Consider the following 144,179-nt stretch of genomic DNA (forward strand, 5'->3'; position numbering starts at 1 on the left):
AGTGTCTTTGAGGAACCTGCCCGAGCCTCTTCTGCTGAGACTGCCCTGTTGAACCTGGTCCAGGGTAATTCTTCCGTTGGCGAGTACGCCGTACAATTCCGTACTCTTGCTTCAGAACTATCCTGGAATAATGAGGCCCTCTGCGCGACCTTTAAAAAAGGCCTATCCAGCAACATTAAAGATGTTCTGGCCGCACGAGAAATCCCTGCTAACCTACATGAACTCATTCATCTAGCCACTCGCATTGACATGCGTTTTTCCGAAAGGCGTCAGGAGCTCCGCCAGGATATGGACTTTGTTCGCACAAGGCGTTTTTTCTCCCCGGCTCCTCTCTCCTCTGGTCCCCTGCAATCCGTTCCTGTGCCTCCCGCCGTGGAGGCTATGCAGGTTGACCGGTCTCGCCTGACACCTCAAGAGAGGACACGACGCCGCATGGAGAATCTCTGCCTGTACTGTGCCGGTACCGAACACTTCCTGAAGGATTGTCCTATCCGTCCTCCCCGCCTGGAAAGACGTACGCTGACCCCGCACAAAGGTGAGACAGCCCTTGATGTCAACTCTGCTTCTCCGCGTCTTACTGTGCCTGTGCGGGTATCTGCTTCTACCTTCTCCTTCTCTACTATGGCCTTCTTGGATTCCGGATCTGCAGGAAATTTTATTTTGGCCTCTCTCATCAACAGGTTCAACATCCCGCTGACCAGTCTCGCCAGACCTCTCTACATCAATTGTGTTAACAATGAAAGATTGGACTGTACCATACGTTTCCGCACGGAGCCCCTCCTAATGTGCATCGGACCTCACCATGAAAAAATTGAGTTTTTGGACCTCCCCAATTGCACTTCCGAAATTCTCCTTGGGCTACCCTGGCTTCAACACCACTCCCCTACCCTGGATTGGTCCACTGGGGAGATCAAGAGTTGGGGCCCCTCTTGTTCCAAGGACTGTCTTAAACCGGTTCCCAGTACTCCCTGCCGTAACCCTGTGGTGCCTCCTGTAACCGGTCTCCCTAAGGCCTATATGGACTTTGCGGATGTTTTTTGCAAAAAACAAGCTGAGACTTTACCTCCTCACAGGCCTTATGACTGTCCCATTGACCTCCTCCCGGGCACTACTCCACCCCGGGGCAGAATTTATCCTCTCTCTGTCCCAGAGACTCTTGCTATGTCTGAGTATATTCAGGAAAATTTAAAGAAGGGCTTTATCCGCAAATCTTCCTCTCCTGCCGGAGCCGGATTTTTCTTTGTGTCCAAAAAAGATGGCTCTCTACGTTGACTACCGCGGTCTTAATAAAATCACTGTAAAAAACCGCTACCCCCTACCTCTCATCTCTGAACTCTTTGATCGCCTCCAAGGTGCCCACATCTTTACCAAACTGGACTTAAGTGGTGCCTATAATCTCATCCGCATCAGAGAGGGGGATGAATGGAAAACGGCATTTAACACTAGAGATGGACACTTTGAGTATCTGGTCATGCCCTTTGGCCTGTGCAACGCCCCTGCCGTCTTCCAAGACTTTGTTAATGAAATCTTTCGTGATCTCTTATATTCCTGTGTTGTTGTATATCTGGACGATATCCTGATTTTTTCTGCCAACCTAGAAGAACACCGCCAGCATGTCCGCATGGTTCTTCAGAGACTTCGTGACAATCAACTTTATGCCAAAATGGAGAAATGTCTGTTTGAATGTCAATCTCTTCCTTTCCTAGGATACTTGGTCTCTGGCCAGGGACTACAAATGGATCCAGACAAACTCTCTGCCGTCTTAGATTGGCCACGCCCCTCCGGACTTCGTGCTATCCAACGTTTTTTGGGGTTCGCCAATTATTACAGACAATTCATTCCACATTTTTCCACCATTGTGGCTCCTATCGTGGCTTTAACCAAAAAGAATGCCAATCCTAAGTCATGGCCCCCTCAAGCGGAAGACGCCTTTAAACAGCTCAAGTCTGCCTTTTCTTCGGCTCCCGTGCTCTCCAGACCTGACCCATCTAAACCCTTCCTATTGGAGGTTGATGCCTCCTCTGTAGGAGCTGGAGCTGTCCTTCTACAGAAAAATTCTTCCGGGCATGCTGTTACTTGTGGTTTTTTTTCTAGGACCTTCTCTCCGGCTGAGAGGAACTACTCCATCGGGGACCGAGAGCTTCTAGCCATTAAATTAGCACTTGAGGAATGGAGGCATCTGTTGGAGGGATCAAGATTTCCAGTTATTATTTACACCGATCACAAGAACCTCTCCTATCTCCAGTCTGCCCAACGGCTGAATCCTCGCCAGGCCAGGTGGTCTCTGTTCTTTGCCCGATTTAATTTTGAAATTCACTTTCGGCCTGCCGACAAGAACATTAGGGCCGATGCTCTCTCTCGTTCCTTGGATGCCTCGGAAGTAGAGCTCTCTCCGCAACACATCATTCCCCCCGACTGCCTGATCTCCACTTCTCCAGCCTCCATCAGGCAAACTCCTCCAGGGAAGACCTTCGTTTCTCCACGCCAACGCCTCGGAATCCTCAAATGGGGTCACTCCTCCCATCTCGCAGGTCATGCGGGTATCAAAAAATCCGTGCAACTCATCTCTCGTTTCTATTGGTGGCCGACTCTGGAGACGGATGTTGTGGATTTTGTACGTGCCTTCACTGTTTGTGCCCGGGATAAGACTCCTCGCCAGAAGCCCGCTGGTCTTCTTCATCCTCTGCCTGTCCCCGAACAGCCTTGGTCTCTGATTGGTATGGACTTTATTACAGACTTACCCCCATCCCGTGGCAACACTGTTGTTTGGGTGGTCGTTGATCGATTCTCCAAGATGGCACATTTCATCCCTCTTCCTGGTCTTCCTTCAGCGCCTCAGTTGGCAAAACAATTTTTTGTACACATTTTTCGTCTTCACGGGTTGCCCACGCAGATCGTCTCGGATAGAGGCGTCCAATTCGTGTCAAAATTCTGGAGGGCTCTCTGTAAACAACTCAAGATTAAATTAAACTTTTCCTCTGCATATCATCCTCAATCCAATGGGCAAGTAGAAAGAATTAACCAGGTCCTGGGTGATTATTTACGCCATTTTGTTTCCTCCCGCCAGGATGACTGGGCAGATCTTCTACCATGGGCCGAATTCTCGTATAACTTCAGAGTCTCTGAATCTTCCTCCAAATCCCCATTTTTTGTGGTGTACGGCCGTCACCCTCTTCCCCCCCTCCCTACTCCCTTGCCCTCTGGTTTGCCCGCTGTGGATGAAATATCTCGTGATCTTTCCACCATATGGAAAGAGACCCAAAATTCTCTTTTACAGGCTTCATCACGCATGAAGAAGTTTGCTGATAGAAAAAGAAGAGCTCCCCCCATTTTTTCTCCTGGAGACAAGGTATGGCTCTCCGCTAAATATGTCCGCTTCCGTGTCCCTAGCTACAAGTTGGGACCACGCTATCTTGGTCCTTTCAAAATCTTGTGCCAGATTAATCCTGTCTCTTATAAACTTCTTCTTCCTCCTTCTCTTCGAATTCCTAATGCCTTTCACGTTTCTCTTCTTAAACCACTTATCATCAACCGTTTCTCTCCCAAGTTTGTTTCTCCCACTCCTGTTTCCGGCTCCTCGGACATCTTCTCCGTTAAAGAGATACTGGCCTCCAAGAAGGTCAGAGGGAAAACCTTTTTTCTGGTCGATTGGGAGGGTTGTGGTCCTGAAGAGACATCCTGGGAACCTGAGGACAATATCCTAGACAAAAGTCTGCTCCTCAGGTTCTCAGGCTCTAAGAAGAGGGGGAGACCCAAGGGGGGGGGGGTACTGTTACGCCGAGCGCTCCAGGTCCCCGCTCCTCCCCGGAGCGCTCGCTTCACTCTCGCTACCGCAGCACTCCGGGCAGCTCCACTGACCCGGTGCGCTGCGATACCGTCTCCAGCCGGGATGCGATTCGCGATGCGGGTGGCGCCCGCTCGCGATGCGCATCCCGGCTCCCGTACCTGACTCGCTCTCCGTCTGTCCTGTCCCGGCGCGCGCGGCCCCGCTCCCTAGGGCGCGCGCGCGCCGGGTCTCTGCGATTTAAAGGGCCACTGCGCCGCTGATTGGCGCAGTGGTTCCAATTAGTGTGTTCACCTGTGCACTCCCTATTTATACCTCACTTCCCCTTCACTCCCTCGCCGGATCTTGTTGCCATTGTGCCAGTGAAAGCGTTTCCTTGTGTGTTCCTAGCCTGTGTTCCAGACCTCCTGCCGTTGCCCCTGACTACGATCCTTGCTGCCTGCCCCGACCTTCTGCTACGTCCGACCTTGCTTCTGTCTACTCCCTTGTACCGCGCCTATCTTCAGCAGCCAGAGAGGTTGAGCCGTTGCTAGTGGATACGACCTGGTCACTACCGCCGCAGCAAGACCATCCCGCTTTGCGGCGGGCTCTGGTGAAAACCAGTAGTGACTTAGAACCGGTCCACTAGCACGGTCCACGCCAATCCCTCTCTGGCACAGAGGATCCACCTCCTGCCAGCCGGCATCGTGACAACCATTTATCAGTCCAGCATCCAGTCAAGTGATGTTGTTTATTCCAGCATAGCGTGCAAAAATTGCCAAAACGTTTTGACTCTTGCAACAAGGTCAGGTCCATGTGAATAATAATAAGCAATAATAATTAAAATCAGACCTCATGGAATGAACTGATATAATGGTGTGCAATTAATTTAAAATGTAACTAGAGAAATACGATGTAGCTTGTTTCATATAAAATAGCGTAATTTATTATTTAAATACATTTACTGGTATCTGGGCAGGGCCCTTGCTCCAGATCCATTAATAAATAGTTTATGTAAAAATAATGATAGGATTAAGAAAACAAATATGGGTATAAAATAAAACAAAATAAGTACATAGGAATGAGAATATGCCACCTTAATGAATTGTCTCTGATGTTATGCTGAAAGTCAATTATTAGCACGGGTTATGTTGGATCCAATATACAGCAATAACCAGGATGACTAAACTAATATATCAGATGCCAGTCACATAAAACTTTGTTGAATAACAGTTTGATTTATATAGGTAGTTTCTTTGCAAGATTAAGTAATCACTGGATAACCAGAGATAGCAGAGTGGCAGTATAGTAGCCATATAGTCTGTCCCGCTGGATGAACTATACAGCATGGCACAGGCTGCGCCCAGCCTGCAGTTACAACAATACCTGTATGAAAGATGAAGATCACAGCTTTGGTGGTGTGTGACGTCGGGATGTGCTGACTCCGCTATGTGAGGGATTGTCGGCTGTCTCCACAGTGATAAGGCACGGATCTGTGTCCGGCTCATTGCTGCGATGTCCGGGCAGCAGTTGAGAGGTTGTAAAGCAAGTTTCACACTTGTCAGTGGTCTTCTATTGAAGGGACTGCAGCGCTTGCAAAGAAGTATGAATGTTGATATGCAGTGGCAATAAGGTGACAGTACTCAACCATATGGTGTACTGATAAGGCCAATGTAAACATTTTATAAATGTGACACAGAAAAAAGGTCTCTCTGCATTAACCCCTAAACAACCCATGACGGATATGCCCATCTGGATGATCTCATGCCATAGCTTGTCCTCTTACTGAGAATTTACTGGCAGAAATGGTGCCTCCCTCTGGCAGTTTAGCCCCTTTCAAGCCTCAACAAATAGCAAGTGCGATGTGAGGTGGAAGGTATTTAACAGAGGGATGCATGTCTTACTAGACTGTCTATTTCCATGGTTTGGAATACTAAAGGGTGGGCCATTTATATGGATACACCTTAATAAAATGGGAATGGTTGGTGATATTAACTTCCTGTTTGTGGCACATTAGTATATGTGAGGGGGGAAACTTTTCAAGATGGGTGGTGACCATGGCGGCCATTTTGAAGTCGGCCACTTTGAATCCAACTTTAGTTTTTTCAATAGGAAGTGGGTCATGTGACACATCAAACTTATTGTGAATTTCACAAGAAAAGCAATTACGTGCTTGGTTTTAACGTAACTTTATTCTTTCATGAGTTATTTGCAAGTTTCTGACCACTTATAAAATGTGTTCAATGTGCTGCCCATTGTGTTGGATTGTCAATATAACCCTCTTCTCCCATTCTTCACACACTGATAGCAACACCGCAGGAGAAATGCTAGCACAGGCTTCCAGTATCCATAGTTTCAGGTGCTGCACATCTTGTATCTTCACAGCATAGACAATTGCCTTCAGATGACCCCAAAGATAAAAGTCTAAGGGGGTCAGATCGGGAGACCTTGGGGGCCATTCAACTGGCCCACGATGACCAATCCACTTTCCAGGATACTGTTAATCTAGGAATGCTCGCACCTGATACCCATAATGTGGTGGTGCACCATCTTGCTGGAAAAACTCAGGGAACGTGCCAGCTTCAGTGCATAAAGAGGGAAACACATCATCATGTAGCAATTTCACATATCCAGTGGCCTTGAGGTTTCCATTGATGAACAATGGTCCCACTATCTTTGTACCCCATATACCACACCATACCATCAATTTTTGTGTTCCAACAGTCTTGGAGGGATCTATCCAATGTGGGTTAGTGTCAGACCAATAGCGGTGGTTTTGTTTGTTAACTTCACCATTCACATAAAAGTTTGCCTCATCACTGAACAAAATCTACTGCATAAACTGAGGGTCCTGTTCCAATTTTTGTTTTGCCCATTCTGCAGCACCTGAAACTACGGATACTGGAAGCCTGTGCTAGCATTTCTCCTGCGGTGTTGCTATCAGTGTGTGAAGAGTGGGAGAAGAGGGTTGCATTGACAATCCAACACAATGGGCAGCACATTGAACACATTTCATAAGTGGTCAGAAACTTGTAAATAACTCATGAAAGAATAAAGTTACATTAAAACCAAGCACATCATTGTTTTTCTTGTGAAATTCCCAATAAGTTTGATGTAAGACAAAAAGAGAAAAGGACACGCGCCCCTGGTGTAATACTTCAAGACCTTGGGGTAAGGGAAGGGGTTGGTGTTCCACTTACCAGATGGTGTTGCGCTATGGGCACAACACCTAGATGAGCTCGAGTGATGATGCAGTGTGCTGAATGCAGCCTGGACCCTCCGGTATCAGCGTAGCTGGCCGGCTAGCAGAGATATCAGGAACAGGAAAGAAAAGATGATCCTCAATAGGCGCAATAAACAGCAGTAGAGGAGATTTCAATGGTCATCCATCGTTCATTTAAAGATATTTATTAAGCACACAGTAGCAACGCGTTTCTTGCCCGGATCGGGCACTTCCTCAGGCAAATGTGCATATCTTTGATATGCACATTTGCCTGAGGAAGTGCCCGATCCGGGCAAGAAACGCGTTGCTACTGTGTGCTTAATAAATATCTTTAAATGAACGATGAATGACCATTGAAATCTCCTTTACTGCTGTTTATTGCGCCTATTGAGGATCATCTTTCCTTTACTGTTCCTAATAAGTTTGATGTGTCACATGACCCTCTTCCTATTGAAAAAACAAAAGTTGGATTCAAAATGGCCGACTTCAAAATGGCCGCTATGGTCACCACCCATCTTGAAAAGTTTCTCCCCTTACATATACTAATGTGCCACAAACAGGAAGTTAATATCACCAACCATTCCCATTTTATTAAGGTGTATCCATATAAATGGCCCACCCTGTATATATATTCCAATGCATTTCATAATGCATTTTTGCAGTATGTGATAGATATCCATCAGCATCATGTCAGAAAAAGGGATACCGACATATGCTGTAGCGGCCTGCTAGAGTGGTCTGCTACAGTATATGTGAGCCCTGCTCAGGAGCTTGTCGTATAGTTTATATGCGATTAAGATAAAGTAATAAATGTTATCTCTCAAAATAAAAATATGAGGACCACAGTTAAAAAAAACTAAACAAGTGAGATCCTCAGACATAATAAATACCTCTATTATTCGTTAAGATTTGGAAGATAGGCATATCATTGCACAAATAAGACACCAAGAATCAAATATGTAAAAATAGTAATAAAATGTATTAATTAAAACATAGAAATATTAAATATGCAAGTCAATAGGGTGTCAGTATACAATACTAAGTCACAGCAATACCTAAAGTTTGCCCACTAGATGGGAGTATGCTGCCCTAGTTCACAACAGTATTCAAAATTGACCACAAGATAACATTATAGATATCAACGGTATATAGCATATATGCAAGAGGTATATCTAAGAAATTAGTTAATATATAAATTGTCAGTGGCTATACGGAGGGGAATTTCCCCTACTAATTCTATAATTTGGGTCTGTTTTGGAAAATATGAGCCAAAAGTACTATTTATGTTCTTCTGTTCAGATAGATGCAGGGGCAGACTGACAACACACAGGGCCCCTGGACCAAAAGAAGCAAGGGCCTCCTGCGATGCTCCGCCACTGGTCACACTTCTGCCCCTATTCCACCCAAATCCCTCCACCACCCCTACACACAAAATAAACTAAATTTTATATATAAGAAACACTTTAACCCCTTAAGGACCCGACCAATTTTCAGTGTAGGACCTGGCCATTTTTTGCACATAACTCTGGGATGCTTTTACCTTTCATTCTTATTTTGAGATGGTTTTTTCGTGACATATTCTACTTTGTGTTAGTGGTAACATTTTGTTGATACTTGGTGAAAAATTCCAAAATTTTATGAAAAAATAGAAAATTTGGCATTTTTTTTAAACTTTGAAGCTCTCTGCTTATAAGGAAAATGAATATTCCAAATAAATTATACATTGATTCACGTATACAATATGTCTACTTTATGTTTGTATCATAAAGTTGACATGTTTTTACTTTTGGAAGACATCAGAGGGCTTCAAAGTTCAACAGCAATTTTCCAATTTTTCACAAAATTTTAAAAATCTAAATTTTCAGGAACCAGTTCAGTTTTGAAGTGGATTTGAAGAACCTTCATATTAGAAATACCCCATAAATGACCCCATTATAAAAACTTCACCCCTCAAAGTATTCAAAATGACATTCAAAAGGTTTGTTAACCCTTTAGGTGTTTCACAGGAATAGCAGCAAATTGAAGGAGAAAATTCTAAATCTGAATTTTTTACACTGGCATGTTCTTGTAGACCCAGTGTTTGAGTTTTTACAAGGGGTAAAATGAGAGAAATCTTCCTAAAATGTGTAACCCAATTTCTCTCTAGTAAGGAAATACCTCATATGTGTATTTCAAGTGCTCTGTGCACTAGAGGGCTCAGAAGGGAAGGAGCGGCAGTGGTATTTTGGAGAGTGAGTTTTTCTGAAATGTTTTTTGGGGGGCATGTCACATTTAAGAAGTCCCTATGGTGCCAGAACAGCAAAAAAAAAAAAAAACACATGGCATACTATTTTGGAAACTACACCCCTCAAGGAACGTAACAAGGGGTACACTGAGCCTTAACACCCCACAGGTGTTTGACGACTTTTCGTTAAAGTTGGATGTGTAAATGATTTTTTTTTCACTAAAATGCTAGTTTGCCCCCCCCCCACCATTTTTTATTTTTACAAGGGGTAATAGGAGAAAATGCCCCCCAAAATTGGTAATACCAGTATGGTAATACCCCATGTGTTGATGTCAAGTGCTCTGCTGGCGCACTACAATGCTCAGAACAGAGGGAGTCACATTTGGCTTTTGGAAAGCAAATTTTGCTGAAATTGTTTTTTGGTGGGCATGTCGCATTTAGGAAGCCCCTATGGTGCCAGAACAGCAAAAAAAAACACATGGCATACTATTTTGGAAACTCCACCCCTCAAGGAACGTAACAAGGGGTCCAGTGAGCCTTAACACCTCATAGGTGTTTGACGATTTTTTGTTAAAGTTGGATGTGTAAATGAAAATAAAGTTTTTTTTCACTAAAATGCTGTTTTCCCCCCAAATTTTAAATTTTTACAAGGGGTCATAGGAGAAAATGACCCCCAAAATTTGTAACCCCATTTCTTCTGAGTGTGGAAATACCCCATATGTGGATGTAAAGGAGCGCCATTGAACTTTTGGAGAGAGAATTCTATTGGAATCCCATTATGAAAACTACACCCCTCACAGAATTTAATAAGGGGGGCAGTGAGCATTTACACCCCACTGACGTTTGACTGATCTTTGGAACAGTGGGCTGTGCAAATGAAAAATGTAATTTCTGTCAGACACCTATGGGGTGTAAAGGCTCACTGTACCCCTTATTAAATTCTATGAGGGGTGTAGTTTCCAAATTGGGGTCACATGTTGGGGGGGGGGGCACACATGGCCTTCAATTTCTCTCACCAAATTCCCAATGCGCTCCTTCACAAATTTTGGGGGGCTTTTTTTCCCCTATACTCACTTGCGAAAATTAAAAATTTAGGGCATCACCAGCATTTTTGTGAAAAAATATATTTTTTTTCATTTTCACATCCATCCTTAACGAAAATTCGTCAAACACCTGTGGGGTGTTTAGGCTCACTATACCCCTTGTTACATTCCGTGAGGGGTGTAGTTTCCAAAATGGGGTCACATGTGGTTATTTATTGTTTTGCGTTTATGTCAGAACCGCTGTAAAATCAGCCACCCCTGTGCAAATCACCAATTTAGGCCTCAAATGTACATAGTGCGCTCTCACTCCTGAGCCTTGTTGTGCGTCCACAAAGCATTTTACGCCCACATATGGGGTATTTCTGTACTCAGGAGAAATTGCGTTACAAATTTTGGGGGTCTATTTTTCCTTTTACCGCTTGTGAAAATTAAAAGTATGGGGCAACACCAGCATGTTAGTGTAAAAGATAAGAAAAAATTTACACTAACATGCTTGTGTAGACCCCAACTTCACCTTTTCATAAGGGGTAAAAGGAGAAAAAGACCCTCAAAATTTGTAACCCAATTTCTCCTGAGTACGGAGATACCCCATATGTGCGCATTTGAGGCCTATTTTGGTGACTTGCATACACCACCAAAATAAACTACGGCAGTGTTTAAAAAAGGGTGTCTCCAGCTGTTGCAAAACTCCAAGCATGCCTTGACAGTCAGTGGCTGTCCAGCAATACTGGGAGTTATTGTTTTTCAACAGCTGGTGTCTCCGTTTTGGAAACAGTGCCGTACAAGACTTTTTTTTTTATTGGGGGGGGGGGGGGGGGAGGGGGGGGGAACTGCGTAGGGGTGTATGTATATGTAGTGTTTTACTTTTTATTTTGTTGAGTGTAGTGTAGTGTTTTAAGGATACATTCACACAGGCAGGTTTACATTGAGTTTCTCGCTTGGAGTTTGAGCTGTGGCGGAAAATTTGCTGCATCTCAAACTGGGAGTTTGTTACTTAACTCAGTGTTTTGCAACTAGTGTGCCTCCAGCTGTTGCAAAACTAGAACTCCCAGCATGTACAGTCTCTCAGTGCATGCTGGGAGTTGTATTTTTTACTCAGCTGGAGGCACAATGGTTATGAAACACTGAGTTAGGACACAAACTCTGTTTCACAACCAATGTGTCTGCAGCTGTTGCAAAACTGCAACACTCACCATGCATTGATAGTCGAAGGGCATGCTGAGAGTTGTAGTTTTGTAACAGCTGGAGGCACATTGCTACAACTCCCAGCATGCCCTTTGGTAGTCTGTGCATGCTGGTAGTTGTAGTTATGCAACAGCTGTATGCACACTTTTTTTTATAGAAGAAATGTGCCTCCAGCTGTTGCATAACTACAACCCCCAGCATGCATAGACTACCAAAGGGCATGCTGGGAGTTGTACCCCAGGTGGAATATAGACAGGGCTTACAATGTAGCGTTACACAGAAATAGGAAGTATATGATTTCCCCCACTGGAACTAAACCTTGCGCTCCTGCACATACTTTCAAACATAAGGCAGTTTTTTCTACATCATATAGTACACAATATGGGCAAATCTGTAAAATCATTAATAAATACATGCCCATATTCCTAGCGGATCCCACGGTAGCGCCTGCTCTGGATGGAGGATATAGTTGTGTGGCCCGTAGAGCACCTATTCTGGGACAAAAATTATCTCCCAGTTTATACTCTGAAAGAACTCAAATGAACCCGGTTTGGCTTGAACATAAGGGAACTTATAAATGTGGCCATAGAGTATGTAAATGCTGTGATGTTATATCACCCTCTTCCACCTTCACATCCTGCACCAATCATGACTCCTTTCCGATAAAGCATTATATCAATTGCAATACAAAGTACGTGATTTATTTGTTCACGTGTGAGCCATGTAATGTGCAGTACGTGGGGTGCACAACTAATACTTTAAAGGTACGGGTCAGAAAACATCTGTCCGATACTCCACACTTTGACAGTAGAAACACCTCCATGATAACTAAACATATTGCTGAATGCCACTCCGGTAATTGGTCAGGTGTCAAATTGCAGGGTATAGAAAAAGTATTATGCCCAAAGAGAGGAGGAGATCGTAAAAAGAAACTTTTGGACAGAGAAATTTATTGGATCCTTAGGTTAGACACTAGGTTTCCTAGGGGTCTTAATAAAAGGTTGGACGTAGTGCTTCATTATTAGCGGTCCATTATTATCTCCCCCCTTTCTTTCACTTCTGGTCTTATTGTTGGGGTAGTCTACTCATGATATTCGCCCATTGATAGAAATTTGTCCCTACCATGTTCTTGTATATTCTTTTCTAGCTTTGCCTTATTATATTTATTAATATTATATATATATATACTTTTTTATTATATTATCATACAATATTATACCCCTCACCATTACCTGCATAAGGTCCCCTGTTCTCTACTCATTTATTACTTGAGATCAAAGAAATCTTGACATTTATGTATTTATTTTTTCTATACAAAATCTCATGTATTGCAATTCTTCCTATGCCGTTGTGTGAATTGCGACATTTGCGTCTTTATATATATTTTTTAATCACATATTATATATTACATATTTCCATGTCGCAGTTCACACAATGCTTTGGAGAACTTTTTATACCACTAGCGGTTGCACACCGGATTAGCCTATGTTCCCTTTGGGCTGCCGGTGTTCAATCGCATAGATTGTTAGTTATTTTATTATATTTGCACTTGTTTTTTCTATATATAGTTAATAAAGATTTTGTTTTTATTTCTTTTTAACTCCGATCACATCATAACAGTGCATAAGTGTTTTTGTTCTCTATGCTAGTGGATTCGGGAGTGAACGGCAGCCACTCCTGGCTAATTAGCCCTGGGTGTCTCCCCTCGCCCCCGGTTCCATATATAAGAGTACTTGGAATTTGTAATCATTGTACGACTAACGCCAGCACCTGGCCGAAACGCGTCACTTCCTCTCTGTACCTGTTGCCTCGTTGATGTGAATAAAGCCGTATTTACCTGAGCCGAGCTGGAGTTTGCTTTCTTCATTTCCATTGTTCTGGGTGAGGTCCACACCCTCTCCTTGCTTGGGATCCAGACCAGGGATAGAGCCGGAAACTTTCTTTACTTTTTCACATAAGTTATTACATTTACATCAAGGGACTCACAATTATGTATTTTCTGATCAGCGGCGTCCTCTTTCCTTTTATTCTCTGTCCGGGTGAGACCGCCATGTTGATCTCTTCACATTTGCAGGACAAATATGTTAGACTCTGCATCTTTCCAGTGCTCTCCCCTCCTCTACACAATTTTCCCATCTATAGGCCCACAAACTGTAATAATGCCCTCCTTGGTGTCCTGCACAGTAAAAGAGCAGGTAGGCAGGTAGCCATGGAAATAGGTAACTAGGTAGGTAGATCAGGAGGCCAGATATGTAGGTAGGTGACTAGCCAGGTAGGTTGCTAGCTAGGTAGTTAGGCAGTCATGTATGAAGACCAGGTATGTACATAGTTAGGTAGATGTATACAATGACATTGGCTATCCCTCAACACTGATGTTAAAATTGAGACATTCGCCAGTGTATCCTTATATGACACACCAGAGCCCGCACACCAACGCCAAGGTTTCTCAAATGGCATGGGACCTAACGCTAACCTACCTGTGCGTGATAAGCAAAAACCAGGGGCCAGTGGCCAATTACAGCAGCATTAGGCCGACATGCAGCCTGCTCCCAGTTGCCTCCAGTGTGAATGAGCACACATACAATGGGAGGAGGGAGAGACAGGCTACAAGTCCCACCTAATTTGGCTGATATAGGTGCATGGCCTCACAGGTGCAACCTTAATGCTGCCTGGAAAATGTTCAAGGTGCATTAACATATGGAGTCTACACACCTCCAAGTATAAATTTTTAAGCAGCAACAAAAAATGTGGTCTCAAACGGCTGGAGGTGCTCAACCCCAAATGCAGTTGTGCATTTATACTGGGGGAGCAGATCCTGCCCTTGTAGTCCGTTGTTTAAAAATTTATACTTGGAGGTGTGTAGACTCCATATGTTAATGCGCCTTGAACATTTTCCTGGCAGCATTAATGTTGCACCTGTGAGGCCATGCACCTATATCAGACAACTTAGGTGGGGCTTGTAGCCTGTCTCTCCCTCCTCCCATTGTATGTGTGCTCAGTCACACTGGAGGCAACTGAAAGCAGGCTGCATGTCGGCCTAATGCTGCTGTAATTGCCCACTGGCCCCTGTTTTTTGCTTATCACGCACAGGTAGGTTAGCGTTAGGTCCCGTACCATTTGAGAAACCTTGGCGTTGGTGTGCGGGCTCTGGTGTGTCCTTCATATAAGGATACTCTGGCGAATGCCTCAATTTTAACATCAGTGTTGAGGGATAGCCAATGTCATTGTCTACATCTACCACAGTAGTGCACCTAAATTCCTGTATTGTATTGTTCTAATTGTTACACATCCACACCATCTATCTGGTGTAGGATTCTATTGTGGCACTTGTAGCCACTGCAGGCATCCTCCATTGTATGCATTTTTATGCTGGGGATCGCCCCTAGTAACAGACTACAAGGGCAGGATCTGCTCCCCCAGTATAAATGCACAACTGCATTTGGGGTTGAGCACCTCCAGCCATTTGAAACCACGTTTTTTGTTGTTGTTACATAGTTAGGTAGCCAGGCATGTAAGTAGGTAGCAAGATATGTAGGTAGATACTTAGGCCGCCAGGTATGTAGGTAGTTAGATAGCCAGGTATGTAGGTAAGTAGTTAGGCATCCAGGTATAAAGTTAGATACCCAGCACCCCCCTCCACCCAGTGGTGGATCCAGAGTCTAGTCTCAGGAGGGGCCCCTCAGAGTATTTTGTGTTAGCGGACAGAAAATATGGTGTTGCTTATGGAAGTTACAGGTAGATAATATCCCAAGGAAGTAGTGGCCCCTAGTAGATCATGCCCCCAGGTAGTTAATGTCCCCCTGGTAGGTAGTCATGCCCGTAGTCATACCCCCTGTAGGCCTCAACAAATAGCAAGTGCGATGTGAGGTGGAAGGTATTTGACAGAGGGATGCATGTCCTACTAGACTGCCTATTTCCATGCTTTGGAATACTATATATATTCCAAAGCATTTTATAATGCATTTTTGCAGTATGTGATAGATATCCATCAGCATCATGTCAGAAAAAGGGATACCGACATATGCTGTAGCGGCCTGCTAGAGTGGTCCGCTACAGTATATGTGAGCCCTGCTCAGGAGCTTGTCGTATAGTTTATACGCAATGAAGACAAAGTAATAAATATTATCTCTCAAAATAAAAATATGAGGACCACGGTTAAAAAAACCTATAAACAAGTGAGATCCTCAGAGTTCATCACAATAAATACCTCAATTATTCGTTAAGATTTGGAAGATAGGAATATCATTGCACAAATAAGATACCAAGAATCAAATATGTAAACATAATAAAAAATTTATTAATTAAAATATAGAAATATTAAATACGATGGAATATGCCCAGTGGCGGATCCAGAGTCTAGTCTCAGGAGGGGCACCATCAGAGAATTTTGTGTTAGCGGAAAGAAAATAAGGTGTTGCTCATAGAAGTTACAGGTAGTTAATGTCCCCAGGAAGTAGTGGCCCCTAGTAGATCATGCCCCAAGGTAGTTAATGTCCCCCAGGTAGGTAGTCATGCCCCCTGAAGGTAAATCCCCCAGAAAGCTGCCCCCTGTATGAAAAACCCCTATTTAGGTAGCTCTCCTATTAGTTTGGTAATTTGTCCCCATATTAGCTAGGCAGGAACCTAGAATATAGTCCCTCACATTGGGTGTAGGCAGCAGAGTTCCCTCACATTAGGTGTTGGCAGCAGAGTTCCCCCACAGTAGGTGTAGGCAGCAGGGTTCCCCCACAGTAGGTGTAGGCAGCAGGGTTCCCCCACAGTATGTGCAGGCAGCTGGATCCCCCACAGTAGGTATAGGCAGCAGGATCATCCCAACAGTATGTGTAGGCAGCAGAGTCCCCCCCACCCCCAGTAGGTGTAGACAGCAAAGATCCCCCCCCCCAGTAAGTTTTTCCCCTTCTCCAGGTTGAAAAAAAATGCTCACCCGATGTCCCACGCAGCGATCTTCTCCTCCAGAACGCCGCAGGGGCTTGCGTCTTCCTCCACAGAGCAGGCCTGCGCTGCGTGGGGGTGGAGGTCATGTCTCCTCAATGTGTTGGTCGCAGATGCGGCTCACATGGAGGGGACGCCTTCTGCTGTATGTGTGTGTACCACACAAACAGCAGAAGGCAGCGCTGTCTGCCTGGGGATCTGGGACAACTGTCCTGGACTCTCAGTAGCGGCAGCAGCGGGCCCTTTAACCCCTTAATGACAACGGACGTAAATGTATATCATGGTGCCGTGGTACTTAATGCACCATGACGTATATTTATGCTCCGCCATGACCGGTCCGATGTTCGCATCATGCGCGGCAGGTCCTGGCTGCTATTAGCAGCCAGGGACCTGCTGGTAATGGTGGACATCCGTGATCGCACGGATGTCCGCCATTAACCCCTCAGATGCCGTGATCAATACAGATCATGGCATCTGCAGCAGTGCTGTACTTTAAATGGATGATCGGATCGCCCGCAGTGCTGCCGCGGGGATCCGATCATCCACATTGGTGGCCGGAGGTCCCCTCACCTGCCTCTGGCCGTTTCCAGGGGTCTTCTGCTCTGGTCTGAGATGGAGCAGACCAGAGCAGAAGATCACCAATAATACTGATCAGTGCTATGCCCTATGCATAGCACTGAACAGTATTAGCAATTAGATGATTGCTATAAATAGTCCCTTATGTTGACAAAAAAAAAGTGTAAAAAAATGTAAAAAATAAAAAGTAAAAAAAATTGAAAAATTATTAATAAACATATTTGTACCGCCGCGTGTGTAAAAGTCTGAATAATCAAAATATATTGTTAATTATCCTGTATGGTGAACGGTGTAAATGTAAAAAAATATAAAGTATAAAAAAATTTATAAAAAGTAAAACCTAAGAAAAAGTGGTACCGATAAAATCTAAAGATCAAAGTGCAAAAATTAGCCCTCATACCGCCCCGTATAAGGAAAAAGGAGAAAGTTATAGGTGGTCAAAATAGGGCACTTTCAAAAATACAAATTTTGTTAAAATAGTTTGATTTTAAGAACTGTCCAGAGTAGGAGAAAATCCCCATAGAAAACATATGCTGCTCTGGACAGTTCCTAAAATGGACAGAGATGTCAGCAGAGAGCACTGTGGTCATGATGTCAGCAAAGAGCACTGTGTTCCAAAAACACAGATTTCTGGGCTGTCTGTCACGCACTGCTCTTTTAAGGTCTAGCCATAGATTTTCAATTATGTTGAGGTCAGGAAATTGTGAAGGCCATGGCAAAACCTTCAGTTTACGCCTCTTGATGTAATCCCCCGTGGATTTCGAGGTGTGTTTAGGATCATTATCCATTTGTAGAAGCCAAGTTAACATCCAAAATTTGGCGAAATGTTATTGAATCCGTTTTTCCTTCTACTCGTAAGATGCTCCCTGTGCCACTGGCTGCATTACAACCCCAAAGCATGATTGATCCACCCCCATGCTTAACAGTTGGACAGAGGTTTTTTTCATTAAATTCTGTTCCCCTTCTTCTCCAAATGTACCTTTGCTCATTCTGGTCAAAAAGTTTTCAATATTGAAAAGGTATCCCCCCACCACTTATCCTTGTTGATTTCATTGTCCTTGGCATATTTGTCCCTCAGTTTTTGTATGTTCTCAAGCTGGTGGTGCATCTGAATTGTTCCTGGAGTGTCTATGTAATGGCAACAAGTAGGACCTATGATTTGACACATCCTTCCTTGGGCTGCTGTGAGATAGTCCAGGACTATTGTGTGTTGGTTAGTCACTATCATCAGTTGGTTTTGCACGGACACAGAGGTATTAGTAATTTCTAAAATGTCATATATTTGGTCATCGAGGTAGTCAGTGGCTTCGACTAACTTATCCCACATTTGCATCACCATTGGGTATATAAAAATGGTGGTAAAAAGCTTGTTGGTTATTCTCATTTGTACAACATGTGGCCTACCGTTTTCCCTTTCTTTGTTATCTGCTGCTCTTCGGTATAACATGTGTTTAGGAGCTGCTCTCATGTCAATGTCGTCGTTGGATATGACAAAGGTCGAGGGGGTAAGTCTAGCTAGGGTGCATGTGCCTTTGACCCCTACCGGCAACCACTTGTAGGCTTGTCTACCACATACCCAATAGATGTCTCGTGGGAGCTCCCAGAGAGAGGAATGTTGATTGATAAGTTTAATAACTATGTTAATGAGTCTAGAGACATTTGTTAAGTAACACCAGGAAGGTATCTGTCCTAATCTACCGCTGTAGCCCACATCTGGGTTATTACATGTTGAATCAGTAAGATGGTATTCTAACGTGTCATTGCATGGTTGGTGTCCTGTTATATTATAGCAGTCTTCGTCTTGAGTAGCCTGAGGAAAGAGGGTGTTATTTGGCCACATTGGGTCATGTAAGTACCTTTCTATCTGGTTGGGTTTTAAAAGATTAGTACTTGCGGATGTCCTGTTAAAACTAACTTTTATTCCTTCTGTGGGGATCGCTCCTAGGTCTAGTGTGTGACTACTCGAGTTACCCAGGAACCTCCCTTGAAAGCCAACATTTGTTGTGGTCCTACGCCTGGGCTGCTTAAGTTTCCCTGCCGCCATGGCTGCCCCACCCATCCTACTATAGGAATACCCACTGAGGTGTTCCAGTTCTTTGAATATCGTGTCTCGTTGTCAGCAAGCATGTCAAAACAGTCTCCCTGAAATAATTCATATGAGGGCACAGGGATAGCAAAGTAGGGCATGCTTTGGGCAGACACAGGGGCATGGGTGCATATCCAACAATCCTTTGCAGTGAGGTTTTGTGCTAACATTACATGGTGTTTCAGGAACTTATTGTTTGGGTGTCTCTCTAATTCATTATGCAGAGTCACCATGGGGTGAATCAAAGTCAATAAAGTCATTAATGCAAACATCATGAGAATTAGTTTCTTCGGCCATCTGCCAGAACAAGGCCAGGGCATCAGCGGGTACATCTTTTGCTAGGCTTTCAAGGTCAGGGCTGTCTGCCCCCGTTATTACCTCCTTTGGGTGATGTTGGATGAGTTTGATCCGAGAGGCGTGGATCCAAGAAGGGCTGTCTTCCGTGAGGACCGCCATCCTCGTCATGGCTACAACTGTGGTTGGGGGTCCAAAGTTGAAGTCTCCGGGCTTCTTTCCTTTCGACAGAGTCTTAACCAGGACAGTGTCACCTTCCTGGAACTGGTGTGTTGGTTCCTGTGGGAGAGAAGGAGAATTACAGACAACTTTTTGTTCTACTTTATCAAGGGTTTGGATGAGGTCTGTGACATATTGCTCCCTTATCTGATTGAGGTCCCCTTCTTCTGTTATAAGTGGTCGTTGGGCCCATGGAGTCGGGAAAGGCCTACCCATGAGAATCTCGAAAGGGGCAGAGTTTTAAAGTCTTATGAGGGGTCATTCTTATTTCTGCAAGTATGATGGGCAGGACTTGTTTCCACTTCTCAAAGGTCCCCCCCGTAGCCTTTCTTATTTTGTCCTTGACTGTTCTATTCATTCTTTCTACTATCCCTGAGGATTGTGGATGATATGGGACATGGAACTTCCAGTCTATTCTCAATAACTTCGAGGTTTCCCTAATTAGTTTGGAGGTAAAAGCTGGGCCTTGATCTGATTCTATGGATACGGGGACACCCCACCTGGGGATGATCTGTTGGGTCAGAATTTGTGCAGTTGTTTTTGCATCTTCACTTTTGGTTGGGAATACATCTGGCCATCTTGAAAACATGTCCACTATGACTAGTGCATATTCCTGTTTACCTTTGGTATGTAGAATATGTGTGTAGTCAACCGGGAGATGAGTGAAAGGGGTGGTGGGGTAATTTAAGTGTTGATGTTCTGCCTTGTTTGGGTTGTTTGGATTATTTCTCAGGCATGTAATACATCTGGAGATGTAGTCTTTGACTAGCTTAGCTATTTCTGTGATATAGAAGTGTTGTTTCAAGAGGGCACATGTGGTGGAGATACTATTGTGGCCTACTCCGTGAAATTGAGCAATGAACATGGGTGCACTATGTTGTGGTATACATGGTTTCCCCTCTTTGCAAATTAATCCGGTTTTTGGATTCTTTTGCATAACTGGGTAGATCCAGTCCTTTTCTTCTTGTTCTGAAACATGTTTTTGTAAATCAACTAACATTTGTGTGATTTCCAGGGATGGTGGTGTTAGACATGCCATGTGGGTTTGTGTAGTCATCTGTTGTGGAGTCTGAGTTGCAGTTTGTTAGCTATTTTGTCTGCAAGGGCGTTTCCTTTTGAGATGTGGTCAGTACCATTGGTGTGGGCCCTACAATGGATTATAGCGACCTGTGAAGGGAGTAGTAGGGCTTGTAGGAGATCTGTGACCAAGGAAGCATGAGAGATCTTGTGGCCATCTGCCGCCACAAACCCCCTTCTTTGCCAGATGACCCCATGGTCAAAGACCACTCCATGTGCAAACCTGCTGTCCGTGTAAATGGTGACAGGTTGTCCTGAAAAGAGAGTGCAAGCTCGTGTAAGGGCAATGAGCTCAGCTGCTTGGGCAGAATGGACGTGGATTGGTTTAGATTACAATATTATATTGGGCAGCTTGACAATGGCATAGGCAGCACAAAAGGTAAAATCAGAGGGTCTTGAGCATGAGCACAAACACATCAGGTGCATCGGGGATTGGGGTGGACATCAAGTCGGGCGGGGTGAGGTCTCATAGTGTAGGGTATCAAGACAACTATGTTGTTCAGGTAGATTGTCGTGAGGGCCTTTGAGACCTAGTAGTGCGTTTAAAATCGGGGCTGGGCCGGAGTTGTGGTTGGAGTATTTGATTTTGAGGTTGGGGTTAGAGAGCAATATAACCTAATATCCAGATAATCTCTGGGCTGTCATGTGTTGAGTGTGTAATCCCTTGAGGAGATTGATGATGTCATGGGTAGTATGGAGAGTGGTGTCATGCCCTAGTGTGAGTGGAGTGGTGAGTTCAACTATTAGAGCGGAGGCTGCTAGGGTACGTAAACATGCCGGCATTCTCTGTACAGAAATGGGAATAACCTTTGAGAAAAAAGCACAAGGCCGTAGTTTGCCTACGTGTTCTTGGGCCAGCACACCCCCATGGTTTTACAATTTTGTCTGGCAAATATGTGAAATGACAAAGAGTAATTAGGTAGACCGAGCCCTGGCTGACCATCAAAGCACATTTCAGGTAATCAAAAACCTTTTACATTTTTGTAGACCATCGTAATAGCTCAGGCTGGCCTTGCAAGGTATCCTGGTGGAGGGTATTGTCATAGAAGGAACAGTCGGGGATCCATTGTCTACAGTAATTGACCATTCCCAGGAAGGAGAGCATTTCCCTCTGTGTGCACGGGGTGACCAAGCCCGCTATAGACTGGACTCTCTCTGGACTGATCCTTCTTTCACCTTTAGTAAGTACAAAACCTAGGTATTCAACCTTTGTTTGACACCATTGCATTTTCTTGAGTGACACTTTGTGTCCACATTCAAATAACCATTCCAAAAGAGATAAACCATCCTTCAGGGCGGCCTGCTGAGTATAGCTACACAGTAATAGGTCATCCACATATTGTAACAGCACTGAACCCTGGGGGGGTGCCAAGGTTTTAAAGTTGTTTGGAGGACAATGCTGAACACAACAGGTGAATCAGCAAATCCTTGGGGCATTCTTGCCCAAGTTAACTTGCGGCCGTCAAAGGAAAAAGCAAAAAGGAGTTTGGTACCCTTGCCTACCGGTATGGAGAAGAAGGCATTCTTCAGGTCTAGAACACTGAAGATGGCAGCGTCCGCGGGTATAGCTGAAAGTAGCCCATTAATGTCCGGGACTAAAGGGGCAATTGGGACAATGAGACTGTTTATGGCCCTGAGGTCTTGGACAAATCTTACAGTACCATCCTACTTTGGTACGGGGTTAATAGGAGTACAATATGGAGACACTACCTTTTCAAGTATGCCTTTGGACAAGAACTCATGTATCATAGGTCTTAGGCCATTGATTTTCTCTTTTGAAAGGGGGTACTGTTTAAGGAACACCGGGGTAGCATCAGGTTTTAGAGTGGCCTCATAGGGGGTACAATTAATGAAACCGGTGTCGTAGTCTGAGGTGGACCATATTCCCGAAGGAATTTGGTGAAGCTCTGGGTGAGGGTCGAGGGACAGCATGGTCAGTTGGGGGACATGTATAGGGATAAGGTTAGAGAGGACGTGTATCCCTGATGGATCTGCTGAAATGGTGAGGTTTAATTTGGCAAATAGATCTCTTCCTAAGAGGCTTACTGGGCAATCTGGTATGACCCTGAATGTGTGATGTGTGATGTACTGATTGTGAATCGTGTAGACTGGTAACTGTGTAGTTTGGTATGTTCTGGTCAGCACCCCATTAATTCCCATAGAAGGCTCTGACTTCACTAGTGGTCCTTTGTACTTGTCCCTGTTGAGGATGCTGGAAGTGGCTCCAGTATCGACAAGAAAACCTATCTGCCTGTCATTGACATTGAGCAGGATGATAGGGGAGTCTTTCCAATGTTCTGTGACCTGTGTGTAAGTCGGGGTAAATGCCTCCGGGCCTTGTCAGTAATTATTTTGGTTGTTCCAGTTGATTGGGAACCTGGGTGGCTGTTGTGGTTGATGGTGTTGTTGTTGTGTACAGCAGGGGAGAGGGAAAGAATTTGGGAAGGGGTTTGGTTGATCCTGTGGTGAGTTTTGATTATTGTTCTGCTGTCTGGGGCGTCTGGGTGCAGTACAGTCTCTAGCCCAGTGACTCATTTTCCCACAATTATAACAGGAGTTTTGTTGTGGGGGTGGCTGAGGATTAGCGTTGGGATCATATGAATAGTTAGAATTACGGTGATCTTGGAATGTGTTACGGTTATTAAATCCCCTGCCCCGTCCTCTGCCCCTAGTCCTATTTTGGTTGTCCATGCCCTGAGTATAGGCGTGTGTGGTGGTGGTTGCAAGGGGTGTTTTTTTTAGTTTCCACAAAGCATCTGGCAGCCTCTTTTTCGAACAAATGTTGCTCGAATTCAAGGATCTTGTCGGATGGCCATGAGGAGACATTTTGTTTTACTGAGAGAACTACCTTTTCTTGGAGGTTCGCTATAAAAGTTGAGATAATTAGGGGACTATTGTCATCAGTGTAGGGCAGCCCTGCATAACGCCAACATTCTGTAAACCTCTTCCAAAATTCAGTAACTGTTTCACCTAATTTTTGTTTGCATGCCACAGCAATGGGCAGTGATGATTTTTGTTTGAAAACTCTGTTAAGTTCCTCTTCTAATTCTCTCCATATACGCTCTCTACCTGTCTCGAGATTACAGATGTAGTTGTGAGCTTGGGGGTCAAATTGGAGTACATTTATTGAGCTTACATTTTCCCAATTCCATGTCGTGTGTGTGCCTATAAGACTATCTAGTATGATACGTAAATCTTCCTGAGTGAACTGTTTACCATTACAAGCTTTCTTCAGGTATTGTATTGTACCTGACGGGGCAATGTTTGACTTGGGGCAATGTTTTAAAATGGCATTGACATCTTCTATTGAGATTAGTTTCTTTACTACAAGTTGCCGTACCATCATGAAGGGGAATGCCCTGTTGGCAGGGGGCCTTGCAGCATATAATGCCCTTGCAGGTGGACTATTTTCACTCCCTGATTCCTCACTGTCCTCCTTCTCCTCATCTTCCTCCTGATCTCTCACTTCATCTTTCTCTGGTGGCAGAAGGTTTCTCATCTCCTGTGAACTAACAGAATGTGAGCAGGTTGGTTTCTGCTGCTTGGTCATGGATTTTGAATCATGTTCAGATGTAGGGTAACTACAATCAGGTATAGGGTTGTGTTCGGGTCTAACTGCTGCAGAAACCACTAACTCATCTTCCTCGGTGAAAGGGTCTGTAGAGTGTAAGGGCTGAGGGAAGGATAAAGACCTTGGGTAAGTTTGGGGGGCTTGGGATCATAATTCTGGATGATAACGGTTCTCGTTGGTAGGCGGTTATCAAGAGGGGCGGTGGGTACGGAGTATGGAGGGGGTTTTCTTGAGAGGAATTCGGACTACGTTTAAATAGCTTTCTAGTGTTAGATTTGATCTTAGTCATCGTATGTAAATGTCTGGATTGTTTGTCATGGAGGGGACCTTTGTCTGGCACGGGGCTGTTACTATTTGTCCAGTAAGGTGCTATTTTTAACCACTGAACCCCTTCCTCCTGCATATACTTCATATCCCATTCGGGATCCCCCGTATAATGGGGGAAGGCATCCCAATCGCCCAAACATAATCCCTTTATCATGTCCTTGTGGTACTTATCATTGGCCCCCTCCCTCGGGAATGGGCTGGAGTCCTCCATGAATTCTGACCAACCAGCTATATCATCTACCCACAGATTCACTAAGTTCCATCCTGTAGGGCTAACTCGGGCCACATAATTTTTACATGTTTCACCGGGAAGGGGAGAAGGATATGACTTAGATGACTTGGAACCCATGTTCTGTAATTTGTGCAAAACCACAGTCTCTGGAGTGGCTGTACTGAACCGTGAAGGCTCCGACAATTCCTCTCAACAGAGTAGGGATTCTCTAATTTAATTGCACCAATCACTGAGCATGCGTGGTATCTCTGAACAAACTGTCACTTGCTTTCACCACATCCCGGGTCAACAAGTTACCTCTAGCCGGGAGGGTGGGGTGTCTTACAGATGTTCTGAGAACCAGCAGATTATTATTATTTTTAATATTATTATTATAACAGTTATATGCACCTTATACTCTATACATTAAGGCAATGGTTAGTATACTCACGTTTCTTCTTAAGCTTAAGGGGGAAAAAAAAGGAAGTTACAAGAGAATGTCTTAAAACACTAAACAGAAGTGCAAGAAGTTTCTTAAGCATTAAGCCAAATTAGACAACAATCTCCCTGGATTGTCAGATTAGTCTTAGTTTCTCATTTCGCTTGTTCCCTGAACAGAAGTCAATATTGTGTCCCAGACAAGATATGAAAGTAAGTAACTGTTATACTTACTGGGATCGACAATACCACACAAGGATATGGTTCTTACCGGTCCGAAGGATGACCCTCTCGACCCCGGACTGAGCCCCCAGCTGAAAGGTTCTCTGTCTACTCAGTACCCCTGGTACCAGGTCCAATTTGGCTTAAAGGGGAACTCCGGTGGTCAACGTGTTTTTCTGCTATTGACTTACCCTATTTGTTTAATTTCTATTCTTGTTGTTTAGCCTACTCTATTTCCATTCTTTGTTGTCTTGTTATCCCCCACTTTGTTTTCCTATCTTTGCTTCTATTTCCTGTTTCTTGCTGTGCTGAAAACTACAAATCCCAGCATGCCACAAGCCTTGCTGGTTTGGGGCGGCTCCTTTTTTTGTTTGTTTGTTTGTTCCACCCTTTACCCACTATTTTCCCGGGTCAGCCCCCTTATACACAGCACACTAACATAATCAGCCTTGGTTGGGATACACTGGCATACACACACAAAAGGGACTACACCTCTCAGCATGTGTCATTCAGGAGTCTTCAGTTTCTGGTATAATACCAGCATGTTACCTCTGTAGTCTCCTGGGGGTTGTAGTTCACCACACCTCTGTAGGGCATACACCAGTGTTTCCCAACCAGGGTGCCTCCAGGTGTTGCAAAACTACAACTCCCAGCATGCCCTGACAGCCTTTGGGCATGCTAGGAGTTGTAGTTTTGCAACAGCTGGAGGCACACTGGTTGGGAAACACTGGTGTAACATGATGTGTATGCTGAATAGGCTAGAAGAGTGTTTCCCAACCAGTGTGCCTCCAGCTGTTGCAAATCTTCAACTCCCAGCATGCCCAAAGTCTGTCAGGGCATGCTGGGAGTTGTAGTTTTGCAACAGCTGGAGGCACACTAGTTTGTAAACACTAGCATACACACACACAACAGGGACTACAGCTCCCAGCATGTGTCATTCAGGAGTACCCCCTTCCCCTTCACATATATAGAGATCATTCCCAGTATGAGATTTATTCCCCTGCAGTCCATACATCCCCAGCCCGTGCACCTTCTCATCCCCCCCTTCAGATAACACTTATCTTCTCTGTGAGGTCCTTCTCCTGTGCAGACCTGCATCCATAGAATACAGAACAGGGGGGAGGGGAGGTGAGGAGCTGTGTACTCAGCTGGATGAGATGAGGGGGCGTGGCTTATTTCTCTCATGCAGACAGAGAAAGAAAAAAAAAAGTTGTGACATCTTGTCCACAACAGACTCAGAACTGTGGACAACAGTAAAAGAAAACCCTCTGAACTACAGAACTTCCTGCCCAACAAACAGGTAAAAAAAACACACACATGCTGCCAAAACATATAATACATGTACATTGCAAAAAAACTAAACTTACAAAGAAGATGCCATATAGTCAAAAAAATTAACCACCGGAGTACCCCTTTAAGGCTTGTACTGGCGCCAGGAGAGCGTCTTGTCGGGTGTGGAAAGAATACATGCACACAGGATACCGTCTAAGAACGCTCTGCTTTACTTTTACCAATTCTTATTTATATATCATGAGGAAACTTTGTACAATAGTTACACGTCAGCAGTCAAGCGAAGCAGAATAACAGGATGTATGTGACTTAAGGTCTGTACCCTTATATGGATTGGTGTAACTTATGCCTTGCGGTTACTAGAAAGCAGAACTGTAATATGTCATACAAGGAATAAAAGATCTGTATATAAATAATACAAATTTATCAGGATCCTTGCATCCTTCAGGCCCTACAGTGCTGCCTCCATCTGTGCCTGCTCATAACGGCAATCCGCCACTACGAGCAGACACGCTTTGATGTGTATACTCGCACACATCATGGCCGCTCCTCCTGCTCTCTGAGCTAGGCCGAGAGCAGCCGCGATGTGTGCGAATATACACATCAAAGCGTGTCTGCTTGTAGCGGAGGATTGCTGTTTTGAGCAGGCACAGATGGAGACAGCACTGTAGGGTCCATTGTCGGGGGATCCGCAGCGTAAAATATCCATCCATGTAAATGAGACCTGAGGACGCAAGGCGTATGTGTACGCACTGTGCCTGCTCCCACTGTGTTGTATAAATCATTAGCTAGAACCCTCAGCTAATGCCAGACATCACCAATCAGGCTGATGTTTGACATTAAATGGGCACTGTCACCAACTTTATTTTTTGATATGTTGTAGTACTTATGTACTACAACATATCTCTAATATACTTTTATTTTATTTTTTTTCATTAAAAAGGTTTAATTTACATTTAAAAACTGTCCACTGAAAAAGGACTGATTTTGGAGTGGCAATCAGTCCTTTTTCAGTTAGGCTGCACTCGCTCCCTGCCTGTCAATCAGACAGGCGGGAGTGAGAGCATTGGCTCCCCGGCCACTGGCTGGGAGGCCACTCCTCCCACACATTGCCGCCGCCTCATTGCCGCCGATGTCCCTGCACGCCCGCTGCCGGACTCTGCAGTAACTGCAAGTGTAATGAGGGAACGGGTATGCGGGGCGGGGGGGGGGGGGGGGGAGGAGGGAACGGGCTAGCAAAAAATAGGATGGTGGGAGCTACCCTTTAACACTTTAGATGCCGCTATCAAAGTTGATACCCTTTCAATTTTGCACCTAAGAATCCATACTATGGCTTATTTTTTGCGCCACCAATTCTACTTTTACCCAAAAAATCTACGGCAAAAACGGCAAAAAAAAATAATTGCGCAACAAGAATGTATGGAGATTTTAAATAAAAAATGTAAATTTTTTTTAATTAAACATTTTCTGCACAGTGTGTGTGTATATATATATATATGTGTGTATTTATTTATGATATATATATATATATATATATATATATATATACATACATACACACACACACATTTTAAAATTGCCCCCCCCCCACACTTTTGTCACTGGCCCCCCATGTGCCCCCCCTAAATATGAATGCTGGAGACGCCACTGATTGGAAGAACATGGTTAATTCCAAGTTACATTTCTTACTAGGGCTCTGTCTAGTTGTATGTGTTGTTAATAGTCGTCAATATGACAATTACTTTGGTAAACAAACTTGGTTTAGTCTAACTACAGTGCTGAATTTATTTATACCCAACAGAAGAATTTTATTGCCAGACCATGACTTACCTACAAAGGGGCAATATTGCCATCTACTGTTCATAAACTGCAATTACAAGTTGTTTACATCAGGTGGAATTTGTTTTGCCAGCCAGAAATGTGTTTGTATTCTGGAGTAGATCACACTTACACAATTTGAGGATTGTGTTCTTACTAAAGAAGTGTTCTTCAGGGTGCATTCATAATCCAGCATCTTTAGGTTGGGTTCACAAGGTGCAAATCTTCCATTGTGATTTTGCCACAAATTTTCACAGATTTTCAATATGGTTATTGCAGTTGCTGTTTATACAGGTAAAAGATATTTAAAAAAAAAACAAAAAAAACATGCTAGCAGTAACCACACTGGAAAACTGCAGCAACCAATAGTGGGTCCTAAAAATAAATAAATAAAAAAAAGCTGCAAAGCTTTCATTAGGGTAAGTTCACACGAGTGGATTACCTGCGGAATTTCCACAGCATATTTGCTGAAGAAGATCCGTAGAGGATTTTGCTACCATTCACTTAAATGTGTCAGCAGTAAATCTGCAATAGAGGCAGATTTGCAGATTTTCATTCGGACCCATTGAAGTCTATGGTAGCAAAATCTGCTGCAGATTTTCCACAGCAAGTATGCTGCAGAAATGATGTAGGTACCGTATATATTCGAGTATAAGCTGAGTTTTTCAGCACGATTTTTCGTGCTGAAAACACCCCCCTCGGCTTATACTCGAGTGAACTCTCCGCCCTCGGTGGTCTTCAACCTGCGGACCTCCAGATGTTTCAAAACTACAACTCCCAGCAAGCCCGGGCAGCCATTGCGGCCTTCGACATCATCCAGCCCCCCCTCTCACCCCCTTTAGTTCTGTACTCACCTCCACTCGGCGGGACGTTAGGGTGCGCTGGTCCGGGCCATCTGTGCTGCAGGGACAGTCCGGTGCGGAGGGATAGTCGTTCCGGGCTGTCCATCTTCACCGGGGGGGCCTCTCCTCTGCGCTTCGGGCCTGGCCCTGGAATAGTCACGTTGCCTTGACGACGACGCACAGGGACATTCATGAGTAACGCCCCTGTGCGTCGTCGTCAAGGCAACGTCTCTATTCCGGGCCCGAAGCGAGGAGAAGAGGCCCCCCTCCAGTGATGATGGACAGCCCGGAACGACTATCCCTCCGCACCGGACTGTCCCTGCGCATGAACGTTCCTGTGCGTCGTCATCAAGGCAATGTCACTAGTCCGGGCCGGGCCCGGAGCAGAGAAGGGGGCCTCCCAGTGAAGATGGACAGCCCGGAACGACTAACCCTCCACACCGGACGGTCCCTGCAGCATAGATGGCCACCTCACCCTTCCTTCCCACCGAGGGGAGGTGAGTAGAGAACTAAAGGGGGGTCTGGATGATGACGAAAGCCGCAGTGGTCTTCAACATGCAGACCTCTAGATGTTTCAAAACTACAACTCCCAGCATGCCTGGACAGCCGATAGCTGTCCGGGCATGCTGGGAGTTATAGTTTTGCAACATCTGGAGGTCCGCAGGTTGAAGACCACTGATGAAGGGATTGACAGGCGGTGATGATGAAGGGGGGATGATGATGAGGGGGATGATGACAGGGTGATGATGACGGAGGTGTTAATGATGGGGTCTGGATGATGACAGGGGGTATGATGACAGGCGGTGATGATGACAGGGTGATAATGACAGGGGTGATAATGACGGGGTTCTGGATGATGACGGGGGATGATGTATTTCCCACCCTAGGCTTATAGTCGAGTCAATAACTTTTCCTGGGTTTATGGGGTGAAATTAGGGGCCTGGGCTTATATTCGGGTCGGCTTATACTCGAGTATATAGCTGGAAAACTACCCAAAAGCAAAACACTGCTGAAACCCAACTGTAATTTCAACCACTTTTTTATTGAATAAAATTGATGTTTTATGAGTCATACAATTATGGCTAAAACTGTGTGTGAACAATAAAATAACATAAGACTGGATATCTATGCCCTTCTAATGTGTTTAAGAAATAAAACATTTTAAAGGTCAACGCTGACTCTCCCAGAGCTAAGCCAGTTCTTGTCCTTTTAAAATCAGCCACCTTTGGGTCCCAGGCCATTAATTAGCAGTTAATGAGCATTCTCTGCTAGCTAGTTGGCAAGGAAAACAAAAGCACACAGAGTTCGAGCGGTGGGGGTGTTATGGGACACTGATCTTTCCCCAGTTTAGAAATTAGAGATCTCTTGGCAGGGATAACTCTGTAAACAGTTTAATCTAAATCTGACAGGGGCAAAGGGGGGAGTCACTGCCCAAAAGGCAAAACATAATTAATTGTAACCTCTGCTTCCACCATAATACAGATCTGGGCAATGTTATTAAGTTCCTTAACAAGGTGTGCAAGATTTTCTGCACTGCATTACAACATCATTTCACTTTGTATAATTTGCAGTTAGATGTTTACATAAATAAGTAAATATTTATACTGCGGGGTATTTTGTGTCTCCACCCACAAAGTAAGTAATCCAGGATACTGATATAAAGTCCTCCATTTTGCTTCAGGTCCCACCTCTTCCATCTTGGGGTTAACATTTGTGTTACGTGCATAATCTCCTTGGCAGCATCAGTAGAAGATTAAATATGAAGCATTTGTTAATCTAGAAACTATTGTGGTGTAACAATATGAAAGCAGGTCTTGTGAGATCTAGCATGTTCCTATATGAGGATTATCTCCCATCAATATGGCAACACATGCTTATAGCACCATAATACTAGATACTAAAAAAGTATTGTTTCTTGCTTGCAGGTGTTCAAGGGGTTATCCAGGAAAAAACTTTTTTTTTTTTTTATATATCAACTGGCTCCAGAAAGTTAAACAGATTTGTAAATTACTTCTATTAAAAAATCTTAATCCTTTCAGTACTTATGAGCTGATGAACTTGAGTTGTTCTTTTCTGTCTAAGTGCTCTCTGATGACACGTGTCTCGGGAACCGCCCAGTTTAAAAGCAAATCCCCATAGCAAACCTCTTCTACTCTGTGCAGTTCCCGAGACAGGCAGAGATGTCAGCAGAGAGCACTGTTGCCAGACAGAAAACAACAACTCAACTTCAGCAGATGATAATTATTGAAAGGATTAAGATTTTTTAATAGAGGTAATTTACAAATCTGTTTAACTTTCTGGAGCCAGTTGATATATAAAAAAAAAAGTTTTTTCCTGGAATATCCCTGGTAAAAGAGGGTTACAAGTATTACATTTCCTGTTTCACTACTGTTTGTGTTGATTTATTATAGGTAACAGGTCTGTGACCTTGAAGGGGTACTCCGCCCCCTAGACATCTTGGGGAAGATTTATCAAAACCTGGGCAGAGGAAAAGTTGCTGAGTTGCCCATAGCAACCAATCAGATCGTTTCTTTAATTTTTCAAAGGCCTTTTCAAAAATCAAAGAACAATCTGTGAGCAACTCAGTAACTTTTCCTCTGGACAGGTTTTGATAAATCTCCCCCCTTATCCTCTATCCAAAGGATAGGGGATAAGATGTCTGATCGCGGGGGCACCCCAGCCGTCATGCCACCTCCCATAGACATGAATATAGGGGGCATGATGTCACAACCATGGCCATAAATGTTCAGAACGCCGGGGTGCCTGGCCAGAGATCATGGGGGGACCCAGCGGCAGGACCCCCAGTGATTAGACATCTTTACCTCTTTCATTTGAATAGGGTATAAGATGTCTAGGGGCGGAGAACCCCATTAAAGGGGTACTACGCCGGAAAACATCTTATCCACCATCCAAAAGATAGGGCATAAGATGTCTGATCACGGGGGGGAGGGGGGGGGCAGAGGGGTGCGGCGGCTGTAGTCGCCAGTCATCTGGCATGGAGCGGAGTTCTCTCCGTGCACCGGCGGACTCTGGAGTGCTGCAGCGGAGATCGCGGGGGTCCCCTGTGGCGGGTCCCCAGCGATTAGACATCATATTAAGATGTTTTCCGGCAGAGTACCTCTTTAAAGATCTTCTTATTAGTTGTAGTGCTGCGCAATTAACATACCTTATACTATGAATAATTCCTTCCCTGTGTACATATAGAAGCTTAAGTAACTTGCGGGGCGAATCTTGACATCTAAGTGTTCTGGCCAATTTCAGCTTTGTCCACCCCTGGTTTGTTGGTTGTCTGGATGACACCTACAATGTGATTTACAGGCAGCACAAAAACTGATCTCTCTGCACATGCTCCATTTTTTTCTCATGAAGTGATAGGTCGCTCTCATGAAGTGATAAGTCCTTTTCAAAGGCATACTCCAGACAAAAAAAAAACAATCTTGTCTCATCTCATTTCTGTTTTCTTTAGGCTAAGAAAAGAAGAAGCTACAGCTTCCAGCTTGAAAAGAACTCTAGAAAGCTTTAAAAAAAAAGGCTGAAGAAGTAAACAAATGCTATGTATCATCACTTAATTGGTTATAACTCCCTGCACATGGGTCTTTATTTATGGGCTTTTGTGGAAATTAATGGGTATACCTTTCATAATAGAATGGAAAAGATATTAACGTTGTGGCCATTTTACTAATGCTTCACTTAATAAAACAAAGCCTTGGCTCTTTGCTGTTGGTATTAGCAAACTTTTTGTTCCTAAAGCATAAAAAGTCTATAAACATGTCCAGGACCCGATTAGTGGTATACCTACGATTTAGTGAATACGGCCCCTGCTGGAGTCACACATCTACGGGGGTGCAAGCTGGCAAATAGATCTGTCCGCTATCATTTAGACCAGGGGTGGACTAACATCTCGGGCACTACCCCTGGGCATGTAGTGAGAGAGGGTGCCGGACTGCCACTCCACACAGGCACATGATTTCTAACAGGGAATACAGAACACTTGCCCAAGAATCCCCAGTATACGTTCTAATATGCCCTTGCGGGTTTTATTATGTAGGTAAAACGATTAGGAAGCTTTTGAATCACTAAGGTGAGGACTGTGCTGATTGCGGCACTTATTGTGGTACGTTGCTATTCTCCGCCTCCGCACTCACTCTTGGGCAATAGTGGTGAGTGCGATCTTCTATATTTCTTTCTTCCTTCAAATATGTTACATGAACTGTTACTGTGATCTGCACCTCCACGCCTAGACATATGTGCTGACATCAACTTATGTATCGGCATGAATAAGGATTATACAGGGTGGGCCATTTATATGGATACACCTTAATAAAATGGGAGTGGTTGGTGATATTAACTTCCTGTTTGTGGCACATTAGTATATGTGAGGGGGGAAATTTTCAAGATGGGTGGTGACCATGGCAGCCATTTTGAAGTCGGACATTTTGAATCCAACTTTTGTTTTTTTCAATAGGAAGAGGGTCATGTGACACATCAAACTTATTGGGAATTTCACAGAAAAACAATGATGTGCTTGGTTTTAACGTAACTTTATTCTTTCATGAGTTATTTACAAGTTTCTGACCACTTATAAAATGTGTTCAATGTGCTGCCCATTGTGTTAGATTGTCAATGCAACCCTCTTCTCCCACTCTTCACACACTGATAGCAACACCGCAGGAGAAATGCTAGCACAGGCTTCCAGTATCCGTAGTTTCAGGTGCTGCAGAATGGGCAAAACAAAAATTGGAACAGGACCCTCAGTTTACGCAGAAGATTTTGTTCCGTGATGAGGCAAACTTTTATGTGAATGGTGAAGTTAACAAACAAAACTGCCGCTATTGGTCTGACACTAACCCACTTTGGATACATCCCTCCAAGACTGGTGGAACACAAAAATTGATGGTATGGTGTGGTATATGGTGTACAAAGATAGTGGGGCCATTCTTCATCAATGGAAACCTCTAGGTCACTGGATATGCGAAATTGCTACATGATGATGTGTTTCCCTCTTTATGCACTGAAGCTGGCACGTTCCCTGAGTTTTCCAGCAAGATGTTGCACCACCACATTATGGGTGTCAGGTCAGAGCATTCCTAGATTGGCAGTTTCCTGGAAAGTGGATTGGTCGTCGTGGGTCAGTTGAATGGCCCTCAAGGTCTCCCGATCTGACCCCCTTAGACTTTTATCTTTGGGGTCATCTGAAGGCAATTGTCTATGCTGTGAAGATACGAGATGTGCAGCACCTGAAACTACGGATACTGGACACTGTGTCTGTGTCTTTTTCGTTATTGTACACACTAATTTTGTTTAAAAAAAAAAGTATGTTAAAAGCTGTCCTATTCTGACCCCCTATAACTTTCTTATTTTTCCATATACAGGGCTGTATGAGTGCTAATTTTTTGTGTGCCATGATCTGTAATTTTTATCGGTATCACTTTGATATTTTTTTAAAGTTTACACTCTCCCTGTACGAGATGTTTAACATTATATTTTAATAGTTCAGACATTTTCGCAGCGATACCACATATGTTTATTTATTTTATTGTAAAAATGCGAAGGGGAGGGGCTTATTCACGTTTATTAAAACTTTCTTTTACTTTTTCAAGTCCCGTAGAGAACTATTAATAGCGATCTTTTATTGGTTATACTAATCAGTGCTATGTATAGGCATAGCACTGATCAGTGTTATCTACTTTTCTGGTCTGTTAGAAGGCAGATTAACAGACCTCTGGCCATCATCTTAACTCATCGTACTTCCGTAATGGTCTGGGGATGGTCTGATGAGTACCCCTGAGCCTCACAGATACGCCCTATTTTTCTTGTGGCTAAAAATCAGCAATTTTGGGCTTTAGTATTTTTTATAAACCAATAGTTCGGACATTTTCACACACAGCAATACCAAATATATGGTTTTTTTTATTTGAAAAATGGAAAAAGGGGGCGATTGAAAAAAATTTCAGGGGAGGAGCTTATGTCTTTTAAAAAAACGTTTTTGTTGTTTTATGCATACTTTTACATTTTTAATTTCTATAGGTGACTCTTACATTAACTGTTCAGATTTCAAACGCTGATAGCATTACTCAGTGTTATCAGTGATCTGCTGATGGAGTTGACCTCTAGCTGGGAGCAGTAGTGCTGGGTGTAGTTTTACTCAGTCCGAAGAAACAAGATACATATAATCCACAGTGTAGAAATTGAAGTGGCACTCATCTGGTCATTAACATAAGCTTGGTTTATTTCATTAAGAGTACATTGCAAAGCATTTCAATAATGCAATAATGTGTTCTGTTCTCTCCATGTTGAGTTTTAGAAAGCAAAAGAGGAGAAGGAAGGTCTATCCAACAGACACTCTGGGATACCATAGAGGTGGTACTTGAAGCCATGGGATTCTATGATCTGTCCCAGGCCCAATGTATAGATGGAGAAGAGTAGGAGCCCCAGGACAGAACCTTGGGGAACTGCAACAATCAGAGGGCTAAGTGAGGAGGGGGGGGGGGGGGGGTGAATGTACGGTTGCTGAATGTTCAGTTGGTTAGGTAGTAGGAGATGAAGGAGAGGGACATCAAGGGATGATAGAGTATGTAGCAGGTGAGAGTCCTCGAAGTCAAGAAGAAGGAGGATAAAGCATTGTCATGAGGCTTTGGTGTCACTAGCCTTGTAGGTATAAAAGCTTATTTGGACATGTTGGTGGTATGCCATGCCAAAAACTATGATAGTTCGAAAGGCGTCGGCCTTTCATGTGATTTTTTTATATGCACATTTCCGTAAGAAGATTTTTTAACTGGATCTAATAAGGCTTGAATTTTTTTTATAGATTGGGACTAGAGACCTACATTTCTTTTTGCCACTACTTTTAAGAACTCTCCCTTAGGGTAGGGTCACACGTAGCACATCTGCAGCATATTTGACGCTGCGGATGCCCTGATGACCGTCCATAGAGTGAGATTCCTGCTGTGCCTGTGTGTTCTGTGTTGTCTGCTCGTAGCAGCAACCGGCCACTACAAGCAGACACGCAGGGATCTGTGAGTCGTGCGCATTCGCAGTTTACTCATAGACATCGAAGCCGCTCCCCCTGCTCCCTGAGCTAGGCCAAGTGTGGATCCGATGACTGTGAGTAAACTGCACATGCACGCGACTCGCATATCCCTGTGTGTCTGCTCGTAGTGGTGGATTGCTGCTACGAGCAGACAACGCAGGACACACGGGCACATGTGACCATACCCTTGGAGTTTTTGTGCTGATCTTATAATCATTTGAAAAATAAAGTCAGTGGACTTAAACGGTTTAATTATATTTAGTCATTCATATTCATGTGGTGATACATTTGTTACAAGAATGGATCAATCCATGCCAGATCTGTATTATGATAACCCAATCTGTACCTCTGTGCTCCATCACATGCCACATTATGTAGGGTTGCTTTTAAGGCATAATAAAGTTCCTTCATGCAGGCAACATACTAGAACACAACTGGTAATAATACATGCCTATTGTAACGGAATATTTATATGACCATCTACAATGGGCCGAATGTAGTCTAATTTTGACTATGTTCAGTCCATTTTCCGGAAGCTATCTGGATAGGACTCTAAAACATGGGTGAACCTTCCTGCGGAAGCTCAGGAACTCAGTGGGAACAGTGTGTCAATTCATACCACATTTCACATACAGTTGGCAGTATATGGGATTTAAAAAAAAAGATGTAAAAAAGGTGTCTAGACAGTTTACGTAGACTTTTGGCATATTACTGAAAGATTTAAAGCAGACTACTTTTTTTCACTGTAAAGATAAAAAAGAAAAACAGAGCTAATTTCTTTCTTTTTTTTTTTTTAAATGCTCCCCATCTATCTCCAGGTTGGGTGTGGTTCTTCAGCTCAGTTCCATTGAAGTGAATGGAGCCAAGTTGTAATACCAGACTTGGAGCTGATTTTCCATTCCTGGGTTACCCCTTTAAAATATACATTTGATCATATTGAAAGTCGATGGCAGATGTATCCAATTGTGTAGTATATTTGCACAGTGCATAGTCTACATTTAGATCAGGCTGAAAAAAAATGCAAAGACAATGGAAAACTAGGTGCCAGGTCACCAAATATAGTGTAAACCTAGTCTAAGATATATTAATACAACTTACCATCAGTGTGAGAAAATTTTGACAGGTAGAGTTAACACACTTGTCTAATGTCAGCAGCACGATCTTATGTTATGTCTAATCGAGTGAAAGAGATCACCAAATTTTCACTGTTTATTAGTTGTCTCCAACTGTTCCCTAAAGAGGATTAGCCTTATTAATAAGTTAAGTCCAGCTGCTATATTAGCTGGCTTAAAAATGCAACCTTCAATTTATAACATTGGAAGAAGAAACTAATAATGGAGGGTGTAATGCAGTAATATCCTTGCTCAGCTGGATGTATTTAGCTATTGGCGGAAAGGTTTGTTAATAAAGGGTAATCTTTTTATTCTATGACCTTGCTCATGATATAACATAATAGCACAATTATTATAACTTTATGTCTATATTAAGAAATAAGCACTCTATACATACCGGTATTAGCCGCGGGTCCTGGCCGATGATGGCCGCCGGGACCGACCCCATATGAGGCGGGGTCACCTTGTGACCCTGCATTATATCGCGGGAGCTGGCGCAGGACGTAAATATACGTCCTGCGTCGCTAAAGAGTTAAAATACAATAGGTAATAGTTATCTACTTAATTTTTCTTTAAACCCTTACTTTTTTCCTATTTTAGGATGACATTTTGGAGGCTTCAGAACCAATTATGAGTTTTCAATAGAGTTATGATTTCAACATACATTGGTCATCCTGGAACCAATTAACATTGTAACTTTAGGGATAACTGTACAGTATTACTATGCACAGGCATATCAAAGGTATGAGTAGATAAAGACAACTTTCACACTGCACATTTCTTTAATTCCGGACAACTTTTTAAAATTTTTTAAAATTATTGGAATAAAATGCAACTAAATATTAGTGCATTGCAATATCACTTAATAGTAGTGCAGTGAAATATAACTTATCCCCTATCCAAAGAATATGGGATAAGTTATAGATCGCAGTAGTTCCGACCGCTGGGACCCCCCCCCCCCCCCGCGATCTCCCGAACATGGCCTCGGCAGTCTGCCAGAAGCGGACGTTCTGACCCCTGCAGGAAGCCACGGCCGACACGCCCCCTTCATGTATCTCTATGTATTTACAAATATATTTAATTTTACATAATGTATCGGTTTATTCTCTTGGGGACACAGGATGTACCTGTACGTCCTGCGCCGCTCCCGCAATATAACATGGGGTCATATCGGGTCGGTCTCTGCAGCTAACGGTAGCCAGGACCCGGGGCTAATAGCGCCCGTCACTGATCGAGGTGATGCGTGTTATTAACCCTTTAGACTTTGATTGCCGCGTTTAAAATGTAAAAAAAGCATTCCCGGCAGCTCAGTGAAACCGCGGTGTTCCGATCAGCTAGGACGCAGCAGGATGGTCCCTTACCTGCCTCCGGCGCGTCCGATCAGCGATTGATTGCTCCAAGCCTAAAATCCAAGCTTGAGCAATCGACCGCCAATAATACTGATCAATGCAATGCTATGGCATACCATTGAACAGTGCTGGCAATCAATATACTGCATGTTATAGCCCCCTATGAGGCTATAAGAGTTAATAAATGTGATCTAATCCCTTCCCTAATAAAAGTTAAAATCACCCCCCTTTTCCCACTTAAAAAAACATGTAAATAAAAATAAATAAATATAAACATATATGGTATTGCAGTGTGCATAAATGTCCTAACTATAAAAATATATCTTTAAGTAAACCGAAAGGTCAATGGGGTACACGTAAAAAATAGCATATTTTTGGTCACTTTTTCTACCATAAAAAAAATGAATAAAAAACGATCAAAAAGTCTGATTAAAACAATAATGATACCGATAAAAACTTCATATCACAGACGCAAAAATAGGCCTTCATACCGCCCCGTACGCAGAAAAATAAAAAAGTTATAGGGGTCAGAAGATGACAATTTTGAACATATAAATTTTCCTGCATGTAGTTATGATTTTTTTCAGAAGTACGACAAAATCAAGCCTATATTAGTAGGGTATCATTTTAATCATATATACCTACAGAATAAAGATAAGGTGTCATTTTCACAGAAAAATTTATTGCATAGAAACGGAAGCCCCCAAAATTTACAAAATGGTGTTTTTTTCTTAAATTTCGTCGCACAATGATTTTATTTTGTTTTGCAGTAGATATTTGGGTACAATGACTGCCATCATTACAAAGTAGAATTGGTGATGCAAAACATAAGCCATCATATGAGTCTGGAGGTGCAAAATTGAAAAGGTTATATTTTTTAAAGGGGAGGAGGAAAAAATGAAAGCGCAAAAACGGAAAAACCCTGAGTCCCCAAGGTGGTAAACCTATTTATCTTTGTGGTAAAACCCCTTTAAGACTACCACGAATAAAACCCTTACTTTTAATTTCCGCTAACCCTATATATACCTTTGGAATCAATCCATTTGATAAATCCTTTGTAGAAACAGGAGGCAAATAAAAGAACACTAAAGGCCCATACATTTTCTATAGGTGCTGAATTGCTGATTTGTGGCTGATAAAGCTCATAGCCTGCAGGATAATCTGATTAGATACCACAACTGGCTTTCAATAGAACAGATTTGGTTAAAGAGCTCCCGGAATCCTACAAAACAAGTTCCACATATTCCATACCAGCATTTATGAATGCACATAACTTGTACTCCACTTTGACCCTGTTTCCTGGGCCACATATAACTAGCTTCATAGCGTGCTGTAGTGGTCCGTGTCATTCACATATAGGGTAGGGTCACACGTGCCATATTTTGCTGCTGAGTATATTCCTACCCTAAAGTCAATGGGTAACAAAATCAGCTGCAGCAAATACGCACTGACATGTACACAGCAGCAAATATGCAGCGACAAGTACACAGCAGCAAATATGCAGCATAATACATCACGTGTGATCCTACATAAAGACAATGCAAGCATTACTGTTTAATTTACCTGTAGCCTGCAGTATTGAAGAAACTGAACTGTGGCTTATAAACAGCTTAAAAATTGTTAGTGACATGACTATGCATCTTCTGCTTGTGTGACATCCCATGGTGAGGGATTTCCCCCTTTATATCTCTTATGTCTGCACTGCTCCTTGACTTCGCCCCTCTGGAAGGATAATGTTTCCCTTGCTTGGCAGCACACAGTGACTCTCCTATGGGAGTCATAGCAATTCCGGAGTCCTAAAAACTGGGGGCCTACAGGCCCCCATATCACATTTACACTGATTCTCCTGCTGATAGTTACAACTACATAACCTTCTTTATTCTCGATGATCATTTCCAAAAGAAAAGGAAGATTATAGCTAGGGCATCTCTGGAGCCTGAAGAGGTACTATTGACATTAACCCTTCCTAAGCCCTAGATCACCAAAGGGGGTGACAATAACCATTTAACTGCCATAGACCACTGGGCATACAAATATTAACCCCTTAACTGCCATAGAATCTAGGGTTGCAGACAACAACCTTCATTGGGCTAGAGCTAAATGCCTGAATGCTATGTGGCCCGGTATATCTGGCTGCATTGCTATTAGGGTTCTCTATGTTAATACTTATTTGATGCAGTTTGGTATTGCCCAGCGAAGCGGTGCTCTAGTCCCTAGCTACTTCATTGGTGGCCATATGAGATGTTGTGCAGGAAGGGGCTAAGCTAAAATTTTGCACAAGCTTTACAATATGCCCCTGGCAGCAGATAATGCAAAGTGAGTGACCAAAAGAAGTGAACATACAGTAAGTCATTGTAATAGAGGGGCATGCAAAGCAACTGTAAATATAGGCAATGTCTGTATGAGAGGAGAGAAATTATAGCATCTATAGTCCTTTACATTGGCCTCGCTGCTATGGCAGACTGTGTGCAATGACCTACCTCTCTCCTTCTACTCCTTCCCCCCATCGTATTGTTAACTTTCTGCCACTAACACGCCAACAACAGTCAACTTTAAGTGGTCGTGGGGGTCGACTACAGATTTTATTTAGTTAGGTCACACTTAACATGGTAACCAAAACTCGTCCAACCTCCCATGAGGTTGCCCAACCAGTGGAAGCCCACAGCCAGCCGCCGGCCTCAGCCAAAGGGCCTAAAAGCCTTCCACCTCATCTTCTCTATGTATTTATCTCGTTTACCACCACAGGAGGAGCTCAGCCTCCTCACACTGAGCTACGACCCCCTCTCAGAACATAAAGGGCTTGTTCTATTCCATCCTGTAATCCCGACAGGAAAATATCCAAACCTATATCTTTGAGATGCACCCCATCTGGGCTGCCTATTGTCCCCTTCAAGCTGCCTGTGCCTCACCACTACCCCAGAACAGGCCCGCACAAAGTGAACCATATGGGAATTAATGGTCCTACGTGCCCTTTACACCACAGCTCCATCCCCGGGAATTCTGCCACGTGACCCGAGGAACAATTTTGGACCAGACAATCAGAATCTCGGAAAAGAAAGACACTATCCTCTAAAGATCCACCCGCATCAGGACAATAAGCTCGGTCACCTGAAGGGACAGGATATCATTCCCCTCCCCCCCCCCCCACATGAATGACCAAAATGACAGGAGACCTCAACATGCCCGCAATTTGGATGGATTCCAGCAGAACCCTGGACCAAGGTAGACCCCACGATCCCACGCCAATGTACCTCCACCTGGAATCCCAAGGACCTACCACCTGGCCGTCAGACCACACGTTGAGCAGCGCGATGAATATAAGAATGCCCCACAGGAGAATGAGGACCTGTAAAAGAGAAACATGTTAGAAAAGCAACTCAGGACACACATAACCCGCATAACATCCTGACTTCCACCTACCAATCCTTTGAATATGACTAGCGGGAAGACTGGCCCTGGCCGCCTCAGTGGCCGTGCCAATCCGGAAAGAATGCCTCCCGTAGTCAGAGGGAGGCACACCCGCCAACAGCAAACACCTCTTAAAAACTGAACTAAACGAGTGAGGGGCGCCCCCGAAGAATGGACCACAAACTTCTCCCCAGGGCCCTAACCTTCAAAAATTCCGACACCGAAAAAACAAGGCAGCCCGCCCCCCCCAAGACTCAACCAACATCCCACCCCGTCTTGGACCTCCTAATACGTAGCTGAACCACACCATTAGCTAACAATACGTCATCCTGAAAAAGACCTCCAGGTCCCCCCACAGAAGACGGCACAAGTTCACCCACCCTTAGCACCCCGAAAAAAGTAAGACAGAATGCCACATAAAACAAAAGCCCCTTGTAAGGAGAGGTACAAACCCGAACTCCAACAGCCCAAAGGACACAGGATGCCTCTTTTCCTTCCGAACCTATACCCTCTCCACCCCCTTCAAAGCCTGCTGAATCCCAAAATGCCTAGTGCAATCAGGCCACCCCCCTAACTTCAAATAGAAACCCACTCCACCTAGACGGCGTCTCACAATGGCCGGTGAACTAAAGAGAGCGCTCCAAACCCAGTAGATAGTTCACTGTAATGGAAAAATTCACCACCTCGCTAGAAGAGAAATCACGATCACCCACCACAAACAACCAACCTTCCCAGGCCTTACCGTGACCGGACCACGTAGACGGAGCCACGGAGAAGGCGATCAAGGGCATAAAACTCTGGATACTAGGGTCCACAGGAATGCCAGGCAAGACAGGCCCTCTTGAGCCACCCCCGGAGACAGCTGGTGAAACTCCTGAAAACGAAAACGAGACAACAGGTCAGCATGCACATTTTGAACACCAGGAACACGACGAGACCTAAACCAAATGTTGTACTCTAAATGCCGGAGGACCAGATGCCAAAGCAAAGACAACACAGGGAGGGAAGAGGAGGACAAGCCATTGATACAATGGACCAACCTAATGTTATCGGTCCAAAAGCAAACTTACGGTCCCTGAGCACAGAACCCCAAAGCTCTACAGCCACAACAATGGGAAAAAGCTCAAGAAGGGTAAGATTGAGACAAAAACCTTCCCCCTGCCAATGTGGAGGCCAGACCTCAGCACTCCACTCAGAACCTAAAATGGCCTCATAACCCACCAATCCCGCGGCATCGGTGAACAGGGAAAACTCCGAGTTACTGACTTCAGGAGACTGAAAACAGGTGCGACTGTAGTAGCTGTGCAAAAACTCACGCCACACCAACAAGTCCGACTTAAGGGGGGTGGTCAAACGAATATGTTGCTAGGGTCTCCAGACTCCCTTAGTAGCCAAGGAGAGCTGCCGCAAGAAAACCCATCCCATGGGCATGATACAACAGGCAAAAACCAGCTACCCCAAAATGGATTGCAACTTTTGCAATGATACTTTAGAACGGCCTTGCTGCAGCAAAGCTCTAGGGAGACTGGGGCTAAGAGTGCAGGGGGACGTGTGGAGCAGCGGGTGTAGTGCCAGCCCACCGCATCCTGGGGCACTGCCGTCGGACCCGGCGAAGGGGGCGGGAGCCCGCGCCCTCTCCCGGAGCAACCACAAAATCTCATCAGCCATACTCACAGCAGAAGCACAGGAGCTGTCTCCGCTGGCTACAGGTCAGTGAAAAGGACCTGGGAGAGGAGGGACCTCCTCTTATATCAGAGAGGGTGCCGACCCAGCCCCCTGAACCCATGTGACATCCCCACTCCTCCTTCTAATTCCCCTGTCAATCACCCTTGACAGCTAAAAGGAGGATGGGAGGGGAACCACATTAACCCCTTACTATCCCCCACTCCATGCCACACAGTCCGTGGCCCCTATCCCTAATCGGCCCGGCGCCACCCAGCATTAAAACAAAGGTGCTGCACAGAGCACAAATGAAAAATAATAACTATGTTGACATCATTTTAGAAAAATTTGATTCGTCTGATTCGCCATATTTTCCGAAAAAATTTGGTTCGGCACAAATTTATTTGCGGCGAATCTGTATTAAAAACAACTATTTCTGTCCTACAGAAAGCCTCAATAGGTGTATAGAACACTTACTCTTGCTGTAACATGCATAGGGTGTATGCTGGATTAATGAAATAATACTGTTATTCTGTATGACATGCAGATTAGAGATGTCGCTATTAGAATCACTGTTGCAGAGCGGCAAAATGACAAAGCCTGGAGGTGGCATCAGTATGAGGAGACCATATAGTGGCTGAATGGCACAGCATGGAGGTGGCGGCAGCATGAGGAGACCATAGAGTGGCTGAATGACCCAGCCTGGAGGTGGCAACAGCCTGACGAGACCATAGGGCCTCAAAATTGAAAAGATTAAAGAAGTATTTTAGCATTTAAATTGAAGATTTCAAATAGATGAACCTAAAAAGTTTTATTTAATGTGCCAGCAGCATGAGGAGACCATATAGAGGCTGAATGACACAGACTGGAGTTGGTGGCAGCAAGAGCAGACCATATAGTGGCTGAATGACCCAGCCTGGAGTTGGCAGCAGCATAAGGAGACCAAATAGTAGCTGAATTACACAGCCTGGAGCTGGCGGAAGCATGAGGAGACAATATAGTTGAAGAATGAGACAGCCTGGAGGTGGCAGCAGCATAAGGAGAACATGTGGTGGCAGTATGAGACAGCCTGGAGGTGGCATCAGCAGCATCAGGAGTCCTGGAAGTGACCCGGTGACATAGTGGAGCAGTGGGTGGAAATACCAGTACCCGGTAACGAAGGTGGGTGAAAAAAGGAAAACTTGGCATCAGATGTGTGGCATCAGGCGGGAGGCAGGATCAGAATAGTAGCCCTGAGGAAGATAGGCAGAAGAAAACGCTCTCTTTTCTAAAAGTATTGAGGATATGCATTACGTATCAAACTCTCCCTATTTCCACCTAAAAACCCTTTGAAATAGCAGTGTTTGTAGGTGGAAATAGGGTGAGAAAATATATAAAAAAAATGTGGGAGCTCAACGTGAAAAGAGAAAACCTATACCGAGGATACTGCGTTGCACATACCCATGTGCCAAGAAAGAGTACTAATAGTGTAAAAAGGGGAGGCAGTCCTGCTAGGCTAGGTCAGAGTAAAAGATATAAGGTCAAAAATTAGAAGAAAGAGAGAGAGAAAAAAGAAAACGTGTCTAAAATAGCATAAAATGATAACATTTATTTGGAAAAATGATGTGAGGTCTGCGGCAGGGCCCTTGTCGCAGACTGGTCACTAGATAAAATGGTTACAATGGTATAAAATGCTAAAAATATAAAATATACACAGTGGTATTGCACTTCACTAATTGGACAATGAGACAATGAAAGTGGGGCAATGGGACAGTGCAAACAGTATCTGTTTAGTTATACTGTAAAGTCATATTATAAGAGCCAGGATTAATCCAGATGAAAGTACATAGCAAAAAAGTTGATAATCCAATAAGGCAAATTTTCGGTAGCTCTGAAGCCTCCCAGATTGGGGCCCACTATAAATGTTTTTAGGTGCAGAGATACAGGCGATGCCCCCTCTACCCCAACGGCACGGGGACTGAATGCAAGAGGGCAATCGCTATACAGTTCAGGCACTTAGTGCCTCTTACCGGCTACAGTGTGCACAGTCAGGTGAGTGCAGCTGTGCTTGCGATCCGGATACACGTCCCTCTGTCCCGGCGGCACGGGAGAAATGTAGGAGGGGTGATATGATCCGGTGCTGGGGGTCGGAGATGATGGCTGGGAAGCAGCGTGTGGCAGCGCTGTGAAGCCTAGCGGTCGTAGTAGCGTATGGCAATGCTGGAGGTATCCTCTCTACCCCGACGGCACGGGGAGCAGGTGAGAGAGTAGGTGAGGACCGGCAATGCGGTAACGATTGTCTCAGATGATGTGCAGGGTTGTCTTAACACCAGACGCGTTTCGGGGAACTGCGTCCCCTTTTTCAATGGTGGAGGTTCAGGAAGACTGTATGACTGTATTACCCAAAAGTCCAGCGGATCTTCAAGGTGTGTTGGCATGGTCATGTCAAGATATGCCACCACCTGCTGGTTCAGGTCCTGCTCCTGGTCTATCTGCTGCTGATGAGTTGCTTCACTATGCGGGTGAAGAAAGCTACTCATCAGTGACTGTAGACTCAGGCTGTTGCTGATGGAGCTGGTATTGCTCCTGCCACCCCACCCCTCCCCAGCAGCCATGGCAGTGGAAGGTGAGCGCAGAGGGCCCCCTGAGTCAGGCAGGCATAAGCCAACTGACTACGTAGGATGTCCCTGTAGTAGGTCAGTTTGTCCTCCCTCTCAGTGGGTGTAAAAAAAGGCCCCCATTTTGTGCCAGTAGCGAGGGTCCAATAAGGTGGAGAGCCAGAAGTAATCCCGCTGCCCAATGGTGACAATTCGGCGGTCACTACGCAAGCAAGTGAGCATGCATCATGCCATTTGTGCAAGTAACTCGGAGGGACTCCCTGCCTCCATCTCCACTGCATACTGCCACGGTGTCCTCTGTCTCGCCTTCCTCATAACCCTCTAGCTCCTCTGGCTGCTCCTGCTCCTCCTCTCCTGTCAGATGACTAGAAAAACCGCACATCTCGCAAAACCTAAACTGTGCTCCACTGTGCCCCTCCCCCCCCTCCTCCAATTCAGCCCCCACAAGGCTCATGTGGCCATGAGATGTAGGCACCACTTCAGTGCCCTGACCAGCCATCATTTTCAACACGAGTTGTAGTAAATGAAGCAGTGGAATACGTCGTTCATCCTGTAATCCTGGCAACTGACTAATAACGTGGCTTCCTCAAAGGGCTTGAGCAAACGGGAGGTGTCACGTATGAGCTGCCACTGGTTGACATTGAAGTTACACAGGGGAGTCCCCCTATCCTCTTGAATCATCAAGAAATCAGTGATGGCTTTTCTCTGTTCGTATAGTCATTACAACATATGGAGGGTGGAATTCCAATGTGTGGAAACGTCGCAAATCAGACTATGTTGGGGGATACCGTTCTGATGCTGCAGCTTAAGGAGGGTGTGCTTTGCGGTGTACGAGTGGCTGAAGTGTATGCAAATTTTCCTTCCCATTGTTAGGATATCTTGCAGATGGGGGGAACAATTCAGGAACCGATTGACAACCAGATTGACCACGTGTGGCATGCGGGGCGCATGCCTCAGGCTTCCTTGTCGCAGCGCAGACAAGATGTTCTTCCCCTTGTCGGTCACCATGGTTTCCAATGCCAGTTTTGGTGAAGTAAGCCATGATTCGATTTCTTGATAAATTACTTTTAGCAGTTCCTCCCCTGTGTGACTTCATTCACCAAGGCAAAAAATGTGAGAAAAAGCGTGACACCACCGTGTCCTGCACACATGGTATGCTGGAGGGGCACTGAGAATTGTCCGTGCAGTGGAGGCTGAGGACACGGTGGAGGATGAGGAGGCAGAGTTGCACACTGTCACAGGACCAATGGCCTTAGAGCATGGAGGCGGAAGCGGCGTGACTTGTCCAAGTTGCTGTTGTGGCTGTGCAGGAACCACATTCACCCAGTGGGCCGTAAAGAGATGTATTGTCCCTGACCGTAGTTACAGCTCCAGATGTCGGCGCTGCCGTGCACTTTGGTACACACCGTCAGGCTCAAGGACTGTCCCACCTTCTGTTCCACAAAATTATGCAGGGCTGGTACTGCCTTCTTCGCAAAGAAATGACGGCTTGGGACTCTCGGCTCGGCACAAGCCATCAGTTCTCTGAAAGTTGCAGAGTACATCAATTGAAAAGGGAGGGACTGTAGCACCAGCACCTTGGACAGGAGCACATTCAGCTTCTGTGCTGTTGGATGAGTGGGCGCATGCTGTTGTCTCTTGGACATGGCTTTGCCAATGGATTGCTGGCGGAATGACTGACTCAAAGTAGGAGTAGCAGGAACATCTGGAGCGACAGAAGAGGGGTATGACACACAGCTCCCTTCGGCTGAGGTGGTGAAGCCTTGGCTGGCTGAAACAGGGAGCGGCATGCCACTGGGTGATGCAGCAGGCTGGACCACCACATCAGAGCCATGGTTCTCCCAGGCCACTTTATGGTGATGCTGCATATGTTGATGCAGGGCCGTGGTGCCAACATTGGGACCCTGGCTACACCTGACCTTCTGCCGACACATCTTGCATGTGGCCAGGTTAACATCCTCCGGATGCTTGATGAAAAACTGCCACACTGCTGATTTTCCCACCAAAAGTCCGCACTGATTGACTGCTACTGCCTCTGACTCCAGGAACCCCTGTTCCACTACCTCCTGGGAAGGTAGGCTGCCGCGATGCAGGTGGTCTCCCCTGGGCACGTTTAGCTCCAGACTTTCCACTTCTGCCACCATGCTGACTGCCAACCATGCTACCACCTTGCTGGCTTAGCTGCGGCCTTACGGGCAACCTGCAACCCGCTTGCAACACCACCTCCCATGCCACTCTCTTCATCACTACTTGCCCGCCTAGTGGAGGAAGCGGCGGATGTCTCCTCCACTTCTTGGCTGGGCAGTAGCTGCTGACTGTCCTCTAGTAGATCGTCCTCACTAAATAGTGGAGCTGAACCCACAGCATAAGATACTTCTGTGGGGGAGGGAACAGCAGAGGACAGAGGCAATGGGAGGATAGGGACTGCTCCCAGGCCATGCCAACTGAGGGTTGTGTCTGAGGAACCCAACGACTGTTGACTGGGGGTGTCAGATGTCACTTGAGATGAAGTGGATTACCGTGTTATCCAATCGATGATGGCAGATGGGTTGTTGGTCGAGACACGACCGCTAGCTGATACCAGGAGCTCAGGCCTCTCGCTGCGACTCCTACTGCCACTCTTCCCTAGTCTGCTGCGATCCTCTGCCTGATGAATTTAGGCCTCTGTCACTCCTCTGTGCATGTCCTGGCACTTCTCTGCCTGACATACTTAGTGCGTATATGAGGGGAGTACAATTCCCTCCACTACGCTTAAAACAGTATTTGTCTACAATGTGTACTTTTGGCTGTCCTTTCACAGAATCTAGGCCCTCAAGACTTTAACAGGAACAAAATGGTACACCACTTAGATGTGCGCACTGGTTACACTTAACAGAGGACAATATGATATTAGTCCTCTGCTCACCCTAACTGCTAGCTACTATTAGTTTTTTCAGTTGTTGTACACACCAGTGCTGCAGCACACAGTGCTGTGTACTACACCCAAAATTGCACTCTCTCTCAATCTCACTCCCTTCCCTATCAGTGCTTCTAGGTGAATCGCTGCTGTAAAAAAAAGCTTTTCTGTGCAACACACTGCTCTCTGTCCCTCTCTCTCTGCAATAGAACGCTAATGTGACTGGGAGGTCAATCACTGCTGTAAAAATGCTTTTCTGTGTAACACACACTGCTGTCTGTCCCTCTCTCTCTGTAATAGAATGCTGATGTGACTGGCCGCAAGATGGCTGCCGATTATATAGGGCTGTGACATCACAGGGGTGGCTGGCTGCTGATAGGCTGCATGTGATTCAGGGTCATCCCACGACCCTTTTTTCCGCCTTCCCAGGATCCCTTGCCCCATGTCCTGACATGTGGATCTGCCATTTTAGATGCCCGGCCCCTGGAGCCTGGACCGCACTAAATGAAGTTTAATGAAATGATTCATGCAATCGAATCGTGGCGATATTCACATTCATTATGAATGGGATTTTTCCTGAAATTCTTAACGAATTCGGATTCGTCAGATTTGATTCGCTCATCCCTATTGACATTATTAAGTGATCATTGAGACATATATAGGTATTTTTGTAACTTCGGATAAAAAAAGGGTTTATATGGATGCATGCACCATATTTCTCAACAGTGCTATACTGACAAATGTGACATTCTGCACTACTCTTTCAGACTGGTCGGACAGTTTACCATTGCTAGCAAAAGTTCTCCACTGAATAAACATCTTAACCCTTTTCTTGAAGTAAAAAAGAGTATCATTCAGCCTGTAACCATTGAGTGTGTAGAAAGGTATTTTTTGCACAGTTGTACAAGCAGGTCATAACTACTGCCCAAGACTGACTTCATCTGGAAAGTGTGGGCCTGGGACGGTCCTGGCACCTATAACTTCAGTTCCTTGGGAGCTCCGGCCTGCTCTTTCCCGGTCGCCAAAGATCAGGGCCTTAGGACTTGAAGGTATGTCCCTGTGTTGCCACCAGGCTGGGACAGTACAAAAGAGTTGCATATTGCAACCTGTACCAAGTAGACCGCAACTTTTTTGTACCATGCCCGTGTTTTGCGTATGGCGTTGTATGGCTTGAGGATTTGATCAGATGGATCAACTCCCCCCATATACCGATTGTAGTCCAGAATACAATCGGGCTTGAGGACCGTTGTTGTGGTACCTCGCACAGGGACAGGTGAGCTGTCGTTACCATGAATTGTGGTCAGCCTAAGGACATCCCTCTTATCCTTATACCTGACCAGTAACAGGCTTTCACTGGTAAGGGCACGGGACTCACCTTTGTGTCTTAAAATTTAGAGGGAGGCTTCTCTGGTTCTTTCGCACGATCCCACAAGCGGACGTGATCTGGTGGCAAGGGTTGTGAACAGAGGGATGCTGGTATAAAAGTTGTCCACGTAAAGGTGGTAACCCTTATCCAGCAATTGGTGCACAAGGTCCCAAATGATTTTCCCGCTAACAACCAGAGTGGGGGGACATTCTGGGGGTTCAATGCGGGAATCTTGTCCCTCATATACTCTAAACTTGTAAATGTACCCTGAGGTACTCTCACAAAGTTTGTAGAGTTTCACGCCATACCGCACCTGCTTTGAGGGAATATACTGGCGGAAGATGAGTCTCCCCTTAAAACTGATAAGAGACTCATCTACCGAGAGCTCCCTGAAGGGCACAAAGCCTCCAAAAATTTGGCCCCAAAGTGATCAATGACCGACCTCACTTTTTAAAGCCGGTCATAGGCGGGATCACTTCGGGGGGGGGGGAGGGGACATGCCGCATTATCAGTGTAATGGAGGCATTTACGAATGGCCTTGAACCGCTTCTGTGTCATAACCATACTGTAAACCGGGGTCTGGTAGAGGACGTCCCCGCTCCAGCACTGTCTGACACTGTGTTTTTTGACCAGGCCCATTTGCAGCACGAGGCCCCAAAATGTCCTAATTTCGGCTGCATCAATGTCATACCATTTTTTGGACCTTGCCAAAAAAGAATCAGGGTGGTGGTCAATGAACTGCTGGGCGTACAAGTTCGTTTGTTCTATCATTAGATTGACAAAGCTGTCACTGAAAAAGGAACTAAAATAGTAAATTTCAGTGTATACGGCTGTGTCAATCCAGATTCCTGAGTCGCTAACAAACTCAGGAATCCGTGGCTGATAACCCTCTAAGGGTCTCCAGACCGGTTCACCAAAGGGGGCTCCAGTACGCTTGTCTGGGGGGTCGGACTCCTGGCAGCGTCTCCGCCACCGTACAGGGGACTCATCATCAGTGCTGGGGAAGACGAGGAAGAACACAGGAAAGTGTGTGTGTGTGTGTGTGTGGGGGGGGGGGGCGAGGAAGTATGTAGTGTGTGTGTTTTTGGTGTATACTTTATACAACGGTGTGTGATTTATAAGTCACACATCGTTATAAAAATTTTTTTTAAACGCTGCGGCCCAAAAAAACAGGGGGGTGGGGACAAATGCAGTGCCCTTAACCCCTAATAGTGCCCGGGTCACGCTGAAAAAACTGTGGCGGACCCTTGAGGACCTATTAGGGGGTCAGGGGGGGGGGAACATTTTTTTTAAACTATTTTCTATTTTTAACACCTACCCGTCCCTGCATACAAAGTCACCCTGACTAAAGGACCCTTCTTCAGCCCTGAGGGCCTCCGATCTCAGCAGAGGGGTCCCTGGCTCTTTCTCACAGCTCTGCCCACTGACTGAACTCAGTGGGCTAGCAGAGCTGCGAGAAGGGGACATTAACCCCTCCCCTGACGGCTGCTATTGGTCGGATTGTCCGGCAAATAGCAGCGCTCCTGGGAGGGTGACGAATTCGCCGCCTCCCCATAGATACAGGAGATCACCATGTATCTTCAGGTTATCGGGTCACACGTGACCCGTATGACCGGAATTGCCGCAAATCACTGGTGTGACGATCGCCAAGATGGGGGGTTCTCAGGACCCCCCTGAGCATTTGCACGGGGTGCCTGCTGATAGATAGCAGTCACCCCTGTCTGGTCCCCGCCACGTGCCAGGTATGCCCTGGGTCCTTAAGTACCAGGGAGCGAAGGCGTACCTGTACACCTTGGTTCCCTAAGTGGTTAAAGGCTACCAAAATCATACACCTAATATGTTTACCTATGTTTCCTTTTCTCCTATCAACTGATCTATTAACTGATCTAATCTCTCCTTCCGCTTCACCCCAGTTTATTTACTTGGCACCAGCTCTTTATCCCCACTATTTCCCCCCTCTATACTGTAGTTGCCATCCCCCCATTCACTACATATTCTAATGCATAGTCGACCATATATTAAAGCAACACACACAATGAACCATTAAAGGTTAATTCAAAGTATTTCAGAAAGTTTCATTCTAGTAATGTAACTTCAAGAGAGTTTAATGAGATGTCATGAGGATTCAGTCATCCCTGTAGGGGTACTTATATTCATTTTAAACTGCAATTTCTCTGTTCTTCTTTCGTGGGTGGCAGATCTCCCCCACCAGAACTTGTGGCAGAGGTAAGTCATTTATATAATCCTACGTATTATACACTCTTAGTCAAAAGATTTTAACTAAGTATGTCCTTTTAGGTGGGATCTTGTAAACAGGTACAGTGTTGGGTAGCATTATAAACAGAGGTTGTATATGTTTTTGATGTACATTTCGCTAAAATATAGAATGCACAAGACTATGGTATGTACATAGAGATCAAAGTACTCAACAGGACTATAGTTGGTAGGTTGTGCATGTGTGAGTAAATGTAGAATCTCTATATTCTATAGCGTGACTAAACAGTGCTGTTAAATATGTTGGTCTATCTATATAGATGTCTGTCTATCTATAATTATTATAGCTGATTACCATGCTACATTACAGCAGCAGAGTTTATGCACTTTTTTTTTTATGTTTTAGTATATTTTATTATGGGACCTATGCATGATTTTTACCCATCTGAAAAAATTACATGAAAGCTGATTTATTCTGAGTCCTTTACACAGCACATTCTCTTATGTTTATATCTTTTATAGTGAAATGGAAAGAACATAATAATGTATATAATTTTTTTTTAGAGAGTTCTTTATATAGACAGAAGAGCTTTTGTCCTGCTGTTGAAATAGACATTAAAGGGGAAGAGGACAGGATGATGGGTATGATGGGATCTCTCCTTCCGCTTCACCCTTTACAGCACTAATGTGTAATAAAACCAAAGGGAGCATTATAATATGTAGAAAACAATGATAATTCAGGGACACCAGATTTGTATAATTTCTGTTCATTTCCTGCACTTTATTTGTTAGCGTCCCTTGTAATTTTTTTTTCTTACAGTGCAGCTGCTATTATTGTTTGTGACTATTTAATATAATGGCTTCAGTAGATGTAGTATGCGAGCACATTCAATAGGGTGGAGTGCGCCGAAGGACTAGAAAGAAAACATTCTTGTTTATGATAAGATGAGGAAAACGTCTTTTTACCAGATGCAGCTTTACAGTAGAGCAGGACAAAGGATGATTTATTCAATGTGTTTTATTCTGCGAATATAGTTGGTTTCAGAAAAATTTATAGTGCACCTGGTACTAACACAAGTAGATATGGAAAAAATTCTATTTTCTTGCTAAATCAGGTAATGCCTTTTAGAAATGATGTGATTTTATGGAAGTTCAACAAATATATCATATATGTCACCTGTTCACACTTGGGCGGGTGTCTTGCTTTTTATCAATAGTGAGGGCGCACCGCACCGCGACTGAGAATCCAAGTAGCAATTATGAAAAAACGCCAACAACAAACTTGATTGCTTTATAAATTGCTTTAGTGAAAAAATGTTTAAAACATTCACAATATGAAAAATAGAGTCTTTGCAAAAAAGTAGAAATTACAGAATTTCAAAATCACCCAAAGTGCACCTTCTTTGGACGCACTCGACACTCTCCAGGCTGTAGGTAATTTTCAGCCCATGTCTGGGCTTCCTTCAGCGCATAGACCTTCCTCTCACGAAGGGGAACAGGCTGGAGCTTGCGTCGATACCTTATGACGTAGAAAGGGGGCGTGTCCTCCGAAACGTTGTGAGGTATAACCGCAAGCTCCAGCCTGTTCCCCTTCGTGAGAGGAAGGTCTATGCGCTGAAGGAAGCCCGGACATGGGCTTAAAATTACCTACAGCCTGGAGAGTGTCGAGCGCGTCCGAAGAAGGTGCACTTTGGGTGATTTTGAAATTCTGTAATTTCTACTTTTTTGCAAAGACTCTATTTTTCATATTGTGAATGTTTTAAACATTTTTTCACTAAATCAATTTATAAAGCAATCAAGTTTGTTGGTGGCTTTTTTTCATAATTGCTATTTTATGGAAGTTACCTTTAATCCTTTTCCACTGTATGATATATAGAAATATAGAATGTGTCGGCAGATAAGTACCATTTGGCCCATCTAGTCTGCCCAATAATCTGAATCCTATCAATAGTTCCTGGTCCTATCTTATATGAAGGATAGCCTTATGCTTATCCCATGCATGCTTAAAGGGGTATTCCATGAATTTTTTTATTTGACTGTGCTACAGGGGTTGTAAAGTTAGTGTAGTCCATAATACAGTGTCTGTACCTGTGTGTGATGGTTTTCTCACAATTCTTATGTGATTTTCACCCCAATATGTTTATTTTTATCAGCATACAAAATGACTGTTGTCTCAGATTTTTCCCAGGTTGCAATACGGCCGAGACCTGACTCACTAGTCAGCTGATGACAGGGAGCCTGTCTGCTTCAATGGGTGGAGATCAATCTGCAACTACTGCAACAGCTGTAGGCACCCTGATTGAAAACCACAGGTCTTTTGGATGGATGCAGCTCATTTATGTTTCAATGGGTGGGGTGGCTGATGTGTGGGAGGTAGGAAAATGGAATTATTGGATTTGTAGTCAAAAAAAGAAATCTCAAGCTGGAAATACCAGTTCACCAAAAGCTAGGCACGGTGTTATGGTAATCTCACAACATAGCCATTTAGCCCCAAGACAAGTACAGATCCTTCCTAAGCATGTCCATTACTGTCTGCCAGGTACATACTAAAATCACCTTATGGTGGATAACCCCTTTAAACTCCTTCACTGTATTTCCAGTGACCACTTCTGCAGGAAGGCTATTCCATGCATCCACTACTCTCTCAGTAAAGTAATACTTCCTGATATTACTGCAGAAACCTTTGTCGCTCTAATCTAAAACTATATTGTGTGGTAGATTTTCTTCTTTTAAATATCCTCTTCCTGTTTTCATGTTGATTCCCTTAATGTATGTAATAGTTTAATATCTGTCTGTCTCGTCTTTCTTCTATACATGTTAGAGACATGTCAGATTTAAACATAAAAATGTCCTAAATGGCAAAATTGGCCTCATCCTTAGGCTAATTTCATACAGCGTATTGTATGTTATGGCCCAAAAAAAACAGCAAATGTGAGTGTATATAAAATCTGCTTGTACTTTTTACACTATATGAACTTAGCATCAAGAGGTTAAAATCTTCCAAATACAGAAAACAGAACATTGAACTGCCAATGTCAACATTTCGTAAGACAATGACAAATGTCACCTCTTAAGTCCAAAAAATTGGGAATGCAACTATGTTCTTGCAAATTAAATGTAAAATGTTAGGTAGATCACATTAATACAGATTACTTCTAGAAATAAGCTGTAAAAATGTTTTCCTGAACTAAAAGGTGTTGAACACAAACACTGGACACTCAATCCCCATTATGTATTATTCTTGCTATATTTCAGTAGTTAGGTTTGAGTTTTAGATTGGGTTTTATTCATTGGTTTAAGTAAATGGTATAATACGGACTTTGTATTAATTTGAAGAAATATGAAGAAGAAACATTTACTTACATGGTATATTGGAAACCACATCTATTCTAGGGGATCATTATCAGCTCTGTTTACTTTTGCATTAGTTCCATATTGTCTGGGTTTCAGTGTTCCATAGTCTGCAATGCAATACTTGTCATCAAAAACAAAAGAACCCCAAAGGAAACCGAAATAATGTTACTATAACTCAGTGAGATCTGTCATTACAGGCTTTAACTACAGATATTATGATTTATGACAGAAATGTGAACAGAGGTTTATTGTCATAATTATTTTCTAATTCAAGTTACCCCAGTATTTTAATTAATTTACGAAAACCCTAGGGCATGAAGCCCAGGGCACTAAATACCCTTCTTAGATCTATCCTGTAAAACTTGACTTTTATTATATATTAATATTAAAATGAAAAATAATAGTGACCAATATAAATGTTAAAAAGTAGTGTTGTCACTGTGCCTTATCTTATTATTGCTTTCATAGATTGGTATATTTTCCCTACAATGTACATCATTTATACCATATGAGTCTGCAATACTCAATATGACTTATTAGCACAGTGGTAAAAACCTTTAAAACCAGAACTTTGCCCCCCTCTACATGTTTCGGTGCACCATCACTGTCATCAGGAGGAACATGAGGTAAACAACCTCCAAAATGGCGACCAATGGTATTTATAACCTTTAGGGCTATCATCATCAGCAAGCGCCTGCAATTTGGCCTATCACACATAGTCATGTATTATCCAATCAGAAGCCCCTCTAGGGGCTCTAACATCCACCAATCAATTGTATCGTATGATGGCCAGAATGCATCTGAATCACTGACTCACCAATCAAGCATCGCTATTCTTATCTCTCGTGAGGCTGATATCATCACTTACAGATTGTTTGTCATTCAGGATGCGCCGTCGCAGCCATCCTATCAGTGCCACACGCGCAGACTTATACAAATATTCAGATCGCTCTGTCTGCTGAGTCTGCGCTAGAGATGCCGCGCATGTGCCTAGACTTATACTCTAGTTCAGAACGCTCCGATCGCTGGGTCTGCGCTAACAATGCATTATGCGCACCCCATTGTTATCATCCTTGGATACATCACACTACCTATCAATAAATAAGATCATTCGCAACCATAATTAGCAGGGAAATGCTGGAATAATAATAACTAATACCGTCCCTAAACACTCAATTTATGTGAAATAACCCCTGAGATGATACAAACAAGGGATATTAGTGTCTAAGGGAGGGATGAAACATTCTCACCATTCCATATATAAAAATAATTATTTTACTTAATGACTATACCTGGTAGGTTATCATCATACAGTTTAGGTAGTTTTCAGCTTAATTGTTATAAGTTATAGATGTTATATTGAGCTTAGTATAGAAGATGTTATATTATAGATATCAATATCACTATATATATATATATATATATATATATATATATATATATATACATATAATGGGCAAGTTCCGAAACTGTCAATTACACTATACAGGTACACATTCCCAAACTACTATTCCTCTCATTACCTAGTAGTCGATATTATAATTAATATCTCAGTATGTTAAACTGAATAGCCCATAATCTTTTTACCTTATTTAAATTCATGCATTACAGAACGGGACCATTTTTATCTCCTATATTCCCATGATTCATCATCATAGCCATGATATGAGCTAACTAAATTCATATGTCTAACTCGCTAATTTTATTGGAGGAAAAAAAAACTATGTCACCTAAATTAAACCTATTACACACTGTAAACTAAATGTAATTAATTAATCTACAAGAAAGCTGCACAAGAGAAGCACTCATTGAGGCCAGATGGGGCCATGCATTTTAGCCTATGTATCCATCTTGCCTCCTCTTTAACAAGTTTTGAATCAATGGTACCACCTCTAGGTCCTACATATAGCTGGCATAAACCTATAAACTGTAGTTCTTTTATGTTGCCACCGTGTCTAAGATGGATATGACGGGACAACGTAGTGTCTTTCTGAGTGCGGATAGTGCTTAAATGTTGAGATATTCTCTGCGTGGTTTTACCCACGTAAATGTTTGGACAAGTGCAGATTGCCACATAGATCACGTTCTTACTACTACAGTTGATGAACTCTCGGATTTCATAGGTCTTAGAATGAATAGGGTTGGCAAATAGTAACATAGTAACATATCATAAGGTTGAAAAAAGACCAGAGTCCATCAAGTTCAACCTATAACCCTAATGAGTCCCTACTGAGTTGATCCAGTGAAAGGCAAAAAACCCTCATACTAGAGGTAAAAATTCCTTCCCAACTCCAAATATGGCAGTCAGAATAAATCCCTGGATCAACCTTCTGTCCATTTGGATCCAGAATCCATAACCTGTAATGTTATTACTCTCCAAAAATGCATCCAGACCCCTTTTAAATTCTTTTACAGAGTTCACCATGACCACCTTCTCAGGCAGAGAATTCCACAGTCCCACTGCTCTTACAGTAAAGAACCCCTGTCTGTGCTGGTGTAGAAACCTTCTTTCCTCTAAACGTAGAGGATGCCCCCTTGTTATAGATACAGTCCTGGGTATAAATACCGTAGTTATCGGTGTATAACACCCACTTTTAAAACTTAAATTTAAGGCAAAAAGCTTGCCTGCGTGTTATACGCCGATAAATCTTCTGGTCACTGATTTAAAGCGGCCACAGCAGCTTGTGAAGTATTAGCAGCCCAGCCGCGGCCACTTTAAATCAGTGACCAGCGGCATCTCCTCCCAGCTCTGCTTCAAATTTTTCTTACCTCCCCCTCCCTCATCATTCCCCCTTTTCCCTGCTTTTCATAGTTTTTTTTTATTTTCCTCACCTGGCTGCGCTTCGTCAGGCTGCTGGGGGGGGGGGGGGGGATTGCGGGCTGTGGTCAGTGAAGCAGATGAATGACGTCCTCTCCCGGCTTCTCTGCGCGGCATCAGAGATGTCACTTTTCATTTCCTGTAGTTGCCGCACTCCGAATTCTGACTCGCAGCGATTGCAGGAAATGAAAAGTGACGTCTCTGATGCCGCGCAGAGGAGCCGGGAGAGGACATCACTCCTCTGCTTCACTGACCACAGAGCCCGCAAGACCACCCACCTGACCTAGCCTGCCGAAGCGCAACCAGGTAAGGAAAATAAAAAAAACTATGAAAAGCATTGGGAAAGGGGGGAATGATGAGGGAGGGGAAGAATTGCATAGGAGGAACATGATGGGGGGGATGATGAGACAGGGTGGGGGGATGATGAGACAGGGGGAAATGATGAGGGGGGAATGATGGGGGGCATGATGAGACAGGGTGGGGGATGATGAGGGGGGAATGATGGGGGGACATGATGACACAGGGTGGGGGATGATGAGGGGGGAATGATGGGGGGATGATGAGACAGGGTGGGGGGATGATGAGACAGGGTGGGGGATGATGAGACAGGGGGAAATTATGGTGGGGGGAGGCACTAAAGGCTTAATGTCTGTATGGCTAGTGGTGGTCTATGACAGGGGGAAATGATGAGACATGGGGGGATGATGAGACATGGGGGGTGGCGATGAGAGGGGTAAATCTGGCACAGGGATTGATAAAAGGGAAGGAATGATGTAGCACTGGAGGGGACGGGACCAAACTGAGGAGCAGAAGAAAACGAAGTTGGGGGGGATGATGTGGCATACGCCAGTGCGTGTTATATGCCGATAAATACCGTAGATCGTGGGAGAGATCTCTGTAAGGTCCCCTGATATATTTATACATAGTTATTAGGTCGCCCCTAATAAGGGGAAGTGGGTTTTTATAGGATTGGGAGTGACAGGGAGTGATTGGACCTGGCACCAATTAGTGGTGCACTGGCCCTTTGAATTTTAGCAAGCCGGCGCGCACGCGCCCTAGGGAGTGGGGCCGCACGCGCCGGGAGGAAGCAGACGGAGGCATGAGGTGAGTGACATGGGGCGCGATCCGAGGGTGGGCACGATCCGTGCCTCGGATCGCGTCCCCTCCGGAGACCAGGGAGAAGCACTCGCGGTCAGCGGTGCCGACCGGAGCGCTGCAAGCAGAAGCACGCCGTGAGCGCTCCGGGGAGGCAGCGGGATCTGGAGCGCACGGCGTGACAACGGAGGTCACATTTTGACCCTTTTTTTTAAATATTGGCACCACATTTGCCATGTGCCAGCCCTGGGGAACAGTCCCTGTTACTATAGAGTCCCTGAATATTAAAAATAGGGGTCTGTCTATAACATTACTTAATTCCTTTAGAACACGGGGGTGAATTCCATCTGGACCTGGCGATTTGTCTATTTTGATTTTTTGTAGGTGGCACTGTACTTCTTCCTTGGTTAGACAGGGGACCTGTACTGGGGAGTTTACCTTATCTCTCTGTATTTCACCTGGCATTTCATTTTCCTCGATGAATACAGTGGAGAAGAATTTGTTTAATATATTTGCTTTTTCCTGATCCCTGTTTATAATTTCTTCCTCATCATTTTTTAAAGGGCCAACACTTTCATTTTTAACCTTTTTGCTATTTATATAGTTAAAAAACATTTTGGGGTTAGTTTTACTCTCTTTGGCAATGAGTCTTCCTGTCTCTATTTTTGCGGCTTTTATCAGTTTTTTTTTTTTACATATTTTACATTTTTCTCTATAGCTTTTTAATGCTTCTTCACTGCCATCCTGTTTTAGCAGTTTAAATGGTTTATTTTTGTCATTTATTGCCCCCTTAACATTTTTATTCATCCATATTGGTCTTCTTTTATTTCTGACCCTTTTATTCCCATAAGGTATCCACATCTTACAGTGAGAATTTAAGATATTTTTAAACGTCTCCCATGTTTTTGACTTCTTCATATACGGACAAAAAGAACAATGCCCACAAGCAAATGAGCCCACTGTTCTATTGGTCAACCAACAGCCAGTTTTCTGCAGTATCCAAATGAATATGGACCAATCAGTCCTTCAAATTAGGACCTCTCCTAATTGTCATTATAGGTTTTTCCCAACCAACGGAGCCAAATCTGTATCAGATGTCAAAAGGGGCCAATTTTTTCTCAGGATAGACATCCCTTTGTCGGTATAACTATCATAAGTCCCGATTCATCGGATGTTTTCACTCTGCTCTCTATTGTTGGTGTCTCCTAATAAAATCCGTCTGTCACGATCCTTCGCTCTTCGAAGCGCTCGTTTAAGAGGTCTCCTCATGAATCCCCGTTGTCGGAAACTTTCTCTCTCAAAGGCTGCTTCACATGAGCAGTTGCGCTGAACCCGTAGATATTGACCAATTGGAATACTTCTCTTTAGTGGCTCCGTGTCCCAACTTTGCCAACGAAGTAAAGCATTGGCAGAGGTTGGTTTTCTGAAAATCCGAGTTTGTATTTTTTATTCATCATAGATGTAAATATGAAGATCTAAAAAATGTATAGATCTACCACCCACCTCAGATTTGAATAACATACCCAGGTCATTAGAATTCAAGAGATCAAAGGAAAGAAAAAGTGAAGTATCTCTTCCCCAAGGAATTAGGACATCATCGATATAGCGCCCCCCAAAAATAATGGGACTAGTGAAAAAAGTGAAATCTTCTGAAAACACATGTGTACTCCCACCACCCAAGAAAAAGATTAGTATAGTTAGATGCACAGGAAGACCCCATAGCCGTGCCTTGTGTTTGATGATAAAAAGTTCTGTTGAATATAAAATAATTGTGCGTTAATATGAACTTGAGAAGTTCAAGAACAATTGTGCAAAGAAAAGAAAGTGCTCTGTACATTAAGAAAGTGTGTCACCGCCATCAACCCCAATTCATGCCTGATGTCAGTATACAAACTCTCGACATCTAGACTGGCCAATATTGTAGTATTAGTAACAGAAATGTGTCGAAGTTTGGAAACCGTATCCTTAGTATCCTTAAGATACAATGGTAAGGAAACCACAAAAGGTGCCAAAACTTTGTCAACATATATGCTGGCTCCTTGCGATAAGCAGTCATTGCCAGAGACTATTAGCCATCCTCGTATGGGGTTGACATTCTTGTGCATCTTATGCAAAGCGTAAAAATTCACTATGGTAGGGTGTGAATTATATAGGTATTTATATTCACCAAGAGAAATAAGATGTTGATCCTTTGCATCTGTCAGCAGTTTTTTTTTAAAGATACACAGGTACTCGTTGGTGGGCTGTGAGGATAAGACCTCATACTTCTCTTTATCTGATAGTAAATCCATCACCATTTTAGTATAGTCCGGATAGTCCATAATGATAATGTAACCGCCTTTATCTGAAGACTTCATTATTATGGACTTGTCCGACTTAAGTGATAGCAAACCCTCGTGTTGTATTTTTGTCAAATTGGAATTTAACAACCGACCATCACTTCGAATGGCTTCAGTCTCTGCAATTGTCTGAGCAACAAATGTTTCAATATTAGCATATTGTGAGAACAAAGGTGTCATCACTGACTTTGGTTTTAGGTTGGTAAAAGGGGCTTTAAGACCTCCACCATTCTCCAAAAGGAGTTCATGTAAGGCATGTCTTGCCTGTTCTTCACGCTGTAATTGTGTTTTGGTATAAGTGTCCATCTGCAGGTGCCATTTCCTCAGAGCTAGCTTACAGGCAAAAAGATTAATATCTTTCACCCAACTAAAACTGTCAAAATGTGGAGCAGGCATAAAAGACAAACCTTTTGAAAGGAGAGATTCCTCCCCTGGGGTATGTATTCTTGATGAGAGATTAAAAATTCTCAACTTCTCTCCATCTACCCTTTCATCAGTATGAGCTTTCTCCTCACCAGTCATTATATGTGATTCTTCTGAATCTACTTCATCATTTTCATCATTATCCCACAATTATCCTCTGATTCCAAAAATTCACCAAAAGGGAATATAGTATCCACTATGTGCCCCGAGGTAGCCCTAAAAAAGGCATATTTGGTAAATTCACTGACTGTACTGATTGTGTCAATGGTAACGTCATTGGCTGGGGTAAAGATAGAGACACTCCCTGGGGGGCATTTAAGGTTGGTAACAACTGTGAATTCAAAGACATTATTGGAAATTGCTAATTTTGTGGAGGAGGTAGATGCATGGACTGACTGGCCTGTGTAGGCAAATTTTGTGAGAGTCATAACTGGTTGTGAGGAAGACCCAGAAGTACCACCAAAGGGATCAACTGCTTTGGTGGCAGTTGTTCTCCCCGCATCGACGCATTAGAGGAGAACCCTTCTGTCCCCGACATTTCTGATTCAGATATGTCTGTATATTTAGGTGTTGCTCTATATTATAGATTGGATCTAATTTATCAGCCTGACCGGTGGAGAAATCAGTGATGTCTCTCACATACTTCTTGTGCCTTTTCTCCTTTATATAATTTTTATAAGTTTGCAAATGCTTTTGCAATTTCATCTCCAAATTGCAGTACTCTGGACTACTAGCAAAGGTTTGTATTTCTTTTATTTGGTTTTCCAATTGAGAGTTCACTAAAGCCAGATGTTGTTTCTCATATTCTAACAAATACTGTATCATCCGCAAGGAGTTTTCAGTTAATAGTTGTTCCTTTTGAATACGCTTCTGAATTTGGTTCAAAAACTGTGTGGAAACCTAGCCTTAAAATGGTACTCCCCTGGAAAACATTTTTTTTTTTTTTTAAATCATCTGGTGCCAGAAAGTTAAACAGATTTGTAAATTACTTCTATTTAAAAATCTTAATCCTTCCAGTACTTATTAGCTGCTGTATGCTCCACAGTGGGTTCTTTTCTTTTTGAATTTCCTTTCTGCCTGACCACAGTGCTCTCTGCTGACACCTCTGTCCATTTTAGGAACTGTCCGGAGCAGGATAGGTTTGCTATGGGGATTTGCTCCTACTCTGGGCAGTTCCTAAAATGGACAGATGTGTCAGCAGAAAGCCTTGTGGTCAGACAGAGGAAATTCAAAAAGAAAAGAACTTCCTCTGGAACATACAGCAGCTGATAAGTACTGTAAGGGTTAAGATTTTTAAATAGAATTCATTTACAGATCTGTTTAACTTTCTAGCACCAGTTGATTAAAAAATGCTTTCCAGTGGAGTACCCCTTTAACTAGAAGTTCTCTTAATTTCTCACAAATTATCTCACTTTTTTTTTTGCTTCTAGGACCCTCTAGGTTTAGCTGCAGTCACAGTTGAGGTTGCTACATAGAAATGACCTGTTGTGTTTTTCATATGTCAGCTAACCCATTATTGTAGAACGACTTATATGTATTTAAGCAATCTGCCATTATGTATATATATATATATATATATATATATATATCTTAATAATATAAGATCAGTGTATGCAGAGTTCCGCCTGGTACACCAGTATTGCACACTATGTCCCTGCACATAAGCCTTGCACTCATACTTTCCCTCAGTTATAAATAGAATACAATTTGTTAAAATATCAGGTGTCCATCCTGTTTCCTCTCTCTATTTTTAGTTTATGGGAAGAGATATGAAATTTAGTAAATGATTCAAACATAACTTGCTGGATATTAAGATGTTTACAGCAGATTTAATCACGAAAGAAGAACCATTAAGAAAATAAAGTGTAGAATACCTGGTAAAACCTGTGAATGAGCCGTAATTGTGGTAATTTTATCTGCGTAAGTTTACTGAATGATAAATGAATGTAAGACCTGACTTGGAAGGATCCTGTTGGTTCAAGTGATCATGTTAGATATGAACCATCCTGCAGCTGAAAAAAACTTATGTGGGTCATGCCAATATCAATTTTAAAGGCAGACTGAAAGCAGATGGAGGTAAAGAGAGGAAAATAGGAGAATACCCCTAAAACAGTGTTTCACAACCTGTTTCACCTTGGGGCACCCCTTGGAAAAAATGTTTATCTTGAGGTACCCCTACCAAATAACTTTCTACCAAAGAAAAAAAATGCCTATAAAGAAGCAATGCACAATACCTATATATCTCTGTTAGCTAAGTAGATTACATCCAGAGGCTCAGTGTTGACATCTTCTCTGATCAGAGACATTCACTTTCTCCTGTTTTCTCCATCTGGCCCAGACCTCATGTTGATTTCTTCCAGCCTAAACTCAGCTCTGGACAACCTGCCAGACAGACATCTTAGCCTTCTCACTTTTCCAGCACTCTCCTTCCCTTTTCCCCACCTATAATGCCCCTGACAGTAATCATTCTGCTGTTTGGTGTCATGCACAATAATGTGAGTGGATAATTGGTTGGGTGGAAATGGGTATGTCGGGTGGGGTAGAGTAGGTAGGTCCTCCACATTAGGTTGATAGGTTACTTCAGTAGGTAGTTTTTTCCATCAGGTGCACTCCTGTATGTAGGTGCCCCAGTATGTACTTTTGCTTAGTAATCTGGCACCCCAGTAGGTGATATCCCCCAGTGTATTGGTGTTCCTGTTGGTAGTTTTCCAGGTGGTTTGGCCTCTGTAGGTAGTACCCCCTGTAGGTTATTTTCCCCCTGTAGGTAGATTGTCAACCTTGTTGGTAGTTTGCCCACTATAGGTAGGACTGTAGGTAGTTTGTTTCACTTGTAGGTAGCTTGGGCCATGTAGGGGGTTTCCCTGCCCCAGTATGTACTTTTCCCTTCTAGGTAGTTTGTCCCCTGTGGGTAGGACCCCGCCATAGGAAATTTTCCCCCTGAATGTAGGACACTCCTGAAGGTAGTTTACTACTTGTAGGTTGGACCACCTGTAGATTGGACCCCCTTAAAGGTAGTTTGCAACCCCCCCCTATGTAGAACCACCTGTAGGTAGGCCCCCCATTAGGTAGTTCACATGATGTTCACATGATGGTAAGACCCCCTCTAAAGATAGTTTGCCCCATGTATTTAGGACCCCATTAAGGTAGTTTAAACCCTCTACAAGAAAAAAACACACATGCAATAAAAAAAACAAACCTGTTGAGTGTCATAAGAAGTGGTGGTGCTTTTCACTTTTATTAAAACTTTCTTTTTTTTAGTCCCCACAGGACTATTTTTTTTTTTTTTTAGCAATCTCTTGATTGCTAAGACTGATTAGTGCTATAAATAGACATAGCTCTAATCAGTGTAATCTGCAATTCGCTTCTATGGTCTGCCAGTAGACCTCTGCCCAGTGGCCACCATTTTGACTCAACGGAACATGCATTTGTGCCTCGGGTAGTCTGATCACTCTCTTTACGCCCAGATAGTACTTAAGGTGCCAGCATCTATGTAAATCAAGGCATCTAAAGGGTTAATAGTGGGCATCAACATGATTGCTGATGCATGCCATTACTGGTGGGTTTCCTATGCCGGGACCCGAGGTCTGTTAAGTCAAAGTCTGAACAGGACTCAGGACATACATGTACATCCTGTTGTGTCAAGTACCAGACAGCAAGGGTGTACAGGTACGTTCCATGTCCCCAACAGGTTAAACAAAAGTAAATCATATTTTTTTATAAAATCCAATGCAGTACCTCATTTAAGTTGATCCTTCTGGAGAGACAGTTCCCAGCTGGAAAGTCCAGGAAGATTCCAGGAGCTGGATTACCAAGCCTGATGTTAATTTCAATTTTGTCATGTACAAAGACTTTCAATTCTTTAGACCTATTCAATGGTGATCCAAGAAGTGTTCCACTACGGAGGTAAGTTTATTACATTGTGTATGATCTCTTCGCCAGCGTAATATTGGACAAGTATTTCTGGATTCTCCTCCTATGCTGTTGAGAATTTTGTATCACATACATTTTAGGAGTGCAGCAAAAAGCATACATAACATTAGTGAATTAGCAGTTTGCTTACTTAGTGAATATTCTGAGAGTCCCTGAGGTTCATAAATGTATCTGTAGAGGCCTACTGCAAAACCCAAAAACAAATATCCAGCCTGTCCGCAATGGTTTAGGGGGTTGACTGAAATGACTCCTTGAATGTTTGGTGCTCCAGTGGACACCTATTGCTCCAAATTAAGGTTGGCATGTGCCAAAGGGAAGATAAGATAATTTCCCTCACTTTTTGTAGTTACAGCTTTTGCTCCTGTTTTAAAGTACAAATCCTATGCAGGTGCAGGAACTGCCCGGCAGGTATCCCAGTTTTTTTTTTACACATGATCTGACCTGATGGTTCACACACTTTTTTAGGGTGTATTGAGATGTTAAATGCTTTTTAAATGTCCTTTTGCCAACCTAACCATGCTGTTTTTAAAACTTCTTGCAGGAGTCAGTAGCTTCTTTTGTTGTGTCTTATGTTGACTTGTTTTTAATGTATTTTACTGGTTATATTAATAAAGATTTATATTATTACCTGATATTGGATGTGCCGTAATATCTGTGCATGAATTTTGTTAGTGGAATCCAATATGCAGACAGTATCACATTTAATGTACTTAGATACACTGTTATAAAGTCAGTTTCACATATAATAGGCTGCAGGTAGTGTCACACATACAGTGGCGTACCTACCGCCCCCACCTGAGGCGGAAAACCTGGTGGGGGCGCAGGCCGCAAAACAGATCAGGTTGCTGGATCATAATGTCACGGGTCGGGCACAGTGGGATCATCCGCTGCAGCGCAGCAATCTGCAGGTATCAAGCCTAATTGCTGCCTGCAGCTGCACAACGTCCCAGGAGCGCAGGGGAGCTGCGCTGATGTCGCATCATGTGGGCGCCCGCTCACTTGACTCCCTCTGCGTCCCCACGCCATATTAAGGAGAAAAGCTGTGACCCGCGCACCGCTTCCTGAGTGCAGGCCTAGCCTGTATCATCTTGAGGAACTGTATCAGCATGAGGAAATACCAAGGAGTTGCTCAAACTCAGCAAGGTATAAAAATTATATTTTTCAGATATATTTATTGGGGGGGGGGGACTGTTAATGAGGAGAACAAGGATGCGGTTCAGTGTGGGGGGGTGGTATGGATGTTGATGAGGAGACCAAGGATGGGGTTCGGAGGGGGAGGGGTTGGGGTGTGTTGAGCAGGACTTAGGGGCCTTCTGGAGCAGGACTTAGGGGCCTGGGGAGGGGGGCAGAGGAGCCTGGAGAGGACACAAGGTCTGAGGAGGGGAGCAGAGAGGACTTAGGGGTTGAGGGGGTGGAACAAAGGAGTAGCAGTGTTATATTCAGAGGTAACAGTGTTTGGTTGTATTATATTCAGGGTGCAGTGCATGGCAGTATTATATTCAGGGGCACAGTGTCTGGCAGGATTATAATGATTATTATCTCAATACAGAGGATGAGGATCTGCTGACAAATTAAGGAGCCAATGATGTCCGGGCGTCAGACTCTGCAGAGAAGATGGAGCTGGAAGAAGGCCTGGCCTCTGGACCAGATGAGGAAGAAAAAGATAACAGAGAAGATATCTCTCAGGTCACTGATATCATTGTGTTTTCTCCTGACTGTCTCATCACTTCTGTAGTCGCTTGTAAGTTCTGCAGTGATGATGGGTGAAACTGTACTCAATATATGGCTCTCCAGCTGTTGCAAGACTACGATAATGTCATAATGCCTGAGGCTCTCCAGACATAATGCGAGTTGTAGCTGTCACGATGCCGGCTGGCAGGTAGTGGACCCTCTGTGCCAGAGAGGGATTGGCGTGGACCGTGCTAGTGGACCGGTTCTAAGCCACTACTGGTTTTCACCAGAGCCCGCCGCAAAGCGGGATGGTCTTGCTGCGGCGGTAGTGACCAGGTCGTATCCACTAGCAACGGCTCACCTCTCTGGCTGCTGAAGATAGGCGCGGTACAAGGGAGTAGGCAGAAGCAAGGTCGGACGTAGCAGAAGGTCGGGGCAGGCAGCAAGGATCGTAGTCAGGGGCAACGGCAGAAGGTCTGGAAACACAGGCAAGGAACACACAAGGAACGCTTTCACTGGCACTAAGGCAACAAGATCCGGCAAGGGAGTGCAAGGGAAGTGAGGTAATATAGGGAAGTGCACAGGTGAAAACCCTAATTGGAACCACTGCGCCAATCAGCGGCGCAGTGGCCCTTTAAATCGCAGAGACCCGGCGCGCGCGCGCCCTAGGGAGCGGGGCCGCGCGCGCCGGGACAGAACAGACGGGGAGCGAGTCAGGTAGGGGAGCCGGGGTGCGCATCGCGAGCGGGCGCTACCCGCATCGCGAATCGCATCCCGGCTGGCAGCAGGATCGCAGCGCCCCGGGTCAGAGGACGTGACCGGAGCGCTGCAGCGGAGGGAGTGAAGCGAGCGCTCCGGGGAGGAGCGGGGACCCGGAGCGCTCGGCGTAACAGTACCCCCCCCCTTGGGTCTCCCCCTCTTCTTGGAGCCTGAGAACCTGAGGAGCAGACTTTTGTCAAGGATGTTGTCCTCAGGTTCCCAGGATCTCTCTTCAGGACCACAACCCTCCCAGTCTACTAAAAAAAAATTTTTCCCTCTGACCTTTTTGGCAGCCAAAATTTCCTTGACCGAGAAGACGTCCGAGGAGCCGGAAACAGGAGTGGGAGGAACAGATTTGGGAGAAAAACGGTTGAGGATGAGTGGTTTGAGAAGAGAGACGTGAAAGGCATTAGGGATACGAAGAGAAGGAGGAAGAAGAAGTTTATAAGAGACAGGATTAATTTGACACAAAATTTTGAAAGGACCAAGATAGCGTGGTCCCAACTTGTAGCTAGGGACACGGAAGCGGACATATTTAGCGGAGAGCCATACCTTGTCTCCAGGGGAAAAAACGGGGGGAGCTCTTCTTTTCTTATCCGCGAACCTCTTCATGCGTGAAGAAGCCTGTAAGAGAGAATTTTGGGTCTCTCTCCATATAATGGAAAGGTCACGAGAAATTTCATCCACAGCGGGCAGACCAGAGGGCAAGGGGGTAGGGAGGGGGGGAAGAGGGTGACGGCCGTACACCACGAAAAATGGGGATTTGGAGGAAGATTCAGAGACCCTGAAGTTATACGAAAATTCGGCCCATGGAAGGAGATCTGCCCAGTCATCCTGGCGGGAGGAAACAAAATGTCGCAAATAATCACCCAGGATCTGGTTAATTCTTTCTACTTGTCCATTGGACTGGGGATGATATGCAGAGGAAAAATTTAATTTAATCTTGAGTTGTTTACAGAGAGCCCTCCAGAATTTAGACACGAATTGGACCCCTCTATCCGAGACAATCTGCGTAGGCAACCCGTGAAGACGAAAAATGTGTACAAAAAATTGTTTAGCCAACTGAGGCGCAGAAGGAAGACCAGGAAGAGGGATGAAATGTGCCATTTTGGAGAATCGATCAACGACCACCCAAATAACGGTGTTGCCACGGGAAGGGGGTAAATCAGTAATAAAATCCATACCAATCAGAGACCAAGGCTGTTCGGGGACAGGCAGAGGATGAAGAAAACCAGCGGGCTTCTGGCGAGGAGTCTTATCCCGGGCACAGATAGTGCAGGCTCGCACAAAGTCCCCAACATCCGTCTCCAGAGTCGGCCACCAATAGAAGCGGGAGATGAGTTGCACAGATTTCTTGATGCCCGCATGACCTGCGAGATGGGAGGAGTGACCCCATTTGAGGATTCCGAGGCGTTGGCGTGGAGAAACAAAGGTCTTTCCTGGAGGAGTCTGCCTGATGGAGGCAGGAGAAGTGGAGATCAGGCAGTCAGGTGGAATGATGTGTTGCGGAGGGAGATCAACTTCTGAGGCATCCGAGGAACGAGAGAGAGCATCGGCCCTAATGTTCTTATCGGCAGGACGAAAGTGAATCTCAAAATTAAATCGGGCAAAGAACAGAGACCACCGGGCCTGGCGAGGATTCAGCCGTTGGGCCGACTGGAGGTAGGAGAGGTTCTTGTGGTCGGTGTAGATAATAACAGGAAATCTTGATCCCTCCAGCAGATGCCTCCATTCCTCAAGTGCTAATTTAATGGCTAGAAGCTCTCGATCCCCGATGGAGTAGTTCCTCTCCGCTGGAGAGAAGGTCCTAGAGAAAAAACCACAAGTGACAGCATGCCCGGAAGGATTTTTTTGTAGAAGAACAGCTCCAGCTCCTACTGAGGAGGCATCAACCTCCAATAGGAAGGGTTTGGAAGGGTCAGGTCTGGAGAGCACGGGAGCCGAAGAAAAGGCAGACTTGAGTCGTTTAAAGGAGTCTTCTGCTTGAGGAGACCAGGACTTGGGATCAGCATTTTTCTTGGTTAAAGCCACGATAGGAGCCACAATGGTAGAAAAATGTGGAATAAATTGTCTGTAATAATTGGCGAACCCCAAAAAGCGTTGGATAGCACGGAGTCCGGAGGGGCGTGGCCAATTTAAGACGGCAGAGAGTTTGTCTGGATCCATCTGTAGTCCCTGGCCAGAGACCAAATATCCTAGAAAAGGAAGAGATTGGCATTCAAACAGACATTTCTCAATTTTGGCATAGAGTTGGTTGTCACGAAGTCTCTGAAGAACCATACGGACATGCTGGCGGTGTTCTTCTAGATTGGCAGAAAAAATTAGGATATCGTCCAGATATACCACAACACAGGAGTATAACAGATCACGAAAAATTTCATTGACAAAGTCTTGGAAGACGGCAGGGGCATTGCACAGTCCAAAGGGCATGACCAGATACTCAAAGTGTCCATCTCTGGTGTTAAATGCCGTTTTCCACTCGTCCCCCTCTCTGATGCGGATGAGGTTATAGGCGCCTCTTAAGTCCAATTTAGTGAAGATGTGGGCACCTTGGAGGCGATCAAAGAGTTCAGAGATGAGGGGTAAGGGGTAGCGGTTCTTAACCGTGATTTTATTAAGACCGCGGTAGTCAATGCAAGGACGTAGGGAGCCATCTTTTTTGGACACAAAGAAAAATCCGGCTCCGGCAGGAGAGGAGGATTTACGGATAAAGCCCTTTTTTAGATTCTCCTGGACGTATTCGGACATGGCAAGAGTCTCTGGGGCAGAGAGAGGATAAATTCTGCCCCGGGGTGGAGTAGTACCCGGGAGGAGGTCGATAGGGCAATCATAAGGCCTGTGAGGAGGTAGAGTCTCAGCTTGTTTTTTGCAGAAAACATCCGCGAAGTCCATATAGGCCTTAGGGAGACCGGTTACTGGAGGAACCACAGAGTTACGGCAAGGGTTACTGGGAACCGGTTTTAGACAGTTCTTGGAACAAGAGGACCCCCAACTCTTGATCTCCCCAGTGGACCAATCCAGGGTTGGGGAATGAAGTTGAAGCCAGGGAAGTCCAAGGAGAATCTCCGAGGTGCAATTGGGGAGGACCAAAAGTTCAATCCTCTCATGATGAGATCCGATGCTCATAAGAAGGGGCTCCGTGCGGAAACGTATGGTACAGTCCAATCTTTCATTATTTACACAATTGATGTAGAGGGGTCTGGCGAGACTGGTCACTGGGATGTTGAACCTGTTGACGAGAGAGGCCAAAATAAAATTTCCTGCAGATCCAGAGTCCAAGAAGGCCACTGTAGAGAAGGAGAAGGCAGAGGCAGACATCCGCACAGGCACAGTAAGACGTGGAGAAGCAGAGTAGACATCAAGGACTGTCTCACCTTTGTGCGGAGTCAGCGTACGTCTTTCCAGGCGGGGAGGACGGATAGGACAATCCCTCAGGAAGTGTTCGGTACTAGCACAGTACAGGCAGAGGTTCTCCATACGGCGTCGTGTCCTCTCTTGAGGTGTCAGGCGAGACCGGTCGACCTGCATAGCCTCCACGGCGGGAGGCACAGGAACAGATTGCAGGGGACCAGAGGAGAGAGGAGCCGAGGAGACGAAACGCCTCGTGCGAACAGAGTCCATATCTTGGCGGAGTTCCTGACGCCTTTCAGAAAAACGCATGTCAATGCGAGTGGCTAGGTGAATAAGTTCATGTAGATTAGCAGGAATTTCTCGTGCGGCCAGAACATCTTTAATGTTGCTGGATAGGCCTTTTTTGAAGGTCGCGCAGAGGGCCTCATTATTCCAGGACAATTCTGAAGCAAGTGTACGGAATTGTACGGCATACTCGCCAACGGAAGAATTACCCTGGACCAGGTTCAACAGGGCAGTCTCAGCAGAAGAGGCTCGGGCAGGTTCCTCAAAGACACTTCGGATTTCCGAGAAGAAGGAGTGTACAGAGGCAGTGACGGGGTCATTGCGGTCCCAGAGCGGTGTGGCCCATGACAGGGCTTTTCCGGACAGAAGACTGACTACGAAAGCCACCTTAGACCTTTCAGTGGGAAACAGGTCCGACATCATCTCCAGATGCAGGGAACATTGGGAAAGAAAGCCACGGCAAAACTTAGAGTCCCCATCAAATTTATCCGGCAAGGATAAGCGTATCCCAGGAGCGGCCACTCGCTGCGGAGGAGGTGCAGGAGCTGGCGGAGGAGATGACTGCTGAAGCTGTGGTAGCAACTGTTGTAGCATAACGGTCAGTTGAGACAGCTGTTGGCCTTGTTGCGCTATCTGTTGTGACTGCTGGGCGACCACCGTGGTGAGGTCAGCGACAACTGGCAGAGGAACTTCAGCGGGATCCATGGCCGGATCTACTGTCACGATGCCGGCTGGCAGGTAGTGGACCCTCTGTGCCAGAGAGGGATTGGCGTGGACCGTGCTAGTGGACCGGTTCTAAGCCACTACTGGTTTTCACCAGAGCCCGCCGCAAAGCGGGATGGTCTTGCTGCGGCGGTAGTGACCAGGTCGTATCCACTAGCAACGGCTCACCTCTCTGGCTGCTGAAGATAGGCGCGGTACAAGGGAGTAGGCAGAAGCAAGGTCGGACGTAGCAGAAGGTCGGGGCAGGCAGCAAGGATCGTAGTCAGGGGCAACGGCAGAAGGTCTGGAAACACAGGCAAGGAACACACAAGGAACGCTTTCACTGGCACTAAGGCAACAAGATCCGGCAAGGGAGTGCAAGGGAAGTGAGGTAATATAGGGAAGTGCACAGGTGAAAACCCTAATTGGAACCACTGCGCCAATCAGCGGCGCAGTGGCCCTTTAAATCGCAGAGACCCGGCGCGCGCGCGCCCTAGGGAGCGGGGCCGCGCGCGCCGGGACAGAACAGACGGGGAGCGAGTCAGGTAGGGGAGCCGGGGTGCGCATCGCGAGCGGGCGCTACCCGCATCGCGAATCGCATCCCGGCTGGCAGCAGGATCGCAGCGCCCCGGGTCAGAGGACGTGACCGGAGCGCTGCAGCGGAGGGAGTGAAGCGAGCGCTCCGGGGAGGAGCGGGGACCCGGAGCGCTCGGCGTAACAGTAGCTTTGCAACAGCTGGGGAGAAACTGGAACCAAGGGGATCGGTCAGGGTCCCAGCAGTCGGACCCCCACCCTTGTGTGGGTCGGGGGCCCCGAGCCAAATTTTTTGCATCGGGGCCCTTTGGTTTCTAGCTACGCCCCTTATTGGTGGGTCCGTATAGGGGTTTACAGTATTTAAACCATACAAGGAGGGGGGGGGGGGGCAGATTATTTAACCCTTTAAGGACGCAGTCTGTTTTTACCTTAAAGGGGTATTCCAGGCCCAAACTTTTTTTTTTATATATCAACTGGCTCTGGAAAGTTAAACAGATTTTTAAATTACTTCTATTAAAAAATCTTAACCCTTCCAATAGTTATTAGCTTCTGAAGTTGAGTTGTTGTTTTCTGTCTAGTGTCGTGCTGTGCGGTGTCCGTTGCGGTGTCCGTTGCTGCCGTGGCGCCGTGTCTGTGGGGGGGGGGGGGGGGGGGTGGGGTGCGGCCCATAGACTGGTTTGAGTGGCATTGGGGCCGCTCTGCCGGTGGGTCGTTCCCCCCTGTGGGCATTCGTGTCGCGGCGGTGGTAGTCGCCGCCCAGTGCTACGCCATTTTATGCTAGGGACGTTAGGGACCCACTCTGAATAGGTGGCCTTGACGTGGCGAGTGGGCTTGTACTTTTTGATCAAAAATGTATACTAATAACCTGTTAGTTTTTGATATTATGCTGAGAAGCAATCAAATCATTATACAAGATTGTAGATGTGCACTATGTCTGTTTCTTCTACCTGAATTCACATAATTTACAAATCTGTTTAACTTTCCGGAGCCAGTTGATATATATATAAAAAAAAGTTTTTGCCTGGAATATCCCTTTAATGACCAGGTCCAAATCTTTTCCAAATCTGTCCTGTGTCTTTTTTAATGGTAATACCTCTGACATGCTTTTACTTAGCGATGCGATTTTGAGATTTTTTTTTCATGACATATTGTACTTTATATTAGTGGTAGATCTTTGTTGATTCATGCTGCATTTTTTTGTGAAAAACTCCAAAATATTGTGAAAAATTTAAAAGTTTCTGGCATTTATTTTATTTTTTATAGCAATCACTGTTCGGTATTAATATATTATTATTATTTGGCGGGTCGGTATGATTATGGCAATACTCAATTTATATAGCGTTTTATGTTTATTTATTTTTTTACTTTTCACAACAAAATCCTTTTTACCCTCTTTTTTGTGTTGTCATGTTCTGACACCCATAACTTTTACATTTTTCGTCTGATGCCATTTTTCGTCTGAGGGCTAATTTTTTGCGGGACAAGCTGTACTTTTAATTGGTACTATTTTTGTGATCTTTTTTTACTCCACGTTTTGGACCAAAAGTAGTGATTTTTGCACTTTTTTTTTCAATGCCGTTCACATACGGGATAAATAACATTATCGTTTTGTTGTGCAGTCATAACAATTGTGGGAATACCTATTATTTATAGAATTATTTTTTGGGGGATAATATACGGTTTTATTGGGAAAGGGGCATTAATTTAAAAAACTTTTATTTAAAATGTTTCATTTTTCACAGGTTTTACTATGCTGCAGCACAGTATAACTGTCAGTATACACTGACATGCAGCCTGTGCGATTCAGCCTATGGCTGGACCTCACAGGCTGCCTTATTTGGCAGACAGGAAGACATCAGCTGGTCTCCTGCTGCCATGGCAACCAACATGCTTCCATCATTGGAATGCAAGATTGCTGATGGTGAACAGGGGGAGCCCTATCCCCCTATCATTCTCATAGAAGCCGTGATCAGGACTGATTATGGCATCTATAGGGTTAATGGGATCAAGCCGGTCTCGGCAGCTGTGGCGGGACCCTGGCAGTGATTGACAGCCGGGTCCCACTGGCGATCTACCGGAGCACATTGCGCTGAGCAGGATATCGCTATGTAGGTAACTGGGACGTATGCATACGTCCTGGGTTGGGAAGTGGGTTAATCCATATGGGGGGGGGGAGCAGTATCATACCATGACAGTATCTAATCCATTTAGGCGGGCACAGTATTTTACCCATAAGGAAACAGGAATTTTTCATTTTTGCACTTTCCTTTTTCCTCCTCCCCTTCAAAAGATCATGACACTTTAAATTTTCCACCTATCACTCATTTACAGTTATGGCCGTAAATGTTGGCACCCCTGAAATGTTTCCAGAAAATGAAGTATTTCTCACAGAAAAGGATTGCAGTAACACATGTTTTGCTATACACATGTTTATTCCCTTTATGTGTATTGGAACTAAACTAAAAACAGGATATGAAGAAAATTGGACATAATGTCACACCAAACTCCAAAAATGGGCGGAAAGGGTGCCAATAACTTTGTTCAGCCCATTTTTGGAGTTTGGTGTGACATTATGTCCAATTTGCTTCATATCCTGTTTTTAGTTTAGTTCCAATACACATAAAGGGAATAAACATGTGTATAGCAAAACGTGTGTTACTGCAATCCTTTTCTGTGAGAAAGACTTAATTTTATAGAAAAATTTCAGGGGGGCCAACATTTATAGCCATAACTGTAATAAAAAAAATCTATGGGGAAACAAACCAAAAAATAATTTGTGGGGCAAAGTTGAAAAAAAAAAAACATGCCATTTTGTATGTTTTGAGGGTATCCCATTTTACACAGTGCATTTTCGGTAAAAATGATACCTTTGCTTTATTCTATAGGTCTATGTGATTACAATGATACCCAATTTGTATAGGTTTTACTTTATTTTACTACTTTTTGTATGAAAATTAGTATGTTTAAAATTGTCCTCTTCGGACTCCTTTTTTGTGCCATGATCTGTAGTTTTTATCGGTACCATTTTTGTTTTGATTAGACTTTTTGATCTCTTTTTATAATTTTTTTTAATGGTATATGAAGTGACCAAAAATTTGCAATTTTGGAATTTGATATTTTTTGACGTGTACAGTACACCATTGGCCGTGCAATTTAATTGACATTATATTTTAATAGTTTGGACATTTACGCACACAGCTATACAACCTATGTTTAGGTTTATTTTTTTTTACATCGTTTTATTTAAAATATGGGAAAAGGGGAGTGATCAACTTTTATTAGGGAAGGTGTTAATCCACGTTTTTTTTCCACTATTTTTAGTCCCCAAAGGAGACTATTACATGCAATATTCAGACTGCAAACAATGACCAATGCTGCTTCACAGAACAGCATTGATCAATTTTATCAGCACTCCATTGCTCCAGGCTACCGCTTAGCTGATTGGGACCTCGCAATTTGACTGCGGGTGTGCCGATCAGCTCTGCTGAGCAGCTTGCATTGTTTTTTTTTTTAAGTTTTAGATGCCACGAACAAAGTTGAAAGGGTTAATGCCGGGCATCGGCCCGATCGGCGATGTCAGGCATTAGCCACGGGTCCCTGAGCTGACAGCTGTTGGGACTAACCGGCTATGATGCGTGCTTAGCTGCCCTTATGTCTTTTAAGGGGTTGAAAACAGCTCAGGCAAGATAAAAATGTTAGACGTACGTGTATTGTTTTTTGCTAAAATAATGGGGGGGGGGGGGGGTCGCGCCTACACAGCACCTCGCCAGGGGCACAAGGGGCACTAGGTATGCCTCTGCACACATATGCTTAGATACTCGGTTGAGAACTGTGCCTTTATGCTCCATCAGTCACTGCTCTGAGAGCTGTCAGGAGAGCTGAGCAGATCATATAGTGAATATAGAGGAGGGAGGTGTGTGCATCTCAGCCAATCAGGGGCAATCACACACTGAAGAGCAGTCTGTTGGAAGCGAGCCTGCAGAGCAATGATGTCCTATACAGTGTATCTGCTTGTCTTACAGCCGGTACCTAAAGTGCTGTAAAATACAGAGTTGTCGGTGTGGAGGACGATACATGACTGTTGGTGGAAATTTTTAAGATTTTTTTTTAAGGTCCAATTAACTCTTTTATAATAACTATATATATTTTAAAAAAGACATGTTATAATTAAGTCAACACAATATATACATTTTTTACAATGAGAGTGCCTCTTTAACCCCTTCATGACCCAGCAAATTTTGATATCTGGCTCACAGTTTTTTCCCTCCTCACATTCTAAGACCCATAACTTTTTTATATCTCTACTGATAAAGTTGTATTATTTTTTGTGCGACAAGTTGTATGTTTCATTGGTGCATTTTTTGTTATCATATAATGTATTACGAAGCCAAATAAAAATTATATGTAGCGCAAAATAAATAAAAAATATGGAATTGTACAATTTTGTTGGGCAATATTTTTTTGGAGTTCACAATATGGTAAAACTGACATGCTATGTTTATTCTATGGGTCAGACAATTCCAATGATACCAAACTTGAATAATTTTTGTTTCGTTTTACAGTGAAAAAAAATGGAAAATTCAAAAAAGATAAAAAAAAGTTTGTTTATATTCTCACTCCTTTTTTTTGCCACCTACAGAGCTGAGTTAGGGTTCGATTTTTGCTCCATGAGCTATCATTTTCAATGGTACTACTTTTGTGTAGTTTTGGCTTTTTGATCACTTTTCTATTCCATTTTTTCTTGGATGTGATATGACTAAAAACGCAATTTTGTAAATTTTTTGTGTTTAGGCCGTTTACTGTGCAGGATCAGAATTGTAATAATTTCGGACAAATATGTACGCAACAATACCACATATGTTTATTTTATTTTTTTACAGTGTTTTATTGAAAAAATTGAAAAAGGGGGGTGATTTAAATTTTTCTTAGGAGAGGGATTTTTAAAATATTTTTTTACATTTTTTTCTATATTTTGGCATCCCCCCCCCCCCACACCCCCAAAGGGACCTTTCATAAGCCATCATTAAATTGATCCATGAAATTTGTGCTGGATTGTTAAAGGCTGCTTGAGGCAGCCTTCAACAATCACAGAGCCAGGGAAGATGCTGAGGACCAGCATTATTGTTTAAATGCTGTGATCTGTATAGATCACAGTATTTAAAGGGGTACTGAGGTGGAAACCTATTTTTTTCAAATCAACTGGCTCCAGAAAGTTAAACATATTTGTAAATTACTTCTATAAAAAAAAATCTTAATCCTTTCAGTACTTATGAGCTGCTGAAGTTGAGTTGTTCTTTTCTAAGTGCTCTCTGATGACACCTGTCTTGGGAACTGTCCAGAGTAGTAGCAAAACCCCATAGCAAACCTCACCTACTCTGTGCAGTTCCCGAGACAGGCAGAGATGTCAGCACTGTTGCCAGAGAAGAAAAACTCCACTTCAGCAGCTGATAATTATTGGAAGGATTAAAATTTTTGTAAGTAATTTACAAATCTGTTTAACTTTCTGTAGCCAGTTGATATATGAAAAAAAGTTTTTTTTCCTGGAATACCGCTTTAACTAGTTCTTTACAGTCTGACCACAGTGCTCTCTGCTGACACCTATGTCTATGTCAGGAACTGTCCAGAGCAGGAGAGGTTTGCTATGGGGATTTTCTCCTACTCTGGACAGTTCCTGACATGGACAGAGGTGGCAGCAGAGAGCACTGTGATCAGACAGAAAAGAAAAACTCAACTTTCTCTGTAGTATACGGCATCTGATAAGTACTGGAAGGATTAAGTATTTTTTTTAATAGAAGTCAATTACAAAACTGTTTAACTTTTTGGAGACAGTTGATATGGAAAAAAAATTGTTTTCCAGCGCAGTACCCCTTTAACCAGTTAAATGACAGACATCGGAGCGATCTCTGATGTTCGTCATTACCGGCAGATGTCAGCTGCTGATAGCAGCAGGCATCTCCCGCTTATGACACGAACCCGCTTCATGTCCGCTCAGCCGACCCATGATGTACATGTATGTCATGCATTGGGACAGGGTCAATTTATTTAAACTGGACCTGCATTTTAACACTCATCATTATCACCATAATCTCTTTCTATCCTCCTTTTTTTCACTTGCATGCTTTTTGTTGGAATTAAAGGAGAACTCCGGAATATAAAAATTGTCCCCCATACTGCCGGCAGTAAAAAAATAAAGATGTACATACCTTCCTCTGCTCCCCCGGGGCCTCCGGTAACCGGCTCCGGTCTCCGCAGTGATCCTCTTCCTGGTTGCCGGTGGTCGGCGAGTCATACTGCGCTCAGCCAATCACAGTCCACAGTGTAGTCCCGTCTCGGCCGGCGATAGGCTGAGCGGCAGTGTGAGAACGCTTCAGGACACACAATTTTTCACTACACCGGCACCTGCTGCCGGGGCCGAAAACGTCACACTGCCGCTCAGCCTATCGCCGGCTGAGTTGGGACTTCACTGCGGCCGGTGATTGGCTGAGTACAGTATGACTCGCCGACCACCGGCAACCAGGAAGAGGATCGCGGCGGAGACCGGAGCCGGTTACCGGAGGCCCCAGGGGAGCTGAGGAAGGAATGTACATCTTTATTTTTTTACTGCCGGCAGTATGGAGGACAATTTTTAGATTCTGGAGTTCTCCTTTAATATATTCTACTGATTCCTGAACTAATCTTTACTTTAATGGAGTTATTAACCATATTTCATTGGTTGTATGTTAGAGTAATAGAAATTATATTTACATTAAATTGTGTATCCATTTCTGTTGTGTGTCTAGATGAGATTTGCAAATTACAAGTTTTCAGGAAATCAGTCCAATATCGATGAATTTATCCTGTTGGGATTCACCAATTTTAACAACAAGATTCAGTTATTTCTTTTGACCCTTTTCCTTTTTATTTACATATTTACAATTCTGGGTAACTTCACAATCATCACCGTGGCAACTCTGGATTCCCTTCTTCACACACCAATGTACTATTTTCTCCGCAACCTCTCTTTCCTTGAAATGTGCTACGTTACAGTTACCCTTCCCAAATTGCTCCACACCTTTGTGGCCAAGAGGAAGACAATTTCTTTCTATAGTTGCTGTACACAGATGTATTGTTTCTTCACCCTTGGTGTCACAGAGTGTTTTATTCTCGCTGTCATGGCATATGACCGTTTTGTAGCCATCTGCAACCCCTTGAGATACTTTACAGTAATGAACAAAGCTACATGTTTCAAAATGGCCGCGGTGTCTTGGGTTTCTGGTAACCTTATCTCCCTTGGACAGACGGCCTCTATCTTTTCCCTTCCATACTGTGGTCCTAATCTAATAAACCACTTCTTCTGTGACATCCCTCCATTGCTGAAATTGGCCTGCACTGATGTTTCTGCTAATCAGATTGCTGTTTCTGTCACTGGTTTTCTTGTCCTCCCATTGCCATTTGCATTGGTACTTTACTCCTATGGGCGCATCATTGCTGCTATTATACGCATTAGCACCAATAAAGAGCGAAAGAAGGTCTTCTCTACTTGTGCCTCACACTTTATCTCTGTCACATTATTCTTCGGAACTGGAGCTTTTACATATGTACGGGTGAGGACTAGCGATAATCCAGATAATGACAAGCTGCTGTCTCTCCTCTATAGTGTGGTAACCCCACTTCTAAATCCACTTATTTATAGTTTAAGGAATCAGGAAGTTAAAGGAGGACTTAAAAAACTCTTGCATCAAAAAGTAGGGATCAAGGAAATGAAAACATCTGGAAATGTAATCTCTAGTGATGATATGAAATGAAATCAAATGAAAGGGTATTTATTGAATGTGTGTATACATCGAAAGGAACAGTACTTCACTTTGTGCATGCTGGAGTGGTCATACTAGATTTATTTAACATGTAGGTGTCCCATAAACTTCCTGGAAATACATACCTGTAATATGAGGTAAAGGTGCCCATTATACTCATATTATAACTAAAATAGCGATTAAGCTGCATTAGGTTTGTTATATATTGTCTACTCCACTGTTTTCACTCAGTGTGCCTCCAGCAATTCTCCTGTCTGCAGGTTACTAAAGTCCATGTGGCTGCTGTAAAGACTGTTGTAAGCAGCTCAGGCAAGATGGCTGTCCCCATAATCATGTACAAAAAAAGAATAAAAATTAAATCAGAGAATAAAAAATATGATATCCTGTTTTGGTTAGTAAAATAAATTTAGGTGATGAATTCCTTTTAAAAGCCACAGTGCATTGAAAATACTAGTCAGATACTTACATCAATTGTCTGATACTCTAACCATGTGATGTAGTGCCCTTAACACACATTTAGTAGCATTGCTTCTTTAGGGGGTGTCACTTGGTTGCAGACAGTGTTATATAGTCCAAAGTCTGGTTCTGATGAGGGTGGTGAACAAATAGTCTAGTATTGTGGCGCAGGGTCACTTGCACTGGGTGACCTACACATTCTACGGTCATGCACAGAAACATTTTTGAAGATGGCATCAGACAGGACACCGCAGGGATCCAAGTGCATGTATATCCCAGGAAATTCCTTAGAACTATATGCCTACATCAGCTGTCTAAGGTAAAAACAAATAAGTCACAATGGCCTGATGGGATACACCCAAAGTTTTTAAAAGAGCTTAGCGGTGAACTAGCAAAACCGATAAATTTAATTAACCAATCTCTGGTAACAGGAGTCGTCTCAGAAGATTGGAACACAGCAAATAATGTCCCCATTCACAAGAAAGGTAGTAGGGAGGAATCAGGCAACTACAGTCCAGTAAGCCTGACATCATTAGTGGGGAAAATAGAAACCATACTAAAGGATAGGATTGTGGAACATCTAAAATTTCATGGATTGCAATATAAGAAGTAACATGGGTTTACTTCAGGGAAATCATGTCAAACTAATCTTTTAGATTTTTTTGATTGGGTGACTAAAATAATAGATGGCGAAGGTGCTGTAGGTATCGCTTATCTGGATTTTGGTAAATCTTTTGACACTGTCCCACATAGAAGACTTATCAAGAGACAGCAGTCTTTGAGCTTGGACTCTCATATTGTTGATTGGATTAGGCAGTGACTGAGGGACAGACAACAGAGGGTAGTAAATTCAGAGCAAGGTCTTCTTACCAGTGGGGTACCCCAGGGATCTGTACTGGGATCCATTTTGTCTAATATCTTTATCAGTGATATTGTAGAAGGTCTCAATGGTAAGGTGTGTCTTTTTGCTCATGACACAAAGATTTGTAACAGGGTTGATGTCTCTGGAGGGATACGCCAAATGGAAAAGGATTTAAGTAAACTAGAAGAATGGTCGGAACTCCGACCATTGACATTTAATTTAGAAAAGCGCAGAATATAGAATATGTCATACAGTCCTAACCTCCGTATCTGTGGAAAGGGATTTAGGGGTCGTTATTTCAGAAGACTTAAATGTAGACAGACAATGTAATGCTAGCAAAATGCTTGGGAAATGCAGCAGGGTGTATAGGGAGAGGTATTGGCAGTAGAAAGAAGGAAGTGCTCATAACACTGTACAGAGCACTGTTAAGACCTTACTTGGAGTATTGTGCGCAGTACTGGAGACCGTTTCTCCAAAAGGACATAGATACATTGGAGAGAGTTCAGAGAAGAGCTACTAAACTTGTCCATGGATTGCAGGATAAAATTTACTAGGAAAGGTAAAGGACCTTAACATGTATAGCCTGGAAGAAAGACAAGACAGAGGGCCTATGATATAAATTTAAAATACACTGCTCAAAAAAATAAAGGGAACACTTAAACAACACAATGTAACTTCAACTCAGTCACACTTCTGTGAAATCACACTGTCCACTCAGGAAGCAACACTGATTGACAATCAATTCCACATGGTGTTGTGCAAATGGAACAGACAACAGGTGGAAATTATAGGCAATTAGCAAGACACCCCCAATAAAGGAGTGGTTTTGCAGGTGGTGACCACAGACCACTTCTCAGTTCCTATGCTTCCTGGCTGATGGTCACTTTTGAATGCTGGCGGTGCTTTCACTCTAGTGGCACGAGACACAGTCTATAACCCACAAAAGTGGCTCAGGTAGTGCAGCTCATCCAGGATGGCACATCAATGAGAGCTGTGGCAAGAAGGTTTGCTGTGTCTGTCAGCGTAGTGTCTTAAGCATGGAGATGCTACCAGAAGACAGGCAAGTACATCAGGAGATGTGGAGGAGGCTGTAGGAGGGCAACAACCCAGCAGCAGGACCGCTACCTCCGCCTTTGTGCAAGGATGAGCAGGAGGAGCACTGCCAGAGCCCTGCAAAATGACCTCCAACAGGCCATGATGTCCATAGATGTCCATAGACATCCATAGATGGGGGTTGTGCTTACAACCAAACACCGTGCAGGACGTTTGGCATTTGCTAGAGAACACCAAGATTGGCAAATTCGCTACTGGCGAGTCTGGAGACGCAGTGGAGAACGTTGTGCAGCCTGCAACATCCTCCAGCATGACTGGTTTGGTGGTGGGTCAGTAATGGTGTGCGGTGGCATTTCTTTGGGGGGCCACACAGCCCTCCATGTGCTTGCCAGAGGTAGTCTGACTGCCATTAAGTACCGAAATGAGATACTCAGACCCCTTGTGAGACCATTTGCTGGTGCAGTTGGCCCTGGGTTCCCCCTAATGCAAGACAATGCTAGACCTCATATGGCTGGAGTGTGTCAGCAGTTCCTGCAAGAGGAAGGCATTGATGCTATGGACTGTCCCGTCCGTTCCCCAGACCTGAATCCAATTGAGCACATCTGGGACATCATGTCTCACTACATCACCACAGACTGTCCAGGAGTTGGTGGATGTTTTAGTCCAGGTCTGGGAGGACATCCCTCAGGAGACCATCTGCCACCTCATCAGGAGCATGCCCAGGCGTTGTAGGGAGGTCATACAGGCACGTGGAGGCCCCACACACACTACAGAGCCTCATTTTGACTTGTTTTAAGGACATTACATCTAAGTTGGATGAGCCTGGAGTGTGATTGATCATTTTTGTGTGATTTTGTTGTCAGCTCTTTCAACTAAATGAGAGACGAAAGTATTTCATACGATTAGCTCATTCATTCAGATCTAGGATGTGTTATCTTAATGTTCCCTTTATTTTTTTGAGCAGTGTACATAAAGGGAATCAACACTGTATAGGAGAAGAGTATGTTTAAAAGAAGAAAAACTACCACAAGATGGCAGAGTCTTTGTTACGCCGAGCGCTCCGGGTCCCCGCTCCTCCCCGGAGCGCTCGCTACACTCTCGCCACTGCAGCGCCCCGGTCAGATCCACTGACCCGGTGCGCTGCGATACCGCCTCCAGCCGGGATGCGATTCGCGATGCGGGTGGCGCCCGCTCGCGATGCGCACCCCGGCTCCCGTACCTGACTCGCTCTCCGTCGGTCCTGTCCCGGCGCGCGCGGCCCCGCTCCCTAGGGCGCGCGCGCGCCGGGTCTCTGCGATTTAAAGGGCCACTGCGCCGCTGATTGGCGCAGTGGTTCTAATCAGTGTGTTCACCTGTGCACTCCCTATGTATACCTCACTTCCCCTGCACTCCCTCGCCGGATCTTGTTGCCATTGTGCCAGTGAAAGCGTTTCCTTGTGTGTTCCTAGCCTGTGTTCCAGACCTCCTGCCGTTGCCCCTGACTACGATCCTTGCTGCCTGCCCCGACCTTCTGCTACGTCCGACCTTGCTTCTGTCTACTCCCTTGTACCGCGCCTATCTTCAGCAGTCAGAGAGGTTGAGCCGTTGCTAGTGGATACGACCTGGTCACTACCGCCGCAGCAAGACCATCCCGCTTTGCGGCGGGCTCTGGTGAACACCAGTAGTGACTTAGAACCGGTCCACTAGCACGGTCCACGCCAATCCCTCTCTGGCACAGAGGATCCACCTCCTGCCAGCCGGCATCGTGACAGTAGATCCGGCCATGGATCCCGCTGAAGTTCCTCTGCCAGTTGTCGCCGACCTCACCACGGTGGTCGCCCAGCAGTCACAACAGATAGCGCAACAAGGCCACCAGCTGTCTCAACTGACCGTGATGCTACAGCAGCTACTTCCACAGCTTCAGCAATCATCTCCTCCGCCAGCTCCTGCACCTCCTCCGCAGCGAGTGGCCGCTTCAGGCCTACGACTATCCTTGCCGGATAAATTTGATGGGGACTCTAAATTTTGCCGTGGCTTTCTTTCACAATGTTCCCTGCACTTGGAGATGATGTCGGACCAGTTTCCTACTGAAAGGTCTAAGGTGGCTTTCGTAGTCAGCCTTCTGTCTGGAAAAGCTCTGTCATGGGTCACACCGCTCTGGGACCGCAATGACCCCGTCACTGCCTCTGTACACTCCTTCTTCTCGGAAATTCGAAGTGTCTTTGAGGAACCTGCCCGAGCCTCTTCTGCTGAGACTGCCCTGCTGAACCTGGTCCAGGGTAATTCTTCCGTTGGCGAGTACGCCGTACAATTCCGTACTCTTGCTTCAGAACTATCCTGGAATAATGAGGCCCTCTGCGCGACCTTTAAAAAAGGCCTATCCAGCAACATTAAAGATGTTCTGGCCGCACGAGAAATCCCTGCTAACCTACATGAACTCATTCATCTAGCCACTCGCATTGACATGCGTTTTTCCGAAAGGCGTCAGGAGCTCCGCCAGGATATGGACTTTGTTCGCACGAGGCGTTTTTTCTCCCCGGCTCCTCTCTCCTCTGGTCCCCTGCAATCCGTTCCTGTGCCTCCCGCCGTGGAGGCTATGCAAGTTGACCGGTCTCGCCTGACACCTCAAGAGAGGACACGACGCCGCATGGAGAATCTCTGCCTGTACTGTGCCGGTACCGAACACTTCCTGAAGGATTGTCCTATCCGTCCTCCCCGCCTGGAAAGACGTACGCTGACTCCGCACAAAGGTGAGGCAGTCCTTGATGTCAACTCTGCTTCTCCACGTCTTACTGTGCCTGTGCGGATATCTGCCTCTACCTTCTCCTTCTCTACTATGGCCTTCTTGGATTCCGGATCTGCAGGAAATTTTATTTTGGCCTCTCTCATCAACAGGTTCAACATCCCAGTGACCAGTCTCGCCAGACCCCTCTACATCAATTGTGTTAACAATGAAAGATTGGACTGTACCATACGTTTCCGCACGGAGCCCCTCCTAATGTGCATCGGACCTCATCACGAAAAAATTGAGTTTTTGGTCCTCCCCAATTGCACTTCCGAAATTCTCCTTGGACTACCCTGGCTTCAACACCATTCCCCAACCCTGGATTGGTCCACAGGGGAGATCAAGAGCTGGGGTACCTCTTGTTTCAAGGACTGCCTTAAACCGGTTCCCAGTACTCCCTGCCGTGACCCTGTGGTTCCCCCTGTAACCGGTCTCCCTAAGGCCTATATGGACTTTGCTGATGTGTTTTGCAAAAAACAAGCTGAGACTCTACCTCCTCACAGGCCTTATGACTGTCCTATTGACCTCCTCCCGGGCACTACTCCACCCCGGGGCAGAATTTATCCTCTGTCCGCCCCAGAGACTCTTGCTATGTCTGAGTACATCCAGGAAAATTTAAAAAAGGGCTTTATCCGCAAATCCTCCTCTCCTGCCGGAGCTGGATTTTTCTTTGTGTCCAAAAAAGATGGCTCCCTACGTCCTTGCATTGACTACCGCGGTCTTAATAAAATCACGGTAAAGAACCGCTACCCTCTACCTCTTATCTCTGAACTCTTTGATCGCCTCCAAGGTGCCCACATCTTTACCAAACTGGACTTAAGAGGTGCTTATAATCTCATCCGCATCAGGGAGGGGGATGAATGGAAAACGGCATTTAACACTAGAGATGGACACTTTGAGTATCTGGTCATGCCCTTTGGCCTGTGCAACGCCCCTGCCGTCTTCCAAGACTTTGTTAATGAAATTTTTCGTGATCTCTTATATTCCTGTGTTGTTGTGTATCTGGACGATATTCTGATTTTTTCTGCCAACCTAGAAGAACACCGCCAGCATGTCCGCATGGTTCTTCAGAGACTTCGTGACAATCAACTATATGCCAAAATGGAGAAATGTCTGTTTGAATGTCAATCTCTTCCTTTCCTAGGATACTTGGTCTCTGGCCAGGGACTACAAATGGATCCAGACAAACTCTCTGCCGTCTTAGATTGGCCACGCCCCTCCGGACTCCGTGCTATCCAACGTTTTTTGGGGTTCGCCAATTATTACAGACAATTTATTCCACATTTTTCCACCATTGTGGCTCCTATCGTGGCTTTAACCAAAAAGAATGCCAATCCTAAGTCATGGCCTCCTCAAGCGGAAGACGCCTTTAAACGGCTCAAGTCTGCCTTTTCTTCTGCTCCCGTGCTCTCCAGACCTGACCCTTCTAAACCCTTCCTATTGGAGGTTGATGCCTCCTCAGTAGGAGCTGGAGCGGTTCTTCTACAAAAAAATTCTTCCGGGCATGCTGTTACCTGTGGTTTTTTTTCTAGGACCTTCTCTCCGGCGGAGAGGAACTACTCCATTGGGGATCGAGAGCTACTGGCCATTAAATTAGCACTTGAGGAATGGAGGCATCTGCTGGAGGGATCAAAATTTCCAGTTATCATTTACACCGATCACAAGAATCTCTCCTATCTCCAGTCTGCCCAACGGCTGAATCCTCGCCAGGCCAGGTGGTCTCTGTTCTTTGCCCGGTTTAATTTTGAAATTCACTTTCGCCCTGCCGATAAGAACATTAGGGCCGATGCTCTCTCTCGTTCCTCGGATGCCTCGGAAGTAGAGCTCTCTCCGCAACACATCATTCCTCCTGACTGCCTGATCTCCACTTCTCCAGCCTCCATCAGGCAAACTCCTCCAGGGAAGACCTTCGTCTCTCCACGCCAACGCCTCGGAATCCTCAAATGGGGTCACTCCTCCCATCTCGCAGGCCATGCGGGCATCAAGAAATCCGTGCAACTCATCTCTCGTTTCTATTGGTGGCCGACTCTGGAGACGGATGTTGTTGATTTCGTGCGGGCCTGCACTGTCTGTGCCCGGGATAAGACTCCTCGCCAGAAGCCCGCTGGTCTTCTTCATCCTCTGCCTGTCCCCGAACAGCCTTGGTCTCTGATTGGTATGGACTTTATTACAGACTTACCCCCATCCCGTGGCAACACTGTTGTTTGGGTGGTCGTTGATCGATTTTCCAAGATGGCACATTTTATTCCTCTTCCGGGTCTTCCTTCAGCGCCTCAGTTGGCAAAACAATTTTTTGTACACATTTTTCGTCTTCACGGGTTGCCCACGCAGATCGTCTCGGATAGAGGCGTCCAATTCGTGTCAAAATTCTGGAGGGCTCTCTGTAAACAACTCAAGATTAAATTAAACTTTTCTTCTGCTTATCATCCTCAATCCAATGGGCAAGTAGAAAGAATTAACCAGGTCCTGGGTGATTATTTACGGCATTTTGTTTCCTCCCGCCAGGATGACTGGGCAGATCTTCTACCATGGGCCGAATTCTCGTATAACTTCAGAGTCTCTGAATCTTCTTCCAAATCCCCATTTTTCGTGGTGTACGGCCGTCACCCTCTTCCCCCCCTCCCTACTCCCTTGCCCTCTGGTTTGCCCGCTGTGGATGAAATAACTCGTGATCTTTCCACCATATGGAAAGAGACCCAAAATTCTCTCTTACAGGCTTCATCTCGTATGAAGAAGTTTGCTGATAAGAAAAGAAGAGCTCCCCCCATTTTTTCTCCCGGAGACAAGGTATGGCTCTCCGCTAAATATGTCCGCTTCCGTGTTCCCAGCTACAAATTGGGACCACGCTATCTTGGTCCTTTCAAAATTTTGTGCCAGATTAATCCTGTCTCTTACAAACTTCTTCTTCCTCCTTCTCTTCGTATTCCTAATGCCTTTCACGTTTCTCTTCTTAAACCTCTCATCATCAACCGTTTCTCTCCCAAACTTGTTTCTCCCACTCCTGTTTCCGGCTCTTCGGACATCTTCTCCGTAAAGGAGATACTGGCCTCCAAGAAGGTCAGAGGGAAAACCTTTTTTTTTGGTCGATTGGGAGGGCTGTGGTCCTGAAGAGAGATCCTGGGAACCTGAGGACAATATCCTAGACAAAAGTCTGGTCCTCAGGTTCTCAGGCTCCAAGAAGAGGGGGAGACCCAAGGGGGGGGTACTGTTACGCCGAGCGCTCCGGGTCCCCGCTCCTCCCCGGAGCGCTCGCTACACTCTCGCCACTGCAGCGCCCCGGTCAGATCCACTGACCCGGTGCGCTGCGATACCGCCTCCAGCCGGGATGCGATTCGCGATGCGGGTGGCGCCCGCTCGCGATGCGCACCCCGGCTCCCGTACCTGACTCGCTCTCCGTCGGTCCTGTCCCGGCGCGCGCGGCCCCGCTCCCTAGGGCGCGCGCGCGCCGGGTCTCTGCGATTTAAAGGGCCACTGCGCCGCTGATTGGCGCAGTGGTTCTAATCAGTGTGTTCACCTGTGCACTCCCTATGTATACCTCACTTCCCCTGCACTCCCTCGCCGGATCTTGTTGCCATTGTGCCAGTGAAAGCGTTTCCTTGTGTGTTCCTAGCCTGTGTTCCAGACCTCCTGCCGTTGCCCCTGACTACGATCCTTGCTGCCTGCCCCGACCTTCTGCTACGTCCGACCTTGCTTCTGTCTACTCCCTTGTACCGCGCCTATCTTCAGCAGTCAGAGAGGTTGAGCCGTTGCTAGTGGATACGACCTGGTCACTACCGCCGCAGCAAGACCATCCCGCTTTGCGGCGGGCTCTGGTGAACACCAGTAGTGACTTAGAACCGGTCCACTAGCACGGTCCACGCCAATCCCTCTCTGGCACAGAGGATCCACCTCCTGCCAGCCGGCATCGTGACAGTCTTAAGGTATAGGGGCAAAGGTTTAAAAGTGACATCAGGTAGATGCATGGAATAGCCTGCAGAAGTGGTTGCTGCAAACACAGTGAATGAGTATGAGCATGCATGGGATAGGCATAAGGCTACCCTTCATATAAGATAAGACTGGGGACTGTTCATAGTATACAGAATATTGAGCAGACTAGATGAGCATAATTGGTTCTTATCTACCAACCCTTTCTATGTTTTTGTTTCACTATGGCTTTAGTGTGATTTCATATACAGTGGGGCAAAAAAAAAGTATTTATTCAGCCACCAACTGTGCAAGTTCTCCCACTTAAAAAGATGAGAGAGGCCTGTAATTTTCATCATAGGCATACCTCAACTATGAGAGACATCATGAGAAAAAAATCCATAAAATCACATTGTCTGATTCTTAAAGAATTTAATGGCAAATTATGGTGGAAAATAAGTATTTGATCAATAACAAAAGTTAATCTCAATACTTTGTTATATACCTTTTGTTGGCAATGACAGAGGTCAAATGTTTTCTGTAAGTCTTCACAAAGTTTTCACACACTTTTGCATGTATTTTGGCCCTTTCCTCCATGCAGATCTCCTCTAGAGCAGTGATGTTTTGGGTCTTTCGCTGGGCAACACAGACTTTCAACTCCGTCCAAAGGTTTTCTATGGGGTTGAGATCTGGAGACTGGCTAGGATACTCCAGGACCTTGAAATGCTTCTTACGAAGCCCCTCTGTCGTTGCCCGGGCGGTGTGTTTGGGATCATTGTCATGCTGAAGGAACCAGCCACGTTTCATCTTCAATGCCCTTGCTGATGGAAGGAGGTTTTCACTCAAAATCTCACAATACATGCCCCCCATTCATTTTTTCCTTTACATGGATCAATCATCCGGGTCCCTTAGCAGAAAAACAGTCCCAAAGCATGATGTCTCCCCCCCCCCCTTGCTTTACAGTAGGTATGGTGTCCTTTGGATGCAACTCAGCATTCTTTCTCCTCCAAGCATGACGGGTTGAGTTTGTACCAAAAAGTTCTACTTTGGTTTCATCTGACCATGTGACATTCTCCCAATACTCTTCTGGATCATCCAAATTCTCTCTAGCAAACTTCAGACAGGCCCGGACACGTACTGGCTTAAAGGGGTACTCAGCTGCTCAGCATTTGGAACAAACTGTTCCGAACGTTGGAGCCACCGACCGTACAGGTCTACAATTTTGGTTCTGGTGTCCTTCGACAGCTCTTTGGTCTTGGCCATAGTGGAGTTTGGAGTGTGACTGTTTGAGGTTGTGGACAGGTGTCTTTAATACTGATAACAAGTTCAAACAGGTGCCATTAAAACAGGTAACGAGTGGAAGACAAAGGAGACTCCTAAAGAAGAAGTTGAATGTCTGTGAGAGACAGATATCTTGCTTGTTTGTAGGTGATTAAATACTTATTTTCCACCAAAAATTGCAAATAAATTCTTTAAAAATCAGATGTGATTTTATGGATTTTTTTTCTCATATTGCCTCTCATAGTTGAGGTATACCAATGCTGAAAATTACAGGCTGTTACATTATGCGCTCTGGCCGCACACGCTGGCCATGAGCACATGGTTCCGTTACCTGCTGCTGCCGGCAGGGCTGGGATTCGCATCGCGGGACGCGGCCCCATGCAAATCCCAGTCCATCACTCACTGGGTGCTTCTCCTGCCCCGCCTATGCCTCTCTGCTCTGTTGCTTGTGTCCCCATCCCCTAGGGCTTGCGCGCCGGAGCTTTAAGATTTAGAGGGCCAGTGTGCCCATTAGTGTAGTACACCTGTGGCTCATTGATAAATTCCTCCTCCCACACTTCCCTGCCGGATCTTTGTTGCCTTGTGCCTGAGAGAAAGCATTACTGAGAGTTGCCTTGCCGTGTATCTGATCCTTTGCTCTGTGACCTGACCTTGCTCCTCTGCCGCCTGCCTACTGACCTCTTGCTATGTCCTGACTACGCTACTGTGCCACCTGCCTTGACCTTCTGCTATCCTAACTATGAGCTGCCTTATCCCTCCTGTGCCTCACATCTCCTCAGCCGCCTGTGTGGTCGAGAAGTTGCCTGCCGCAGTAAGTCCATCCCGATTTGTGGCGGGCTCTGGTGAAAACCAGGGGCACCTTAGACTCCGCTCCCTGGTACGGTATGAGTCATCTGGCACACAGGTTCAGCGGATCCACATCCACCGTTGTTCCTGTCTTCTGAAAGGTTACACAGGCCTCTCTCATATTTTTAAGTGGGAGAAGTTGCACAATTGGTGGCTGACTAAATACTTTTTTGCCCCACTGTATTAGCGGTCTGGGATCAGGATGAAACAAAACCAGTTAAAATAATCAAGCACACAAATGAAAAACAACTGCCAAATAAATGAAAACCATTAAATATCACTACCCTGCTATATTGAAGTGAATACGTTGTCTAGATTTTTTTTTTTTTAACTAATCTGTTTCTATTTTCTGGCTGTATTTTTTAAATTTCTAGTACATGGTGGCAGCCATCTTGCCTAAGCTCTTTTTAAAGGGGTACTACCGTGGAAACCTTTTTTTTTTTTAAATCAACTGGTGTCAGAAAGTTAAACAGATTTGTAAATTACTTCTATTAAAAAATCTTAATCTTTCCAGTACTTTTTAGGGTCTGTATACTACAGAGGATATTGTTTTCTTTTTGGAACACAGAGCTCTCTGCTGACATAATGACCACAGTGCTCTCTGCTGACATTTGTTTAGGAACTGTCCAGTGCAGCATATGTTTTCTATGGGGATTTTCTCCTACTCTGGACAGTTCTTAAAATAGACAAAGATGTCAGCAGAGAGCACTATGTTCCATTTCCTCTGTAGTATTCAGCAGCTAATTAGTACTGGAAGGATTAAGATTTTTTAATAGAAGTAATTTACAAATATGTTTATCTTTCTTGCACCAGTTGATTTAAAAAAAAATTTCAACGGGAGTACCCCTTTAACAGCATTTTGTGACATTCTTCACAGCAAGTCCCTCAGACGTAGACACATTTAACATCTCCAGACCCTATTTTTTCTGTAAGACAGGTTCCTAAGCATGCTCTGTGGCCTCTGATACCAGTGCAGAAGTCATTTTACAGGCTAGAGCTCTTATTGTCTTCTCTATCTACTGATGTCACCTTTTACTGTAATGCTGTACGTGTACAGATCACTTTCCAGCATCCCTCTCCCTATCATTACAAACAGAAGAGGAAGTGTCAGCATAGTTTTAGGCTTCAGGTTTAAGATCAGAATGAAAACTGCAAGATTTCTAATAATTTTTAAATATATAGATAGTATTATGAAAAAAAATAACACTAAACAGACTTATATGTTTTTAAAGATTGATTTAACCCCTTAAGGACACAGACCATTTTGTCCTTAGGACACAGTAAATTTTCCTCCTCTCCTTTTAAGAGCCATAACTCTTTTATTTTTCCATCCACAGGTCCACCTGAGGGCTTATTTTATTTTTTTTTTCATTCAAAAATTGTTTTATTTTGAAGTATTTCAGAGATCAACATAAAATCTACAATGACAATGTATACAAGCATAGAAGCGTTAATACAGTATAAAAACACTCTGAACATTAGAACAAGAGAGGGATGTAGCCCTAAAGAACATGGGCTATGGCACATTTATTCAGAGAAAGTACAATAAGCAGGTAACAATCTTTCAAGTAACCTCGTCACTAAATCTGAGAGGACAGTGAGGACTAGATAGCCAAACTCCCCATTGTTTTCGGTACTTGGGGACGGTGTTGTGTGCAAATGCGAACGCTCTCTCGTAGGCACAGGTGAGATTGACCAAATTAATGACCTCACACAGGTGGGGTACTTGGTTTGACTTCCACTGTCTAGTGAGTAGTAGTTTAGTGGACATGAAAAGTTGAGCAAGGGGCATCCTCACATCAGGGGAGAACGTATGTAGGTCAATCAGTAAGAGAGCCGTTTCAGGTTTCAGGGGGTGTTTGATCAGTGTCAGTCTGTGGGCCAACAGCTCTATCCCCTTCCATAAGTGTGCAATTTTAGGACAGCTCCACAATAAGTGGATAAGACTCCCTACCTCTCCACAATCTCTCCAACACAGATTAGAGCACGTCGGGTTCATCAGGTGTATTCTGGAGGGGGTAAAGTACCATCTGTAAATGGTCTTAGCGACCGCCTCTTGGTGGTTAGTGGCTCTAAATAGGGTACGCATGTAGTTGAAGGTGCTTGTCCATTGGTCAATGGTGAATTCCCGGCCAATGTCTTTTTCCCATTTTTCCATATAGTGTTGTTTAGTTATGTTTTTTTTTTCATGTAACAGGTTGTAAAAAAAGGTGATACCTCTGTCTGCATGTGAGTCGCTGTTTAAGTATCTACGGCAGCTAGTAGGCATTTTGTGTTCAGTTGCAAAACTATCCGTCACTAAGCTCCTAAGTTGTAGAGATTTGTAGAATTCTTTGTGCGGCAGATGGTACGTGTCTCTTAAATAAGAAAAATTGACGTCGCCCACAGGGCTGAGTAGGTCTTTGGCTGAATAAATGCCATGTGTTCCCCATAGTGTAAGGTCTAAGTCAGGGATGAGGAATTCTATATAGTCTAGGGGCAGGTCAGAGAGTGAACACGTGGAGTCTAGAGAGAATGTCTTGAGGGCATATTTCCAGGCTCTGTCAGTAGACGTAAGTGCTGTGATATGCGATTTAGGTGGACTGAGGTTTCTTGTAAGTAGCAGTATGCGGGATTTTAGAGAACAGGGATAGGAATAGGTAGTCTCCATGTCAATCCACAACTTGTCTGGGTGAAGGGTCCACCAGTGTTGTGCTTGGTCAAGTAAGCTTGCAATATAGTAGTCTTCCATTTGGGGGAGACCAAGGCCTCCGCCCAACCTGTGTGCAGTCATTATATGTTTAGATACCCTGGGTTTTCTGGAGGCCCACACAAATTGGGACACTTGTCTCTGTAGGGAGCGAAAGTATGACTGTGGGATAGTTATGGGAATGGTGCGAAAAAGATACAGTATCTTCGGGAGAAGCATCATCTTAAATGCAGCTATACGCCCGAACCAAGATGGAATGATTTTAGAGTATGCAGTCATGGAAGTGGAAAGTAAGCTAGACATAGGTAAGAAGTTGGACTTGAATAGATGGGAAGTGGGGTTGGTAAGTTGTATACCTAGATAGGAGACATCGTGATCCTGCCAGTCTAAAGGGAATTTGGATTGGAGGGAAAGGAGCACATTGTTAGGTAGGTGGAAGGGGAGGAGTTGGGATTTAGAGGTATTCAATTTGTAGTAGGAGATAGAACTGAATTTGGCTATCACATCAAACAGGTTGGGTAGGGACGTTTCTACTTCAGTCAGGGACAGCAGGATATCGTCAGCAAACAACGCTAATTTGTGTTCGTGGGAGCCTACTTGGATGCCTTTGATGCCTGGGTGCATTCGGATAGCTTGAGCTAAGGGTTCGATGGAGAGATTAAAAAGAAGGGGGGAGAAAGGGCAGCCCTGTCTCGTACCATTCGACAGGGTGAACTGGTCAGATAATACACCATTGGTAAAGACACGAGCAGCAGGGTTGGAATAGAGAGCCCTGATCGCCCCAATAATAGGTCCAGAGAAGCCAAATGCTTCAAGGGCTGAGAACGCGTACTGCCAGTTCACCCTGTCAAAGGCTTTTTCTGCGTCTAAGGTAAGGAATGCTGTGGGGATTTTAAGGTGTTCCGAGTGTTGTAGCAAGGAGATTACCTTCCTGGTATTGTCAGGGGCCTGTCTTCCGTAGGTAAACCCCACCTGATCTTTATGAAGTAGTTTGGGCATAAAAGGGCCTAGGCGAGTAGAGAGTATTTTGGCATATATTTTAACGTCACTATTTAGTAATGATATGGGGCGAAAGTGGGCCGTATTGTTAGTCGATTTCCCAGGTTTGGGAATAGTGGTGATCAATGCCGATAACATTTCTTGTGGGAAGCTACCTGACTCCATGGCCCCCCCGAACACCCTCAGTAAGTGAGGCACTAAAATAGTGCTAAATTTAGAGTAGTATTCATTAGGCAGACCATCTGGGCCTGGCGCTTTGTTGTTCGGGAGCGAAGAAATCGCATCTAGGATCTCCTGAGATGTGATCGGTCGGTTCAAGGAGTCTAGGGCTGTGTCAGAGAGTTTTGGTAGGTTTAAAGAGGCAAGGAAAGTAGAGATTTGAGGAGCCATAGGTTGGGGAACCGCGGGGTCTCTATTGAGGTTGTACAGGGCATCATAATAGTCCCGAAAGGCATTTGCAATAGCTCTAGGTGCCAATTCCGTTTTACCAGTAAACGGGTGGACCAGATGTGGGATTTTTTGTTTAATGTAGGCCGGTTTCAATTTTTTCGCCAGTAAGGCACTAGTTTTGTTGTCTTGAGAGTAATATTTTAATCTAGTTTTTTTAAAGCTCTTCTCACACTGATAAAGCAGCAGCCTGCGCAGTTGTACCCTTTCTCTCATTAGTTCTGAGGCCGTCTCCGGTGAGGGTTTACATTTTTGGATGGCTTCCAACGTGGCGATTCGTGCTAGTGCTTCATCAGTGTGTAGAGTACGCTGTTTTTTAAGATACGCCCCTAATTGTATGAATTTACCTCTTATGACCGCTTTGTGGGTGAGCCAAATTATGGGGGCGGTCACTTCTGGTGTGCAGTTTTGTTGGAAGTAGTCAGATAGAGTGTTGGCGATGATTTGCGAGTGGTCAGAGTGGGCAATAATGTGTGTGTTTGCTCGCCACACAAAATCGCTATGAGTCGGCAGTTTGTCTGAGATAGTCATGAGGACAGGAGCGTGGTCGCTCCAAGTGATTTCCCCAATAGCTGTGGATTCAATTCTATCTATAAGCGATCTGCTGGTAAGTATCATGTCGATTCTGGAGTATGTGTGGTATCTGGGGGAAAAGTAGGAGTAGTCGCGTTCCGAAGCGTGGTGCAGTCTCCACATGTCGAAGAGATCAAGGTCTCTCAGAGTGTCCGTCAGTGAGGGCCTTCGTCTGATTGTCGGATGAGAGGTGTCAAGGTTGTGGTCGGAGACTGTGTTAAAATCTCCACATATCAGTAAGTTCCCCTGTTTGTGTTTGTTGATCACTTTCCATACTTTCCCAAAAAATCTAAGCTGGTGGGAGTTGGGAGCATATAGGTTAACAATTGTATAAGCAGTCCCATCAATGGAGCAGAGTAATATTAGGTATCTACTATTGGGGTCAACAATCTGTTCTGTGATGTGGAAATCTACATTGTCTCTTACTGCAATCAGGACGCCCCTCTTTTTGGACCGATATGTGGAGTAGAGTACATGGGGGAAACATCTATGGCGAATGGATGGGGTGTTAGTAGCTGAGAGGTGGGTCTCCTGTATACAGGCCACCGTCGCATGTCTGCGTTCTAGTTCCCTCCATAGGAGTTGCCTTTTAAATGGACTATTCAGGCCATTAACATTGAGCGAAATAATGTTGATGCCCATATTGGAGCACCGGGCTGTGGAGGGGTCAGAGAGGGTTGCGGCAAGGTATGCTCAGAGTGCTGTAGTACTCCGGCCGGGAGCACCCAGTACCCGTGCGAGGGTGTCGCGCCACACCAGAATACAGTGGGATAAGAACTGTGCTAAGTACTATGCCACTCCACACACACCACTCCTGACGAGGAGTTGCGGAGTATGAGGGGGATTAAAAACCTGACTGGTGTCTCCTGACACCTAGACAGGGATGTCACACAACACTTTAGTGGTTAAACAGGATATGAAAATTTTGCTCAAAGTAGGGCGTATCTATGAGCTAGATATATTGCGCTAAGAAGGATTGCTGGAGGAGAGTTTAAAAACCTGACTGGTGTCTATGACGCCTAGACAGGGATGTCACACTGCAACAGATACTGTCCGGATATACAGCCGAATAGGCACTATAGTAAATGGAAAGCTAGAAAGGAAAGGGAGAGAAGTAGGGAAAGGCGTAGTACAGTTCGCACCAGGTGGTACGTTACACACAGTTCTACCAAGTACCTAGAGTCTGCTTAAAACAGGGTACACCAATGGGTTAGGTAAGATGTGGTAGGAAAGGTTACTGTAGTTTTAGTTAAAAACCTGACTGGTGTCTTCTGACACCTAGACAGGGATGTCACACTGCGACAGAGACTGTCTAAGTAGAAATTATAAACAAAAATCACAACAGGTGAGGAACTAGGGAGGTGAGAGGGAGAGAAAGAGAAAACATGCAATAAGCTTGAACCAGGCGGTATGTTACATTCAGTAATACCAGCGCTAGGGGAAGCGTGGAGAAATTCAATAATCACATATAAAGGTCTGCCTTGCACCTTCAGTTAACCAGGGCTAGTAGCATCAATAGGTCTGGGCAGGTCAGAGTCTCTAGCTGGCGGGTCATCGGAAGGCGTGAAACGCTCACGTGGATCGTCATCTGCAAGGAGGCCCCAGGCATGGAGAGCGTCCATTCCCTCATCCACTGAGGAGAAGACAAAGGTCCGGCCTTGACGTTGTAGTAGTAGTTTAGTCGGGTATCCCCACCTGTATGGCATATCAAGGTCACGGAGAAGTCCAGTCAGCTGACTAAAATCTCTTCTGGCCTGTAAAGTGGCGGCCGACAAGTCCGCATACATTTTAAGTCCATCATACGGGGCTGGGAGCTTGGAATGCTTCCTAGAAAATTGGAGCAGTTTATCTTTGGTCTGGAAGAATGTAAAACGTGCCAGAACGTCTCTGGGGACCTCCTCTGGTAGTGAGCGAGGTTTCTGCACCCTGTGAGCTCTGTCAATGCTGTAGAAGTAGGCTTCCATGTTAGGCAATAGGGTACGGGCTAGCTCTTGAATATAAGGCATGAGCTGAGATGGCGCTATATCCTCTGGGATGCCCCTAAATTTCACATTATTGCGCCTATTTCTGTCTTCGGCATCCACTATTTTTGATTGTAAGGCTGCAACTTTGTCTTTCAAGTCATCATGTGAATCAGCCAACTCATTATGTGCTTCCGCAAAGTTAGTCAGGCTAGTTTCAGTGTGAGCCATTTTGCAGTCCAGCTGGTGGATAGATGCCTGGACAGGTCTAAGCAGTTGGCTAAAGTCTTTGTGCAGGGTGCTGCGGAACGCCAGCAGCATATCCTTCAGGGTAGTGTCCGAGACCACTGAGTCTGAGGTGGGGTAAGTGTTAAATAAGTCCGGTTCCGGCAGTGGAAGGGTGTCATCTGGGTTAGAGGGGACTAACAGGCCCTCCGGGGTTTGAAGCCTGGGGCGTTGCTTGAGCGGGCTGATTTGAGGGGACACAGAGGGTACATCTATATCCACCGGGCCTGGCAGGGCTCCGGCGGGGGCCGCGGGCTCTCCCGGGGCCGAGCTTCGGGAGTCGTTAGGAGTGGACTCACCATATCGGCGGCGAGAAGACATCCCCAGGTCCCCTCCATGAGTCGGTAGGTCATAGTGTAGTCTGCGAGGCTGTCCCTCTCCATTAGAGCTATTTCGGGAAGGGTTCCATGCAGCGCCGCCTCTCTGCGAGTTGGTTCTTTTAGAGGCTTCGCGCGTGTGAGGCTCCCGCACTGTGCGCTCCTCGGCGTCATCTTTGGTCTCGGACATCTTCTTGGAGCCGACCTGGAAAAACTGCTGCATCGGTTTGTAGCGCCCCGTTTTGGAGTTGCGTTTTCTGCCAAAGGTAGCCATTGTCATCAGCTAGGTCCCCGTAGGGCTGGTTAGTCGCTGGCGGCAGTAAAAGCTGTGAGTTCAGTGGTGCTTAGCAGGAGCTCTTCCTCTACGTGGCCATTCCGTTCAGCGGCCAGACCACGCCCCCCTGAGGGCTTATTTTTTGTGCAACCAATTTTACTTTGTAATGATATATATGGCGGACATTTTTATTTATTTATGGGGGAAATTGAAAAGAAAATTGTAGTTGTGCAACTTTTGGGGGGTTTTGTATTTACAGAATGCACTTTACTGTAAAAATGACATGTTATCTCTATTCTGTGGTTCAATATGATTAAAATGATTCTCACTTTTAATTAAATTATTGTACTGGCTTTAAAAAAAAGTTAAACTTTTCAACAAAAATAAGTATATTTAAAATTGCTGTATTCTGACCCCTGCAACTTTTTAATTTTTCCGTATACAAGGCTACATGAATTTTTTGCACCATGATTACACCCATATAGAGTGAAAACAGCTTGATGGATGGTAATCCAATTGTAGACAAAGCTTGTAAACCTGTTAAGCCATGTTACCAACATCTTGAATGCTGCCATCTTGGATTCACCTTCAGTTTTTCAAATGAGAAAGTGGGTGTGTTACTCAACAAAATGGCAGAAAAATTTTGTAGAAAAAAAAAACCCAATGGTGTACGTGATGTTACCATATATTTGTTTATTATCTTATCAAAACAGTGATTCCATTTGAAAAAAGAATCTTCTCAATATGCTGTCCAGTGTATTTAAGTGTTAAGGCTTTCCTTTTTCCCATTCCTGATGAACTTTCACCAAAATAGCCATCAGTATGTCTTTAAGATGAACAACATTCTATTTCTTCACAGAATAAACAAGTGCCTTGAGATGCAGAGAGGTACAAATGGGAGAACATGGTGGCTATTTGATAGGACTCCTACAACCAATCCACATTTGAAGTAACGACACATCAAGATAGTCTCTGATAATGTGTCCATAACATGATAGAGGCCAAGAAATATTCCAACCTCTTAATCTAACAACCTTGCATAACAGTCTATTAATAATGTTACATCAATAAAGATAAGTCCTATAATTTGAGCAATCTATAAACCACACCAAGACTGTAGGTACGGCAACCATGTTTGGTGAATGAGTCTAGTAAGGGTCTCTGTCTGACCAATATAAGTCATTCTGTTCAAAAACCTCACCATTCACAAAGAAAATTCCTTCACCACTGATCATAAAGAAAATAAGGGGTTATTTGAAGACGCTGTGTCACCCATTTTGAAAATTCTATTCAACAGTCTAGGTTGTCCTTGTCTAGGTCAGTGTTTGCAGCAACTGGATTTTGTAAAGGTACCAGTTAAAACACAGCTAATCTCAAATTCCAGAGACAGACAACAAGCGGTTGCTGTTGCCAGGGCTGGCCCTACAATGGGTCCCAATTGGACCCAGGCAGCACCTTCACACGGGTGGGAAATTGCTGCACCAAGAAGATTTTTTAACCCTTCCCCGACCCATGATGTACCGTTACGTCATGGGTCGGATGAGGGGAATATAGCTTGTGCCCACTGGTTGGGTCCGCGTCATAACCGGTAGATGCCCACTGCTATCAGTCGCTGACATCTGCCAGTAATGATGGACATCGGAGCTGGCTCCTATGTCCATCATTTAAATGGTTAAATGCTGTGATCAATAGTGATCACAGCATTTAACCCCTTAAGGACCAAGCCCATATTAACCTTAAGGACCAGGCCAATTTTATTTCGTTTTTTCCTTATAAGATCCATAACTCCTTTATATTTCCTGCTACAGACCCATATAAGAGCTTGTTTTTTTGCGTGACCAATTGTACTTTGTAATGAAACCTCTCATTTTACCATAAAATGTACGGCGAACCCATAATTTAGGGAGGAAATTTAAATGAAAAGCACAATTTGCACATTTTGGAGGGTTTGGTTTTCACACTATACACTTTTTTGTGCCATCATCTGTAATTTTTCTTGATATGACATTTGCATATATAAAACTTTTAGATATTTTTTTTTTACATTTTTTTAAATAAAATGTGACAAAAAAGCTGCGTTTTTGGACTTTTTTTTATTTTTTTTTTACGTTTACGCCATTCACCATATGGGATCATGAGCATTATATTTTGATAGTTCAGGCATTTACGCACGTGGCGATACCAAATATGTTTGTAAAAAAATTACGCTTTTTGGGGGTAAAATGGGAAAAACGGACAATTTTCATTTTTATTTCATAATTTTTTTACTTTTTTTTTTTTTACATTTTTTTTTTTACTCTTTTTATGTCCCCATAGGGGACTATCTATAGCAATCCTTTGATTGCTAAAACTGTTCAGTGCTGTGTATAGGAAATAGCACTGATCAGTATTACCGGTGATCTTCTGCTCTGGTCTGCTTGATTTCAGAACAGAGCAGAAGACCCCAGGAGATGGCTGGAGCAAGGTGAGGGGACCTCCGGCCACCATGCTGGATCATCCATTCAAAGTACCGCACATGCCGTGATCTGTATTGATCACGGCATCTGAGGGGTTAATGGCGTACATCCGTGCGATCATGGATGTCGGCCATTACCAGCCGGAACCTGCCGTGTATGACGCGAGCACCGTTCCGATGCTCGTGGTCATACGCAGGACGTAAATGTACGTCCTGGTGCGCGAAGTACCGCCAAACCAGGACGTACGTTAAAGGCCGTGGCCGTTAAGGGGTTAAATATTAAATGTCGGTAATCCCTGGGGTCTAGGAGACCCATCTGCAGCTCTGCTATGTAATCACGGGCTGCAGATGGGTTGCTGGAGAATAACGAGGACTTACCCCCTTCCTGATGCTCCATGGACCGGCAATTGCTTAAAGGGGTATTCCAGGCAAAACCTTTTTTTATATATATCAACTAGCTCCGGAAAGTTAAACAGATTTGTAAATTCACAAAGGAGGTAGTGCGGCACTGCGTGAGTGTGCTGGATTAGGAATGGCAGGTGGGAGTTGGTGTAGCTGTAATGCCTCTGGTGGTGCTCAGATACTATAATAAGCAAAGTTCATGATATCCGTGAAGAGAAATGAAAATATCGGCACTCACCAGTGTGGCTGCAGGGTCTTCTTTATTGAGACATACTCACATGCGGGGTACAGAAGAGAGGGGAGTGGGGGGACAAGTGGTGGCGACCGAGCTCTGGTTTCGCACACTTGGTGTGCTTCGTCCGGCCGGACGAAGCACACCAAGTGTGCGAAACTAGAGCACTGGTGAGTGCCGATATTTTCATTTCTCTTCACGGAGATTTGTAAATTACTTCTATTAAAAAATCTTAATCCTTCCAATAGTTATTAGCTTCTGAAGTTTTCTGTCTAAATGCTCAATGATGATGTCACGTCCCGGGAGCTGTGCATGATGGGAGAATATCCCCATAGGAACTGCACAGCTCCCGGTACGTGAGTCATCAGAGAGCAGTTAGACAGAAAACAACAACTCAACTTCAGAAGCTAATAACTATTGGAAGGATTAAGATTTTTTAATAGAAGTAATTTACAAATCTGTTTTACTTTCTGGAGCCAGTTGATATATATAAAAAAGTTTTGGCCTGGATAACCCCTTTAAGGCTGCCTTAGGCAGCCCTTCGCAATCGAGCACCGAAAACATAGATCAATGTGACACAATAGCATTACATCAATCTATGCAAGTCATCTACTGTAATGTGTAAAAAAATAAAAAAAAGTTTAAAAAAAGTAGAATGGTTTTAAATAAAAAAATTAATAAATTCCCCCTTCCCCCCGAATAAAAGTTTAAATCACTCCCCTTTTCCCAATTTTTAAATAAACACTGTAAAAAAAAAAGAAAAACATACTTGGTATCGCCTTATGTGTAATTGCCCCAACTATTAATTTAAGGTGTTCCTGGTCATGCACGGTGAATGGCATAAATGCAAAAAAAAATTATGTCCCAGAAAAAGCTTTAAAAAAGTCATCAAAAAGTTATAGATGAGCAAAAGTGGTATCATTAAATATTTTATATATAATTTTGCAGCTCATGGTGCAAATAATAAATGCTAACAAGGTGGAAAAATAAATTATCAGACAAACTATTAACCCAAACATCTCTGGAACGTTAGAGTGTATCATGAAACTGTAAAAAGATGTGTGATCAAGGGCATCCTAGGCTATTTAAAGGGGCTTTCATGTCCCCTCCCATAGACTTGCATTGAGGAGGTAGGGCGTGACATCATGAGGGGGTGGGGCTATGATGTCACGAGCTCCTGGTGCCGGCTCCATCGTTCGGAACAGTTTGTTCCAAATGCTGAGCAGCAGAGTACCCCTTTAAATGGCACTGTCAGATACAAAAATGTTTTGTATGTTGTACATCCTGGCAAAACATTCACCTTTCTAATTTACATAATAAGAAAATGTTATTTCCTTTTTATAGTAATCATGGATTATAAAATCATGGCTACTGTAAATACTAATGTTACTGATCCTGCACGGTAAATGGTGTAGACAAAAAACAAATCAATAAATAAAAACTGTAGAATTTTATATTTTAAGCCATATCACTAAAAATGGAATTAAAAGTGACCAAATAGTCACATCTACTCAAATGGTACCAATAGAAACTACAAATCAGGGCGCAAGAAATGTACCCCCACAGAGATCCATAGAAACAAAACGTAAATGAGCTGCAAGGATTAGAATAGGGCAATTGAAAGTTTTTTGTTTGTTTACATTATTTAAAGTTTAAAAAACATTGCTAAAATTATATAACTTAGGTATTGCTGTAAACTTACTAACCTGAAGAATCACCATAACATAGTCACGTATTTAAATTTTCCTATTTCGCGCACAAATTGGTATTATGCAAAAATGTGTGACTTTTTTAAAGTCAGTTTTCTGATGTAAACATTGATAAATTCTGATCTATGAATCAATGACCTTTGATTATGCAGCCATAGGGTAAGTTCACACTATGGAATTCTCGTGGAATTCCGCAAGCGGAACTCCGCGAGCAGAATTCCGCAGTGTGAACATAATATTAGTGTGAATGGGTCTCCGCGAGACCTGTTCACACTGTGGAATTTCCGCAGCGGACAATTCCGCAGCTGAAATTGTTCCGCGCAAAGAAAGAACATGTTCATTCTTTGCACGGATTCCGCGAGCATTGCATAGCCGTCAATGGTGACGGCTCAGTGCCCCGCAGCTCTAGTGCCGAAGCATCCCCGGCGGCGGCCGCCAGGCGGAATCTCTGCTCGCGGAATTCAGCAAGCGGAGATTCCGTAGTGTGAACGAGGCCATAGAGTTAAAGGGAACCTGTCATCACTTTCATGCTACCTCAACCAAGTCATCAGTGTGATCCCCTTGATAGATCTCTCCCCTCTCTCTCTTGCTATATGCAAACAGGAAGACATTTATCAATCAAGGCTGGGTGGGCGGGGAGAAGACATCGAGGACCACCCTAATGACTTTTTCAGGCAGCATGAAATTGATTACATGTTTCCTTAAAAAATACATTTCTATGCTGCATTAAAAGCAAAGGTATTCGTTTTTGTTAAAGTTATCATGAGCACTGGTGGATTTTCGAATCAAACCAATTTTAAATTCAAATGTACTGTGGAAACAAGTGGTAATGGTCAGGCTAGGTTCAGACTACGGAATCTCCAGGCAGAAAATTTCCGCCCGGAGATTCTGAGTGCGGCCAGCGCCGGCTGAATCAGTCGGCGCTAGGACCGAGCGGACACTGCAATGTGTTCGGCGCGGATTTCCGCCTGAAGAAAGAGCAACGCCTTTCTTCAGACGGAAATTTCTAAGCGGATTTTCCGTTCACAAATTCCGCTTCACAAATTCCGAAGTGTGAATTTGTGAACGGAAAATCATTCACTACACTAGACATTTTAGAAAGCGGAATTTCCACCTGCAATTTCAAAATTGCAGGCGGAAATTCCGTAGACTGAACCTAGCCTTAGGGGGTGCAAAATTCTCTGGAAACCCACATTATACCACTGTAACAGCTTGTCATTTCTGTGTAAAATTGTGTCAGATTTCAGATCTGCAGCACAATATTTAGGTGCGGTAATTAAAACCACTGACTTTAGTTTTGTGTTTTTTTGTTTTAATATTTGCAGGAAAATCATAAAGGCACTGTACATTGTTAAGATGATTCTGCAGCTCATCACTGGCCTCAGTGGTCTCTGCATGTATGTATGGCAGGTGACCGCTGGGAACAGTGATTGGCTACAGTGTCATGTGAATCATGTAAGTCGTTATTAAAGGGGTATTCTGGTGGAAAACTATTTTCATAAAATCAACAGATTTGTAAATAACTTCTATTTAGAACTCTTAATCCTTCCAGTACTTATCAGCTGCTGTATGCTCCACAGGAAGTTCTTTTCTTTTATAATTTATTTTCTGTCTGACCACAGTGCTCTCTGCTGATACCTCTGTCAATGTCAGGAACTGTCCGGAGCAGGAGAGGTTTGCTATGTGGATTTGCTCCTGCTCTGGACAGTTCCTGCCATGGACAGAGGTGACAGCAGAGAGCACTGTGGTCAGACTGAAAATAAATTCAAAAAGAAAATTCTGGAGCATACAACAGCTAATAAATACTGGAAGGATTAGGATTTTTTAAACAGAAGTCATTTACAAATCTGTTTAACTTTTCGGCACCAGTTGATTTTAAAATAAATGTTTTCCACTGGAGTACCCCTTTAAGGCAGGCTTAGCTGGAAGAGCACCAGCTACACTTGAGCGGTGGGGACTATGGGGCATCCAGTGCAAAACTAACAAATATCTTTCTGCTTCGCTATAATATTGGTGGTATCTTGTGACTGTCACATGGCGGCCAGTATGAGGAAACACAGTGCTTGAAAATATATAATAGTGTCCTGTCTAAAAGACAATAAGGTTTTTAAACAAACAGTGGAGGAATGGCATTCCAGCAGAGATTATAGACATTAGTCCATTAAAAGGCTTTACCCTAATTCTAGGTACATACATAGTAGAGTAATTCAATCCCAGGGTCTATAGGACTATGTTTTGAAAGATAGCTAAATGAAATGACTTCAACTCTGAGTGTATTTTGTTCTGCCTGCTGAAGTTTCTAGTGACTCTAGTTGCTTCAGTGAAAAGGAAAGAAATTTGTCAATATCCAGTAATTATTAGGGAGCAGATTTCTGTTTAAGAACTGAGAACCTGTTTATATAGGGTAAAGCGATCACTCAGTTCAACATTGCAATAGCAAAAAAGTGCATATTCTTTTATTCTAAAAATAATCAAGTATTCAGACCAGTGATTCCCAACCGGGGTGCCCCGACACACTGGGGTGCCATTCGGCACTGCCCGGGGTGCTGCAGGATTTTGCAGTGAATAAAAAAAAAAATATTTTTTTTTTAAATGTCCCGCCCTGGCCTGCACGAATATGACTCACGGCACCGCAAGGGGGAAGGGAAGCCTGCGTGCGCACTGCGCACAGCGTCCCACAGCATCCCCCTCTACCCTCCTGTCATCCATGTCCACCTCCCTGCCCATCCCTGTCACCCATGTCCACCCTCCCTGTCATCCATGTCCACCCCCCGTCACCCATGTCCACCCCTCCTGTCATCCATGTCCACCCTCCTGTCATCCATGTCCACCCCCATCACCCATGTCCACTCCCATCACCCATGGCCACCCCCCGCCACCCATGGCCACCCCACCCTCGCCACCCATGGCCACCTCACCCTCGCCACCCATGGCCACCCCACCCTCGCCACCTATGTCCACCTCCCCCTCGCCACCAATGTTCACCCCCCTGTCACCATGACCACCCCCCTGTCACCCATGTCCACCCCCCCTGTCACCCATGTCCACCTTACTGTCCTCCATGTCCGCCTTGTCCACCTCCCTGTCTATCCCTGTCACCCATGTCCACCCCCCCTGTCATCCATGTCCACCCACCTGTCACCAATGTCCACCCCCCTGTCCACCCCTCTGACCCATGTTCAACCCCCCGTCCACCCACCTATTCACCCCTCTGTCCCTTTGTCACCCCAGTCCACATGTCTTCATCACTCCTGTCCACCCCTCTTTTACCCCCTTGTCACTCTTGTCCACCTCTCTGACCCCCTGTCTCCCATGTCCACCCTCCTGTCATCCATGTCCACCCCCCTATCAAACCCTATGTCACCCCTGTCCATCCCTGTCACCCATGTTCACCCTCCATTGTCCACCATTCTGACCACATCCTTTTCACCCATGTCCACCGCCTATTCACCCCTCTGTCTCTTTGTCACCCCTGTCCACCCTTATTACCAACTTGTCACTCCTGTCCACCCCTCTGTCAGCCCCCCCTGTCATCCATGTCCACCCTTCTTTAATCCATGTCCGCCTTGTCCATGTCCCTGTCCATCCCTGTCACCCATGTCCACCCCCCTGTCATTCATGTCCACCCTCCTGTCACCCATGTCCACCCATTCTGTCACCCATGTCCACCCCCCGTCACCCATGTCCACCTTCCTGTCATCCATGTCCACCTTGTCCACCTCCCTGTCTATCCCTGTCACCCATGTCCACACCCCCTGTGACCCATGTCCACCCCCTGTCCATCCCTATGACCCATGTTCACCCCCACATCCACCCACCTATTCACCCCTCTGTACCTTTGTCACCCCAATCCACCCCTCTCTGTCACTCCTGTCCACCCCTCTTTTACCCCCTTGTCACCCTTGTCCACCCCTCTGACCCCCTGTCTCCCATGTTCACCCTCCTGTCATCCATATCCAACCCCTATCAAACCCTCTGTCACCCCTGTCTATCCCTGTCACCCATGTTCACTCTCCATTGTCCACCATTCTGACCACATGCTTTTCACCCATGTCCACGCCTATTCACCCCTCTGTCCCTTTGTCACCTCTGTCCACCCTTCCGTTACTACCTTGTCACTTCTGTCCACCCCTCTGTCACCCCCTATGCCGCCCTGTCACCCATGTTCACTTTTCTAAACCCATCTGTCACCCATGTACACTTCCCTACACTCCTCTGTCACCCCCTATACCCCTATCACCCATGTACACTCCTCTACACCCCTCTGTCACCCATGTACACTCCTCTACACCCATCTATAACCCATGTACACTCCTCTACACCCCTCTGTCACCCATGTACACCTATCTATCACCCATGTACACTCCTCTACACCCCTCTGCCACCCATGTACACTCCCCTAAACCCCTGTCACCCATGTACACTCCTCTACACCCCTCTGTCACCCATGTATACTCTCCCTGTCACATATGTCCGCCTTGTCCACATCCCTGTCCATCCCTGTCACCCATGTCCATCCACCCTGTCATCCATGTCCGCCTTGTCCACGTCCCTGTCCATCCCTATCACCCATGTCCCCCCCCCCCTCCTGTCATCCATGTCAACCCCCCCTGTCATCCATGTCCACCCCCCTTGTCGCCCATGTTCACCCTCCTGTCATCCATGTCTATCCCAGTCACCCATGTTCACCCCCCTGTCACCCATGTCCATCCTCCTGTAATCCATGTCTGCCTTGTCCATGTCCCTGTCCATCCCTGTCACCCATGTCTACCCCCCCTGTCATCCATGTCCACCCTCCTGTCACCCATGTCCACCCACTCTGTCACCCATGTTCACCCCCCCGTCACCCATGTCCACCTTCCTGTCATCCATGTCCACCTTGTCCACCTCCCTGTCACCCATGTCCACACCCCCTGTGACCCATGTCCACCCCCTGTCCATCCCTGTGACCCATGTTCACCCCCACATCCACCCACCTATTCACCCCTCTGTACCTTTGTCACCCCAATCCACCCCTCTCTGTCACTCCTGTCCACCCCTCTTTTACCCCCTTGTCACCCTTGTCCACCCCTCTGACCCCCTGTCTCCCATGTTCACCCTCCTGTCATCCATATCCAACCCCTATCAAACCCTCTGTCACCCCTGTCTATCCCTGTCACCCATGTTCACTCTCCATTGTCCACCATTCTGACCACATGCTTTTCACCCATGTCCACCACCTATTCACCCCTCTGTCCCTTTGTCACCTCTGTCCACCCTTCCGTTACTACCTTGTCACTCCTGTCTACCCCTCTGTCACCCCCTATGCCGCCCTGTAACCCATGTTCACTCTTCTAAACCCATCTGTCACCCATGTACACCTCCCTACACTCCTCTGTCACCCCCCTATACCCCTATCACCCATGTACACTCTTCTACGCCCCTCTGTCACCCATGTACATTCCTCTACACCATCTATAACCCATGTACACTCCTCTACACCCCTCTGTCACCCATGTATATTCCTCTACACCCCTCTGTCACCCATGTACACTCCTCTACACCCATCTATCACCCATGTACACTCCTCTACACCCCTCTGACACCCATGTACACTCCTCTACACCCTTGTCACCCATGTACACCCCTCTACACCCATCTATCACCCATGTACACTTCTCTACACCGCTCTGTCACCCATGTTCACTCCTCTACACCCCTCAGTCACCCATGTACACCCATCTATCACCCATGTACACTCCTCTACACCCCTCTGACACCCATGTACACTCCTCTACACCCTTGTCACCCATGTACACCCCTCTACACCCATCTATCACCCATGTACACTTCTCTACACCGCTCTGTCACCCATGTACACTCCTCTACACCCCTCAGTCACCCATGTACACCCATCTATCACCCATATACACCCCTCTGTCACCCCCTACATCCCTCTGTCACCCATGCGCAATCCTTTACACCCCTCTGTTACCCATGTACACTCTTCTACACCCATCTGTCACCCCCTACACCCCTCTGTCACCCATACACACTCCTCTAAACCCCTCTGTTACCCATGTACACTCTTCTACCCCCCTCTGTCACCCATGTCCACCCTCCTGTCATCCATGTCTATCCCTGTCACCCATGTCCACCCCCCTTCACCCATGTCCACACCCCTGTCATCCATGTCTGCCTTGTCCACGTCCCTGTCCATCCATGTCACCCATGTTCACCCCCTGTCACCCATGTCCACCCTCCTGTAATCCATGTCCGCCTTGTCCATGTCCCTGTCCATCCCTGTCACCCATGTCCACCCCCCTCGTCATCCATGTCCACCCTCCTGTCACCCATGTCCACCCACCCTGTCACCCATGTCCACCCCCCATCACCCATGTCCACCTTCCTGTCATCCCTGTCCACCTTGTCCACCTCCCTGTCTATCCCTATCACCCATGTCCACACCCCCTGTGACCCATGTCCACCCCCTGTCCATCCCTGTGACCCATGTTCACCTCCACATCCACCCACCTATTCACCCCTCTGTCCCTTTGTCACCCCAATCCACCCCTCTCTGTCACTCCTGTCCACCCCTCTTTTACCCCCTTGTCACCCTTGTCCACCCCAATGACCCCCTGTCTCCCATGTTCACCCTCCTGTCATCCATATCCACCCCCTATCAAACCCTCTGTCACCCCTGTCTATCCCTGTCACCCATGTTCACCCTCCATTGTCCACCATGCTGACCACATGCTTTTCACCCATGTCCACCGCCTATTCACCCCTCTGTCCCTTTGTAGCCCCTGTCCACCCTTCTGTTACTACCTTGTCACTCCTGTCCACCCCTCTGTCACCCCCTATGCCGCCCTATCACCCATGTACACTCCTCTACATCCCTCTGTCACCCATGTACACTCCTCTACACCCATCTATAACCCATGTACACTCCTCTACACCCCTCTGTCACCCATGTACACCAATCTATAACCCATGTACACTCCTCTACAACCCTCTGTCACCCATGTACACACCTCTACACCCCTCTGTCACCCATGTACACTCCTCTACACCCATCTATTACCCCTGTACACTCCTCTACACCCCTCTGACACCCATGTACACTCCTCTACACCCTTGTCACCCATGTACACTCCTCTACACCCTTCTATAACCCATGTACACTCCTCTACACCCATCTATCACCCATGTACACTCCTCTACACCGCTCTGTCACCCATGTACACCCATCTATCACCCATGTACACTCCTCTACACCCCTCTGTCACCCATGTACACTCTTCTACACCCATCTGTCACCCATGTACACCCCTCTGTCACCCCCTACATCCCTCTGTCACCCATGCACACTCCTTTACACCCCTCTGTTACACATGTACACTCTTCTACACCCCTCTGTCACCCCATACACCCCTCTGTCACCCATGCACACTCCTCTAAACCCCTCTGTTACCCATGTACACTCTTCTACACCCCTCTGTTTATTATACCCTGGTTAGGCTTAAAGGGGTACTCCGGTGAAAACCTTTTTTCTTTTAAATCAACTGGTGGCAGAAAGTTAAACATATTTGTAAATTACTTCTATTACAAAATCTTAATCCTTCCTGTACTTATTAGCTGCTGAATACTACAGAGGAAATTCTTTTCTTTTTGGAATGCTCTCTGATGACATCACGAGCACAGTTCTCTCTGCTGACGTTATTATAATAATAATAATAACGCTTTATTTATTGTTGTCCTTAGTGGGATTTGAACCCAAGTCCCCAGCACAGCAAGGCAGCAGTGCTAACCACTGAGCCACCATGCTGCCCTTAGCATACATCTGCTATGCATGGTTGCTAAAATGGACAGAGATGTCAACAGAGAGCACTGTGTTCGTGATGTCATCACTGTTCCAAAAAGAAAGGAATTTCCTCTGTAGCATTCAGCAGCTAATAAGTACTGGAAGGATTAAGATTTTTTAATAGAAGTAATTTACAAATATGTTTAACTTTCTGCCACCAGTTGATTTAAAAGAAAAAAGGTTTTCACCGGAGTACCCCTTTAAATAGGCACCGTCAGATCCAAAAACTTTTGATATGTTGTAAAGCATTCAAAACCAATATGTTTTGCAATTGCTTTTATTAGAAAATTTTCAGTATTTCATAGTGAAAAAGCTAGTCAAACAGCTGCCCCCCTGTCTGCTTGGACACATACTAGTCCTGCTGTGTCCATGCATCATCACCTATGTCATGGACACACTTCCTTGATTGACAGCTGTGAGCGCAGGGCTGACACCTGGAGGAAAAATCCTCCCACTGTCAGCTTGTGTCCCGCTACTGTCAGTGAGGACAAGCTGGGAGTTGTAGTTTTGCTAATGCTAGGGGATATGTGAGCAGACAGCATACTGAGGGAGGGGGCCGAGACCTGCACAGTGAGGCCACGCCCCCTCCCTTTGAGAGGAATTCAGACTAGTCAGCTACATTAAAAGTGTAATAAAAAAATAAATAACTGTGCTAGACACATAAAAAAAATTAGATGTACATGGTCAGGATTGGGTACTGAGTGATATGTTAAAAAAAATGTTTTTTTGTTGGTTCTGACGGGTACGCTTTAAGGTATTTGGGATAGTTGACAGTTGCTTTCAATATCAAACTAATCCGAAATGTTTCTTAATGCTGTCTGGTCTTGCACCCATTATAATATTTTGTCCTTAAACTTCCTGAATTAAATGGGTACTACCGTGGAAAACTTTATTTTTTATTTTTTAAATCAACTGGTGCCAGAAAGTTAAACAAATTTGTAAATTACTTCTATTAAAATATCTTAATGTTTCCAGAACTTTTTAGGGTGTAAACTACAGAGGAAATGGTTTTCTTTTTGGATCACAGAGCTCTCTGTTGACATCATGACCACAGTGCTCTCTGCTGACATCTTTGTCCATTTTAGGAAATGTCCAGAGCAGCATATGTTTGCTATGGGGATTTTCTCCTACCCTGGACAGTTCTTAAAATGGACAGAGATGTCAGCAGAGAGCTCTGTGTTACAAAAAGAAAACCATTTCCTCTGTAGTATTCAGCAGCTAATAAGTACTGGAAGGATTAAGATTTTTTTTAATAGTAATTTACAAATCTGTTTACTTTCTGGCACCAGTTGATTTAACACTTTGACTTTCATTTACTTTTGTAGTTCCAAATAAATTCTAGTGAAAAAAGCATGAGGAAATACATTTCACTCTATTTATTAACGTTATGTGCCAAACATGCACCGAAATGTCCTTTTTTTCCTGAGAAAGTCGTCACTTCAACTACACTGCTCAAAAAAATAAAGGGAACACTTAAACAACACAATGTAACTCCAAGTCAATCACACTTCTGTGAAATCACACTGTCCACTCAGGAAGCAACACTGATTGACAATCAATTTCACATGCTGTTGTGCAAATGGTACAGACAACAGGTGGAAATTAGAGGCAACTAGCAAGACACCCCCAATAAAGGAGTGGTTCTGCAGGTGGTGACCACAGACCACTTCCCAGTTCCTATTCTTCCTGGCTGATGTTTTGGTCACTTTTGAATGCTGGCGGTGCTTTCACTCTAGTGGTAGCATGAGATGTAGTCTACAACCCACACAAGTAGCTCAGGTAGTGCAGCTCATCCAGGATGGTACATCAATGTAAGCTGTGGCAAGAAGGTTTGCTGTGCCTGTCAGCGTAGTGTCCAGAGCATGGAGGTGCTACCAGGAGACAGGCCAGTACATCAGGAGATGTAGAGGAGGCCATGGGAGGGCAAGAACCCAGCAGCAGGACTGCTACCTCTGCCTTTGTGCAAGTAAGAGCAGGAGGAGCACTGCCAGAGCTATGCAAAATGACCTCCAGCAGGCCACAAATGTGTATGTGTCTACTCAAACGGTGAGAAACAGACTCCATGAGGATGGTATGAGGGCTCGATGTCCACAGGTGGGTTGTGCTTACAGTCCAAAACTGTGCAGGACGTTTGGCATTTGGCAGAGAACACCAAGAGTGGAAAATTCGCCACTGGAGACCTGTGCTCTTCACAGATGAAAGCAGGTTCACACTGAGCACATGTGACAGACTTGACAGAGTCTGGTGATGCTGTGGAGAACGTTCTGCTGCCTGCAACATCCTTCAGCATGACCGGTTTGGCAGTGGGTCATTAATGGTGTGGGTGGCATTTCTTTGGGGGGCCGCACAGCCCTTCATCCATCTACATCCCTCAGGAGACCATGTACCATGTACAGGATTACCTGAGTGGTAATATGTCTTGTGTGTCAAATGACAACCACAAAGTTTCTATGCAAATAAAGTGGTCAAAATATGTATTGTCAGATGGAGGATGGCCATCAAAATGATTTCCTCTGATGAGCCCCAGTCCAATACTGTTACACTCTAAGCTCATTTGAACAGGGCTTTTCACCATCTGTTACTGCATCAGTATATTGTGTTCATTTGTTTTTTTTACTTGCTCCCTTTACGTCACATAGTTCTGCTTTGGGATACAAGATGGCACACTATTAATAAACATAATAATAAAACAATAGAATACATTAAGGTGAATACAGTCCATGCAAGATAATAGAAGCTTTTATTGATCATCCCATCTGATTGTGGTTAGTACTTTGGGAAACATATTTCCACAATGGTTAATGTTGTCAGACAAGTACAAAAACAGGTTTCAGAGCCTGTTGAACCGGGCAGAATCCCCATTGCAGAGAAGTGTATAAGAGACCACCCCCTGTTCCCTCCACCCCTCTCAGAGTTTTGGCATTTTATACAATGGACCAGTTGATTAGATGTTCCAGCTTCTCGATCCCTCAGGATGAGGTTAGCAATGGGGAAGACACAGCAATAAAGCTGTATTGTTCACTTGCAAATTGTTGACTATGCAAAGAGAATATCATTAGTACAATAGGTTCTGTGCTAAAGAGCTTGCAGTCAATATCTTATTTTGCTAAGAAAAAGTTTTGTATGTTTTAGTGCAATGTAGTTTTATGATACAGTAAATTAAAAAAATTAAAAAGTCCTGAATATGAAATGTAAAGTATAATAAAGTCAAAGGTCAAACATGGTAACAATAACAATATCCTTTTTACAATTCAGACAAGAATTGAACATAACATATACAGTACATTAAATTATATACATGAATATAAATTGTAATAAGGGTCACATGATAATCCTTGCCATTTTCCCAATTTTTCTGTGAGCTCTGCATTTTACCAATATGAACTAGCTCCTGTCCATTTTATAAGATTCCTCCAGTTGTTTTATTTATTAGTCAAAGAGGGTTCATTTCTTATCGATAACATCAGCCTGCTGTGAGCCTGCTGCTCGGGAAAGTACTGGAGGGAGTATATGTCTTATCCGGATTCTTAAGAAAATCCAGGAAAAGTTGGGTTTCCTCTGTAGACTACGTTATCCGAGACTTGGTATATATTTAAGGAAGTGGTAGGAAAGTTGAAGTGGGCCTGCCATTCTTTCTTCCTTTTACTTCCTGGTGGTGGGGACATTACTGGGCCAGAAAAGACCACAAAATGATCAAACTAGGGTCAGAACTAAGAAAGATAAATACATCTGATATGAGAAGTCTGACCAGTGGAATGCTGTATAGATAAGGAGACCTGCTTTTCTCATTTAGTTTCATGCCAAGCAAGAATATTAATTTAAAAAAGCATATACATATATATATAGGCACATGGAGGCCACACACACTACTGAGCCTCATTTTGACTTGTTTTAAGGACATTACATAAAGTTGGATCAGCCTGTAGTGTGGTTTTCCACTTTGATTTTGAGTGTGACTCCATATCCAGACCTCCATGGGTTGATAAATTTGATTTCCATTGATAATTGTTGTGTGATTTTGTTGTCAGCACATTCAACTATGTAAAGGTGAAAGTATTTCATACGATTAGTTCATTCATTCAGATCTAGGATGTGTTATCTTAGTGTTCCCTTTATTTTTTTTGAGCAGTGTATTTATCCAAAATGTGGGTACGACCTACTTTTTCACAATCTGAGGCATTTATTATATTTTCCACCCTGTTTTTGTCCCCTGTGATCTTTCACCAATAAAAGAGAGGTCAAATAAATGAAAACCTATTCATATGGTCATTTGGGCTTACTTTGGCGCAGGTCCAATTCATTATTCTGTTTACTGGGTGCGATTGACACTGAAATGTTCTCAAATTACACGAGAAAAGCCATTATTACGGTGTGGATGTTGACTTACTCTCCCATTCTGGTGCAATAAACTAAATTGTTTAGTTACTATATACTGTTTGATAAAGTGTTCTATATATATTTTGGAGTGTAGATAAAGAATCCCACAAAAAATGATTAAAGTGTCACTGTCACTTACAAAAACTTTTGACATGTCATAGAGACATGTCAACAGTTTTGATTGTTCTGGGTATTTAGAAGCAAGCTGATCGTAAGTACAAGCCAGGAGCGGAATTAAAAGGGGTACTCCAGTGGAATATTTTTTTTTAAAATCAACTGGTGCCAGAAAGTTAAAAGGATTTGTAAATTACTTCTATTTACAAATCTTAACCATTACAGTACTTAGCTGCTGTATGCTCCACAGGAAGTCCTTTTCTTTTTTAATTTATTTTCTGTCTGACCACAGTGCTCTTTGCTGACACCTCTGTCCATGTCAGGAACTGTCCAGAATAGGAGCAGATTCCCATAGCAAACCTCTCCTGCTTTGGAAAGTTCCTGACATAGACAGAGGTGTCAGCAGAGCGCAATGTGGTCAGACAGAAAATAAATTCATAAAGAAAAGAACTTCCTGTGGAGCATACAACAGCTGATAAGTACTATTAGGGTTAAGATAGTTAAATAGAAGTCATTTACAAATCTGTTTAACTTTCTGGAGCCAGTTGATTGACATTTTTTTCCCCACCGGAGTACCCCTTTAAGCTAAGTGCTCTCTCCCTCTTGTTGCTCACTGGAGAAGATGGACTTTATAGTAAGTCTATGGAGCCCATTTTATGAAAGGAGCAGTGAGATGAGGAGAGAACTGTGTATCTGAGCATTTCTCCTGGCTCATTCTAGTGATCAGTGGGGAACACTGAGATCCCAACTGATCAAAACTTTTGACATGTGACCCTCTAATTTACCAAAACTTCTGACATTGTCATAGAGACATGTCAAAAGTTACTGTCAGTAAGAGCCTGGGTGTTTATACCCCCATCGATCATAAGAAAAAGTCAGCTAAGGAGTTCTCTTCCCCATCTCACTGCTCCTTTGATAAGATGGGCTCTATAGACATACTATATAGTCTATCTCCTGCAGTGAGGTGGGAGGAAAGCGCTTAGCTGTCAAGGATTTTAGTCGGTCAGGGTTGAAGTTCAGACCCCCACCGATCAGAGAGAAGCACGTGCTTGTAAGCCTCACTCCAATCTCCATCTAATTGCACTAGACAGGCTCTATAGATTTATAATAGGGACGTCTTGTGGTTATTCAAGATATGTTCCTCTTCATAGAAGTAATTTCAGTTCTGTAAATTGTAAGTTGTCCACATATATTGCTGCAGAATCACATTTTAATTTTTGCATTTTTTTTTTTGTTTATTCCTCTGCGCCTTTGAAGAGACATAATTAGACTTGTATTTTGCACAACAAATTGTACTTTGTAATGACACTTTTAATTTTACCATAACATGTATGGCGGAAATAAAATAATAATTATTTGTTGGGGGAAATTTGAAAGAAAACTTTTTAGGGGGTTATGTTTTTGCACAGTACTCTTTATGGTTAAAATTATATATTCTTTTGTATGAGGGCAAATTTTTTTGTGTCATGATCTGTATTTTTTTTGTTTATATTGGAGTTTTTGATCACTTTTTATAAAAAATTCTGATATGTGATGTGACCTCAAATGCCATTTATAGCGTTGATAATTTTTTCTACATTTACGATGTTCACTGTGTGGGATCATAAACATTATATTTTAATAGTTAGGACAAATCCGCACACGGCAATACCAAATGCAATAGTTATATTTTTTTCTTATTTTATAAAAAAAAAAAAAAATTTTTTTTTTGGGGGGGGGGGGGAATAGGAAAAGAATGGTGATTTTATTTTTTATTAGGGGAGTGGCTTTTATATAATTTTAAAAGCTTTTTACACTTTTGTCCCCATAGTGGATTTTTACATGCAATCAATAGATTGCATTCACTGTACAATTTTTATGTCTACTGCATAGCATTTTACAGTGTGATCTGCACTACACTAATACAGCCTGGCTCTGCCAGGCTGCATCTTTGGAGCATCGATTTTGTGGGCGGAGGCAAGTAAGGGGATCCTCCAATGCCATTATAGCTCATACCCCCAAAATTGCACTGATTGCGGGGGTCTAATGAGCACCACTTAGCTACTGCCATTTATGATTTACTCCTCTAGATGCCATGATAGATATTGATCATAGCTTGATCACAGCATCTAAAGTGTTAATGACAGGCAGTGGCAGGAATGTTGCTCTTCATCATTAGCGTTGGTTGTCTGGCTACTGTAAGCCATCACTTACTCCCTATGAAGCAACTGCAACTTGCCCTCTCTTCATAAACACTTAGAGAGAGATTTATTAAAACCTGTCAAGAGGAAAAGTTGCCCAGTTGCCCATAGCAACCAATCAGTTCGCTTCTTTCATTTTTAACAAGGCCTCTGCAAAATGAAAGGAGCAATCTGATTGGTTGCTGTGCGCAACTGGGCAAGTTTTCCTCTGGAGAGGTTTTGATAAATCTCCCCTTAGTGCTCCAGGGCGTACAGGTATGCCTTTGGTCGTTAAGTCCCAAAGGCCGTCTAGGGGTTTAGTGGTTAAACTGTCACCAGAAATCCAATCTAGCATTATGTTACAGAGCAAGAATAGGTAAGCAGATTGATATCTTACATTGGTCATGGTGGTCATGTGGAGTGTTAGCCCAAGATATGATATTTCCATCTAATAAAATTCTGTGCAAAAGTCATTTGACCCATAATCAGGCAAAGCCGTCCATCCCAGATCACGCACAAGATACCTGGCCAGTTGCCTCACATTAACAGAAAGTTTGCATTGTGTTTGGCCAGTGTTCCGGAGAAAGACAAACATAACTTCAGATGTGCATACAATAGAGATGATCTCAGAGAAGGAAAGGCGCAGTAGACTTCTTTGTTTCTAGTCTGTATTCATTTCATTTCATTATGGAAATGCCTCAGCCATTCTGGTATTAACTAATAAGTATACTTTAATAACAGGATGACTTCAAGAAATGTGCCCCAGGCTTTATAAGGGAGTTGCCAGTTTACTTATGCTTGTCTACGGGGATAGTACATCTGCAAGGGCAAATCACATATAGGTCTTACTGACAGACCCATGAAAACAAAACAATTTTTCATAGTTTCTTAAAAATATGTTATTCAAATGACTTGCCTTAAGTTTCACAGAGTAGTAACACTGTAACCAAAGTAGTGTATGTCTGGGAGGATGGTAAATTTCGTTATGTACAGTTGTCCTAGATACTGCTCTTTTACAGTATCTAGGTATATGCATAACATGATCCAGATACAACTGCAAGATCTTCTTCCCGTTGTCGGTCACCATGGTTCCCATTTCCAGTTTTCGTGGAGTAAGCCATGCACCGATTTCTTTACAAATCAATTTTAGCAGTTCCTCCCCTGTGTGACTCTTTTCTCCAAGGCAAACCATGTGAAGAACAGCGTGACACCGCCGTGCTCTGCACGCATGGTATGCTGAAGGGGCACTGAGACTTGTCTGGGCAGTGGAGGCTGAGGACACAGTGGAGGATGAGGAAGCGGAGTCGCACACTGTCACAGGACCAACGGCCTGAGAGCGTGGAGGAGGAAGCGGCATGACTTGTCCAAGTTGGTGTTGTGGCTGTGCAGGAACCACATTCACCCAGTGAGCAGTAAAGGACATGTATTGTCCCTGACTGTAGTTACAGCTCCAGATGTCGGCGCTGCCGTGCACTTTGGTACACACTGACAGGCTCAAGGACTGGACCACCTTCTCTTCCACAAAATTGTGCAGGGCTGGTACTGCCTTCTTCGCAAAGAAATGACGGCTTGGCACTCTCCTCCTCGGCTCGGCACAAGCCATCAGTGTCTCCTCCACTTTTTGGTTGGGCAGTAGCTGCTGACTGTTCTCTATTAGATCATCATCACTGAATAGTGGAGCTGAACCCACAGCATAAGATACTTATTTGGGGGAGGGAACAGCATAGGACAGAGGTAATGGGAGGACAGAGACTGCTCTTGGGCCATGCCAACTGAGGGTTGTGTCTGAGGAACACAGCGACTGTTGACTGAGGGTGTCAGATGTCACTTGTGATGAAGTGGATGACCGTGTTAACCAATTAACAATGGCAGATGGGTTGCTGGTCGAGACACGACCACTAGCTGATAACGGGAGCTCAGGCCTCTAGCTGCGACTCCTGCTGCCACTTGCCCCTAGTCTGTGTCAACCTCTTCCTGAAGGATTTAGGCCTCTGCCACTCCTCTGAGCATGTCCTGGCACTTCTCTGCCTGACATACTTAGTGCGTATATGAGGGGAGTACCATACGCTTCACTACACTTAAAACAGTATTTGTCTAGAACAGCAGCAGGTGTGCACTTTTGGCTGGCCTTTCACAGTATCTAGGCCCTTGACAGATTAACAGGTACAAAATAGTACACTACTTAGATGTAGGTATCTGCAGGGCTGCCATCAGAAATTTCGGAGCCCCTCACACAGCTCAATGCCTGAGTGATATCTTCTATGTTATCTTTTCTTCTTCATCTGGTCCAGAGACCAGGTCTTCCTCCAGCTCCATCTTCTCTGCAGAGTCTGACATCCAGACATCATTGGCTCCTCACGTTGTCAGCAGATCCTCATCCTCTGCATGAAGACAGTAATCATTATAACCTTGCCAGAAAGTGTACCCTAAATAAAATCCTGCCCCACACTGTGCCCTGAATATAATCCTGCCCCACACTGTACCCTCTGAATATAATCCTGCCACCCACTGTACCCCCTGATTATAATACTGCTATACACTGTATCCCCAAAATATAATCCTGCAACACACTGTACCCTGAATATAATCCTGCCACACAATGTACCCTGAATACTGCCATACACTGTACCCACTAAATATAATCCTGCCACACACTGTACCCTGAATATAATACTGCCACACATTGTACCAACTAAATATAATCCTGCCACACACTGTACCCTGAATATAATACTGCCACACACTGTACCCACTAAAAAAAATACTGCCACACACTGTACCCACTAAATATAATACTGCCACACACTGTACCCACTAAATATAATACTGCCACACACTGTACCCACTAAATATAATCCTGCCACACACTGTATCCTGAATATAATACTGCCACACACTGTACCCACTTAATATAATACTGCCACACACTGTGCCCACTAAATATAATACTGCCACACACTGTACCCACTAAATATAATCCTGCCACACACTGTGCCCACTAAATATAATACTGCCACACACTGTACCCACTAAATATAATCCTGCCACACACTGTACCCACTAAATATAATCCTGCCACACACTGTACGCACTAAATATAATCCTGCCACACACTGTACCCTGAATACTGCCACACACTGTACCCACTAAATATAATACTGCCATACACTGTACCCACTAAATATAATCCTACCACACACTGTACCCGGAATATAATACTGCCATACACTGTACCCACTAAATATAATCCTGCAACACACTGTATCCACTGAATATAATGCTGCCACACACTGTACCCACTAAATATAATACTGCCACACACTGTACCCTGAATATACTGCTGCCCCACACTGTATCAACTGAATATAATACTACCCCACACTGTATCCACTGAATATAATACTGCTATACACTTTACCCACTAAATATAATCCTGCCACACACACTACCCTGAATATAATGCTGCTCCACACTGTATCCACTGAATATAATACTGCCACACACTGTATCCACTAAATATAATCCTGCCACACACTGTACCCCTGAATACTGCCACACACTGTACCCACCGAGTCTGACATCCAGACATCATTGGCTCCTCACGTTGTCAGCAGATCCTCATCCTCTGCATGAAGACAGTAATCATTATAACCTTGCCAGAAAGTGTACCCTAAATAAAATCCTGCCCCACACTGTGCCCTGAATATAATCCTGCCCCACACTGTACCCTCTGAATATAATCCTGCCACCCACTGTACCCCCTGATTATAATACTGCTATACACTGTATCCCCAAAATATAATCCTGCAACACACTGTACCCTGAATATAATCCTGCCACACAATGTACCCTGAATACTGCCATACACTGTACCCACTAAATATAATCCTGCCACACACTGTACCCTGAATATAATACTGCCACACATTGTACCAACTAAATATAATCCTGCCACACACTGTACCCTGAATATAATACTGCCACACACTGTACCCACTAAAAAAAATACTGCCACACACTGTACCCACTAAATATAATACTGCCACACACTGTACCCACTAAATATAATACTGCCACACACTGTACCCACTAAATATAATCCTGCCACACACTGTATCCTGAATATAATACTGCCACACACTGTACCCACTTAATATAATACTGCCACACACTGTGCCCACTAAATATAATACTGCCACACACTGTACCCACTAAATATAATCCTGCCACACACTGTGCCCACTAAATATAATACTGCCACACACTGTACCCACTAAATATAATCCTGCCACACACTGTACCCACTAAATATAATCCTGCCACACACTGTACGCACTAAATATAATCCTGCCACACACTGTACCCTGAATACTGCCACACACTGTACCCACTAAATATAATACTGCCATACACTGTACCCACTAAATATAATCCTACCACACACTGTACCCGGAATATAATACTGCCATACACTGTACCCACTAAATATAATCCTGCAACACACTGTATCCACTGAATATAATGCTGCCACACACTGTACCCACTAAATATAATACTGCCACACACTGTACCCTGAATATACTGCTGCCCCACACTGTATCAACTGAATATAATACTACCCCACACTGTATCCACTGAATATAATACTGCTATACACTTTACCCACTAAATATAATCCTGCCACACACACTACCCTGAATATAATGCTGCTCCACACTGTATCCACTGAATATAATACTGCCACACACTGTATCCACTAAATATAATCCTGCCACACACTGTACCCCTGAATACTGCCACACACTGTACCCACTAAATATAATACTGCCATACACTGTACCCACTAAATATAATCCTGCCACACACTGTACCCGGAATATAATACTGCCATACACTGTACCCACTAAATATAATCCTGCAACACACTGTATCCACTGAATATAATGCTGCCACACACTGTACCCAATAAATATAATACTGCCACACACTGTACCCTGAATATACTGCTGCCCCACACTGTATCAACTGAATATAATACTACCCCACACTGTATCCACTGAATATAATACTGCTATACACTTTACCCACTAAATATAATCCTGCCACACACACTACCCTGAATATAATGCTGCTCCACACTGTATCCACTGAATATAATACTGCCACACACTGTATCCACTGAATATAATACTGCCACACACTGTACCCCTGAATATAATACTGCCTCACCCTGTACCCTGAATATAATCCTGCCACACACTGTACCCTGAATATAATCGTGCCACACACTGTACCCTGAATATAATCCTGCCACACATGCATCCTGTGTCCTCATCCCTCCCCATAACCCCCCGCCAAACCTCTCCTCATCACTACTATAACTCCACCCCCCAGCACCTCACCTCATCACTACTATTACCAGGGGGGGTTATGGGGGGGTGATGAGGAGAGGTGCAGGGGGGGGGGGGGCACCTCTCATTACCCCCATAACACCCCCCCTGCACCTCTCCTCATCACCCTCCATAACCCCCCCTGCACCTCTCCTCATCACCCCCATAACCCCCCCCGCATCTCTTATCACCCCCATAATCCCCCTGCACCGCTTATCACCCCATAACACCCCCCCTGCACCTCTTATCACCCCCATAACGCCCCCCCTGCACGTCTCATCACCCCATAACACCCCCTGCACCTCTTATCACCCCCATAACCCCCTACATCTCATCACCTCTTATCACCCCCATAACCCCCTGCACCTCTTATCACCCCCATAACCTCCTGCACCTCATCACCCAACCCCCCCACACGGCACCTCTCATCACCTCCCCAGCACCTCTCATCACCCTCCATAACACCCTGCACCTCTCCTCATCACCCCCATAACCCCCCCGCATCTCTTATCACCCCCATAATCCCCCTGCACCACTTATCACCCCATAACACCCCCCCTGCACCACTTATCACCCCATAAAACCCCCCCTGCACCTCTTATCACCACCATAACACCCCCCTGCACCTCTTATCACCCCCATAACCCCCTGCACCTCTTATCACCCCCATAACCCCCTGCATCTCATCACCCAACCCCCCCCTCCCACGGCACCTCTCATCACCTCCCCAGCACCTCTCATCATCCCCATAACCCCCCCAGCACCTCTTATCACCCCCATAACACCCCTTATCACCCCCATAACACCCCTGCACCTCTTATCGCCCCCATAACACCCCCCTGCACCACTTATTACCCCCATAACACCCCCTGCACCTCTTATCACCCCCATATCCCCCCCCCTGTACCTCTCATAACCCCCATAATCCCCCTGCACCTCTTATCACCCCATAACCCCCCTGTACCTATCATCACCCCCATAATCCCCCTGCACCTCTTATGACCCCCATAACACCCCCTGTACCTCTCATCACCCCCATAACACCCCCTGCACCTCTTATCACCCCCATAATCCCCCTGCACCTCTTATCACCCCCATAATCCCCCTGCACCTCTTATGACCCCCATAATCCCCCTGCACCTCTTATGACCCCCATAACACCCCCCTGCACCTCTTATGACCCCCATAACACCCCCCTGCACCTCTTATGACCCCATAACACCCCATGTACCTCTTATGACCCCCATAACACCCCTCTGTACCTCTTATGACCCCCATAACACCCCCCTGCACCTCTTATGACCCCATAACACCCCCCCTGCACCTCTTATCATCCTTGCACCTCTTATGACCCCCATAACACCCCTCCCCTGCACCTCTCATCACCCCCCCCATCACCACTGTAGTCCCCTAACCACCATACACCCCCTCCCCCCCCCCGGGCCCCCCGCGCCAGTTTACTTACCTTGCCGGGGATCGAGGCTGCTGCTGCTAGTCCTGGATGCTGGAGATCGCGCGTGGACAGGTCAGGTGATTGGAGTAAACGTGCGTGCCTGCGCGGGGCACGTGATGTCTCTACTCCAATCAGTCCCTGACCTGTCCGGCCCTGCGTTGTTTCTTAAGGGGCCCGCGACCCTACAAAAAAGGTAAATTTATTAGAAATGTGCGGGCCCCCCAGTCGCAGTCACTCACTGACAAGCAGGGCCGCCATCAGAGGGGTACAAGTGACAAGCCAGGAAAAAAAAGGTCCAGGGACATCCAGGCCCCCTAAAGCTCCAGGCCCCATACAGGTGTATGGGTTGTACCCCCCTGATGGTGGCCCTGGGTATGTGGTATGCACTGATGAGGGCAGAAAAATGCTCTACAGTAAACTTAAAAAAGTATCTGAGTACAACACAAGCCGCTGATTACTTTTGTCTGTCCTTTGACAGTATGTAGGCCCTTGACAGATTAACAGGTACAAAATAGTACACTACTTAGATGTACGTATGCGGTATGCACTTATGAGGGCAGAAAAATGCACTACAGTACCCTTTAAAAAAAGGCACTGAATTGCGCTGAAAAATTATTCTTGCCTCCTCTGCTAAGGTTTATGAAGTTGAGGCAGCTTGTTGAAATGTATGAGGCAACACACAGCTATGTGCCCCTCTCTGTAATATTATGCAGAAGAAAGTGACTGGGAGGTTAATTCCTGCAGCTGCAGTAAAAATCCTTTTCAGTGAAAATAACAATTCTCTCCGTCCACGAGAACTCTGATGTGACTAGGAGGATGTTAAACGCTGCTGGACTGTGCTTTTCTCTGCTGTAACGCACACATACAGGCTCTGCGTCCTATGATCCTTTTGCACTGTATTGTAATGAAGTCAGGAGCTGCAATTATGGCTGCCGATTATATAGGGCTGTGACATCACAGCGGTGACTGGCTGCTGATAGGCTGCAACCTGCATGTGATTCAGGGTCATCCCGCCTGCGTTCCTTCCCACATTCCCAGCGTTCCTTGCCCCATGTACGGACATGTGGATTCGCCATTTTAGATGCCCTGGAGCCTGGAGCCAAATGGAGTTTAATGAAGCGATTCACGCAATAGAATTAGTTGGGAATCGAATATTTCCTGAAATTCTTAACAAATTCGGGTTCGTCAGCTTCTATTCGCTCATCTCTAATTACCATCATATTGACCTGAAGAATTAAGTTAACATGTCATTTATTAGGTGCTGATAAAACTTAAATTATGGCTCAAAAAAGGCAGGAATTAATATAAAAAAAAGTCTGAAGCACTAAAATAAGCCAAGGATTTAGGCCAGCGATAGATCATTTTAGCACCAAGTTAGTCCAAGCATACACCTTGCAGTAATGGATTTCCATAGACAAGCCCATGACATTTTTAAAAAGCTTATACTATATTTATGTGTTGTGTGGCCTAGCTAGACAGGGGGAGATTTGTCAATATGTATCTCTGTGCAGCCACTTCACATCCTTTTCTTTTTTGCTGTGTTTTTGGCTTATGTGCTCCAAATTTATGAAAACAGTGCAAGACTTTGATAAATTTTGCACAAATAAAAAAATAATCTCAGAATTTGCTGTAGGATGTCATTTTTCTAAGGCAAGGCAGAGGTTGTATAAATCTGTGTTTCTTCTTTTAGTTTTTTTTATGTTTGCGCAATATTTTTTGTGCCTTTTTTAAAAGACGCAGTAAATAAATCTCGTCCACTGCATAGTGAAGAATGAAGCACTGCATTTCACAGTCACTTTTGCCAATGCTGTCTATTTTTAAAACTAACTGCGCAAAACTGTTGTGCCAAATTCCATCCAATAAAATGTCAGGAAGGCAATGATAAATTCCCCCCCCCCCCCCCCCCCATATTGTGCAATTAAATTACATAGGAATAGGTTTTTCACTTTTGATAATCCTCAGCACATTCTGTTCTGGAAAATTGGAGGTTTCCCACTGTACTTGTACCTCAGGGACCCTGCAAATGTAACATGACACCCGAAAGCCATTCTAGCAAAATCTGTCTTTCAAAAGCCAAATATCACTTCTTCCCTTTCTGCCAAACTGTGTGCATAAGCAGCAATTTACTCCCTTTTGTCACAAAGATTCAATATTTTGTTTTGCAATTCAACTCATGGATGGCATTGTGTCTCAGGGCTCTTTTGATCACTGAAAACAATCTCCAAAATTGCCAGGTGAGCCCAATTTAAGGAAAAAGTACTAAAGATGGGTGTTCCACATTATTAAGCAGAGCACCATTTTCAAGCAATATGGGGAAGAAAAATGATCTCTCTGCTGCCGAAAAGAGTGAAATAGTTCAATGCCTTGGATGACGTATGAAAACATAAGTTCTGTCAAGAAAACTTAACCGTGATCATCGCACTATTAAGAGATTTGTGGATGATTAAGAGCACAGACGGGTTTATGCAGATAAAGGCACATTTAGGGTACGTTCAAACGAGCGGATTACCTACGGAATTTCCGCAGCGTATTTACGGAAGAAAATCCGCGGTAGATTTTGCTACCATTGACTTCAATGGGTCAGCAGAAAATCCGCAATAGAGGCAGATTTGCAGATTTTCCTTTGGACCCATTGAAGTGAATGATAGCAAAATCCGCTGCGGTTTTTCCACAGCAAATACGTTGCGGAAATTCCGCAGGTAATCCGCCCGTGTGAACGTACTCTGAGGAAGATTTCTGCCAGATCCATGCATCGGATCAAGCTGCTGCTAAAATACCATTACATAGCATCAAACAGATATTTGAAGCTGCTGGTGCCTCTGGAGTCCCACAGACATCAAGATGTAGAGTCTTTCAGAGTCTTGCAACTGTGCATAAACCTTCTATTCGTCCACCAATGCTCACAAGCAGAAATGGCTGCCTTGGGCAGAAAAATACATGAAGACTAATTTTCAAACAGTCCTGTTCAGTGATGAGTGCCGTGCAACCCTGGATGGTTCAGATGAATGGAGTAGTGGATGTTAGGTGGACGGCCACCCTGTTCCAACAAGGCTGCGACATCAGCAAGGTGGTGGTGGAGTCATGTTTTGGGCCGTAATGATGGGAAGAGAGCTGTTCGGCCCCTTTAGGGTCCCCGAAGGTGTAAAGATGACCTCTGCAAAGTATGTGGAGTTTCTGACTGACCACTTTCTTCCCTGGTACAGATGGAAGAACTGCTTTCCATAATAAAATCATCTTCATGCATGAAAATGTACCATCTCATGCTGCAAAGAATACCTCTGCATCGACTGTGGTCAGGACATCACAGGAAAAGCATTTCTTTTTTGGATTTCTCTTTAGTATACAACCCCAAAAAAGTACAGGAAGGATTAAGATTTTTTTTATAGAAGTGATTTACAAATCTGTTTAACTTTCTGGCACCAGTAGATTTAAAAAAAAAAAAAAAAGTTTTCCACGGTAGTACGCTTTTAATAGTTGACAACCTAAGAATTGTACTGATTGTTATTTACATTAATTATTTAGGTAAATGAGAAAAATATCATTTGCATGATAATTTGGAACAGGGTGTATAACCAAACTTGTGGTTATGGGCGTAACTATAGGGGGTCCAAAGGTAGAAGTCACATTAGGGCCCTGGTGCCTTAGGGGACCCCAAAGCACATTAATGGCTTATAGGGCCCTATTGCAGATTTTGCATTGGGGCACAGAAGCTACAAGTTACGCTTCTGCATGTGGTATTGCTGATCTAAGTAGAAACTGTGTAACAAATTTTTAGGTGCTTTTTCTCACATTATCTTTGTAAAAAAAAAAAAAAGTCTAAACTACATCTACCTATTATTGGAAAATATAGATTTTTTCTTAATTTTCTTGGCCTATTTCTAATAAATTCCATTAACATGTAACACATGTAAGTTAAAAGGCTCACTACACACCTAGATAAATTGAGGGATTAAGGGCCCTTTTACAGGGGCTGACTGGCTGCAGATAAACACCAATCTCGCTGATCAGCGCTTGTTTGCTGAGCCTTCACAAGGCTCAGTCAATTGTTTGAATCGATCAATTTCTGGATCGTTTGTGTTGTCTATTAACACCTCCCCGCTATATGACGTATGGGTACGTCCTGGGAAACAGTGACCAGCATCGAAGTGAGATTGAGACGTAAACCCGCTCCGTGCATCCCCTGGCTCGAATCGTCAGCCAGGGGCTGCAGCTAACAGATGCTACTATTCTATTAACCCTTTAGATCCAGCGACCAAAGTCTAACACGGTACCTAAAGTACATTATTGTGTGTGGGCGCATAGTTGCGATCTCTGGTAGGCCGGCGGGATAATGTGATATCATCGCGCCTGCCCAAGATCCCGTCCCCGCGGCTCACACACTGCAAGGATGAAGAAAGGGAGAGACCTGCTCGTGGGAATGTGGATTAGGTGAGTACAATTGTTGTTTTTTTTACTATGTTTGGGACACCGGGGCATTGTATGTGAGGGGAACTAGGGGAATATTATGTGAGGGCACGGACATTATAAATGAGGGGGCACAGGGGCATTATATAATAGGGGCACTGGGGCATTACATATGAATGGGCACTGGGGCATTATATGTGAGAGGCACAGGGGCATTATATGTGAGAGGCACAGGGGCATTATATGTGAGGGACACAAGGGCATTATATGTGAATGGCACAGGGGCATTATATGTAAGGGACACAAGGGCATTATATGTGAGGGGCGCAGGGGCATTATGGGGCATTTTATGTGAGGGGCACATGACAGTGGGCATTGTATGTGAGGTAGCACTGGGGCATTATATGTAAGGGGCACTGGGGCATTATATGTACAGGCACATGACGGGGACATTATATATGAGGGGCAGAAGACAGAGCATTATATGTGAAGGGAGCAGGACAAGGGGCATTATATGTGAGGAGCACATGACAGGGGGCACTTTATGTGAGAGGAACAGGACGTGGGCATTAAATGAGAGGGGCACAGGACGGGCCATTATTAATATGTGTTGGGAAGAGGACAGGGCATTAATATTGTTATGTGAGGGGTACAGGGCAGGGCATAATTATTATATGTGGGAGCACAGGACAGGGGTCATTATGATTATGTGGGAACATAGGACAGGGGGCATTATTATTATGTGGGAGCATAGGACAGGGGGCATTATTATTATGTGGGTGCATAGGACAGGGGGCATTATTATTATGTGGGGGCACAAAACAAGGGGCATTATTATGTGGGGGCATAGGATAGGGGGCATCATTATATTTAAAATGTGGGGCGCTATTACTAGGGGCACAGGGTGTTTTGCATTTTAGAGGTATGGTGTATGTTAAAAGGGATTTCTGGGGTGGTATGGTTTTTATGAGCCACATATGTTGCGGTATTGTATTCATAGGGTGCACTGTACGGCAAGGTTTTATTCAGAGGGCACATTGTGTGGTAGTATTATATTCAGAAGGTACAGTGTGTGGTAGTATTATATTCAGAGGGTACAGTGTGTGGTAGTATTATATTCAGAGTGCACAGTGTGTTGTAGTATGATATTCAGAGGGTACAGTGTGTGGCAGTATTATATTTAGAGGGTACAGTGTATGGCAGGTTTATATTCAGCGGGTACAGTGTGTGGTAATATTATAATCGGAGAGTACAGTGTGGGGAAGTTTAATAATCAGAGGGTACAGTGTGTGGTAGTATATTCAGAGGGTACAGTGTGTGGCAGGTTTATATTCAGAGGGTACAGTGTGTGGTAGTATTATATTCAGAGGGTACAGTGTGTGACAGGTTTATATTCAGAGGGTACAGTGTGTGGTAGTATTATATTTAGAGGGTACAGTGTGTGGAAGGTTTATATTCAGAGTGTGTAGTGTGTGACAGTATTATATTTAGAGGGTACAGTATGTGGCAGATTTATATTCAGAGGGTGCAGTGTGTGGAAGGTTTATTTTCAAAGAGCGCATTGTATAGTAGTATTATATTTAGAGGATACAGTGTCTGGCAGGTTTATAATAGTAAGGAGCCATCTGGGCGTCACATTCTGCAAAGAGAAGATTTAGCTGGGACAAGTCATGGCGGTATGAACCAGCTGAATTAGATAAGGAAAGACTAATGAGAAGATGCCACCTGTAGTCACTGCTATCAGTCTGTCACAACAGGCCAAAAACGTACTTTGGTTGTATGGGGTGACACCATTTTCTACTGCACCGGGTGACACCAACCCTAGCAACGCCATTGTGCTCTGGCCTTTAGCAGGCTAGAGTAGCAGAGCACAGATAACACTGATTAATGCTTTGCAATAGCACAGAATTGAACAGTGCAGTGTTAGCAATCCAAGGATTGCATATTACAATCCCCTAGGCTACTAAAAAAGCATAAACAGAAGAAAAAAAATAACGAATGTGAATAAGTCACCCCCCCCCCCCTTTTCCAAATTTTTTAACCTGTTGTCGTCTAAGGATGAGGCGGCTCATCCTGAGATGGCAACCGTTGTATGGCGCAGGCTCCCGACTCGAGCCCGTGCCATATCGGCCATCCACCAGCTGATTCCTGTAGCTGGGGGCGAGAATTAATAGCTGGCACGGCCGGCTATTAACCCTTTAGATCGCCACTGTCGAAGTTGACAGCAGCGTCTAAAGGGACATTTAAACCAACCCTGGTGGTCTAGTAGGGTGGATCGCCCCCCCCCCCCCGCAGCGCGATTGCGGGGGGACAATGACCCACTTCTGAGGTAGCCGGAGGGCTTACCTCACGTCCTATGCCAGCTGCTGCGTTGTGAATGATAAAGCCTGGCAGGACCACACAGATCACACAGATCAATATGGTTCTATGAAACCACATTGATCTGTATTAGGAATCTAATGATTCCTCCTAAAAGTCCCCTAAGGGGACTAAAAGTGTAAAAGAAAAAAAGTTGAATGAAAAGTTTAAAAAAACACCCATTAACCCCTTCCTTATTAAAATTTTAAATCACCCCCTTTTCCCAAATTCCATATAAAAAAATATGTAACCATAATAAAAATAAACACATGTGGTATCGATGTGTGTGTAAATGTTCGAACTATAAAAATATATCATTAATTAAACCGCACAGTCAATGGCGCGCAAAAAAAAGTCCAAAATAGCATATTTTTGGTCACTTTTTATATAACCAAAAAATGAATAAAAACAATCAAAAAGTCTGATCACTGCAAAAATTGTACCGCTAAAAACTTCAGATCATGGCGCAAAAAATGAGCCCTCATACCGCCTCATATGGGGAAAAATAAAAAAGTTATAGGAGTCAGAAGACAATTTTAAACGTATCAATTTTAGTGCATGTAGTTATGATTTTTTCCAGAAGTAAGACAAAATCAAACCTATATAAGTAGGTTATCATTTTAATTGTATGGACCTACAGAATAAAGAAAAGGTGTCATGTTTACCAAAAAATGTACTGCGTAGAAATGGAAGCCCCCAAAATGTTACAAAATTGTCTTTTTTCTTAAATTTTGTCGCACAATGATTTTTTTTCGTTTCACCGTAAATCTTTTGGTAAAAATACTGATGTCATCGCAAAGTACAATTAGTGGTGCAAAAAAATTAGCCATCATATGGATTTTTAGGTTCAAAATTTAAAGGGTTATGATTTATAAAAGGTAAGGAGGAAAAAACTAAAGTGCAAAAACGGAAATACGCTCGGTCCTTAAGGGGTTAAAAAAATAATGAGAACATAAATAAACATAAACATATGTGGCATTGTCACATGTGGAACTGTCACAAATTAGTAAAATATAATGTTATTTAACCCCTTAAGGATGCAGGGCGTACGGGTACGCCCCTGTTCCCGAGTCGTTAAGGACTCAGGATGTACCTGTACGTCCTGTGTCCCGCTAACAGGATTTAAACCGTTCTCACAAGCGGAGAAGGGGTTAAACCCCGTGGATCCCAGTTGCTACGGGCATCCAGGACCCACGGCTAATGCCGGGCACCCCCGATCAGGCCGATGCCCGGCAATAACCCTTTAGACGCCGCAATTAATGTTGATTGCGGCGTCTAAACTGAAAGTAAAACGTGACAGAATTGCGATGTCCCGATCAGCTTACTGGAGGATGAGAGGGTCCTCATCTGCCTCCTTATCCTCCGATTGACGATCTACTGCTCCATGCCTGCGCAGCAGGCTATAGCAGCAGAGCGCCGGTAACACTGATCAATGCTATGCATATGGCATAGCACTGAAAAGTGTATGCAATCCTAAGGGAGCAGAAAAAAAAGTAAAAAGTGGTAAAAAAAAAAAAAAGAGAATACATGTGAATAAGCCCCCCCCCCCCTAATAAAAGTTTAAAACACCCCCCCCCTTTTCCTATTTTATTAAATAAAATAATGTAATAAAAAAATTATGTGGTACCGCTGCGTACGTATATGTCCGAACTATTAAAATATAAGGTTAACTAAACCACACGGTCGATGGCGAACACGTAGAAAAATACCAAAGTCCGAAATAGGGAATTTTTGTTCACTTCATATACCATAAAAATATTAATAAGAGATCAAAAAGTCCCATCAAAACAAAAATGGTACAGATAAAAACTACAGACTACCAGAAAACTACAGAACTGAGCCCTCATTGAGCCCCATGCGTGGAAAAATAAAAATGTTCTAGGAGTCAGAAGATGACAATTTTAAACATACAAATTTTGGTGCATGTAGTTATAATTTTTTTTTAAGTAGTAAAATAAAAAAGTCATTTTTACCAAAAAGTGCACTGCATAGAAATGGAAGCCCTAAAATTTGCAAAATGGCATTTTTTTTTTCCATTTCATTTCACCCCACAAATTATAATTTTTTTTTGTTTCACCGCAGATTATGTTATAAAATAAGTAATCTCATTACAAACTCCCGTTTCTGCGCAGTGCAATATTTGGTAAAAAATTATACCTTATCTTTATTCTGTAGGTCAATACAGTTACAAGGATACCCAATTTATATAGGTTTTATTTTATTTTAATTCTTAAATTAAATTATAAACTACATGCACCAAAATTAGTATGTTTAAAATTGGCATCTTATGACCCCTATAACTATTTTATTTTTCGTGTACAGGGCAATATGAGGGCTCATTTTTTGCGCCATCATCTGTAGTATTTTAAAGTACCATTTTTGTTTTGATGGGACTTTGTGATCACAATTTTGGACTTTGTTATTTTTTTTTACGTGTACGCCATCGACCGAGTGGTTTAGCTAGCCTAAATTTTAACAGTTCGGACATTTATGCACGCACCAATACCACATATGATAATTTTTATTCTTTATTACATTATTTTATTTAAAAAAATGGGAAAAGGGGGGTGATTTAAACTTTTAATAGGCATGGGGTTAATGAGCTTTAATTAAAAAAAATGTTACACTGGCATGGAGCAATAGATCACCGATTGGACAACGGAGAGGCAGGTGAGGACCCTCCCATCATCCGGTAAGCTGATCGGGACATCGTGATTTTGTCGCGATAGTCCTGATCAGCTCTGCTGAGCTGCCAGGATTATTTAACTTTCATTTTAGACGCCACAATCAACTTTGATCGCAGCATCTAAAGGGTTAATGCCGGGCATCGGCCTGATCAGCTATGCCTGGCATTAGCCGTGGGTCCTGGCTGCCTGTAGCAAGCGGGACCCACAGGGTTTAACCTGTTCTCTGCTGGTGAGAACGGTTTAAACCCGGTAAACGGGACCAGGGTGTACAGGTACGCCCTGAGTCCTTAAGAATCTGGGATGCAGGGCGTATGCATATGCCCTGTATCCCCAAGAGGTTAATGTGAAAATGGGCTGAGTCCTTAAGGGGTTAAACCCCACTGTGAATGATGTAGTCAAGAATTGCGGATTTTTGGTCACTTAAAAAAAAAAAATCTAAAAGTCCCATCAAAACAAAAATGATACAGATAGAAACAAAAGATCATAGTACAAAAATGAGCCCTCATACAGGCCCGTATGTGGAAAAATAAACAAATTATAGTTGTGGGAAGAGGACAATTTTAAGCATACTAATTTTCATACAAAAAAAGTAAAATAAAACAAAATGTATGTGAGTTTCGTTGTAATTGTTTGGACCAAAAAATGTATGGTGAAGCTCAAAATTTTTTATTTGTGGGACAAAATTGAAGAAAAAATCCAATTATAATACTTTTAGGGGATTTAGTTTCTACACAGTGCACTTTCCGGTAAAAATGACACATTGGCCCAGATTTATCAAACTGTGTGAGAGAATAAGTGGAGTGATTTTTCCACAGCAGCCAATCACAGCTCAGCTTTCACTACCAGAGCTCTTTGGCTGAGCTGTGATTGGCTTCTGCGAAAAAATCTCTCCACTTTTTCTCTTACACAGTTTGATAAATCTGGGCCAATGTGTCATTTTTACCGGAAAGTGCACTGTGTAGAAACTAAATCCCCTAAAAGTATTATAATTGGATTTTTTCTTCAATTTCGTCCCACAAACAATATTTTTTGCCTTCACCATACATTTTGTGGTAAAATGAGTGATGTGTACACAGAGCGACGTGTGGCCAAGCATTAATCTCAATGACTGCACAAAATATCTAATCAGCCGACGAACGAGCAATTGTACATTTGTTGGCTGACCGCTGGCCCTTTTACGCAGGCCAATTATCAGGTTCCTAGAAGCACTTATTTGCCCAATGATCAACCCAAGCCATGTAAAAAGTTTACTCTCCACAATGGGTCCTAATGTGTTTTTTTCTTATGTTTTAAAAAGATGCTTGAAAAATCCTAATAAAAGGTGCTCTTTAAATAAATTACCTTTATTAAATTCAACCAGGATACCAGGGCTGGCCATATTTTTAACAACTACAGAAAAGGGTGGTAAATATTAAGTTATATTTCTCTGGTGTGTTTGTGAAAAATATGGACTACAATGAATATTTAAATATTTGTAAAAAGAACAAAATTTCTACATTTTACCTCTGCTTTAATACTTGCAAAGCACCCAAAAAACTTTAGAATTATAGCAGTTTTTTTTTTTTCACACAATGATTACCAAAGTAATCCCGACCAGCCTGGTGCAGTCCAATCCCTGTACTTCCTGCAGAATGTCAGTCTGTGCTTTATGTTTTTCTAGGAGAGAAGTGCCTTCTTTGTCAGTGACAGCCCTGATCATCCTGAGGGATAGGAGTGAGGTCGCAGTGCTGCGATCTCCTCCTATCCCCTGCCATTGGTCAGAACTGATTCTGACCAATGGCAGCCCAGGACAGTGGGTTGTCAACCCCCGTTCTGCCCACCCCTGGATGTCGAGGGGAACGTGAGGAGAAGATGGAGGCCGGTACCTGGAGGAGAAGATGCCTGGGGACCCCCGATCGTCGCTGGAGACTGCTGGATCCTGGCTCAGGTAGGGAAACTACGGTGGGTGGGGGGGGGGGGAATGAAAGGGAAAGTAAAGTGATCTTTACTGTGGCAACCGCTAGGAAGGCTGTCTGGGCATTCTGGGAGTCGTAGTTTTGCAACATCTGGAGGGTCACAGTTTGGAGACCACTGTTACAGTGGTGCCCAAACGGTAGCCCTCCAGATGTTGCCAAACTACAACTCTCTGCATGTCTAGACTGCCCAGGCATGCTGGGAGTTGTAGTTCTGTAACATCTGTCCCTTCAGATTTTGCAATTTTCATGAAATTTTTAAAAATTGCTGCTCTACTTTGAAGCTCTCTAATTTTTTCAAAAAGTAAAAATATGTCCATTTTATGATGCCAACATAAAGTGGACATATTTTATTTGTGAATAAAAATAAAATGTATTGGGAATATCCATTTTCCTTACAAGTAGAGAGCTTCAAAGTTAGAAAAATGCTAAATTTTCAAAATTTTCATGAAATTTGGGGATTCTTCACCAAAAAAGGATTCAAGTAATGATGAAAATTTACCACCAAAATAAAGAAGAATATGTCACGAAAAAACTATCTCAGAATCAGAATATTCGGTAAAAGCGTTTTTGAGTTATTAAAGGAGTAGTCCGGCACGCACTTTTTTCATTTTATCCCGTCCGAGCTTCAAAATAAAAGAAAACACACTTTCTCTTACCTGCCAACGAGCCCCCGGAGCTCCGGTACACTCCGGTACAGGTGTTCGGTCCCCGGGCTGTATTCTTCTTACTTCCTGTTAGCCCGGCACGTCACACGGAGCTTCAGCCTATCACCGGCCGCAGCGATGTCCCGCCTTGGCCAGTGATAGGCTGAAGCTCCGTGTGACGTGCCGGGCTAACAGGAAGTAAGAAGAATACAGCCCGGGGACCGAACACCTGTACCGGAGTGTACCGGAGCTCCGGGGGCTCGTTGGCAGGTAAGAGAAACTGTGTTTTCTTTTATTTTGCAGCCCAGACGGGATAACATGAAAAAAGTGCGCGCTGGACTACTCCTTTAATTCGTAAAACGACGGTGGTCAGATCTGTGAAAAAGGGCTCAGTCCTTAAGGTGAAAAAGGGCTGCGTCCTTAAGGGGTTAAAAAAAAGTTCAGTCATATTAACTAAGGTACACAAACATTTAAAAATTAGTTAAGAGGGAATGTCATGGGATGAAAAGGTATATTAGAATAATGCTGGCTAAATACAACAATTTCAACTGAACCATCTCATTTTAACAAACCTGTTCCTTTTGTTCTCATGGGAGATAAGTCACCACCAAAAGGTGTCTCTGTCAGTGGCTTATTTCCTGTTCAAAACTCAGTCAGGCTGTGCATGAATGTGTAAGAGGTGGAGATGTGAGAAACAGTTGTTGCCAGAAAAGCATATGGGCGACAGTTATCTGATGTGTGTGGCCAAATGTTGTGAAGCTATGCAGGACATTCAGAAGATATATTTATTATAAAATGAATAGATTTTTTATTATTTCACCTATATAAAAGTTCATTTTGACCTTTTTAATCAGCACAGATCATGACCTTGTATTCCCCGAGCACTCTTGTTGATTATGGAGAGCCCAGAGAAACAATTTGTTCTGACCTCTGATACCCTAGTAGGCACCGACTTTCCAGCATAAACAAAATCCATTTTTACTTAGTCACTTAGAAACAGAAATATTGCAAGCAAACAAACGTTAGTGCCACATAAACATTTTGAGATGAAATCTTACACGGTCCTTACATAGATGTGCACACAGGCCATTTCAATATTGTCACGATGCCGGCTGGCAGGTAGTGGATCCTCTGTGCCAGAGAGGGATTGGCGTGGACCGTGCTAGAGGATCGGTTCTAAGTCACTACTGGTTTTCACCAGAGCCCGCCGCAAAGCGGGATGGTCTTGCTGCGGCGGTAGTGACCAGGTCGTATCCCCTAGCAACGGCTCAACCTCTCTGGCTGCTGAAGATAGGCGCGGTACAAGGGAGTAGACAGAAGCAAGGTCGGACGTAGCAGAAGGTCGGGGCAGGCAGCAAGGATCGTAGTCAGGGGCAACGGCAGGAGGTCTGGAACACAGGCTAGGAACACACAAGGAAACGCTTTCACTGGCACTAAGGCAACAAGATCCGGCGAGGGAGTGAAGGGGAAGTGAGGTGATATAGGGAAGTGCACAGGTGTAAAGACTAATTGGAACCACTGCGCCAATCAGCGGCGCAGTGGCCCTTTAAATCGCAAAGACCCGGCGCGCGCGCGCCCTAGGGAGCGGGGCCGCGCGCGCCGGGACAGAACTGACGGAGAGCGAGTCAGGTACGGGAGCCGGGGTGCGCATCGCGAGCGGGCGCTACCCGCATCGCGAATCGCATCCCGGCCAGAGGCGGTATCGCAGCGCCCCGGGTCCGTGGAACCGACCGGAGCGCTGCAGTGAGAGGAGTGTAGCGAGCGCTCCGGGGAGGAGCGGGGACCCGGAGCGCTCGGCGTAACAGTACCCCCCCCCTTGGGTCTCCCCCTCTTCTTGGAGCCTGAGAACCTGAGGACCAGACTTTTGTCCAGGATATTGTCCTCAGGTTCCCAGGACCTCTCTTCTGGACCACAACCCTCCCAATCCACTAAAAAGAAGGTTTTCCCTCTGACCTTTTTAGATGCTAAAATTTCTTTGACGGAGAAGATGTCCGAGGAGCCGGAGACAGGAGTGGGGGGAACAGATTTGGGAGAGAAACGGTTAATGATAAGTGGTTTAAGAAGAGAAACATGAAAGGCATTAGGAATACGAAGAGAAGGAGGAAGAAGAAGTTTGTAAGAGACAGGATTAATCTGGCGCAAAATCTTGAAAGGACCAAGATAGCGTGGTCCCAACTTATAGCTAGGGACACGGAAGCGGACATATTTGGCGGAGAGCCATACCTTGTCTCCAGGGGAAAAAATGGGAGGAGCTCTTCTTTTCTTATCCGCGAATCTCTTCATGCGTGAAGAAGCCTGTAAGAGAGAATTTTGGGTCTCTCTCCATATGATGGAAAGATCACGAGAAATTTCATCCACAGCGGGCAGACCAGAGGGCAAGGGGGTAGGGAGGGGGGGAAGAGGGTGACGGCCGTACACCACGAAAAACGGGGATTTGGAGGAAGATTCAGAGATTCTGAAATTATACGAGAATTCGGCCCAAGGTAGAAGGTCTGCCCAGTCATCCTGGCGGGAGGAAACAAAATGTCGTAAATAGTCACCCAAGATCTGGTTAATTCTTTCTACTTGTCCATTGGATTGAGGATGGTATGCAGAAGAAAAATTTAATTTAATCTTGAGTTGTTTACAGAGAGCCCTCCAGAATTTAGACACAAATTGGACGCCTCTATCCGAGACGATCTGCGTAGGCAACCCGTGAAGACGAAAAATGTGTACAAAAAATTGTTTAGCCAACTGAGGCGCTGAAGGAAGACCAGGAAGAGGGATGAAATGTGCCATTTTGGAGAATCGATCAACGACCACCCAAATAACAGTGTTGCCATGGGATGGGGGTAAGTCAGTAATAAAATCCATACCAATCAGAGACCAAGGTTGTTCGGGGACAGGCAGAGGAAGAAGAAAACCAGCGGGCTTCTGGCGAGGAGTCTTATCCCGGGCACAGATAGTGCAGGCTCGCACAAAGTCCACCACATCAGTCTCTAGAGTCGGCCACCAATAGAAGCGAGAGATGAGTTGCACAGATTTCTTGATGCCCGCATGACCTGCGAGATGGGAGGAGTGACCCCATTTGAGGATTCCGAGGCGTTGGCGTGGAGAAACAAAGGTCTTTCCTGGAGGAGTTTGCCTGATGGAGGCTAGAGAAGTGGAAATCAGGCAGTCAGGAGGAATGATGTGTTGAGGTGAGAGTTCAATTTCAGAAGCATCTGAGGAACGAGAGAGAGCATCGGCCCTAATGTTCTTATCAGCAGGCCGAAAGTGAATTTCAAAATTAAATCGGGCAAAGAACAGAGACCACCTGGCCTGACGAGGATTCAGCCGTTGGGCAGACTGGAGGTAGGAGAGGTTCTTGTGATCGGTGTAAATAATAACTGGGAATCTTGATCCCTCCAGCAGATGCCTCCATTCCTCAAGTGCTAATTTAATGGCTAGAAGCTCTCGATCCCCGATGGAGTAGTTCCTCTCCGCCGGAGAGAAGGTCCTAGAAAAAAAACCACAAGTAACAGCATGCCCGGAAGAGTTTTTTTGCAGAAGGACAGCTCCAGCTCCCACTGAGGAGGCATCAACCTCCAATAGGAAGGGTTTAGATGGGTCAGGTCTGGAGAGCACGGGAGCCGAAGAGAAGGCAGACTTGAGTCGTTTAAAGGCGTCTTCCGCTTGAGGAGGCCAAGACTTGGGATCGGCATTTTTTTTGGTTAAAGCCACAATAGGAGCCACAATAGTAGAAAAATGTGGAATAAATTGCCTGTAATAATTGGCGAACCCCAAAAAACGTTGGATGGCACGGAGTCCGGAGGGGCGTGGCCAATCTAAGACGGCAGAGAGTTTATCTGGGTCCATTTGTAGTCCCTGGCCAGAGACCAAGTATCCTAGAAAAGGAAGAGATTGGCATTCAAACAGACATTTCTCAATTTTAGCATAGAGTTGATTGTCACGAAGTCTCTGAAGAACCATACGGACATGCTGGCGGTGTTCTTCTAGATTGGCCGAAAAAATTAGGATATCATCAAGATATACAACAACACAGGAGTATAACAGATCACGAAAAATTTCATTAACAAAGTCTTGGAAGACAGCAGGGGCGTTGCACAGGCCAAAGGGCATGACCAGATACTCAAAGTGTCCATCTCTGGTGTTAAATGCTGTTTTCCACTCATCCCCCTCTCTGATGCGGATGAGGTTATAGGCGCCTCTTAAGTCCAATTTAGTAAAGATGTGGGCACCTTGGAGGCGATCAAAGAGTTCAGAGATGAGGGGTAAGGGGTAGCGGTTCTTAACCGTGATTTTATTAAGTCCGCGGTAGTCAATGCAAGGACGTAGAGAGCCATCTTTTTTGGACACAAAGAAAAATCCGGCTCCGGCAGGAGAGGAGGATTTACGGATAAAGCCCTTTTTTAGATTCTCCTGGACGTATTCAGACATGGCAAGAGTCTCTGGGGCAGAGAGAGGATAAATTCTGCCCCGGGGTGGAGTAGTGCCCGGGAGGAGGTCGATAGGACAATCATAAGGCCTGTGAGGAGGTAGAGTCTCCGCTTGTTTTTTGCAGAAAACATCCGCGAAGTCCATATAGGCCTTAGGGAGACCGGTTACTGGAGAAAGCACAGAGTCACGGCCAGGGTTACTGGGAACCGGTTTTAGACAGTCCTTGGAACAAGAGGGCCCCCAACTCTTGATCTCCCCAGTGGACCAATCCAGGGTTGGGGAATGAAGTTGAAGCCAGGGAAGTCCAAGGAGAATTTCCGAGGTGCAATTGGGGAGGACCAAAAGTTCAATCCTCTCGTGATGAGATCCGATGCTCATTAGAAGGGGCTCCGTGCGGAAACGTATGGAACAGTCCAATCTTTCATTGTTTATACAATTGATGTAAAGGGGTCTGGTGAGACTGGTCACTGGGATGTTGAACCTGTTGACGAGAGAGGCCAAAATAAAATTTCCTGCAGATCCAGAGTCCAAGAAGGCCACAGAAGAGAAGGAGAAGGCAGAGGCAGACATCCGCACAGGCACAGTAAGACGTGGAGAAGCAGAGTAGACATCAAGGATTGTCTCACCTTTGTGCGGAGTCAGCGTACGTCTTTCCAGGCGGGGAGGGCGGATAGGACAATCCCTCAGGAAGTGTTCGGTACTAGCACAGTACAGGCAGAGGTTCTCCATGCGGCGTCGTGTCCTCTCTTGAGATGTCAGGCGAGACCGGTCGACCTGCATAGCCTCCACGGCGGGAGGCACAGGAACAGATTGCAGGGAACCAGAGGAGAGAGGAGCCG

General features: G+C 44.5%; 2 protein-coding genes across 7 annotated transcripts; one reads left to right on the plus strand and one right to left on the minus strand.

Moving 5' to 3' along the window:
* Positions 1-17,105: 17,105 nt before the first annotated feature.
* On the minus strand, positions 17,106-80,516 carry LOC130278161 (endogenous retrovirus group 3 member 1 Env polyprotein-like). Of its 6 annotated transcripts, XM_056528598.1 has the most exons (3): positions 80,440-80,516; positions 56,339-56,436; positions 17,106-19,605 (listed from the first exon to the last, which is right to left on the minus strand). In XM_056528598.1, the coding sequence occupies exons 2-3, from the start codon at positions 56,357-56,359 to the stop codon at positions 19,249-19,251; spliced, it is 378 nt and encodes a 125-aa protein (XP_056384573.1). In that variant the 5' UTR covers positions 56,360-56,436; positions 80,440-80,516; the 3' UTR covers positions 17,106-19,248. The 6 variants fall into 6 exon arrangements, with proteins under 6 accessions (XP_056384573.1, XP_056384570.1, XP_056384569.1 ...); XM_056528595.1 differs by lacking the exons at positions 56,339-56,436; positions 80,440-80,516 and adding an exon at positions 32,508-32,594; XM_056528594.1 differs by lacking the exons at positions 56,339-56,436; positions 80,440-80,516 and adding an exon at positions 29,354-29,438.
* Positions 80,517-81,015: 499 nt separating this feature from the next.
* LOC130267643 (olfactory receptor 10A7-like) lies at positions 81,016-82,020 on the plus strand. Its single transcript, XM_056517734.1, has one exon. The coding sequence runs from the start codon at positions 81,016-81,018 to the stop codon at positions 82,018-82,020; it is 1,005 nt and encodes a 334-aa protein (XP_056373709.1).
* The last annotated feature ends 62,159 nt before the right edge of the window (positions 82,021-144,179 follow it).

The sequence above is a fragment of the Hyla sarda genome, chromosome 1 (assembly GCF_029499605.1).
Source record: "Hyla sarda isolate aHylSar1 chromosome 1, aHylSar1.hap1, whole genome shotgun sequence".
In the NCBI taxonomy this organism is placed as follows: domain Eukaryota; kingdom Metazoa; phylum Chordata; class Amphibia; order Anura; family Hylidae; genus Hyla; species Hyla sarda.

What these genes read in the sequence shown, in the direction of transcription:
- LOC130278161 (XM_056528595.1), bottom strand. Translation starts at nt 19,005, where the DNA reads ATGGGTGGGGCAGCCATGGCGGCAGGGAAACTTAAGCAGCCCAGGCGT.
- LOC130267643 (XM_056517734.1), top strand. Translation starts at nt 81,016, where the DNA reads ATGAGATTTGCAAATTACAAGTTTTCAGGAAATCAGTCCAATATCGAT.